This window comes from Sander vitreus, chromosome 10 (genome assembly GCF_031162955.1).
Source record: "Sander vitreus isolate 19-12246 chromosome 10, sanVit1, whole genome shotgun sequence".
NCBI classification, from domain to species: domain Eukaryota; kingdom Metazoa; phylum Chordata; class Actinopteri; order Perciformes; family Percidae; genus Sander; species Sander vitreus.
In genome coordinates, this window is record NC_135864.1 from 20,677,152 (window position 1) to 20,821,330 (window position 144,179).

Sequence of the window (144,179 nt, forward strand, 5' to 3'; positions counted from 1 at the left end):
AGAGAGAGAGCATAAGACTTGAAACATTCACCCAAACGTATGCTTCTATGTTAGGTCATAAAAATTACATTCACACACGTGTTTATGCTATATATGTCCATACGTGTGCTATGCCAGAATCATATTTTTATGAGAAAATATGGAGATTGACTTTGAGTCATTTTATCACGTAATTCCCTTTCTTTCCATGTTATGTATTTGTGTCTGTCATCCTTTGCTTCCAAATATTATCTGACCCAATGTTTCCGCTGTGCATTCATAAGAAGTACGTACAGTAGGTTAACATTAAGGTGCAGAGCAGATGAGAATGTGGATTTAATATTCTGCTAACTTAGACGGTGTGATTCCCCTGCTTAAAGATGCTTTCTTTTCACAAAGCCCTGCTACATTCTGCTGTCAACACAACATATCTACGTATTTACAAACACTAGCTAAGACTTTGACAAAAAGCTCAGATTTGCAGTTTAACACAACAAATTCAGTTTGAATCAGACAGATTGCTTGTGTAACTGAATTGTTTTGAAAACCACACAGAGAGGGTTTATATTTATCCGTAGACTGGTAGACTGTTTCGGGGGTTGTATGTATGTGTGTGTGTGTGTGTGTGTGTGTGTGTGTGTGTGTGTGTGTGTGTGTGTGTGTGTGTGTGTGTGTGTGTGTGTGTGTATGTGTGTGTGTGTGTGTGTGTGTGTGTGTGTATGTGTGTGTGTGTGTGTGTGTGTGTGTGTGTGTGTGTGTGTGTGTGTGTGTGTGTGTGTGTGCGCACTCATGCATGAGTACGCACAGCTAAAACAGCCCACGAGGAGTTATTACTGAAAGACAGATTCTTCCCAACCCCCCCCCCCCATGCACATACACATGTGCCTACACACATTCATTGAGGGGTACATTCATTCTCTTCATAGAAGCCTAATTTAAATTTGTAATGGGTTCTGTAATGGGGACTCTTTGAGGAAAATGAAGAAGTGGCTTCACTGAATGCTTATAACCCTCCACCCCTCCCACCATTTAAGTAAGTAGCACTATGTCATGCAAGAATGACATGAGTGAATGACACATTTAGTTTAAAACCTTAGTGTTCTCTTCATGTCTTCCCTCAAAACTTTGAGCATGGTATCATATGCAATACCAGATTCATGTCAGGATATCTTGCGTATTGCACTGCATATAAAGTAACGTAAGTGTTTGATGTGTGCAGAAAAGATTTGATTGCCATCTATCGATTTTGTGAAAGTTCAGAATCCTATTTATGTATCACACAAATTGCTACTTATGGTAATGGGATACATTATGGATCACAGTAGGTTCCCTAAGGTACTTTATAAAAAACAATCTGATACAGTTAGATTCCTATAAACAGATTAAGCACTGCTCACTTATCTGTTTAATTAAAGGGATTATTACGTTGCAAAGCAGAGTGGGAAGCTGTAGAAAAATCAATATGAATCATAACCAATAGAACACATATAACAAGCACATTTTTGTGTGCAATGCAACATTATTGCAGAGTGATAATCTGGCAGGAGAAGCTTAGTGTCAGGAGTATTATAGAGTCACAGGGATTTACTGTGTATATGGAACAAATCGATAAACAATGAAAATCACTGTTTTTGTTCAATTTGAAATGTTATACTTTAGGAGTGTAGGAGTCCCACAACAATATTCAGGTGCCTATATGAATGTTGAACCAGGTTTTGTTTGCTGGAATCAATCCTCCCATTTATACTGGCCATTACGAGATAGTTTTTTAACATGCTTCCAAAAATAAGTTGCTCTTTAACAGATAAACTTTGGAAAATGACTGTGGATTTTGTCCTTCATAACTTACATGGGAAGCACATTAGGAAGAGATCTCTTAATGGCTGCTCATCTAGTCGTACCCCTATTCTATATCAATCAGTCCATCAATAGTCAATCAATTACATAAACCAACTCTCCGCCCCAGCGTCCAGTCCCACAACTAAACCACTATATCAACAACACTACCAAATCAATAATGTGAAAAAGAAAAAAGAAAACCAGAAACAACAATATCACCATTAACGTGCTTTATATTCCCTTTCCTCATTTCTGTACCTCGCAAAAAATATTTTTGTTTTATATTTTTACTCAGTTTGATTCCTCCCCCCCAGTGCATTCCACAAAATCACTATTGTCGCTATTGGTTTAACACAGACTTAAATTATTTTTGCATCTATCCTTTAAATCTATGTTTACATCTCCTAAAAGTGTTCTTGCCTGCCCTTTCTGCCACACTGCTCCATAGCGCTACAGGTGGTCGAATACCTTTAATCTAATAGCTAATAAAAGTTAATACTAGTAATAATTGATGGTCATGTGTAGTATTAACCTCATCTGTAACCCCAGCCCTAGACCGAAGCCCCAAAATGACCAAAAACTTTGTGAAGGTGTTCAACAAAACTGTCCTTACATTGTAGCTTTTTCCTTATCTTACAATTGTTGAGAGAACTTTTGGCCTCACATAATGTACAGTGAATTTACCAGCAACACACACACACACACACACACACACACACACACACACACACACACACACACACACACACACACACACACACGCAGACACATAATGAGTCATGCAGGAATTAGGGTTATGGTCCTTTGATACCTTCTCCCCCCTGGCATTAGCTGATGGTAACTGCCCAGTTGGATGTCTTTTAGGTTGATATATAAAAACAGTATCTCCATTGATCTTGCCTAGAAACTTTACAGCCTCTAACTGATAGTGCTTTGCGCAGCCAGAGGGCCACTGCTGAGATGAAGCTCTTGTATGGTTAATTAATGGTCTGCAGGTAATGTGAGCGACCCGGTCTCCAGCAGCAGTGGAGTATATTCTCTGGAGAAGGATCAGCTGTAATGAAGTAATGAAGGGCACTTAGACCACCTGCCAGGACACTGCAGCCATGATTAAAAGTCATCATGAGTCTTCCCTGACTGAAACGAACTGCATCACAGATGTGTTACTGAAACATTATGCTGCAGGTCTGAATCTGTTTTAAAACGGAGTACAAACAAAAGAAGCAGCAGAAATGCAGCAAAGAACATGCTTGCTTATAATCTCAGTGCTGATGATGAAGTATCTTTCTGTGAGGAGCAGAACAGTGATAAATTGTGCTTTGCCCAGCGTATTCTCATTCAGCGAGAATCTCTGAGGTGAAAAGTCTGGATTCAGATAAATCCTTTGCTAATGGCCTGTCATTTCTTTTGGGAATACAGTAGCTCTGTAAATTATATTTCAGAGTGCATGTCTTCCTGACAAATACGTTGACAACACCAGCACAACAAATATATAACATGAATAATGCAATTACTAATGAAAGGGAAAAGTCCAAATGAGAAAACATTCATGCAAAAGCTGTTGGGATACGTATGTATCAAGCCTTGATTTGAATGAGTAAACTGTAATCGGTTTTCAGAGTTTGCTGCAACAGCACACAGAAAGATGCTCCGTCTAATTTTGGCTCAAGCTGTTTCATCCAGCAGTGGTGTACAATCACAGCTGCTGATCCACAGGTTTTTGTCTTTTTTTCCGGGAAACATAATGGGATTAATTATGAATATTGACAGGGAATGAAGCCAAAAAGAGTCTATGTGAGTTGCAATAGCATAACATACTGTATGTTGCTATAGAGCCCTTCTTTAAAGGATTACAAATGGAAATTATTCATGAATATAATCCAGACTACTGAAGATGAAAATGCCTTTGCCCTAGCATTAGTCACTGTAAGCTTCGCCACGCTGAACATGCTGCAGTCTGGTATAGTAAAGCTTCCTGACATATAAAGTGTTAGTTTGTCATCTTTGTCACAGCCTGCAGTTCAGTCAATATCTGATTATATTGTTTGTATATGTTTATTGCCTCCACACGCTAATTTACAAGGAGAATACGTTAATGTTACCCGAGTTTGTCTCTGAGTTGTTCTGTGTCTGTTGGCAGGATCTGTTAAAAACTTGACGGGTAGAATTTGGTTTAAATGTTGTGATCCACCGATCCGATATTGATGGTTCATTTTGTTAATTCGTTTCTCAAAATCTGATCTTTGTCATTAACTCAAAAATGCCTCTCAATCTTACAATGAGCTCCATTTGTTGTCCATGTAGTTGTGCTGGATCTTTCAATCATAACACATGATCTTCATCAGCAGATGGAGACTTTCAGATTTCCATTTTCTTTCTGACCATTTTAAGGACTTTGTGTCCATGTTGGCTTAAAAGCTGAAGTTTAAAAAGAATTATTGACCCTGAAAACAGCAGTGATCTCAACACAAGGTCCATTTAGTAGCTGTTCTGGAGCTTTCGGTTCATATCAGTTCAATTATAACAGTTCCGTGACAACTGGGAAAAGTCATTAATCGTGAGGGAAGCTCTTGTGGCTTGTGACCCCTGATGAAGGCTACAAGCCGAAACGTGTTGTTCTTTATACTAAAAGTGTTGCTGGAGTTTTAACCTCTTTGGTTTTATGTACGTTATTGTATTTTATGTTCAATTCTGTGTGGGTATGATTCATTTCCCCTTGGGGACAATAAGGATAAAGTTTAAGAAGACTGGTACAAAATTCTCTAAAAAACTTGGTGTAATAGTGAGAGGGCAGCTCTGTAAATAGCCACTGCCTAAATATAGCTCTGACTGTCCATCTGCTGTTGTGATATTATGGATAGTTATTTAAAATGGCTCGGATTTAAACAGGCACATTTCATGTTCAGAAGCAGTCATGAAACAAGTTGATGATGGAGCGTGACAGAATATATTAATTTCTCATCCAAAATGTGGTACTGGCATATCTTGTTAATTGCATGATATTGGCAGTTTTTGTATGCAATCTACCGAATGCCAGACATATGCTGCATTTCCATCACTCACTACACATTACCCATTATTTCAGAATACTCAGACGTAAAATGCCTCTCTATCCAGACTGGTTGGCGGCAGTTGATGACTTCATATATCTTTCTGGCAATGTGAGGCTCCAACAGAACGTGTTGCCAGTCTCTCTTTTGCCAAACGTCTCACTGGGCAAAGGTGCTGCTCCCAGCTAAAGGCTGTAATCTCTCACACACCTGGGTAGTGTGGCCGAGGCCAATAACTGCCTGCCTCTCAGGCTCATCAGTCTGGCAGACAGTAAATCAGCCTGGGCCCCTGCAGCAGCCCTGGAGCTGAGCAGCGCGTCACAGACAGCACATTATACATAATACCTTCCTGCAGGCTTGCCCCTCTGCCAGAGATTTGCTTGCTTTGTGAACATAAGTATGTGGATGAAGACTTGGGTATATTCTCAAAAATACAAACAAAATTTCACAGCAGCTTGCAAAAAGTCCAAAACGTCATTTATGATGCAGGCACAGATAACAAGCATACCTTCTATCCAGAGGGAACACTTTGAGCTTTGGAAAAGGCTTTGTGATTACTTTGAATTCTGCTCCTCTAGTAGTCTTTTGTCACAGCATCTGACATACATTCCTTGTGTTTCTGCCGGTGCTGGATTCTGTGCATGTGTGTGTGTGTGTGTGTGTGTGTGTGTGTGTGTGTGTGTGTGTGTGTGTGTGTGTGTGTGTGTGTGTGTGCGTGTGTTTGTGTGTGTGTTAAGGGCTTTCTGAGCCGGATGCAGGATTCTGGTATGACAAAAGCTTACAGCTTCAAACAGACAGATGTTCCTCTTCAGATATCGATCTCAGCATAGAACATGGCTGTGAGAACAAAGCTATCTCCTGTGATTATGCTCCCTCTACAGCCCGTACCTGGGGAACACTTTGTGCACAGTACAGTCGAGACCCAGCTGATTGGAGTCACACAGAGATAAATGATTAATGCATTTATGACAGTTTCTATTTTTATATCTACCACAGTGGCTGTTTGAAGTTGGTGGGGAAGTAAATCAGACTAACCAACTTATTTGCCTTGTTTTTGCTGTGAGTTTCAAAGCCCACTGAGATAAAAGAGTGGGGGATACGGCAGCTGGCAGAGTAAAGGCTGTTTTTGAAAAGCAAAAACTTCAGAGCCATGTTTAATCTCCACCTTCTTACCTAAATCATCCCCAGCAGCTGAGAGAGGAGGACCTGAGCAGGGGTCTCATTTATAAAACTGCGCGTAGGATCCTTACTAAAAGTACACTTACGCCTAAAAGCCAAAAATGGCTTACGGCAAAAAAAAACTGATTTATAAAACCGTGCATATGCACATATGTAAGCAATGTTCCCTTTATAATTCACAGATTACCCACAAGTGTGTGTACGTGAATCAGCCTCTTATCCCTCCCTGTACACGCCCATTTTTAACCATAAATATTCAATGCAAAGCACCTCATGAATTCTGATCAGTGTGTTAATGACCCTGACAGTTGTTCTTTCGTTACACCGAATCATGACGACTGGCGGGGAAAAAGCAAAAAACTTCTCAGCCCCTAGAAATTGCTGCAAATTGAATTATTATTTTGGCCTGTTCTCACACAGTGTACAGAAACCTGATCTATAGACTACTTATATTAATAATACCGTCCAAAATGGCAGGCATTACGGCACTCGGGGACAGCTTCGATATACCAGACCTATATGATAAAATTTAAAGGGGAACTTTGCAGTTTTTTTTAGCTTAATTTACATTAACTGAACAGCTTCGGAGTCATTGGAATGGTTATATGGCTTTTTTCGAGTTGAATGGTGGTCGTCTCTCTCCCCACTAGCGCCTGTGAGCGGAAAAACCACCCTTGCAACTTTCGGCCGGCGAGTCTCGCGATGTAACGAATTGCTTCACGGCACTGCACACATACGCCCATTCAGGAACCGGCTAACAAGGTAGCAATGGAGTTTTTAACACTATCGTCATGGCTGAGCCGGTAAAAAAGTTGATCAGAATGCAGAAACTGAAAATGTCCCTGGGTGGAGATCTCAGCCCCCCAATGCTGAACCCAAAGTTACACCCTTGCGTTATTCCCACATTTACTTTCTGCAATCAGACTTCAGTTCACCACCTCACCATCTGGGTCACCAATACCCATTGTCTCCAAAATGTGCGTACGCATGGGTCAGAGTTTGCGTGGAGGACCGCACATTCTCCCGTCAAGTTTGTTTTTTATAAATCACAACCTTTGCGTGGGAAGTGGCGTATGCACATTTTTAGCCCCGTTTTTGTGCGTACGCCACGTTTATAAATGAGACCCCTGGTAATTACCAAAGGCAAGGGCAAGGATGTGACTGCATCTTACAAAAGAGACCAGGCCCAGTTGTCCTAAAATCTAACTGAAGTAACACTAGTATTAAAAGAGTAAACACACACACACACACACACACACACACACACACACACACACACACACACACAGAGAGTTCAGCATTTAGCATTAATTGACTAACATCTACTGTGCTTCTGTGAGTGAGAGCCCCTTTTCTGATAACTTGAGGGGGAAAAGGTGAGGGTTTAAAAAAAAATATTCAGGCTCCAGCTGACGAGCTAGTTGCCATACATACAGTGATGAATGGAGGAGGTCGCCTAATGTGACTAAGCACCTAAGGTTTGGGCTCTCGAAGGAGGCTGCAAGGCTAAATAAACTGTGGAAAGGAAATGCAGTGAGAACAGAAAATCTTTTTGTGGGAAGAAAAACTACTGTTTTTACCTGAGAACGTACTGTTTTCCCTTAAAACTAAGCCATTCTCCCAAAGAAAATACACTGTACAATGTTCTTTGAAACTATAAGCAGTGCTTGAAGACAAATTGAAAATAGAGTTTTCTGGCTAGTTCTCATATCTATAATGTGGATGTCAAGATGCAAGGGATATATTATATGAGATTGTGTCTTTTCATGGAAATTAAAAAAACAATCTGGACATCTAATTTACTTTAGGCAGAGTTGGACATCCAGTTCCCCACCAATTGGCCCCGAAACACCCCAGTTAGATAGTAAATGCCGTAAACATTATCCTGCCAATGTACTTCCTATGATCCAGACTACACTAAAAGAAACATTTCAACAGTATCAGAACTTTGCCTTTTCTTCTCTTCTCTCCCTTTACTCATCTCATGACCCCTCAGATTTATGTTGCGACCCATTTGAGGGGCCCAACCCCTGATTTGGAAATACTGGACTTAAACAGCTATCGGAGACTGTATAAAGGTAGAGTTACCTTGGCCAGCTGCAACAATAAAATGCTGCTTACACACTGATGTGTCAGTATCAATTATGTAATGTGTTATAGTATATCAGTCACAGTGGGTGAGTACTTAAGTTTAATATTTACATTTAGCTGACAATACTTTTGTACTTTTACTTAAGTACAAATACAATGCAAGAATTTTACTCTTTAATCTGAGTTCTTCTTTCACCACTGATATATCTCATAATTGTCCATGTATGACCACATACTGTATAAAGACACATTAATTGCTGTATAGTCATGTTTACATTTTTTAATGTCCGATTTAAGTATCAATGTTGTGTACATTTTACAGTAGCATACCGAAACATACACTTGCAGTACAGTAAATACTAGCACCTCGCATGTGATATCACAAATTAATATCATAATAATAATTAATAAATAAATATCTGACACATCACACAATGTATTTTTGACATATATGAAAGAGATGTACTTGATGTCTATATTTTAGCCATTTGCCCCATGTGATAAAGTCACAAAATCACACAGCTTTGACAGCCAGAGATTTGCAGTCACAGCTGGGACTGTACAGAGGAAAAGGGCAACTTTGACGTATTGATGCAGGGTGGGGGCATGACCTGTTCTGTTGCCACTAATCAATGTTCACCTCAACCTTCAACATTTCCTGCAGAGCAGAATCCCTTGTGTGCCATTGCAATCTGACTGATTTTCCACTCTCCCTGCGTATGTCAAGATTTGAAATTTGTGAGTGTACACTATTCTATTCAAAGGAGAGGTGAGCGTTAGAGGTCCAATGCAGGTTTTTTTTTAACGATCTTGGTTTTATGGTGCAACGTAAAGCATGACGTTAGAGAAGCGTGACAAGAATGCTGAGAAGGCAAAGGGATAACAGATAACAGCCACCTCCTCCCCTATCACAACCCTCAAGAGCTCCTCCCAGTTCCTCACTGCAAATTTATGGTTTCTGCTGAATGCAGGCTGAGCTGTTTTGCATATTACCCATCATCCCCTGGGGGCAGCGCTATAGATCATAGATTTGTTTAATGGTTTGTAACTGTATGAACTATACAGGTGAAAACAAGAGAAGACGGAGCAGATCCAGGCTATATTTTATCGGCTAAACTTAAAGAAAAGGGTAAATGGATTACAAAACCTGAGCAAAATATATTTTTGACCATGCTGTACCATTATAAACGTGTTCCTCCGAAGCACTAGCCTGAGCTGCTGTTCACTAATAAATATTAAATCCAGCTTTCCAACTTAATATGTTTTGTAGTCAAGGGCATAGAGACACTGTGCTTCACCACCTGATGAGGAGAAACGGGTTTGTGGTAATAGTCATTAAACACAAACAAACAGAGCTAATCTTCTAATTATACCACTGTTACATTACCTGACTCTTACGCCATTACCGCTGACAAAGAAAGCCACAGCAAGCCACAGAATTAAAAGTTATCTTAAAACTTTAGCGATGGTCTTCTTTCTACCCTTATCCTAATTGTTAGGATTTCTCAGTGAAAAACGTTTTATTTCAGATGGAGAGCAGCACTCTTTGAGTCATTAAGTCCTCTCAGTGCGTCAGCATTATGAAAATCTCTTCAGAGTTATCAGTGAGGATACATCATCTCCTTGAATTAAGAACAATTTCCTGAAATGGAAAGTGACGCTTTTCATTCTCATTAGTGTTGTAACAGCCCTTGTATCATACCTGATCTACATTATCTGTGTCTACATCTACTTACTTTGTGACTCCATTGCCTCAAAATAAAGATGACCAGGGATTTATCAGTGTTATAGAGAAACAGGGACTCTGCCATGTTACCTTTCTGTTGGGAATTTCTTAAATTCTAACTCTGATTTTGATTTAACATGTGCTTATTGAAACTTGATTATGTTCTGTGGCATATATGAAAGATAGAAAAATATCAGCAAAAACTGCCTTTATTTTCAACAGATTCAGGCCCGATCAGACAGAGCGTGTTTAAGCAGCCTGTGGCATCTGAAACATGAATGAAACATTTTGCTCGCTGCTTTTGTGTTACTGAGCGTCTCACGTATTTTAACAGGAGTGCCCTGAACACCTCAAGTTGAACAAACTTCAACTCAAAGAGGAAAAAATGCCCGACATCATTTAACTCCACAGCAAAATAAGGGTTGGCTGAGGATGAGGGATTCAATGGTTGCCTAGGGGGGAAAAAAAACAAAAACACGCAACTGGTCTGATCAGGGCGTCTTCAACAAGAAAGGCAGTGTGCCTTACGCTAATGAAAACAGATCCTTTTTAATTAAATGATAATATATTTTGTGATCACGTTTGGTTAAAAGGTCAAAGAAGAAAAAAAACAGAAGGTTAGGATTCTAGGGGCATTAGGGACTGTACCAAACTTATTGGGGTTGAGAGCTTGACTCCATCTTATATCTCATAAATCCTCTGCATAGGGCAAAGCACATCTTTATGACCCACTGCAAAATATAAAGCCATGAAAGCCATCCCAACAATTTATCTCTGCGGTGAGAAAAAATAAATGACCACCCCCTGTTAAACTCCATTTACTATACAAATCCTTCCCAATTTAATGACCCTCTCCCTCCTGAATAATGTTTGTACAGTCCCTTTTGACAATAACTGAGGACATCTAAAATAACAAACTCTTATACAGTGCTTCAGTAGATGCACCATCATGTTAGACGAGCCTATTTTTTTGATGCAGTGATTTTGTTTTGCAGCATGAGCACTGTCTTTTCTGAAGCTTACAGTCATGGTAGATTGACCAAGTATTTGCTCCACTGATATGTGCAGACAGCAGAACACATTCAGTTTGAGCTTTCAATATAGGCTCAATAAAAAAAATTGGGTTTCTTAATGATACCCTGTTCTTACAAACTTAGTACATGTTCCACTTCACACCAGTTATAAATGTTGCTCCTTAATTTACAATATAATGTAAAATCCATTCAACAAGATGGCCTTCTTTTCTGTAGATTTTCATTGTGCTCAACATTTAAAAAGGTCCTCAGACTGTGTTTCTGTGACCCTCTCTGTGTAAAAGCTTTCTCTGGATGACCAGTAGGCTAGATGGCCTCGAGCTCTTTAGTGGGCCAAACCTGTTATGCAATGCTTTTACCACTTTCCCTTGAGACTTGACTTTTAAAGAGTTCAAGGCAGTGCCCTTAGAAGTAAAAAAGTATTAAGTCCTAGTTCATGTTACAGAACTACTCAGGTTTACACTGTTGTGCTGTACAGTATGTCAGAGGACTCATGTCCCCAGTGTGCTGAGGGCCACCTAAAGATTTCTAGATTTACAGTACATAATTTATAAATATATGGCAGCGCCTTCAGGTAAGGTAGATGGCTAGAGGGACAATGAACAGGCCCTAGCTGATCCATCACAGAGAGGAACTAATGCAAAAAAAGGGACAGCTATGTACGTAAGCTCTCACTCCCACATACACAATGTTGTTGTTGCTTGAGTGCAGACTTGTTAAGTTTATTTCATTCTACTCGGCCTCTGCCTGTTTGTGTTCCATCATGCTCTAATGGTTTTCTGTTGGTGGCCTATTGCTTGTTACACCTTCAAAACCATCGACTTGCCCTTCAGACTGCATTCCCACCTGGTTTTTAAAGAGACATGCAGGAGCCCTGGCGCTCCCTGCCAACATTTCTGTCTTTAAGAGGTGTAATAGTCTGGGTTTTAAAGCTAGAGTGGAGATACTGGTATCATATGAAACTAGATGGCCTAATCCATTGGTACCAACCATGCCATGCTAGCTTGTTAGTAATGGGGCTAAATAACTGCGGGAAAAACTGGTATGGCGGGTTTTTAAAGGGGGCCCTTGACCTCTCACCTCAAGATATCTGACTGAAAAAGTGTATGCACGAGTCTTCCTTTTACAGACGTGTGTTATGATAATCCCATGCAGTTTGGGGCAAAAACCATGCAGTTCTTTGTATGCAGAATGAATGTTTTATTTCCGCCTATTCTAAAAAGGGTTAATTTGAATATATCTGCATACTGGAGTTCCCAAACGGTCTTGGAGTTGCATAAATTGGTCTGACACGAAAGCTGAGACCCTTGTGGTTTAATGAGCCCAATTGTATCCATGTGTGATGATGTTAGTCGCCATTGTAGCCATTTCATTGTAATGAGACCCTTTTCCTAAACTTGACATCACTGCTGAAAATGACATGTTGTGACCTTGAGGATAATCATAGCCTAATAAAACTGTACATCCCCAGACTAGAGACCTAGTGCATTCAGATGATGTATGGCTTTCCTAGGTATATTGACAATAAGGTGGTTTCTCAGCAGTTTTCAGAACAGAAGTGCTAGCCATCCACAAATTAAGTAGGCACCTAACCCAAACACAATGTTTATTACAGCTTTAAACCTGACACAACATGCTAAGCTGCATCTCAAATTAATCTTCAGGTTCCCAGCTTTCAGATGATGCATACCACGTCTATGTGTCAACTACTGTTAACCTGCTAAACACCCCAAAAGATCCCCTGTACCCCCCTAAAATAGAGACAAAAATGGCTCTATGTTAAAACTATGGTAAAACTGATATTTTAACCATTATTAACTGTTATCTGTCTACTGACAAGTTCCCCTTCATTTTTTCAACATGCCACTCTCTATAGTTATCTGTTTTAAGTAATTTGTGACCCATGACCCATTGTGACTGCTCTGGTCAAGGTCTCTAATGACTTAACTGCTTTCCACCAACGCAGGCCTGTACTCCATTTCAATTCTCCTTGACCACAGCTCAGCCTTTGACACAGTGGACCACAATGTCTAAGGGCGTTTTCACCCGCGTCTTGTGTAGTTGGTTGAATAAAAACCTGGAGCATTTACCCTACTGGTGCGGTTCGTTTGGGCAGGTGTGAACACAGCAATCGCACTCGGTGCGAACTAAAACAACCGGTCGAGACCACCTTGAGGTGGAGAATTGTATTAAAAGTAGTGGCTGCAAGACTCATGTATTACATATTGTATTGCAGAGACATTGTTTACATGGGCTGCTGCATTTACAGGAAAAAGATCTCTTTTCATGACTAATTGGTAGGTAAATTTAAGGAAAAGATGTTATTTCTAACATAGCTCTTGTTAAATCTATATTCCAATAAGAAAGGAGGGCGGGACGATAAAGACAAGCAGAAGAGTTAAAGGATTTTAAGCTGTGTGATAACTGATATGTGGACGGTGCAAATAGTCTGCAGCTTAATACTACTTACTTAAAACTTTATTGTTGGCAAAGGTTAAGCTGATTATTTGCAATCAAAAGAGTTTTTCAAATCAAATCACCAGCAGCCGGATGTTGCTGTCTTCTGTATTGCGGTGCTTTGCTGTAAGCCACAGCAAAGTACGGCTGAATAATAATAATAGACATTTACTCAGAGTATCTAAGTGGTGGTGGTGTGGGGGAGTATTTTGGGCACTGTTTGACATTATAAGAGAACAGGGGAGAGTACACTGAAAGACATGATTAGTCACAGGTTTTCTGGCTGCTGACGTAAACTCCTTATGCTGGTCACAGGGTACGTTCATGTAATACAGGACAGATTCCAGAGCTGAGGTGAGTGGGCTGTAAAAGATACTATGATGTACGCACTTACAAAAACATTAACGTTTAGATTGAATAGTTCATGGAAAGTGCCTCTGGACTTTTCATTGGTGTTCGTAAACATGGAGAATGACTTTCTCTCTCTCCTTTATATTTAACTATTGAAGTGTGTGTTCTTCATGAAACATCATTACAGATTAATGTAACAGAACTCTGCCAGCTGGACAAAAACTACTTTGAGACCAAAGCAAAGCCTGAATCTCTTGTTTCTACATCAATAAAAGCAATACCCTTACAACTGTTTTTAGTGGACTGTGATTGATAATGCACTATTCTAAAAATAAACCTATTTCATGAAGTTGGCTTTCCTAAGTGCACGAAACAATTAGCTAACGTTCTAACTGTGACGAAGTAATGAGAAACAATACAGCGCACAGTACAACTACAGTGTATATTAATGTTATTTGAGATATGTTTTAGAAAAGGAGTCATTTGTTCACAGTGTTTTGTCAATTGTTGGGAGAACTGTGGTGGTTTAATTATGTGTCTGGTTTATTGGTTTAATGGTTCATTTGTTGGATCATCTTGTAAAATGCCAATATTCTCTTAGAAATGCAATTTTTACCACAAGCGAGTGATTGATGAGATTTCCATTTTGTCAAGTATTATTCCAGATGAAGAATAAAGGACCAAAAGCTTGCCTTTTTCATTCAATAAATGCATGGATCTTAGTATGCAGTCTTTCTTTGTCAATATGTAAAGGAGTACTCAAACAATTTAGTACATCGCTTAATTAAGGTGGAGGACTCACAAGAGCTAGATTAAAAAAGAATGGTCAAAATTGAAGCAGCGAGGCCGAGATATCCTGACTTTTAGTGCCTAGTATGGGTCAAACTCCAAATACACTAGATCCTACAATTCCATTTTATACTGTCGTTCATCAGACCCTAACATACTTTATATACCATTAGGTGCTTTAATCTATAACACTGTATCATATTTCAGAAGCTGATCCTATGTTTTGTGTAGACAATCTTAATTTGCAAAGTAACCAGTAACTGTAGCTGTGTCAAATTAATGTAAATACTCAACATACACTCTAAGTACCAAAGTATAAAATGTGTACATAAGTACAGTACATGAGGAAATGTACTGTGCTGTATTTTCCTTGTGTCAGAAGTTATTTCAGGCAGCATTACAAAGTGTATTCCAAAAAGGTTGAATCGATTAAGACTGTAGTCTCACAAGATTGTTTTGTTTGCAATTTAAAGTATCTCCCAGGATAATAAAGTGGATGTGGGATCTGATATTTTCTTACAGATCTACAATGTGAAGCTTAAACCTTGAGCTTTTTGAGACACAAACAAGCGCAAGACAAGCTCTGAATCCCAATGCCTGAAGGGGACAAATCGGCAAATAAATAATTGATTCATCCGACTTCAACTTACCCTTACTTTTATTTCTTAAAATCAAATAAACAAGCTGCATTTTATGTGTACAAAGAACATCCTGCTGATTAGCTAGCAAAACAGCAAGCAGATTTATGACATGGCAGTTGCCTTCTTGTGTAAAATAAATTATTTATTTGGTTCCCCATATGTTGTTAGCTTGACAACAACTGACTGGTACACTGATGGCTCAGCCCGAGCTAAAGAATTATTTTGGTAATTCGGATAATTCCGAAGACAAGCATATTCAAGTTTCCCAAGATTGCAGCCAATTTTACCTTGTCTCTGAGATGTGCAAGAAATTAGAAATTGGTAATCATCCAACAACCACCTAACCCCCCCTGCCCATCAGCACCACAGACTCTCTCACACACACAAGACAATAAATAATAAGGATCCTTCCTGATTTTGAGAGAAGACTACATTAATTAGCTGCCCGCCTTCCTATTTATTGTCCTCCTTTAGGCCCTCTTTTCCCTCTGTATTCATTAGGGAATCATGTACGATTGTCCTGAGGTGTAAACATCAAGCAGCGAAGTAAGTCATCGTAATGAGTTTAGTAGGTCTGTGGAACTGGCCCTCAGGGGAAAATAATCTTTAAAGCTTCTGTAGGTTATCGGTGAGCATTATTTAGGTTCATTATGAAGTACAAGGTATTTAAAAGGCTAATGGGGCACATGGTATGAACAGATAATACTCAAGTTTCTGTAATTGTCAGCTTATAAAAGACGCTGTTGTGAGCATCATCTGATTTCTACATCTGTAGGCGGAAAAGAAAGTACTGGTATTAAAACACCAATACCAAATACCAATTTTGGCAGCTGAGGGGCTTTTTGACATTTCCTTTCCAGCAGTAAAAGGGATTTATATCCAGAGAAAGGGGGTGTCGCGTAAACATTTTTTGACATTGTTTTGACATTGTGGGGCTTGTGTAGAGCACTGGTGGTCCCAAAGTAGTAACATTAGCACCACATGTAGCCGCGGGAGGGAGGAGGACACCAAGGACAATGTTTTTGACTTTAACTTGTTTGTTAGTTAGCAGAATATCTAAAAACTCCTTTTAGAGATTTCAATGAAAGTGTATAACTACAGCAATAGCGCCATCATTTGTCCATTTACAAACCTCTTTATGTTTAGGCTCATAACTCCTGAACTGTGAGGCATAAAATCCTGGAGTCCTTGCTCTAAGACAAATCTATCAATATTTCCAAAGATACTAATATAGAGATTTTTTTAGTATAACTTAGTATAGTCTTCAAATACTGTCAAATTTTAATTAAATTGGGTAAATAATTTAGATGAGGCCGGAAAAAAGCGATTCATTTGTTTTTTGATACAGCATACCATTTTACTACAACCATTTGCCAAATGCTTGTGGGTGTGGCCTGTTTGACATAAACTGCCATAAATCTTAAAACAGGTTGAGCGACTGCAACTAGTGATGTCGTGAATGAGTCGGCGGCTCTATGAACCGGCTGCTTTAGGCGAACAATGGGAGCCAGTTCACGTCTAAGAGCCGTGATAGGATCATCCTATAACATATTTGTTGTTATACAAATAAAACATAAATATATACGTGTCCGTATAGAGTTATGTTACTTTTATTATACAACTATGTATAAATATATAGTTATTCTTGACATATCACAATTTTTAACCATCAATATGAATATTTCCATGTATTGCAGATGAAGAATCTTGCATATTTTTTTCTTGCAACAAATAAGAAAGCAACTGACAGGAAGTCACATGTGTATACAGTCTTTGATGTTTTTACAATATTTAAGGATTTTATACCAAACACACATGCAACATGAAATTATGCTGGTGGGATGTCTAAGTCTGAATCTGATTCCAATTTTACCCTAACATTTAACAGTGATTATTTTGCAGATGAACCTAGTAACAAAAGTAAAGTAAAAAAGAAAAAAAGGGAAAAAGAACGAACAGAGCCATAAGATCTAGCTCCCTTTAAAGAGCCTTAATTCCCATCACTAGGTGCAAACCAATATAGACGACATAAACACATATCAACTGTAAGCAACTCTGCACAATTAAATTACATTTAAACTGCCATGACCACTTGGGCCATGAGTCAGTCTCCTTAAAGCAGCATTCTCTTTTTTTTTGGCCACTTGGGGTCTGTAAAGACAACACTGACATATCACCTTATTAAGTTGATATGTTGTGATTGTTGTTTTAAAAATATTGTTATAGTTTTATATTATTTGTAAATGTACAAATCCCTAATATTCTAAAAACCTTGACATTCTAAGAAAACTGATATTCTTACAAAACTGCCAACCAGGCAGATGGTGGCCATGTTTATCACAGTGCCTTGTAATGATGAACATCTGAATCAAGATGCAGATTAAACCTTTCAAATTATTATCTACTACTAAAATAACAAATTTAGAGGATTTAGTGTGTCAAAGTCCTTGAGATGTTTGAAGTTTTTTGTATGCATGATCATGTCCTCTTAAAATGTGCTTAATGGTAATAAGCAAATGTAATTGCTGTTACATGTCCCTGATATAAAGATGCTTTGCAATTAAAACATTTAATGTAGGGATTTACAACTCTTTTTTATGCTTTGCAGTTAAATCAGAATGACATATTTCAAAGTCGTGACATGTGCAGTTATTACATCGTCACATTTAAATAAGAAAATACATTGTAGTGATATGAGTGGCTTTATGTTCTCCTCATTGCTCCGCCATTATTTTACAGTATGTTTCACTCTCAACACAGTAGTTTCCACTGGCTCCTCCATAGAGTGCTGTTCTACTGCATGCATATTCACAAATGAAGTCCACTTTCTCTCTCTCTCTCTCTCTCTCTCGCTCTCTCGCTCTCTCTCTCTCTCTCTCTCTCTCTCTCTCTCCTTCAATTTCCACAGACACTGTGGTGACTGCAGACCTGTCAACCTCTCACTCCCAGAGTGAGCAAAAACTGACTGCAGAGAAAAACCCCTGGGACTAACTATCTTAATTAGCAAGTATCCCTGTTTCCAAAGTGATGCATGCCACAGCAGACGGCACAGTGAGAAAAGGCCAACCCGCAGCTTTCCATTAAAAGCTTAACCGGGTTAGGAGCTAGCAAGAACATCTAACAGCATGGTGATCAAAGACATAACACACAGATCAATAGTCCTGTATATGTATAACCACGCACATATAGTTTAGAAATGTGTGTGCACACATACAGTACAAACTCACAGGCTTGTAATACATTGAAACCATTTACGCTTAAAAAAAACCACTGAGATAGCACTGTGGCTGAACACTTCAGCAGGTTTATTATGGATATCCAAATTCAAATAGCTTTTACTTTCATCCGTTCACATGCATCCTACAGTTCCATCAGTGCCATGTGTTATCTAGTAAAGGAAAAAGCCAAAGCACCTGCTCTTATAACCATAAAGCCTTTGATGGCATTAGGATGCATATTGACAATGCAGGACCCTGAGCAATTACAGGCCTTATCTTCCTGCCTGACAAACAGTCCGCTTCATTATGGGCTTTTAGCTGAAAACCTTACCTCAGCCTTTCCTATTGAATCATCACTGCTAATGCAGAAAATGAAACAGCTAAGAGGTTTGTTAAATATATCTGAATTGTTTAACCATAATTTCCATCCTTGATAGTCCTTTGAAAGCTTCCATTAGTGAGTGGATGCAGTGAATGACAATTGAAGAAAGGACATCAGGGGATGCAGAGGAAGAGGAATATGTAATGCATTAACTTCTGAAGGAAAGCAGGGGGGATGGTGGTTTGCAATTATTTCAAGCATGAGACAATTACTAGAAATAAAATGGACTCCTTTACTGTGTGTAAAGAAATCAATAATGAATATTACAGTTTTGGCTATTTATTAATTGGTTGATTGATGTATCCCTTTGTGTCAGGAAAAACTCTTTTGCATGCAGACTACATCATGGCAAATTCCAGAGGTGCTAGTTTCAGCAGCAGGTTGTCCTGGGTAAAAACTAATGCACTGCATATCTTGATTACAGAAACACTAAAATTGTATATTTAATGTTCATTATAAGTGTTTAGTTTTAATGGGGACACTGTTTTAAATGAGGGTGCTTGTTTTTCTCCTCAAAGTACCCTTTACGTTGCACTCAAATTGTCCACCTTTGTAAGTAAGTGCAACTTAAGGTCTAATCCACATTAATTAAAGAAAGATTCAGAAATGTAATCATATTTTGAAGCTTATGTGAAGAGGGTGTATTCCGGTAGCACAGTGCCCACCCATCTGAGATATCCTAGAGATAAAAGGGTTGTATAACTCTTGAAAATATACTGTGTGGTGAGGTGCAGACATGGTATTTAAATGCCCATGGTGCTGAAATGAGACAGTTGCAGTACATGGTGCTTAAACATCTTGACCAGACAGTTTCCTGTCCATGGTGCTGAAACATCTCCACCACACAGTTTGCTGTAAATGGTGCTGAAACTTCTCCACCACACAGTTTGTTGTCCATGGTGCTGAAACATCTCAACCAGACAGTTTGCTGTCCATGGTGCTGAAACAGCTCGACAAGACAGTTTGCAGTCAACGGTGCTGAAACATCTCCACTACAGTTTCCTGTCCATGGTGCTGAAACATCTCCACCACACAGTTTGCTGTAAATGGTGCTGAAACATCTCCACCAGACAGTTTGCTGTCCATGGTGCTGAAATATCTCCACCAGACAGTTTGCTGTCCATGGTGCTGAAAAATCACAAGACAGTTTGCTGTCAACGGTGCTGAAACATCTCCACTAGACAGTTTGCTGTCCATGGTGCTGAAACATCACGACACAGTTTCCTGTCAACGGTGCTGAAATATCTCCACCACACAGTTTCCTGCCCATGGTGTTGAAACATCACCACAGTTTGCTGTCCATGGTGCTGAAACAGCTCGACAAAACAGTTTGCTGTCAACAGTGCTGAAACATCGCCGCCACACAGTTTTTTGTCCATGGTGCTGAAACATCTCCACCACACAGTTTTCTGTCAACGGTGCTGAAACATCTCCACACAGTTTGCTGTCCATGGTGCTGAAACATCTCCACCACACAGTTTTCTGTCAACGGTGCTGAAACTTCTCCATCACACAGTTTGCTGTCCATGGCATCTGCTATGAGACTTCTCATGATGTTTCCATAGCAACACAGCGGGTGCCAGCCTTGTGGGTGTAGTGTTGATATATGTTGATGTGTACAATGTGCTATCCATTAATTAAATATGACAAAGACGCAAACGTTCAAAGATAACAGTATGTTTCTGGCTTTGGGTTTTTCCATTTTGCCCACATCCTAGCTGATCTTGCTTAAATGTAAAGGTTAAAATGGACACCGGCATATGTTTGTAGATAAGCATCAGGTGTGTATGATATGATCAGACTTCTAAGACAGCACAGAGTCCAGGCTGTGTTTGTCCTGGCCACAGAAATGACCTCAGTGGAGAGGTGTTAAGGAAAAGGAGAGAGAGAAGAGAAGGTGTAGACAGACACTGTTTGCACAAGACAAATATGAAGGGTTACAATGTGTGTCCTGGTAGAGAGGGTAACTGAGAGGGTAAGGAATGCATAGAGGGTTTTGAAAGAAAATGGTCTGGATGAAATGGACAAAGGGTCAAGCTCTGTGTACTGATAATACAAGTCAGATGGTGGATGGAGGGCAGAAGGAGATTTAAAGGTTTAAAGTAAGAGGATATGAGTGAGTAGAAAGAATTAGGAAAATAGGCACATTTTACTTGAGTGGTGGTGAAAGAGGGATGAGCCGAAGGGACAGAAAGGTAAGGAGCCTTGTAAACAACTGATTAATCCATGGAACCAGGTAAAAGGGCCTGACTATCGGACACTTACAGAATTCAACAGAGCACAGCACCCCGCAAGATATTCAATGATCAGTTGGCTGCACCTGAAACTAATTAGAGTTCACTTGACTAAAGCAAATGTCTTCTCAGAAGAAAATCAATAGCACTTCAAATTACGGCTCGGTAATAAGATGGTAATAGTGGGGTAACAATGTGATAATAAAGAGGTAATATATAGGTAATAACATGTAATTACCAAAGTAATAACTGGGTAATACATCACAGCAGAGATGGGGACTCGAGTCGCACTTACGTCGCACAAACTGTATATATATATATATATATATATATATATATAGTACATAAAATGTATAATTACCTTCATTTAGCACAACCAATGCACCTCCAATCTTCACACTGTATTCATGCACGTTTAAGGGGTATACTTGTATTGTTCACTTTTAACTCTTATATTAGTACGTGTGTTTTGATTTCTGATTATGTTCTCGACATGGGATTCTTTTAGTAATTGCTTGTAAATAAAATGTATTAGATGTGTGCTTGAGCATCAGAGATCAACCTGTAATATTGAACATGTTTTCTATTTAGCTATAGCCTCTGGCAAATACTATCTAATACACTTTTAGACAACACCGATAATTCTATTCCCGATGCAACTGGAATGACGCATAAAGGAGGTAAAAATCATGACGATGACATTATAATGAGGATTGACAAACTAAAATAAAATATATATATGTACTGTATAAACAGGCATATGATTGGTACTGAAACCTAAAATTAGTCAGAATTTCCATATGATGCAATCAAGCTTCATACATTCCAGCTCAATGTTTAAATGTCAATTTATGGTGCCAAAAAATACAGAAATAAGAAAGTCAACCTACTTTACCTTTACATTCTTGCTAAGACTTCTAATTCTAAAGTGCAATTTTTACTTTGAAATGATTGTCTCATATTATACCATAGTAATAAATATACTTTGACTTTTGATATTTTTTCTCTGTCTCACTCTGCCGTTCTCTGCTTGCATCATTATCTGTAGATTAGTGACTGAGACAGGTCAACAATGTATTCAAATGTAGGTTAGAGAGTCGTATATGGTATTATGGTACGAGAAGCCAGTCCCTGCTATGTGCAAGTTAATGAAACATTTACCCATACTACTACAGGAAGCTACACTGGGACTTGTTGGTGCTAATTAATATCCTCCTACTTTTATGTCAGATCTGATTCTTATCTTGGATTCTACATTTGATGTGTAGAAAATCCTTCTGGGTCAGTTGTAAAAAGCAGTGGTAGACTGTTATGTATGAGTTCTCCAGGTTCCAGCGAGTCTCCATCTCATTCTGCCTCCTGTGATCAAAGCTGCAGGCAGTCTGTCTTTGAAACGTACCATTTGTGCAATTATAAAATAAATGTGGGTGTTTTTGAGACCGTTAAAACTGGAACACTCTGGTCTCTCTGTATTTAGAAAAGTGTGATGAAATATTAAATCGGGGCACTTTTTTAGTGATTGGAGTGTTATTAGTTAGCTCAATATCATATCATGAGACCTACATTTTATATCAATACAACAAATACACTACAAATCACTTCATGCCCTGGCACCCCATTATTATATCAGCTTTACTTGAATGCCAAAAACAGCACATACATGAGAACAATAAAAAAATAAAAAAACACAAAATAATAAAGGGCATTATAGAGAGGGATTCCTTAAACATGCAATGAGTGCTGAGAGTATATAAACACAACAAAAAGAAAAAGAAAAAAAAAAACAATTTAAATTAAAAGACATTATATTCAAAATACATGAGAAACAAAAATAATATAAAATAAAAATATCTGGACGGATACCAGTCGTCAATTAGTCTCTACCATGTTCATCATTACTGTCATAGCAGGAATTACCTGCAGGAATTATGACAACATATGACAATTGCATTACCTGAATCTCACTGCAGGGACATCATGTGTTGAGTCACTATGGACAGCAGCTACCACCTTAGGCATAAATAAATAAGAGGTTTCAACCTCAAAGGACACTGTTACTGCCGAGCTGCAGCCACAACCTGAAAGGAGAAAGGAAGAAGGCCCACACACTGCAGACTAACTTTTTAGCTTACTCCTACTCACACAGAGACATGCAGCAAGATGAATGAACAGGGTCACACAGACTATAAAAACAGGATACCAAAACTAAATTTGCATTGGCAAGAACCTGAACCTGATAAATAATGATAACTCAGGAGTTAAACATAACGATATGAAGAGAATGACTTGAGCAAAGCTTTAAGGAAGGCTATATTAGCCTCATAGAGCAATGTTTTAATGAGTGGGCTGCTGTTTTGTTGCTCTCGTGCATGCAGAGGTCACACGTACTGTACAAGAGCCAGTGCTCGAATTATCTTTTTGTCTTTAAGGGGGTCTGTATATCTCATTAAAAAAAAAGTTGGCGCCCCCCGCACATCTGTAGCCTAACAAGGCTATACAATTAAATAGCCTAGGCGCGAGTGGCGCTTTTGCGCAGTAGCCTATATGTGCACGGTAGGCCTAGGCTATAACTTGACACACGCACACAACAGACAGAGATTTCTTTTTTTTACAGAAATGGATTCCTTTCAATTAATTTCAACATATTATTGATTGTAATAGTCCTTATTTCATTTCATTGAAACGATTTAGTCTGAGTGTCATTCTTAATTTCACAATGAAATAAAAAAAGAATCGGTCCCGGACCCCGTCTCCCCAGGCTCTTCGTCTCCGTCCAGTTCCTCCTCGACATCCTCGTCATTGGTAAGTGCCCCAGCAGCAACATCATGACGACTGGTTGTAGTAGCCACAACGTCCTCTGCCTTGGTAGAGATAGTAGGCGCCTGGCTAGAACTAGCTGTTGCTAGGGCCATATTTTCTGATTCTAAATCTGCAACTATTTTTTGTTTTTTGGTGGTGAAACCGAAACTTGTCAGGGCCGAAGATGAATTCGGCGCAGGTGGCCTTTTTTTCGGTGGCATAACTGACAGCGATAAGATGTATTGGTGGTATTTACCATTTACCTCAAAAGCCCATTAAGCTAAAAGCAAGGTGACTTCTTCTGACTTGCGAGTGCTGTCAAATCGATGGGAGCTCGGCTCCCTCTGGCTCCCACGTAATTCGAGCACTGACAAGAGCACAGTTTGACACAATACACATTCCTGCCAATGGTTTTACATTATCCCACTTGTCTACAGGTGGCAGTAACGTGCCAACAAAGGTAGAGAAGAAAAAGACCGTAAATTAGTAAACATGAATGTGAACGATGCAGGGTCCAAAATCTACCAAAACCGGCTTTGCAATGTTTTATGGGAAAGGAAATGTATTCCACATATTTGTTAAGGATACACACAATCAGGGGTTGAAGTGGGCCGGAACGATCTGGAACGGCATTCGGGCTCCTTCGATTAATAAGTAAATTAATGTAATTATGCTACATTGACAGCAACCGGTCATATGGTAACTCAGGAGGCAACATGTACGCCTGCTTTAATGTAACCTTTTCTGATTTTACTGTATGTTATGTTTTATTTTTGTTCCTTGATGTAAAGCACTTTGGATACCTGCTGCTTGCCGTAAAGGGCTATATAAAAAAAATGTTGACTGATTGATTAAAGTATGCAAAAAGCCTGATAAACATCAAGTTAGTTATCCAAGTAAGGGTCAGCACCGTTATCTGTAAGTGTTCTTGTGATATAATTTCTAATTATAGCAATCCCATGTTAAAAAACATAAAGGAGAGCCATCATTACAGACTTCAGCACCAAACAGAAAATCCAGCATTTAGCCTTGCGAAATCGGCAATGTGAATTGCTCAAAGTGCACATATATTACGAGTTTATTATGCAAAACAGACTTCATGTCTAGTTGCACTCCAGTTTTAATAAACTATAAACAACAGCACTGGGGTTTTGTGTTATTAGCAATCAAATTAATTAGCATGAGCAAGGGGTCATATACAATGCTGATATTACATTACCAAGGGTGCCACAGTATGAACAGAAGCAGCAAAAACATCAACCTGTGAACCTAAATTTTGCAAAACAGCTGACTTATGTGGATGTGAGCTTAACATTTTTAATATTTTAAAATGCTGTTCCATTTTTAAACTATTTCTACCTCGGCAGCAGAACTCTGTGGTGCTGCTGTACAAAGTTATGAATTAAAGTATGTTCAGCCCTACAGTTCATGGATGCAATGAGCATGCTTCTGTAGCTGATGGATTTAAAATGAGTCTTATGACCTAATGAATATCTAAGCCAAATAACACCTGTGTTTTTCACTCACCCACGCACTATTATTCTTAATAGTATTTAAATGTGTTTACATATAAATCTATTATTCAAAGTAAATTCATGCTACATATTATTGTATACTGTATCTGTCATACAGGGCCGTTTTACTGTATGTACCAACACTCTTCTTAAACCCTTTGGCTCTTTGGGGAGCATAGGTCATTCATGAATTTCCTTCAACTGGTTCGGTGTTGGGCGGTCTCTGCTTCCTTCCACGATGTTGTTGCTTTCTTGAGTTCTGCCTCGACAGACCTTTTCCAGCTGTTTCTTGGTCTTCCTGGCTTTCTTTTTCCTTGTGGGTTCCAGGTTAAGGCCTGTCTGATCGTGTTGGAGGGTGGTTTTCTTAAGGTGTGCCCGATCCAGCCCCATTTCCTGCATTTGATTAGGGTTTCAATTTGGTCTTGTTGTGTGGTTTGCCAGAGCTCTTCATTTGTAATTGTGTTAGGCCAGTAAATTTCCAGGATGTGTCGGCAGGATTTGATGATGCTTTTGTCGTTCTCCAAGTTTCTGCCCCATATAATAAAGCTGATTTAACATTGGAGTTGAAGATGCGGAGTTTTGTATTTTGCCTTCCCTATTCTTGCTTGTATGTCTTTGTCGCTACCTCCATCTTTCCCGACAATACTTCCCAGGTATGTATATGTGTCCACCTCTTCTAGTGCCTCTCCGTCCAGTTTAATGGCATCTATTTTGTGGTTTATGGTCATCACCTTTGTTTTTGTTTTATTGATGTGAAGTCCTGTGGTAGCTGCAATTCTGACAAGTTTTGTGAGTTTGGTCTGCATTTGTGTTTCGGTGTGTGTGTGTGTGTGTGTGTGTGTGTGTGTGTGTGTGTGTGTGTGTGTGTGTGTGTGTGTGTGTGTGTGTGTGTGTGTGTGTGTGTACCAACACTGGGGCTGAGAATCAGTGGGCTATTCAGCATCTACTTTGAAAAACATTCAAGTCTTTTGTGTGCTTTTGTGTCTTTCAACAGGGACACATACCACCGACCAAACACTTGTGTGTGTTTGTGTGTGAGTGTTTGTGGGAGACCCGCCTTAAAAAAGGAACCTCCTGTCCACCAGTCAGCATTCAGAGATCGTAAGTACACCTTCTACCTTCCATTTTCTCCAAGGTTTTTATGAGCCAAAGCTGTACATGGTGGCTGAAGGATCCTGTGTTAATATCACACTGTGAGACAATTTATAAAAGTTAAAAAAAAACTAAACCCAATTCAAAGTTAAAAAAGCTCTATTAGACAAAACATAAATCATGCGAAGAAAGATTTCAAACTCCTTCCATTTCAGTTTGATCTAACAAAAGCTCTAAAACCTAATCTTACAAGGATGAAATGCTAAATCCTTTATCAATGTGAGCCATAGGCATAATCGATATCGTTAAATTTTGCTTAAATGCATAACCTCTTTCTCGCTGAATGATCATTCAGCTTTAATAGACCATTTAAAATAAGTCACACATAATTATTCCGAGTGCTTTACCCTCCAGTGCTAACCCTTTTCAGTCTTTCTCAAGAAACATAAGTTATTTCCTGTTCGAGGTTATGAACTCTGTCTGGGTGGGAGGCCTCTGTCGTCATGATATTGCAGCGAATGTGTGATCTCACACGTATCAGCAGTTTGTGTGCGTGTATGTGTGCATTTGTGGTTGTGTGTGTGTCCTCTGCAGCTTTTGCTCACATCTGCAATTCTGCATTGATTCCATGCCAGTGAGCAGAAAGCTGATGCAGAGTGGTGGGTTCTCTGTTATAGCTAGGTACATCAGCCATTGGCTATTGCCATTACAGGATGAGTGTGACGGAGTTTAATAATGCTGCAGAGTAAATGACTGCAGTCAATACAGTAATAAAAATTTCTGCAGTCATACGCAATTGTGCGGAAATGTACTGTATATGCAATTAATATGCTACTATAATTATAAGGTTTTTCAATTTCAGAATGAGATATTTTTTCAAGCATTGTTTCTTTATTGTATTAATGCAGCACAGTGTACTAAACACTATTTTGCAAAAAGGAAATACTGGTCAACAATTCAAAGCTTTCCTTAATTAGCATATGAAGGGCAATGTTCACAAGCATCAAAAACACGTTGTTTATCCCTACAGCACTTTGGGATTATAATCAACTCAGGGCCCGCTTATTGTCCAATTATGCTTCATAGGACCCCTCTATGCTGAATCACTATTGCATATTTCATCTCATTGCTTTTCAACAAATTAACATGGGTCAATATCAGGGAAAACTGAAAAGAAAAAGCCTGCCATGCATATTCCATTTTACCTGAGAGTGGGTAGCATGCTGAGATGTTAAGATTGTAAACCTACCATCAGGACCTCTCAAAAAAACATTCACACTCCCAGTGTAACATGGCTGAATGTGTAAACATTCTATTAAATCTCTGCAGCTGAATTAATTATACTTACCACATAAACTGTAAACATAACATAAAACATAAACTAAAAAGTTTTCGAGCATTCTTCAATGTATCATGTGGAGCTATCCAAAACAGCTAACTTTTGCTAAACAAGACTACGAGTCAAAAGGATATGCAGATCTGTGAGGCTCCATATGCACAGCGGTGCTTTCAGCTACATTCTGAATTGGCATGCTAACATGCTCACATGCTGATGTTAAGCAGGTATTATGATTACAATGTTCACCATCTTAGTTTAATCTGCTAATTAGAACTAAATAGCATGATGGAAAGCATGGCAATCCATCCAAAAGTTGTTAAGACATTTCAGTCCACACCAAAGTGCTGGACAGACTGACATACTAACTGATTGACCGACATGCCACTAGCATGGCTAGAAAGTTTGATTAAAATGAGAAACAAACACACAAGACTTTTTCCCCTTGCTCCGCAGCTGGAAATTGTTGCATTCCATAAAGAAAGTGCCACTCATAAATATGTCAGTGCCGCTGGAGAAGAAAGGGCAGCATTGTTCACTATTTCACAGAGATTTGAGCAAACTGTGCTGAGTGGAGGAGGCCGGGGCAAAACAACATAGATGCAGCAACAACAAAAAAAACCTCTGTGATCTGCCAGGGGGAATATAAACAGTTACTCAAGCATATGGAAGGTGTCGCTATCACAGGGAGAAGGGAGTTTGTTTTTCTCCTGCATCTCTACGTGTGTAGTATACAGGTGCTGAAAGAATTTGATCTGTTTCCCGGCCTTTAATGATCTCTAAATGCATGTGAACACATGCTGGTAAAAAGAATAGCCCAGATTGACAGATGAGGAAGTGATTAATTCTGAGGCACAGATAAGCCACTGTTCCATCTTAAGAAACAATTCAGAGGCACCTAATAATATGCAAATGTGGCTCAGCTGGAATTTATTGGACTCTTACACTTTCTTATTTCTTCCTAAATGGTGCATAAACTGTTACCGATTCTGGGATAAATGTGGGACTTGCCTGCAAAAAAAGACTAAGCTACATGAGCAGCTAACAGACACTAACCAGGACCCTATCGAGCCATTGAACCGTTTGAAGCAGGAGACCTGCTCAGAGGCTGCATGCTTTCCCAAGGTTTTCATCAAAGACAGATGTAATTTAATACAGTGAAGCTGCTGTTTGAGCCATCGTCTTAAACAGCAATCCCCTCTGGTTAAGAGGTCTATTTTACTCTTCTGCTCTTTTACTGATATGGGAGCTGACCTGATTCAATTGTTTTATTGATCAAATTAATTAAATAACAGTCTGCCGTTCGACTTTATAAAGGGGCGATCTCTCTATCCGACAAGCTGAGCTCTGCTTCAGGACCACGATGATTTCCCTGTTGTAGTGACTACCGACACCCTGTTCAAAGTTGTAAGAGTCAACATCAGTCAGATAAACCCATCAAAGGCCAGGCTGGATATCCTGGTGGGGAGCATTTACCAGTTCAAAACCAGCAGACTGATCCTCAACCACTGGTGGATTCCTCTTATCCAGACAACGTGACCCTTTCCTCACTTCATCCCTGACCTCTCTCTGTGCATCTTCCGCACTCGACATTTACTCACGCTTTCTTCAACTACTCCACTTCTACTTCTCCCTCCCTCAGTTTCACAGTGTACAGTGGAAACAACATTTCTTTCTCCTGCTCCCTGTAGTTGAATGATCTGTGATGGTAAGCTTATAGCAGCCATCAAACACAGTGGATTTTCTCATGGCTGGTCCCTTGAGCGTAGCGGCCCTGAGGCCCTTCGCATGTCTTTCTTCTCCTGTTTAGATAGAGATGCCAGCTTCTTTTGAGTTGCTAACACAGCTGAGCTCGTGCCAACAGGTTGATAACTGTGGTAAATATTGAAGCAGAGATTGCTGTTGCTAATCACTGCTGGCAAAGCTGTGAAATTGCAATCAGTCGATCCCTTCTTTTTTCCTTTTTTTTTTAAAGCTGACTGAATTAAGGCCATGTCTTATTCTGAATCCTTTTCTTGATCTCAGCAGGATCTCCATACTTAGATTACGCAGGATGTGTGTAACGAATGCTACTTACTCATATGTGTGTGTTTTACAAGTGTATCAGTGTGTGTGATCATCTCCAGACTCATCAACATGGCGCCGTCTCCTGTCACAACACTGTCTGGCAATGAGCGGATCTGTCACACTGGGTGACACAGCACTCCAATTAATCACAGAGAAGGACCACTAATGAAGTCATTATGTATTCTGAGAGTTTTATCTTGACAACCATTTTTCCCACTAAAGAAATAACTGATACCGAAATACACTTAAAAGGCTTAAAGACATAGTGGTAATGGATTTGCAAAAATTTGACAAGCCAAATATAGCTCTGAACAGGACACGGTTGATGTGAAGTATTACTCCATCTCCAAGTATTTAATTTCACTCATTTTGCTACCAGTGTTGGTAATTTTGGTCTCACGTCAAAAACATCAATTAAGGTTTCCTCGCCTCTTATTTTAATGGCTGCAAGAACAAAGTGCTGGAGTCCCCCTTACCCCTTGAGCAAACTGCATCACAGTCACAGAGTTTGATTTGTATTCAACTTTCTTCTTTCTTTGCTCCTCAGACTACTGATGCAATATCCACATCAGACAGTCAGTCTGTTGTATCTGCTGACACCAATCATGTAACTCATGGAACTATACAGATACAATCAGATATTGAACTTGAATTAAGTTTGAAAAGTTTGAGTAGTAGAAACCGTAAAAAAAAGTATTCTAACTCCTAAATAGTTCCCTTCCCTTAAGCACTGATTTATTAAAGATTGAACCAGACTTTACTCCTTAAAGGAGGGATTACATATAATGTGATGATATATTGTATGAGAAATTAAACACATATCAGTGGTACTGAGATTAAGATGCAAGGTCTGTATATACAAAATGGAGAAATAGACCCAACTGAAAACCAGTAATTAAAATACAATTCTATTTAATTGCAATAAATGATCTCTATGGAGAGATAATAGAGATTGTTTTGCTCGATTGTTTTTCATCTGGTGTTTCTAAACTAAATAAAAACATACTGTATTCCCAATGCAATCACTTCCTAAACTGGTCAAACTGGATGTTGGTTTTCAGAAGATGTTCTGATGCAGAGTGCAGGCTGAATGCAACACTTCAGCGTCTTTGGAAACTCAAAGACTTAAAGTTATTAAAGTTATTAAAAGACTGTTGGCACTCCTTATCTTTTAGCTGCCGCGGGCAAAACAAACCAAGCCTGAACTTGTGGAAGCAATGTTCAATAAAAAAAACAAAAACTGGACAGGACGTTTTGTAATCTCCCCTTAGGATACATTTTCCAATGTAAAAGCCATTTTGCTAATCAAATACTCATCGCTCTATAATACTTTACTGTTATTCCAATATCTTAGGGAGTTTTGTAAAAATCAAAATGCAGTAACACTCTGGCAACATAACGCTACACTGCTGAGTTGATCCACAGTTCCCATGGCACTCGGACTTGCCTAATGCTATTTGTGGCTAAATATTATTTAACTCCTCTGAAATCAGCAGCTCGACAGCAATCAGGGATGCTCACGCAAATATTCACACATGCATGTGCATGCACATTAACACAGAAACAATAAGAGAGAGAGAGAGAGAGAGAGAGAGAGAGAGAGAGAGAGAGAGAGAGAGAGAGAGAGAGAGAGAGAGAGAGAGAGAGAGAGAGAGAGAGGGTGAAGTAGAGAAACAAACAAAAAATTTATGTTTGTATGTCAGTAACTAACTATGGTGACATATCTTGATACTGCTCATTTTTGCAAAAGATAAAGGAGGAGCGGAAGTGTGTGAGAGAGAGCGAAGGAGAGAGAAGGAGAGAGAGAGAGAGAGAGAGACCAGCAAGAGTAAGAGGATGATGTCGGTGAGGAGCTACATGTAGATGTAGTCTCGGGGTTTCGAACACTGTATCGTCTGACTCATAACCTCTCCTCGTTCCTCAGCCCTCAGGCTTACAGCTGCTACATTTTAGAGACGCTACTTTGTGCCTTGCTCCACAGGTTGCTATGGTGATCACTGACCTGAGGGATATGTAAATCATAACCTACTAAGTCCACAGATATTTTAGAAAAAAAAGTGTCAGAGGCTATTTTGTGTTGTAAAATAATGATGGAATGGATCAGATAAACACAATTGTCATTTTGTAGGCATAGCAATAGTAATAAATAGTAATCTATGATAGTAACGTAAATATCTTTAGTTTTTAGATTGTCGGTTGAATCAAACAAGCAATTTGAAGATGCACACTTGGGCTCACTACTTTTGAACATTTTAAAAAGCAAACCAGTTAATAAGGAAAACTATGTTACTTAGTTGCTAGTGCTACAAAAAAATTCAGACAGTATCAAGGCTCTGATTGTGTGCATGCGCTTGCGTGCATGCGTGTGTAATGAAGCAATTTATAATTTCAGTGCAAAATCCTGCACATGCTCAATAGCATAATGAGGCCTAAAGTATCTGCACACACTACTCTTCATGTATAGCACTAGAACACATTTTGGGCATCAGATCAGCCTGTTCTTATGAACCATATGTTCGAAAAGCTACAAAAAGCTAAGCACTGTAATTTGTATGATTTCCATGTTTTTTTTAAGCTGTGTGCACCACATTGACTGCTGAGACTGACTGTATAAGAACACGGCTGGCCGCATAGGGAGGTGGTCGTGGTGTATGGGTGGGTGTTAACACCCACTCAGTTTTTCTTGCCTAAACTTAGCTGTAATCTCCGCCGAAATGACCGGCAGCTCACGGTGCTCTGTACCCGGCTCTGTACCCGTAACCAAACCACCAACTACCACTAAGCACCATGTGGAGCACCATGCAGAGCACCAAAGCCGGTGTCGCAGAGCTCTGTAGCGGCTTAGTCTCGCTTTGCCAGACCCTCCTCCAAAGCGCACTGAAGGAGGGTCTGGCTACTCCACATAGCATTCGGGGATGGGAGGAAAACGTGCTCTGGTTTATTGCCATTTCTTTAAACCAATCAGAATCGTCATGGGCGGTGCTAAATTCCGCACAGAGCCGCTGCAAAATAGTTGTGCGAGAGAAAGCTCAGATTGGACCAATAGTCTAGCTAGCTGTCTCAGTTTACCCTGCAGAGATCTGAGGAGCAGTCAAAACTAGTCCTCATCCTTCCTTTCCTTCCTTCCTTCAAGGAAAGCGGAAGGAAATGGAAAATACATGCATCCGGCGGAATTTCCTGCAGCACCGGAGCAATACCAGAAGTGGAACGTGAAGGATATAGACTAGTAGCGGCTTAACACATCTACTAACTGCCGCTGATACGACGAGCTGTAAAGGAGGTTTGTTAGTAGCTGGCGTCACAAAGCTCTGTAGCGACCTAAACAACTAGCAACTGCCGCTCTGTAGCACGGAGCTCTGTAGCCAATGTCACGTGACCAGCCGGCGGTCTCCTAGTTTTCGTAATGATATACATTTTAGTGTGCATAACTTTTCATACGATATCATACGAACCCGTTCATGAGAATGCGTTGCTTGGATACATTTAGACGCTTAAAGACTTTCTGTCTGGGATTCGTTATTCTGTTTGTTTGTGTGCTTCTCACACATTGAGGTACACACACACACACACATGTGATGTAAAGGCTTTCTGGAGCATGAAATAAGCTTTCCCAGGGAACAGTAAACCCGAGAGGGGCTGATGTCCCTTGCTATTTCTTAATTAAGTACACGCAACTCTCATCTTAAAATTGTAAATGTCACCTCAGAGCTTCTGGCTACCGTTCCTGTCCTTCCTCTTGGTTATGGCCCTTAAGTAAAATGCTGGCACAGTTGGGAGTAATGCAGTACTTGGCCGTACTCTTAATAAAATACTCTGGGTGAAGGGCTCTAGAGTTACAGCTGTATCTTTGTAATCCCAACGATAAACTCAAGAATGCAATTTTGTTCATAATGTCAGAAGCTCATGCAGTGTATCAATTGCTAAAACATAGAATATTTTCCCAAGAGTTTGTGTGTGTGTGTGTGTGTGTGTGTGTGTGTGTGTGTGTGTGTGTGTGTGTGTGTGTGTGTGTTGTGCGTGTGTGTTGTGCTCTGGACTGTGATGAGCCGACAGGAGGCAGCTCAACGATAAGAAACATATCGGTCTTCAGCACCTGCCTTCTTGCCTGCCTGCCTCCTGACTGAATGACTACACAAGCAGATTGCATGTGGAGTCCCCTCTCATTGTCACAGCAAAAATCCCTAAAACTCAAAATAAATTCAGAGTGTGCAGACTTTCACGCTCGGTTCTGCCAATGAATGCATTTTCTCCCTGCGTGCCACGAAAATTAACCACATCAAACAAATCTGAGTTGAAATAGTATTTGATTATTTGTTCTGACTTTGTGATGAATCCTGAGGAAAGATGAGAGTAGTGACATTGTGGCTTTGAAGATGAAGCAGCCCCTCGCCTCAAAAACAAACAATTTTGTCTGAACCTGACAAGCCTCTTTGTCACTGTCTAACAAAAATATGCAGTGATTTTGCTGAAAGGTTAGCTTCTGTGAGTACAGTTATACCCCTCTCAGCTTGTTTTACCTGTGTTGTAATGGCCCTGCCAACTCCGCTCACGTGTTCACAAAACATACGGCTCCTTTTCTTGGGACACAGTACATGTCTTGTGTCTTTTCTGTAGCACCTGACCTATTACCATGAATGGTTCAGCACATAATGTGTCTTTCAAGCCACTTTTGTGCTCTGTTTGGTTTGTTTTGTGTCTGCAGCTCAGTGGAGCAGCAGAGAGGAGGCTACAAATGTCATTGAGCACACAGTATCACACAGCACAGCTGTTAATTATCTTAATGCAATCAGCCATTTGTTTGTCCTAGGTTTAGAGTAAAAGGCCTGAGCATTCGCTTGCATACCTGCAAATGTCTCTGGCTCCAGACATTGCTACAAATGCTACCACTCAAACACCAACCACAGTGTCTAATTTTATTAATTTTAAACTGTTTCCCCCAACACAAACCATATACAAGGACATCTAATTTACCCATCCAATCCATGACTTCCCCGCCTTCCTTTTCCCCCAGACTCTTTACACTGTATTGTAACCTCTCAGTGCCTCTGTCACAACACTGCAATCAACTTTGCAATCAACTTTGCTTTCTCAAACTTCACACACATGGCTGAGCACACGCTATCACAGAGTGCCGAAGTGGAGACAAGACGAGCTGTGACAGGGCCGGGGCATCAAGGAGAGAGGCAGGGAGCAGCCAGCTAATACCTCGAAGCCACTCAACACCTTAGGGACATTTACGTTCAAGTCTTCTTGATACATATATATATATATATATATATATATATATATATTCGTCTTTCCAACGGTGAAATATCCCTTTAAATGTTTCCTGCATGTGTTGATCACATATCCACATTGGCTAGGTGGAATTTTAGACCATTTCCCCGTACACGGCTGTTAAATTATATTGATATTTACGAATAATGTCTTGATCATGAATGGCTCTGTCAGGACTGACCTTAACCATTCTGAAACATTACTTTTCCTATGTCGAAGCCATTTTGTAGTTGATGTTTCACTGTGTTTAAGGGCATTTTCTTGTTACATCTCCCAACATCTATTATGCATCAGATGACTGAAAGTTACCCTGAAACTTAAACTTGTAAAAATTATTTTTACGTTTTTAGTTTAGGTTTAAGTTTTTCAAACATTGTTTTTCCAATGAGTATTAATTGTTTAGGCCCACGAGCATCATGGTAATCCCTACTCCATGCTTCACTTTAAGGATTATGTTAGTTTGTTTTGCATAGTTACTGCAGATAAAATATACTCTTTGTCCCAGTAACACAAAACAATTTGAGATGTACAATGAAACCATGAAGAGATCAGTGTCGATAATATTTTTCATGTGGTTTGTACAGAACAAGACATAACTAACCTCTACCTAACAACAACCACAATTTCAACTCATTGATGGAAAATCTGACTTGTAGTTTTTTTAAAAGTCATGTGTGAAGAGGTTCACATACTATCAATACCTATTTGGATTTTTAATATTAAGATTATTTAATAAATATGCCATTCCGAAAACAATGAGTTGGGTGTTATTAGTTTACATATGTGTATTTCTCTATTATAGTGACTTTGATGAATATCAGACCACAATTTATGATTTCTTTTTTTACATTAATGTAGGGTTCGACCGGCTTTCTTTTTCTTTGCACTGAATGCTTATTATCTGTGACTCAATTAGACTCTCCTAATTTCTCCTATTCTCACCTTCAACGGCATGACACAAATGTGGCACTGCAAAGGCAGCTTTACAGACGATTTTACTGATTGAACCCTTCAAATGGTCCACCAAAAGGGGTTCGATATAACAGACCACCTACAGCATTACCTGCAATCTTGTTGATTCACATTCACATCGATTATCATGTGGTTCCCTCCCCCTTCATGCTCAGTTATCACTTTGTGGTTGCTGATACGGAGCTACACTATTGATCGCGGCCCATTAACAGGGATAAAAGTGCACAGTTGCAGTCTGATTCATCACTACATATGGAGCCATCACTCAGTGGGCCACCTACACTTGCAACTGGAATAAACATCTGTCGACAGGTACACTTTACACAAGGTGCCTTCTATAAAATAATTATTATTAGAGCATAAAAGAGCATAAATGCTGCTTGACTCTTCCCAAGCAGAGCTGAAGTGTGATGGGGGGTATACATTTTTTGTCAAAAACAAATAACTAAAAAGGTATATCAGATGCTCTGTTCCGAAATGTCTAAATTTTACTGGACTTGAATTTTGCATGCCCAGCTGGAACAGCAAACAAACATTTGTTGGTGAAATGGTGGTCAATATATCATGGCTGCAGAGGGACAGTGTCATTGATTGAAAGCAGTGGCTAAGCGCGAAGAGAAATTCATTGAGCATACTTATTTACTCTTTGTAAGATATCAGCAAACCGTTTTTTTTCCAAACATCGAAACCCCGACTAATGCCAGCAAATGATTTATACATGTATAAATACCAAACCGCAAAACAAGAATTGCATGCAGTCAGCGGTTCTGCTTCAATGTAGTAGTCAACCTCTTTTAGATATGTGCATCACAGCAGACTACATATTCATCTCTCCTCTCCTTTGCCCAGTGTGCATTAAATGGATTAAAGCACTAAGAGCAGCCAAGCAAATATTCATTTCCTCCACACTGAGTGTGAGAGCACCAGACAGAATATTATGGACTGTCACAAAGTCCCTGGACCATCTCGCCAGATCAAAGATGGAAAATTAAAATCTTTAGAGAAGATACAACCTATTCATTTAGCAGCTTTGATCAGGCAGTGTTTGTTTGATTTTTTCCCAACATAAGCAGGAGTTACCAAACCCATATGGGGAAAAAAGATATGAGTAGCAATGTATTCGGATATAATGTGTTGAAAGCAAAAGGATTATTACTCTAGACCGCCGTTGGTTTTGGTTCCACAGCATGAATTAAAGTTAAGCACAAGTTAGAAACAAAAGCAGGCTGTGAATACAGTATATACACAGCACATGTGTTGCAATATCTTTAAATATAGTCACAGTAATGCCTTTTTAATTAACTGCAAGTATAAAAGAGTCACTAGAGTGATGATCACACAATGCTAAAAGCACAGGATTTGATCGAATCACCCAACTTCCTAACTGCCTCTAGAGGTCTCTGGACACCCCTGTCCACATCTCCTACATGTCATTACAAATTTGCACTGGCCAATATGTAATGGATGTAAGTAATAAAGAGGAGATCGCCGTGGATGGCTGGGCCTTCAAAGCTCGTAATTTTAACACCGGAGATTTGGGTTTGCATCACATATCTAGGGTAGGGTAGGTGCTAGGGTAGTTTCAGACCAAGCACACAACAATGAATAGTTTGCGTGAGGTCGCAAAATGAAGAGGTGCACACAAAGCAGCTAATTAGGATGCTACAGACAAGTTTCGGGGCGGGGGGACTCCGACTCGAACAATGGGGACTCAAGACGTGACTTAGACTCAACAGTTGGTGACTCGACTACAACACTGCAACCACACCTGTAAAGTTTCGTGACTGAGTCTTGCACGCTTGTGACACTATCAAGGTGACAAAATCTGGCTGCAGATAAATAAACACCAGGCAAATTACTCAAAACTGCCTGTGTGGTAGTTCCTGCTACAGTAATTGTCTTCAGGACCACATATTGTCAAGATGACACACACGGACAATCACACACACACACACACACACACACACACACAAACACACACACAGACTCACAAGGTGAAAACAATATCAGCATCGCTGTCACGGCTGGTAATGATACTACAGTAGAGAGCACCACTGTTCCGTTCTTTTAAAGGAAAGCCCTGCAGCCACAATGGATGCTGAATAATACACCCAAAAAAACACCCATATTGATATAATAATTAATACAAAAATTACATTTTGTCACTTTGTTGTGAAAATGACTATGGCAACACACTAGAAAACCTCAAAGAGAACAAAAGCTACACAATTGCTGCACAGCGGTGGACTTTGGTCCAAGCTGAAGCAGGGGAAGAGTGCGGCGTGGCTGAACCCAAGCAGGCAGGCAGCAGGGGCATGGCAGCTCAGCAGGCCAGATAATTACATACCCTGATGGAGCAGCCACTTGGTATTCTCTGCACACACCCTAAAACATACCAGCACTAGATAGGTCAGTGGCAAGAGAGTGAGACAGAGGGAAATAAAGGCAGGAAAAGCTACTACAGAAGCTCCCAGACCAGCCAGACCCAGATGGCAGGGAGGCTGGGTTAGGAATCATCTGCTTGCTGTGGTCTGAACCTTCACACAGACATAACCAACACGCTATGCAGAAAGGACCAAATCTTACTTTTTACTGTGATGTATAATCTTTTACAATGTCACCTTGTCATGTCACTTAACACATCTGGATTAACAGTAGTACATTTCTACAAAGGATAAAGCCTGACATCTGATGTCATCTGATGTCAGGCTTTGTCCCTCCACTTCCGCTCTCTGTGTTTTGCCGTTCTTAAAATCCATTTGCGGGAAACAACAACCTTCGACCTAGCAAGCTACACACTGAAAATAAGTTTTGAAGAAAATTTGGATTGTGCAATAAAGCAGGCATGGAATGATTGTAAAGATTTACAAGGAACATGTTTACAGCATTTACAATCTAACTGGGCATTTTTGGGACTGATTGGTGGGATTGCTGTGGACAAAATGCACACGGCGATACACTTGTAAGACCAAATTTTGTCTAGCCATGTATCCAGCTAATTTAAATAGTGCACACTACTGTATCGTGTGAACAGTTAACTTAATTTAATATTTTATGTGGCGTTTTCTTTTGCGGGGTGCAAATGTTCCACCAAAACAAGTTCCTACCCCGATGTATCTGTGGTGTAGCCAGACCTTATTACACAGCACTGTGGAGGTCTGGCAATGCAAGACTTACACAGTGAGTGTGCCTACTAAACACACTCGCCCGGCCAGGAAGCTGATGGGGAAACAACATGACAAAGACTGGATTTTGTGGTTAATGAAGTGTTGTACTGGTAAATCCACACCTTGTCATTATGTAAATGAGAGATATGGGCAGAACTGTTGTACTCACTGTTGTTACAGAAAAACATTAATAGTCTCTCATCAGCTCCTTATGTTGCTTTGGAATATACAAAGGATGGAATTAGAGCTGGACATCACTTTCTGTACAGTTAAGCACAATGCATGAATTAATATTACAGAGAGAGAGTTTGTGGAAATGAGTCAGAATATTTGTTTACACTATGGAAAATGCATAGCTGAATATTAGTCAGAAAAATACAGAAAATAGGAAGAGTGTGGGAAATGAGCTGCATGCTGCACACTGCGGGCGAAGAGCACTTTATTGGCACTCACAAAAGGGTGGAGTTGGAAGGGGGCGTGTGGGTGATATCTCATGGGAGGCAGCAATAGGAGGTGGAGGGGGAGGCAGCCATGCTGTATTTCGTAGAGAATGTGTGTCACTCTGTGTCGCTCCGCTATCAGGCGAGCTGCTGAGAGCTGTGTACTTCACTGAAGGGTGACAGCAAAGAGACAGAGCCGCACTGCTGCTGTCACGGACAATCTGCCTCTTAGTTTTCAGCTGTGGGCAGCTAGCTGGTGTAACCGACTGCAGGCTGCTGGACCCCAGTGACTAACTGTGTCATTTTCACTATGTAACTGAAAGCTATAGCCAACTGTTAGCTAATGGTCTCATTTATACAACCATTTGCACAAAAAATATGGAGGCTAGAATTAATTTAGTAAAGGTCAGGTGTATTAGCTTTTGGTGGTAGCTTTGTCACACCTAAAACTTCTTCTTTACAGTATTCATTCAACTTGAAAGGTTAGGTCAGGTAAATAATAAGATATACAGTATGTCAGGAATGAAAGTTGAAGTAGGCACACAATCTGTTCAGTGCAGAGCACAGGCAGGTTGGTAGACTTTGGGGAGAGAATAATGCTACGCAGGCCTGACCTTCTCCTTTCAGCTCCTGACTGAAGAATCAAAATGTAGTCAAGTGGAACCTCCTGAGCCTGATAACATAGATTCAAAATAACCAGCCAGGGAAACTGCATCTCATTGCTATCGAAGGTTTATTGAACCATGACGGCTGATTTTTGTTTTTTCTTGCGCTGCTATATTATGTAGAAAATATTCCTCATCACTTATTTCTTTGCTCTATATTTCATTTGACTAGTTCTGTTTCCCTGCCCAGTGGCTTTATTTAGTTTTTAAATTCTCTATTGCTGTTCTTTTTTTCACCACCACCACATGATTTTAAAGTCAGCTAACAAATTCAAGTGCATACACACACAGAGAAGTGTTGGTGTTAAGATACATAACAGATACAGAGTTAATACATTTGAGCATGTTATTTATTAAGGTTTTAATCAATAATTCAGCATTATTTGTCAGTATTATTTCCTTTTCATGTTAATTCATATTCATTGGACTAACAAGCAAACATCTGACTCAGCATACACCACAGGGTGATTGGGGAATGGTTCTCCGTGTCTGTCTCTTATTTATATCAAGCAGCCTATTTTACCTTCAGCAGACCAATGCTGTTTCATTGATTGGTAAAAAGGAGCCAAATGGACAGTAAGGAAGTATGTCTCTGTGGTATTCTCCAGACCCCAGTGCTGTGGAGATGTAGCCCTACACTTGGCTGCTTCCAACTCCCTCAGTTTGAAAGCCTATTCTCCCTGCTGGAATTTAGATGCAGCTCATAGTGGACAGGGATTACGGCATTATGTAATGTATTACAGGTATGCAAAACATTCTCGATTAGTATGTCAAATTGGTAAAGTGCATGACCTTTGAAAAATCTAAATTTGGATTGATAAAGTGCAAACTCACTAGTTCACAGCATCAGATCATTTGATAGTAGCTCAGGTTTACATGTGGCATTCAGGAGCTAGGACGGTGACTGTGAATATTTTATAGTTATGAGGGCAATGCAAAGGAATAAAAACAAGAAGAATGCCAGCACCGTTTTGGTTTTCATCAGACAGCACCGTCATGTTTGCCTTAATATTTATGACCTCTACAGGGGTACCGCAGTCTCTGGACAGCATTAAAGTCTGCCCCTGCCCCTTGCCCTCTATAAATATTTTCTTTATGGCCGGGAGAAGTGAGGGAAGGTCGTAACAAGCTATTACATGGATGAGCATTTATTAACCTCATCCACATTTTATCAACCAAGATCCTGCTTAGTGACCTGCAGAGACTGTCAGAGCTAAACATCTGTTTGGCTAACCTCCTCCACCCATCTTTCCTCAGTGACAGATCGGCTCTTAACCATCGTGTTGATCCATCACAGCTCGCTGTCCCTCCTCTCCATATCTGTCTGTCTGTCTCTACACCAGAGAATAAGCCAGGCTATTGATCTCAACTCAATGAAGCAGGCTCAAGGTCTTTACATTAAAGCTGTGTTTTAACCGACTCTGGCTGAAGGAGAAACCCGCTGTCAGACAAAGTTTTGTCACAGTGCAACAAGGTCTGTGCTGAGCTGTGGGGGCCCACTGTCAATGTTAATGGTGCAACTTGGCAGAACTGAATTATGTTCTGAATAACTAAATGTAAAGCATATCACTTGATGCAGGGTGACACACTCCCCATAACTATGCTCAGGGACTGCACCTGATCAACAACAGCTGGTTTACAGTTGTTTATGGTGACCAAATTGGGCACAAGGGACTGAAAGGGCTGCAATTATTTTCATTATTAATGTCTTGTTTCGTCCTACCAACAGTCCAAAACCCAAAGAGATTCAGTTTTCAATAACATATACCAGCAATTATTTAAATTTGAGAAGCTGGAACAAATTATTGTGTTGGTGTTTTGCTTACAAAATGACTTCCACCATTAATGGATTATCAAAATTGTTGCCAAGTAATTTTCTGTTACTCAACTAATCAATCACCTAATTGTTTCAAGCTCAATTTACAATATTTATCTTCACCTGAGAGAAGACATAATGTAAACTCTAGAAACTGCCTTATGCTTGATGATTATAGATCCATCAGAATACTAGATAGCTTACCTTGTACATGTCAGAAAATGGAAGAAAACAAATTCCATTATAAATTCCCAGAGTACAGATGACATCTTCTAATTACTTGTTTAAGCAAAACATCAGTCCAAAACCAAAATATATTCACTTTACTATCATACAAGAAAAGCATCAAGTCCTTTTTGAGAATGTTTGGTATATTTGCTTGAAAAAGGACTGAAACACGTAAAGGATCATTAAAATAGTTACCAATTAATCTACCAAACCAATACTAATGGTTTCAGCCCAACATGGCCGAAACCAGGTGCCTCAGGTGGCGCTCTAACCTTTGATCCTGTCAGAGTGCCTTACACCAGCATATTGCTACTCTATGGCAGAGAGGTTGTGGGGTTAAGCTGGTTAAACTGTGCACTCTGGAAGGTGGAATATTAATTTCCATGTTGTGGTAAAGTTCAGGTGGTGCAATGATCACATAAATAATACAGGAGTGAGTTAGAGGAGCAGCTCAGCTCAAGACAGGTCAGCCAAGTCCAGTCAAGGGGAACCAAGGAAGTCTTCAAACATGTGACCAAGCAGATGTTGCTTTTTCCATCATATTTTTATATCAGTATGTGCCTCATGGAGATCCCACCTCCCCACACACTTTATTAAATAAAAATAAAGTGTCTGAGTAAAGACAATAGAAAAGATCTCTAGCCTTTGACACAATAAAAGAATAGAGATTGATAGATTTAGTCTCTGTTTGTACATGTGAATAAATCATTGATGTGTAACATTCGTAGATCTGTTTATACTGTTCAGATAACACTGTAGGACATAGCATTATAAAGCCTGTCCGCCATCATTCATCTTCATTTTTCTTTGTCGAGAGAGAGAGAGATGGGGAGGGAGTTCGGTCCAGGTAAGAATGATCAGCGTGTTAGCAAAGCTACAGCTTCCACTGAAATCAATTTCTGGAGGAGGGTTTATTTTCCACGTTTGTCCAGCATTGTTGCTTAATCGAATTTGGAGAGTAAAGCGGAATTGTGGGCTGTGTCCTCATCTAGGTTGTGAACTCCATTGTGTAGGAGTCACATCCACTCCAAACCCCATTCACCTTTTTAACCTTTCTTACCATATCCACTTCCAATACACACTTTTGTGATTGCATTTTTTCCCCCTAACTTGGCTCTCATCGCCTTTGCTTGCTTGCTTTCGGAGAGCCTGGACTGTGGTTTCAGCCCAGATGGGTGTGAGTTCTGAGGAACCCAACTTAGTAAAATGTGCTGATGCCACAGTATCTTGTTGCCAATTTATAATATCTATATTTCCCAGAGCCTATTGATTGGACTTTTTTTTGTCTGATTTACCGTCACTGCCCTGTCAGATGGGCTCAAAATACCCCTTTATCAACACTACCTGTCATGTTCCAAATAATGCTTGGTCTAGATTTGTGTTTCTTTTTTGTTTCATTAGGTTTGATAAAGTTTGCATTCATACTACTGCCACTTGGAGTGTCAGAAGCTAGACATTTTAAGCATGTATCTATATTTTAGCTATGTTGACGTTTTGCTATCTTGCTAGCTAGGTTTAATGCACTCTGTGTTAAGGTGTTGCAGCGGACTCACAGACAGCTCTATCGTAGCTGGTAGTTTATCGGTCATTGTGCCAATAAACATACTGTTATTGTAGATACAATAAGATCACCCCTACACCAATTTGTGTGTTTATTTTCTTTCTAAAACACAAATGTGTACATATATATATATATATATATATATGTGTGTGTGTTGGAAATCATATATAGAACAGTCATTCATCTGCTCAGAGATGCTCAGATATTCACAACCATGCAACTATATACAGCACATACTGTAAAAAGGCTTGGCCATGCATATACTGTACACCTACAAGGCTGTAAACACATCAGGTATACATCTGACATAACAACCTTTCTCCACTGAGTCATAACCTAATTAACTAATCCAACCCTTTAGGCTTGCTGGCCCAACATTGGTCAGTGCAAATAAAGAAAGTGGCTAATTGTTTGACAAGACAAACAAAGATAAAGAGCTCAACAACTTAGTGAACTGTCTGTAAACATTCAGTGGACATTTTCCACACAAATTACAGCCTGAATAGCTGATGCTCTCTCTCTTTGCTGCATCAATGACCACTGAAGCTGTTGCTTTTACCCACAGCCACAGTGCATTTTCAAATAGCCAGTGAGCTCTGGCTGTTAGAGGAGATAGACTAGGTGGTGACAGAGGGAAAGGCAGAAAGTGAAGTGACAAAGAGAGAGGGGAACAGGGACATTAACAGAGAAACAGTATAGGTGGGCAATAAGCTCAGAAAGTGAAAGTAAGAAACCAGTCAGCAGCGTTTGCTAAATGGATTCCATCTGGCCCTACCAGGGAGGTAATTTGTGTGAAGAGAGGAAAAAATCCAGTCATGTTGGCAGGCAGGCCAGCAGGTGAACACAGCCAGATACATACAGAGATTTGGGTCCTGTAGCTGTATAAATACTTTTGTCTGTATCTGTATTTCATGTGACAAAAATGACATTTGTGTGGAAGAAGCAAGCAGCCAGCATGTCAAGTAAGGCTTAACAAGATTGAGTTTTTAATTGTTTACCTGGTAGCAGGGATAAGATGGGTTGGTTGGAGAATCTACCTGAAAGAGTGAGAAAAATTGGGGAAGGCAGATTAGATGTGAGATACAGTGACAAAAGAGGGATTGTAAATGTGAATGAAAAGAAATCATGTATGTGTGTATGCATGGGTGTCACAGGGTGCAGTGTATAGGTATATGATTGAGAGACTGAATAAAACTAAAGCAATGGTGAAGGACAGAAGAGGAAGGATTTGCAAAAAAAAAAAGACGGAAAAGCAATGTGAGCTACTTCCAATTTTAGTCAAAGGGCTGCCCAAGGTATTAAAAGATCCATTCCTATAGATAGAACACACAACGAGAAGTTTATCAGTAAGGAAGTTCAGGACTGCCTGTCCTATATCAGCCTTCACTTTCCCCACAGAATGAACTGGTTGTGTTGTCCTGCAGGATTTCTGCAGGCTGGCCAGGGCAGCCTGCAGTGACAGAAAGGATTAGCCCCAGTGCCTATGGCTTCATTTCATTGGCTCTCTCGATGCAAAGGCCTGTCTGTCACGAGTCACAAAGCACAAATCCTTTCAAAGACAGCTCAAATATTTAGGTTTTTATCACAACTAGCAGTTGAAAACAGATTGAAGACAGTGGCAACCATGCTGCCACGACGACTTTCATGTTTGCAGCTTCGAGGCCAGACATATGACAGGCAGAGTATAGTTGTTTTCATGTCACAGTACACTAGGAAGATTATTGTGTCGCCTCTTTCATAATCCTAACAGGATTTTTGCAGATTCAAGGATTTGCTACATTTGATACGAAATGTTGGCAGCCTGTGCTCTTGGCTGACATAGGATTTCTCAATGATTGAATAGGAAGTATGAGTATGCAACAAGACTTTACATACATATGTATGTCAAATTAGATATAGCAGCAATTGAAACATCTTGGTGCTGCATTATCTTTTCTAATATTTGTGGTCCAAAATATCTTGTCACAAAGCTGATTAAAGCATTAAGAAGTTGCTTACATTGTAGTTTTCTCCCACAGCCTCCTGCTCCACTGCAAGAAATCTGTCTTGGACACAATGCAATCACTGACTGATAAACATCAGCTAGTCCACACTGCTATTAGCTTGATCATCTTCTTCTGTGTATTTGTTTGACTTGTCTGACTAAGCAGCTAAACACATTTAGTATATATGTGGCTCGTACATTCATCTAGTTTAAAATGAGAAAAATACTTTGTTTTGGACAATTCTGGTGTGTGTGCATTGTGATACTGTGAATTTGGACATTATGTCTACTGTCCTCTTACTGTTTGGCTATATTCCAGCCTGGGTAATTCATCACTAAGTATTTGACCCTGCCCAAGCATCAAATAAAATATAATTGCTCTAATTTGTTGCTGTTCCTCATCACATTTTGATTTAAAAGATGTATTTCTTTAGACAATTCTAAGAGTCTATACAGCCATGCTAGCAGCTCTGTGAGGCTTTACATGGGCAGAGCAGTGCTTTAAACTAAATGCTAACGTTAGCATGCTAACATGGTCAAAAAGATGATGCTGACATGCTGATGTTTTGCAATTATGTTTACCATTGTAGTTTAGTGTGTTAGCATTCTAACATTTGCTAATTAGCACTTAAAAAAAGGCTGATGGAAATGTTATTAGTTTTGCAGGTATTTGGTCATAATAAATCAAAGTATTGGAAACATTTTGAAGAGATGATGGTGCTAGAGGTAAAGTCAGGGGATCACCAACATTATTAGGATTCATTGTTTAGGGAATGACCATGAATGTCTATATAAACGTTCATCCAATAGTTGTCGAGAGATTTTAGTGGTGGATCGACCAACTGACCGACTGACATTGCCAACCAAGTTGCTAGCGTGGATAAAACCTTGTAGGCTATCAGAGTACCATTGACCATAACCGGCCTATAATGATTACCGCCATCACTGCTGCCATGCATAGCTTCAGCTTACATAATCAAAAGTAATCAAAGTCCACTCAGAGCAGTTTTCTAATATGGTGCCACCACCAACTGAGCAACAGAGCAGTATATGACTATGGTAGCTCAAACTCCCCAAGGGAAAACCAATATTAAATGGAATTGATAAAATGCCAGCGCTGATGCATTCTTATGTTAATGAATTATTTACCCATCTAGAGGATATAAGCTCGGCCTGTTCATCTGTCTGTCGGTCATATATAATCACTGAGATAGTACTAACCTATTGTCTGGCTTCTCAAGGCACTGATCCAATAACAAACGGTCACTTATGACTCTTTTCAATTTCCAATTAGTGCTGCACAACTCCCAAGTTTCTGCAGTTAATTCCATCTCGGATTCAAATTACAATTTATAATTCAGGTATGTACCAGACGCAGTTAATCAGAGAGATTAACAATTAGTGCAACAGTAAAATAAGTGAAAATTCCTCAAGCATCAACAGGGTAAGTAGCCAGATAATTCAGAGTGCCATGTTGAAGTGTGATGCTAATTGTCGGAATGGACTCTTTAATTCCTATTAAACCACAATTAAGAATCTACATTCAAGATGCAGAACCCAAAAGGCTAAGCCGCAACCCCTGCATGTGGGAATAGGCTACACTAAATAAGACTAAGAAGAATAATGTTGCACGAGCAGCAGAAATAATGTTGCATTCATTTAGCCTAAATACATTAATCAATGTTGTTAAACACAATGTCCTCCATATGAGTATGCTTGTTGACAAGTTAACTGTTCAATTTAATAGGCTATAGTGTGGTGGAATTTCCAGAAATACCACGTTCTGGTATGATGAGACTAAAGGGAAAGCTTAGACAACATCAGGTCGTTTCATAGGTCACAGTAGCCTGACAAGCCAGACCCACATCAAGATGTTGGGTCTGGGAACTCACCATTGGCAGGGCTCAATCCGAGGGGCGGGATAAGCGGTTGTCTTTCAAATTCCCTCTGCACGCAATAGGATATCGCTACAACCAACCAGAGCAACGCTAGTTGATAGATTAAACTTTTGCCGTATCTGGTTGGCAAAACTCCGAACACATCTTTCTTTTTTAAGAATTACTTCAGTGCCGTTCTTTGTTCTTTTCTCAAAGAAAAGCTTAGCTCCAAGTCTTCCAGTCTTCCACTCGCGGCCAAAGCCGATTCGAAAGACCGCTGTTCACCAGCAGCAGCAGCCATCTTCTTTGTTTTCAAGTAGCAGGGAATTCACGCGGAACCATCGCAACTCTGCCGTCATTATGTTAAGCCCGCCCACCGACTCTATACACGATGTGACTGGACTAGAGTTTGGTTTTTCCGTTGTCTTTCGCAAGCCAACGGAGCTAGACCCTGGCTGGGTGCGTCTAGATTTCTAGGCTAAGGTCACAGGTCAGGGGACAAGAATATTCGGCAGTCTCTAATAACCAAAACTGTTCATGTGTAATTATGTTCGTTTCTACAGATTAAGGGAATCTAGGCAGCTGTATGATAAGGGAATGTTTTGTCTCAGGACTGTCTCCTTTTGGAGGTTGGAGGGCCAGCCACACTTTAGCCTACTTCCCAGAGAGAGAGATAGCCTGAATTAGGCTTCAGCATCTTTGTTTATGGCGCCTGCAATATCTTGGTTAACCTTAAAGGTTCAGCTAAACGTAACGCCTCAAGCATGAGTTTAAATACACCTTCAGGAAGACAGGAACTACATAGAGTTGGGACAGCACTGCACAATAACATTGTGGTTATACTGTACTGCCTGCTTAATTTTCTCCTCACTTGAGTGTTCATTAAATGCTTCTGTGTAAGTCATCAAGGTCTCCCAAACCTTCTTCACATATGTGAAATGAGTTGTGCTGCTCCTGAGTTTTTCCTTAACATATAGTATCCTTCACATTTTCCTAAAATATTCCCAATAATGCAATCAATCAAATTCTCAAGGTCTCAGCAATATTTTATATATTTTAGAGGCTTTTCATATTAAAGGATTTATATCATTGTGGTTGATATTGTCTGAGACAGATGCATAATGAAAGAAGGCACTCTTTAGCAGTCGCAGCATCCTCTATTAGCCAAGGATCACACTAATTATTTCAACAAGGAGTAAAAACTCCCACAGAACAATTTATGTGCAGTTCAGATAATAAATTAAATTAAAAATGAAGCTAAACTGAGCAAAATGTGTTGGCTGGCAGCAGGGGCAGTACGTGTAGTAAACTGTAGGACAGCTAACAGGCGAGGCAACTCATTTACCCTCTCCACAAGGGTTCTCAGTGGTATGTCTTATTTTCCTGAACAGGACTGCAGCTGTCAGGCTTTACTATATGTATTCACAATTGCTAAGATGTCCTTCATCTTTGCTCTCAGACTACACTAATCTTTCACTGCAAATTAGAAGCATTTAAAACATGTTTAATGGGTTCACTTATCTAATAATATGTAACAAATTACATTTGGCCATTATTAATTTTTTTAGCAATAAGTAATCTGGGTTTCATCTCAGACTTAATTCTCAATTAAATGTGACAATCTGCCTGTTTTATTTGAACAACCCTTGTAGAAATTGATTTGAAGATATTTTTATTGGTTTATAAAACATAAGATGCTTCTGACCCCAAGCGCATGTCTGATATATAGGTCAGGTCATCGTGTTGCTGTTTTCCTGACTGTAGCACAGAAACTTCAACCACTAAATTCAGCCAGAAATTATGAATTGTAATTTGAAAGAAAGACAGACAGAAAGAGAAAAAGGGAAATGAAAAGAAAAAGCAAGAGAAAAACAAAAAACAAGGAAGAAAGAAACTTTTCAGTTTGGTATTTGTTAGCTGAGCTAATTTAATTATAAATAGCAACAACACATTGCTGGCAATTGACATTAATACTAATACTGCACATTTATACCAACTTGTTTTAGTTCTCTTATTTATCTTGAAACTTTATATAATTATACAATTATGCTTATATTATACACTGAGCTGCCAGATTATACATTAAACTACATGCAGTTAAAACCACTAAATACACCAAGACGATTTCATCAAGTATCACTTACTTATTTCTCAATTAGTTTTAAACATAACAAACACCGTATAAACAAAATACTATGGGGTGTGGAACTTAACAAAAATGACTGATAAAAATTGAGTTGATTTTTGGAATAACAAATCCCCATGTGTCCGGGTGCCAGTTTTGTATTTACCGTATGACTCTGGTGGCCTGAAGCTTCTCAATTTCTATTATTATTTTTTGTCATCTCAGCTCACACAGATGAAATCATGTTTTTTAAATACTTTTAAATACTTGTGGAAAAGAATAGAATCCGTGCACATTTGTCCATATAACTTGGAACATTTGCTATACATTGATTTTAAAGAAGTGGTTAAAATCACTACAAATCCTGTTATACTGAATAGCGTACATATTTGGAAATGGTCTCATAAATTGTTAGGATACAAATATACCATCTCCCCTTTATCCCCAATTTGGAGAAATCCAGGTATTTCCTGTTGTGAGGATGATACGTTTAAACTTTGGTATGATAAAGGGAAATTTTGCACGTTTGAAAATGGGATTTTTTCGAGAGACGTCACGTGACCAGCAACCGTAATGGTTGCAAGAGACTGAGGCTCCCGCACTCACCCCCGTATTTCATTAAATAACCTGGGATCTCATTTATAAAACTGTGCGTAGGATCCTTACTAAAAGTGTACGTATGCCCAAAAGCCAAAAATGGCGTACGCCAAAACAAATTCAGATTTATAAAACCGTGCGTACGCACATTTGTAAGCAATGTTCCCTTTATAAATCACACATTACCCACAATAGTGCGTACATGAATCAGCCTCTTATCCCGCCCTGTACACGCCCATTTTTAACAATAAATAGACAATACAAAGCACCTCATGAATGCTGATCAGTATGTTAATGACCCTGGCAGTTGTTCTTTCGTTATGCCGAATCATGCCGAATCATGCCCAAGTCATGATGACTGGCGGGGAAAAAGCGAAAAACTTCTCAGACGTCCAAAACGGCAGTAATTACGGCACTCGGGGACAGCTTCGATATACCAGACCTAGATTTAACAGAACTATATATTATATCCAAACAAGCCATACAATAAAGTTGAAGATTATATATAATATTTATATAAAACACTTAGCTGTTTGACATTTCCCTCCGGAAATTTCCCCCAGAGTGGCGAGGACCTGTAAAGGACCGGGATGGCACGGTTCCGGCACGATGCCCTCTCTACTGGACCCAATTCAGTACATAGATCCAAGAGCGCAGCTTTAGGGAATTTAAATCGGCATATTAGCCAGTCATCGTCATGGTCCCTGAAGCCTCTTTTTCTCCTGATTCTTCCATTGGCATAGTGCTCCTGCAAGACCAGCAGTGCCATGCAGCATTACGCACAGGGTTCACCGCAGTATTTATATGTTTACCACAATTTGTGATTGTTAACACCTTGCCAAAATCACAGCATCAACTAGTGGTATCCCCAACCCCGAGATACAATTTGAAGACGAAAGTCTAATAGGCAAACACACTTTTCTTTGTCACGAACAGTATTAAAGTTGGACTGATAACGAGGACATTAAGTGTAACGATTGTGCGAGAGCTTATACGGCTGTATTTCCAGACTTTGACATTTGATGATATATGCACAGTATTAAAGACAGATATTTAGTTATTTACACTGTGTTCTGCAGTTATCTAGGGTATTTGATGCTATCCTGTATTCCATGCAGTCGGGCCATCTCCTCCTCCTGCGCTCTGTAGCGAACAATGTGACGGTGAGACAGCGCCAATTAAACATTAATAACATATTTTTGTAAAGCTTTGAGTTGGATTTTACAAGGTGTTTATGGAACAATTATCACTCAGTACAAGCACAAATAACACTGCTGGATCAATACTTTTATATTACGAGTAATCGTTATTCCCACATTTACTTTCTGCAGTCTGACTTCAGTTCACCACCTCACCGCCTGCGTCGCCAATTCCCATTTTCTCCAAATTGTGCGTATGCATGGGTCAGAGTTTGCGTGGGGGACCGCACATTCTCCTGTCAAGTTAGTTTTTTATAAATCACAACCTTTGCGTGGGAAGTGGCGTACACACATTTTCAGTCCCGTTTTGTGAGTACGCCACGTTTATAAATGAGACCCCAGGTCTATTACTTTTTCTTCGACGCTAAATCATTTTGTCTGTTATCACGGTGACTCGGTGAAATGCCTACAGGCACGAAAAAGCAGGTCTCGCCGTCGCCTAAACTATCTACTCGTTCAGAGAAATTTGTTAGCATGGCGGCAGCTAATGGAACGGAAGCTAATGGAGCAACTGATGTGAACGCGTACCCCAACATGGAGGAATTAATCACTCGAATCTTGGAGAAGCAGCTAAGTGTGCTTGAATCAGTGATCTACAATGCGGTGAAGGGAGCGTTGGCGGAAATTAATGCCTCGCAGCAACACATCGGGGCAGAACCTGAGATGCAGGAAACTATGGTATGTGAACCAGAGCAATCTGACTGCGTCACATTCACGATCCAACGGCTTCGGACGCCTGAAGGGATTCAACACGACCTACACGCTGAACGCAACTCTGACTCGTCTATCTGCCGCCAGGCTGCCCTGGGGGCGGTCCGGAGAGAGTTGCAGCCGCGGAGCCGGGTGTTTTCTGGTTGGAATTAGAAGAGGAGTAGGACGCGCTACATGCACGGATTGCCCCGCACTTACAGACAGAGGAACCGGAGGGCGGCGGTGGGACTTTGCGTTCGATGCCGGGGCCGCGACTGGAGGACTCAGCACCTGTAGACTAACAGTATTTGGGCTACTGTACCGAGTTTGACTGGAGGACGCTCTGTGTAAATTTTGAAACCAACCGTTGAAGGGACATCTAACCAGACTGTTGTAAGAAATGATGAATGCTGGCTACTCAGTCTACAGTCTATATTTTTGTGGACATTTAAAATAAAACAACAATAAACAATTTAAAAAAAAAAGGGAACATGATGAATTCTGAGGATGCGCTATGTAAGTTTTGGAGCCAAGCTTTAAAGGGGCACTTAACCAGACTGAAAATACTTGATAAATACTGGCTGGTAATCCTGAGGATACTGTATGTAAGTTTCAGAGCCGAGCTTTAAAGGGACACTTAACCAGGCTGAAAATACATGATAAATGCTAGCTGGTCATTTTACAGTCTATGTTTGTTAACATTTAGCTAGACTGAAAGAACATGAGGGATGCTGTCTGTTCAACTCATAGTCTGCTTATTGCTCCAACTAGATTGGTCTGTTTTTCACACAGCTTAGTCCAGAAATTGTTTCTCACATAGCCTACTACAGAACATAATAGCTGGTTGAGATCTAGTTCGAAGGTGTTTATAATATTGTTCATGTTTAACATAAGAATTCACTAGACCTATTCCTATTAACCTGTGACTTAAGACAGGAGGTGCAGTTTTGAGCTGGAGATTTGCGCAAACTGCGTTTGATGTGGTCACGCATCTTACAAATAGGGGAGGGGGTCTGCGGTCTCAGAGGGTTAGGGGATTTATTTTACTTTTTATGTTTTTGTCACACCTTGCTCAGAGCTAACAGTTCACCCTTTGCTATAGATTTGTCAGCAAAATCCGGTAGGGTACTCGAGACACGTATGTAAATTTTGAAGATGGCTGACCTTTCAATCCTTTCAGTCAACATCAGGGGGCTAAACGGGCCAATCAAACAAGCTAAATTCCTGGACTATTAGAAGGAAAAACAAAGACGTGGCGCTTATACAGGAGTCACATTTACGTAAAAGAGATGTAAATTGTCTACAAAATAAATACTTTAAGGTTGCTGCCTCATCTAGTGACGAGACCAAAACCAAGGGCTCCATCGCGTTGCTGTCGTGGAAATGCGCACTTACCATAGACAAAAGAAGTAAAGACTTATCAGGCAGGATATCTTAAATGTGTACCACGATACGGAGTAGGAAAATAGCCTTTGTCTCTGTATATGCACCGGCTACATATGATGAAAGTTTCTTCCCACGCCTAACCAATTAATTGCTCTCTCTCAATGAATATTCACTAATTATAGGGGGAGACATGACATGAGAATGCAGTACTAGATTTAAATCAGGATAGATCAGGGGTCAATCACACGAAAGCCCAAAAATGCATATCGGACATGTTTAAAGCAGTTGTGGAATCCCACCATCTTACAGATATATGGAGGATGCACAATCCTAATAGCAAGGATTACACCTTCTTTTCCACACGTCACCTCACCCACTCCCGCATTGATTATATTTTGTGCTCCAGTGAGCTTAAGGCAATGTTCCACACGATAGCAATAGAACCAGCAATTCTGTCTGATCACAATGCGCTGATAACCACATTCCGTTGTGATATGTTAGAAGAAAGGTCTAGGAGATGGCAATTTAATAATACCCTTCTCCAAAACACAGCTTTTGATACAGAATTTAGAACCAAACTTGCTGAATTTATATCAGTTAATACCGACTCAGTTTCTGACCCCGCATATACATGGCAGGTAACTAAAGGATTTATTAGAGATTTTACATCCTCCTTCACGGTCAATTTGAAGAGGAAAAGAGAGGCAAGGATAGCGGAGTTGGAAGAATGCTGTAAATCATTAGAGCAATCTCTTAATAGCCTGACAAGCCTTAACCTTATGTTAAGCCCGCCCACCGCCTCTATACACAACGTGATTGGCCTGACCAGAATTTGGTTTTTCCAGCTCGCAAGCCAACGGAGAGTTGCTAGACTGACCCTGGCTGCAAATTACATTTACTGCCGCTAGGGTGCGTCTAGATTTCTAGGCTAATCTCTTAAGACTTGCTTTTCTAAATCTACACATACTCTTCTAGTCACAAGTCGAACAGGGAGAGCTGAGTTCATAATGCACAGAGTGAGGCAAAATTACTATTTTAACGGCTGTAAACCAAGCAAATAGTTTGCTCTGAAATTAAAACAAAGCGAATCCAGAGCTACTATCAACAGCATTCGCACAGACAGAGGTATCTTAACAAATCCTAAGGATATTAGCGCCACTTTTCAATCCTTCTACTCAAAGCTGTATGAGTCCTCCTGCAACCCAGATCCGACACAGTGCCAGAAGTTCCTAAAAGAACTAAACCCGCCTCTTCTAGACTCAGAGGAGGCAGAAGAACTGGATCAACCTATAACATTGGGGGAACTTAAATCAGCATTAAAAACAGTTAAAAAAGGGAAAACACCAGGGTTGGATGGAATTCCATCAGAACTTCTTCTACAGTATTTTGATATATTAGGACCTACCATTTTACAAGCTTTAACTTCAGCCATAGAGAAGGGCACCTTCCACCAACAAACCAACACCACGTTGATTTCCGTTATGCCGAAGAAGGGTAAAGATCCTACGGATTGCTCAAATTACAGGCCCATCAGCCTCATCTGGACTGATATTAAGCCTTATTCCAAAGTCCTATCTCTCCGCTTAGAGCGCTTTATCGAGAAGCTAGTCCACCCCGACCAATCAGGTTTTATACCCAAGCGTCATGCTGCAGACAATATACGCAGACTATTTCATATAATAAAAGAAGCCAAAAACCTTCCAACAACGGCAGCAGTTTTATCAGTGGACGCGGAAAAGGCTTTTGACCGCCTAGAGTGGAATTACTTGTGGCAAGTAATGGAGAGGCTTGGTTTGGGGTCCAAATTCTTTGACATGGTGCGTACTTTATATGCGAATCCCACGGCCATAGTCTCAACCAATGGATTGCACTCTCAGCCGTTTCCCATTAGGCGAGGCTCACGTCAGGGATGTCTGCTATTCCCCATGCTATTTGCAATTTCTCTTGAACCGTTAGCCCAAGCCATAAGGCAAAATAAAATGTGTAATATCCTAATTAAATCCAGTAGCAGCTCAATATCACTTTTTGCAGATGATATTTTGTTGGACATTGCTGATCTTGAGGACTCTATTCCAAAAATTCTTAAGATCTTCAACCAATTTGGCTCAATCTCCGGCTATAAAATTAACTGGAATAAATCTAATCTTCTTGTACTGAACAACAGGCATGTGGCACCAACCATTAGTGCCACAATACCAACCCAAAGAAAAATTACATATTTGGGCATCACCATACACACATCCCTACAGTTAATTGTCCAGGACAACTATGAAACTATATTAAGTAGTGTTCAAAGGGATCTGGCCAATTGGTCTGCGCTGCCGGCATCACTACGCTCCAGGATTGCTGTTGTTAAAATGAACATAGTTCCTTGTGTGAATTTCTTAAGTACAATGATCCCCTTACCCCCACCGATAAATTTCTGGAAGAAACTTGATACCTTAATTCGGCAATATATTTGGAATAATAAACAACCTAGGCTAAAATACTCATCCCTGCAACGTACCTCAAACACGGGAGGCTTGGCCCTCCCCAACCTTAAAGTGTATCATAGAGCCTTTCAGCTACGGACCCCTCATCTACAATCCCATGGAGACAAATATAGCAAAACCTCACTGGAAAGACTGCAAGACCTTGCCTTTGCAGGTGTGTCCAAAAAAGTGTATGCTAGCCTATGGCCCTATTATTACCAACACATTTTAACTTAACTTTAAACAGGTGGAGGAGCAACTAGGCTACACCAACAAGTGGCATTTGAATACCCCGATTTGGCACAATAACCAACCACAACAAACCCTTTGCTTGTAAGCAGTGGAGTGACAGAAGCATTTTACTGTAGACCAGCTGTTCGGTGAGAGGGGTATGTTGAGTTTTGAAGATCTAAGAGCTAGTTTTGAGGTCCCTAGTACATCCTTCTTCTTGTGTCTGCGCTTAAGATCAGCCCTAAAATGTTATGGAGTGCCATGGAGGAACAGTCTTGAGCCGCATCCAGTCACTAAATGGCTTGTTGATTTTCCTGTGAGAGGATTGTCATCCAGGATCTACGCTAAACTGATGCAAGTCTCCATGGGAGAACTCCCCATAGCAGGGAAATGGGAGCGAGAGCTGAGACCTGAGGGGAACGCAATTAATTGGGAGACGGTTTGGGACATTTTTCATTGTTCCAAGAACCCAAATCACCAGCAGATTCACTTCAACATATGTCATAGGACATACTGGACTCCTCAGATGAGATACATCTCTAAAGTCATTCCCACCCCCTATTGCACGTTCTGTCAACCTGAACATGGTCTAGGAGAGAACAGGTGCATGAGTTCTGGAATAAAACAACATCAATAATATCTCATTTGATAGGATGTCGAATTCCTACTGACCCGACTGTTTTGTTACTTAATGACGACTCTAAATTACACATGCTTGGGAGATAGAAGAAAGTTTGGCTAGCCGGCTCAACCGCAACCAAGAAAATGATAGCTCAGCACTGCCCCCCCTCCCACTCGCTTTGTATAAAACAGTGGTTGCCGTATTTTGTAGACATAGTTATGCTTGAGCTCTCTACAGCAAGGATTAACAAAGCCAAATCATCGACTATAGACCTATGGAAAAACGCAGCAGCACAACTATCAGTCCTAATGACCTCAACATCACAAGAACTAGAGGAGAGTGACTAGGCAAGGTGTAATTTCTGTTTTTGTTTTTTTTGTTTGTTTTTGTTTTCCTCGAGACCGCAGAGGGTGGGGGGTGGGAGAGGGTTTTTGTTCTTGTTCAATTGTGTTTGTCTGCTCTGTATGTTTTAAAAATATAAAAATAATAAAAAATTGATCTAAAAAAATAAATGAAATGGGATTTTTCTTCATTTACTGAGCTTCAGCAGAAATATGGAGTTCTTTCTGTCCATTTGTTTAGATATTTTCAAATAAAGCATGTAGTCAATTCTGAGCATGGCTCTTTGAAAGAACCTGAGCCATCAAACATTTGTCATAATCAACAATAGGCAGAAGAACAAGGATAAACTTATCTCAAAGATTGATAGTGCCCTTATTGCAAACTCAATGGTAACTACAGACTATTTAAGACAGAAGTGGGAACAAGATCTTCATATGGAAATACAGCAAGAAGATTGGTCTTTTATTTGCAGGAAAGTACATAAATGCTCTTATAATTTAATGCATAAATTAGCACTATTTAAAATAATGCCCAGGGTTTATTATAATCCAGAGAAATGAAATAAAATGCACAGTGAGATATCATTCCTCTGCTGGCATTGTAAGAAATATAAAGGTACTTTTTTCATATGCTTTGGTAATGTGAACAACTTTCGTTATTTTGGAAATTTGTTACCAAGCTGATATCTCAGTGTTTAAATGCATCTGCTCCCCTTTCACCTCGTTTATGTCTTTTGGGAAATAATATGTCTGAAAAGTGGAGTAAATATGAAAGTATGGACATTGATCTTGCTTTGATGGCAGCTAGGAAATGCATAGCTTTAAAATGGAAGGCTTCCAAACCCCCAGCAATAGTCCACTGGTGGAATGAACTCTCAAGCTACTTTGTTATGGACAGCATTTATTATAACTATATATTATATTATATATATTTTATTTTATGTTTTTGAATGTGTTGTTTGTTTTGTCCTATTGTGAAGGACTTGAAATATGAGGAATGAGAGTTATGGATGAAATATTTTCACACTGTTTTTGCAAAATATAATAAATAGGAGTTGATGAAAATGCATGTGAATTGTTGATTAAAACAGTTGCGATATGATGAAAACAGAGCAATGTTTCATCATTCACATCACATGTATCATTTAAGTTACTTTCGCCCGAAATGTCAATCAAAAACCACAGCCTGGCCCGCTTGTTAGCCTTTATCTTGACATGGCGGTGGCAAATCAAGAGAAGTGAGAGAATTCATCCCCAAAAACTTTTATTTCGCAGAAAGTCATTCTACTACTAGTCTCGCTTTGCCAGACTTTCCTCCACAGCACTGCGGAGGAGGGCCTGGCTAGTCAACACAGCATTCTGGGAAGGGAGATCAGAGACACCAGAGAAAAACGTGCTCTGGTTTATTGGCATTTCTTTAAACCAATCACAATCGTCATAGGCAGCGCTAAGCACCGGACGGAGCCACGGTACCGCTGCAAAATAGCCTCAGGCAGGAGTTTGTTTTGGTGGAACATGTACGTTCAAAAGTTGTTTTAGTTGTGCAACAGAAAACTCAGATTGGACAGATACTCTAGCTAACTGTCTGGATTTACCCTGCAGAGATCTGAGGAGCAGTTAACCATAGTCCTCATGAATCCACCGGAGTTTAAAATTCCAATACAAAGAAAGCGAAAGGTACCGGACATCTGGCCGAAAAGAGTGAAATCCGGCGGAAATCACGGAAGTGGAACGTCGAAGATATAGACTGTTCTACTCCTAATTTACTATTTTAGTTACTTCCACCCCTCCATGCATGACCAAAGAGTTGAATCAACATCTCTCGGAGTATATGATAAACCTTATATTTCTAAAGATTTGGTTGGTTTGTTGGTTGGCTGTGTCTGTCACTTCCAAACACCTGATCACACTAAAACTGAAACTATTCAGCAATGTTGCTGTATAAAATGCAGTGTTCCTCCAAGCTAATGATAGCGTTGTTTGGGGAGATATATACAAGGGACGATAATAACTAAAAGGTCAATCTTCCACTGGCGCAGAGCAGGTATGTGATGCCTTGACCTCCGGTGCCAGAAGAAATGTTGGCATCTGGCCACAGTGGCTGCGGGGTGATCGAAGAGCATCTGGCTAGTCCCCTCTCTCCCTTGTAGCGGCCACATCACTATTCTCATCCACCCACTATGCCTCTGTCCACCCGAGCTTCAACAAGCTATCGAGAGCCATAGTTATAGCAACGGGCAGGCCTGCCGATGCCCTTGGGGATCATTTCTACAGTTTCTCGGTGTCCTCTCTCAGTAAAAGGTCTGCCCCTCTGCTGAATGGCTGTTTATCTTTGCAAACATGTAAGCTTCAGTGTCCCCCAGCTACCTTTATCTCGCTCACTTCTGTTCAGTTTTTCCTCACACTTATTTTGAATGCCAAAACTCATCTCTAAATTAAGTGAAGAATTTAAAGCTGTAAATCCTGTGTGGTCTCCACAAAGCTACAGAACAAAAACAGACAGAGGAGGACATGTTCCTCTGTTTCTGATTGCATAACAGTTAAGTTTGCTTGTATAATGATGATGTTGCTGCACTGAATAATAATTATTAGCTGTATTTCAGTTTTCAGATTTGATCTTGATATGTACAAAAAGGACGTATCAGAATAAATTGAAGGCTCTCTGAATAATGGACAAGGTGTACGTGCAGGCTATACACAACACAACACAGCAAGGCTATTTATATTGTCTCCTTGCTGAGGTAAAATCTTGGCTCCTCTGCATTTGAGAAGAGGTGCTGAGGAGTTACCGACGTTATGAATGACACACACACACACACACACACACACACACACACACACACACACAAACACACACCTGATGAACGGCTAGTCACTGGCACCTCCTTGAAGATCCAACAGAATGAGAGTCCTTCCAGCAACTGGAAAGGGAGACAGATGGTGAAAAGAGGAAGGCATTAGGGACAGAAAGAAGGAGAATAAATGGGGAGAGAAGTGCACTGTCAGAATCCATTGGGAGAATCAAAAGAGTAAATAATCATTCTCAATCAAAAACATCTAATCCTTTTTAGACACAGAACCAGCTGTTTGTCACCACTATGCACCTCTGATACAGACAGATGATCCTTTGTAAGTCAGCTGAATACTGAATACAGACATTTTTATTAAAATTTAATCTTTTTAAATGATTAGCATAATTGAAATTCAAAGCACACGTAATGTAATGGATTTTTAGTCATGGACTGAGCTCAATATGAAGCCTTTCTACGATGCATCAACCCATATCTGATACCATGACACAAGGTAGAGATCAGTAATGCACTGCTGGAATTGTAAATGAGCCATGCTCCCCCATTAGCCACTGTTATCAGAAACAACAAGTGACAAGAATATGAATCTAAACTATTGACTAATGTGACTAAGCCTCCTGTTACTGACAGTTTGTTCTCTGCCTGTGGTACTCAGAAAAGTATTCGCTCTCAACAGTGTATTCCTGCATAATTATCGACAGTACTGTCGTGCACTTTATCCGTGTCTCCCTGTTTTAGCCCATCTACACATTAACATTCCAATCAGTGTCTCATCTTTAGTCAGCAATCATCAGAGTCCTAGATCACAGATATGAGCATAAATATCTGTCTCTCTTTTCCTCTCACAATCATTTCCATCCAATTTTATTTTTCATTGTTCTGCCACATACACACTCACACACAGTCTTTTAGTAATCTTGCTTTCACTGCCTCCCACACAGGCATCTGTAAAAGGGCATGTGTGGTTCACAGCAGTAGCTTGGTCCACACTGTGAGAGACTGGCAGATTCAGAAAACGTCTTACATACTCTAGTCTAGTGCATTATGTTATATGTCTTTGATAATTGCAGTTTTTCTAAAGGCAGGCCTCAAATGTCAGATGCTTTCAGCAATGCAAATGCCTACATTGTGATTTCCATCTTCTGCATTTTTCTGCATTTTTTTTCACATTGGAAGACATCTAAGATTGTAACGATACATTTGTAATGTTGCATTTTCTACCTTCACATCTATCATTTTATTTCTCTGTGCAGCAGCGTTCAAGATGTGCTTCGGCAAGCTGTGGTTTCAACACAGAAAGTACAAACGAGCTACAAAAGAGTATTTTAGCATATACTGTGGAGAAAGCAGGGGATCTTATTTCTGTGTTTGCTTCCCTCGTTTCCTCCTTTCTCTTGTGCAGGTGAATGATAGGGAAACAGAGAGCGGCCTTTGCAGTGCGACCCCATCCCATGCTGCTCCCTCCTCTCAGGGGATGGCCAAGGTCCAGGATGGACACACGAACGCATGTGACAGGTACACTGTGCTACACATGACCTTAACACCTTTACCTCTGTGAGAAGAGAATATCCATAGCAATTTCCCTCAGGATAAATAATTAATAATAATAATTGTATCTTTTATGTTATTCCTCATTTAAAAACTGCACCTGGATATGAGTCTTTTTCTTCATATGTGTGTGTGTGTGTGTGTGTGTGTGTGTGTGTGTGTGTGTGTGTGTGTGTGTGTGTGTGTGTGTGTGTGTGTGTACTCCGCAGCTCTGCAATGTTAGAGGAGAGCCAAGATGGTATGGACAATGGTACCCTAAGTCCTGCCTCCACTCGACAGGTTACTATCCAGCGCCACCCGACTCAAGGCTTCGGCTTCATTGCAGGCAGCCAGAGGCCTGTCATTGTACGCTCCGTCTCGGCTGGTTAGTGTGTGTGTGTGTGTGTGTGTGTGTGTGTGTGTGTGTGTGTGTGTGTGTGTGTGTGTGTGTGTGTGTGTGTGTGTGTGTGTGTGTGTGAGAGAGAGAGAGAAAGAGATCCTATGATGACTCAAACTTAAAACATTCCTTTTTACTATAGGTATATGACTTTGTTTGCTAGCTGTGTTTCCCATCTTATCTGCAGACGGCCCCTCTTTTGGCAAGCTTCTCCCTGGAGACCAGATCTTGGCCATTAACGAGGAGACGGTGAGCGACGCGCCCCGAGAGAGAGTCATAGACCTTGTAAGGTAACATCCTTTACTGTCCCGGGAGGGAGGGAAGGAGGGGAGGGCCAGGGGACTAGCAACACGGGCAAGTGTAAGTAAAGAGGACATGGGTGAAGAGGGTGGATCAAAAGGAACAAACTGTTTCTTATTGTTGGTGAAGCGTTACATCAACACAAACCTGTGGATGATACAGTCCTTTTGCAGCTTAAGGACAGCCAGGAAATAGCAGATATAAACCGGAGAAGCACTTCAAATACCATGCTGTCCGTGGTGTTATCTAACCCACTCCACTCTCTGTTGTCTTTTCATAGACGCTGCAAAGACACAATAGTTCTCACTGTGCTGCAGCCCCATCAGGTAGTATAATGGGACACTCACTGTCTTTCATGTTCCTCTCCCTCTTCATCAGTCTTAACACTTTTCCTGTCACTCTGAATCATACAGAAACACTGTAGAGTATTCTGTTCCAACAGTGCAATGCACACATTATACACATTAGTGTTCATGGCCATGTCTACACATTAGAGTTAAGATAACTCCTTTTTCTGGTAAACCCTTTAAGAACAGCTTCATGCTCGAGACCTTATAAATAAGATGTATGTGTGCATCCATCCATATAGAGGAAATGGAAATATAACATTTCTTTAGCTGACTAACTGAACTGGATATTTTTAGAACATTAAATAATGATGTAAAAATGCAAATTGATTTAAATCAGATTTTTCTTTTTCAAATTTCATAATTTGGAATTCATATAAATTATGCAGCAGTTCAGCATGTGTTGGCTCTAACATATTTATTGTGCTCAGACAAACAAGCACTACAATTTAAACATATTTAAACTTTTAGCAGTTTCAATATGTCGCATTGCAGCAGCATTAGCCAGCTCTCCAACACACGTCACTTTAGCGCTGGCATTTATTTCTGTTCTTTCAAGCTGATTTAAGAGCTCTCTCTCCCTCTTTTTATCCTCAGTCACCTAAGTCTGCCTTCATAAGTGCAGCCAAAAAGGCCCGCCTGCGAACCAACCCGCCAAAAGTGCGCTTTTCAGAGCAAGTGTCCATCAGCGACCCAGACTCAGTAAGTTCTAGTCTTGTCTCTCTGTGACATGTATATGCCAACTGCATGCTGTTACCCTGTCCCTCTCTCACCTGCTGTGCATTTATTTAGTTTAATCAGAAATCGCCAAAGCCTCAAGTACCCTCTCTCAAGTATCCTCTCTCCATCCTCTTTTCAGTCTGAGCTTCTCTACGTGCGAGCCTTTGGTCCAGTGGTTTGGCCTTGAATAAATTGCTTTCTTGACTGATTTGAATTCTTACAGGAGAAACCGGAACTCTTTTCAAAGGCATTCACACATTTTGTAAACAGCTACAATGTGTCTTAGAAATGTTGAAATGTTTGTGGTTGTTTAACGGTTAGTGTCATCTCTTACCTTATGGCAGAGTTATCATGTTCCCAATTTTCTCACCTGATCTTACCTAATCAACATCTAGTAGCTACAGATACGTAGCTTGCGTTTTGTTAAAGGGAGGCTCTTTTTTTACCCCATATTAATTTTATATTTTATATTAATTATATAAACAAGGGATTAAATAATGACATTAAAAAGATGGTCCCTAATTCCTGTTGGTCAATCAAGAATCTATGGGGGGGGGGGGGGGGTTTACACCGTGAATAAAGTGGGAGCACGGAGATGACAAGCAATGGCCAATAAATAAAGATTCAAAAGTTGGAGGGCAGGGTATTTCAGCATTTTATTTTCTATTTACCTAACCTTAATGGATGAAGTTAGAGAAAAAGGATTGCTCATCACATGGACTACCAGGTCTCTGATAACCTTTGGATAAATGCAACACAGAGTGTAGGCAGACAGGTCAAAGTAGTGTTTTTTTTTACCATAACCATTTTACTATCCACTCTAGCCTCACAGTAGAGTGGATAGTAAAATGGTTATGGTTTAAAAAAATAAAGCTAGTTTGAGCTGTCTGCCTACACTCTGCGTTGACTTTATCCAAATACACTGTGTCTTGCTCAAGGACACTTTGATAAGCAGACAAGAGGTTGAACCAAACCACCAACCTTGTTATTAAAGGATGACCCACTCTACCTCCTGGGCCACAGCCACCCCAAGGATAGGAGGGAACTGCTATGATTGGCAAAGATCAGATGTTTCAGCCACCACCCCCAACAGACATTTCTGTTTGTGGCGTCTCTTTGCCGGTTCACCCTCGCTTTAATGCCACAGTATGACAAAGATCTGTTCACTCATAACTCAGGCTTTAGCTGCTTCCAATCTGCACAAAAGAACAGCTTGTTGGGCCTTTTGAATACTTAAGTTCTCCAAAAACAGACTGCCAGGCATCTGCTGTGGACACAGCTCTCCATTTCAAGTAAATGCATTTTCTGAGATATATTGTTGCAATAAATCCACATCCTTTTACGGTCATGAGTAATGTCTGCCTACTGTTCTTACAAGTCCCACTATCACATAAAAAAGGCATAAATACAGGGAAAAGATAAGGATTGATTTTGTTTTGGCCCAGAATTATAGAAAATTTCATCTGGGCTACATCAGCTCCATCTTATCACATTAAGATACCTTCCTTCCCTCTGATCACAAGTGTGGTTCTTTGAAATTACATAATGGGAACTGAGTCATTTTGTTAAAAAGCCCTGAGCGAGATTAAAAAATAGGGAGAGTGTCTTGTCACATCACATCCTAGCCAGAACTGAATTGAATTGCATATCATAACTTTTCTTCTAACGAGACGTAAAAGCAGTAACCTTGAATCAGGCCTTTCCTCTTATGCTTTCAATCTCAAAACTCTGCTGTGAATGCTTTCAATCCCACCGTCCAACTTCCTTTGCATGGCATACATATTGAATGGATAGACTAAAGAGGTTGAACAAGCCCTGATACAATGCACGGGGTGGGTATCCTAAGGCAGAGTTTTGCTCCTTCTCAAAAAAGTCATACACATACCATCATTTATTTTCACTAAACCAAAGCTGTTTTCTCTCTCACTCTCTTTCAGACAATGCTCAAGGACGACTCCTTACTACTCATACCAAATGTGTTGAAGGTGTTCTTGGAGAATGGACAGATTAAGTCTTTTACATTTGATAGCCGTACCACTGTTAGGGTATGTATTTACCACAGCTCTGCACATGGGAACATTACAATGGAACATTATTGTGATTTTTACATAAAGCAGTTATAATCCTTTTTCATATTAACAATGGATCAATGACTGTTAATGTGTAATGGTAATTGTAGTGAGGAACCCACAGATAGTTATCATCCAACTATGCAGTTCCCGTCAGTTCTATGAAGGGTTTTAGTGTCTTACTGTTTTTTTAACAGAAAAAAACTCTAAAGATTAACTGTACAGTACCAGCACAGCACAAAATGTTTGGTTAGTGACTAGCTAGTGAACATAGTGGAGCGTTTAGCCGTTAAAGAGCTAAATATATTTCTCGTAGAAGCTAGTAAAAACCAAAACAGAGCCAGACAGAGAGACTCTAACTGAAATGTTTTCTAATACACAACTTAAGGCTTTATTATAGCCTACTCTGGAATGGACGCGTACACGGACAGCTGCGGACATCATGGACACATAGTGGCTATGTTTATAATATCTGCTTGATGTGTTCCACAAATGCACAGTTGATCGCTATGCTACCACATGTAACGGAGTAGCAGACATGTCTGTGCGTCACACAAAAAATGGTGGTACGCAGACGTCCACACAGGGCCTACGTACACCCTCTGATGCCAATTTTTAACGTTTCACTGACCCTAGGGGACCCTTGTGCACTCGCAGAAGCAGACAGTATACTTTTGGCTTCACGGTGATAATATTACATTGTTTTGTCTACTGCTTTATGCGCTGCCCCCAGTTGGCCAAAACAATTAATTACTGTAGGTTTAACATTTAGCCTTTTATAAATACACAAAACATGAGCATACTATTGTTGATTGTTGGTGAATTTCTATGGATTTTTAACACTGTACGGTATTAACACTTTAACCATAAGTCAAGTGTCTACAATAAATAGAAAAGGCATCTTTAATTTTGTGAAACTTCACCGTATCAGTTTTAGGAATTTAACATCTCAGTCATCTGATTGAGGCCATAAAGCAACAAATGAATTCAGTCAGACAGAGGTAATTTCTGTCTCTGTCAGCCTCTAAGATGAGTCTGACATCTCCGAGCAGACTCATTAAACTGACTCTATTAGATTTCAAATATCTCTCCTCTGCTCATGGAGGGAGAGTGATGGAGAAAAGGAGAAACACAGCAGCACTTTAAAGGACAGATGGAGGAAGCGTTCTCCTGCCAGCCTAATTAAATGAAACTTCAGCATAATAAGAAGACCTAGATCAATAAAACAATGCCACCACAGAATTAATCAATAGCACAATAGGATGCCCAGTTGTATGCCCATTAGACTGTCTGTCAACTAAAGAAGCTTTCCTGTAGTATTTTAGGCTACAATCTATAGAATTCTGTGGCTTCCCCAGGTGTCATTTAATGCAAACCGCACAGGTCAATACTGTTAAAACTGCTTATTCCTGTTTTTCAGAGACAGCTTTTGCTTAGGTTATATCAACAAATGTCAATTAAATTGTTAATGGAGAGCAAACCGTAAGTGTAAATATTTTACAGCTCTTAATGAGCCTCCACACTGAAACTACAGCAAAAGAATCCATTTTAATGTCCATGCCTAGAATGTATTAAGAGGGCAAAGAAATAATGAAACCTTACCCTTAGGCATAGCCCAGGGTAAGATGTGATGAACCATGAATTTTCCCTCAGACAATGTTCTCTGTACATTTTAGAATTCATAGCTACTGATCTACACAAAAGCAAACGTTTGCCCCGCACCACTCCCAAAGTGCAGACGTTATTTTCTTAAATAGGATGCACTCACTGTGCCGTATAAAGAATATCTATGGAAGCTCTCCATAGCACAAAATGACAAATATTATATCAAAATTAAGAGCCGAAATAGATCACCAGGATATCAATTTGACAAACTACCCTATACAAACATAAAGTTAATTCAGGGTGAAAATAGCTTCTATACATCACATACTGTATATATATTTTGTTGCAATAAAATGTTTTCTTACTTTATTCTCTTATCGGTTCCATGTCTGTTCTTCCAGGATGTGATCTCCTCCCTGCAGGACCGCCTCTCACTGCGCTACATTGAGCACTTTGTCTTGGTGCTGGAAGCAGGTGGTCTGGACCAGAGTCAGAGGTTGCATCTGCTGCAGGACAACCAGCCTCTGACACATGTAAGAAACACAAAATAGAAAAATTAATGTAAGATGTATGTAAAAAACTGTTTCAGTTGATCGATGTGTTTGGGCTTCTGGGGTAGGGATTATCTTTGGTGGGACACTACTGCCCCTCTATTGGTCAGGTAAAATGGCAGTCAAATTGTCAGAAAACTGGAAAGCAAATATAGAGCTCTGATACTATGGGCATCCAATAAATCCCAACAATTTAAAGTTGAAATTCCAATTATTTCCACAAGAAGGCAAATGATTCTAAACACTGAAACTGAGATTTTGGATGCAAATCACATTTATTGTAGTTTCATCTGTTTCAGCTCCCTCTTATTTTGATATTCTGAATGCAGACTACCCTGTTCACCTACGAAGAATTATACTGCGATATATGTGACGAGTGCCGAAGATGTAGTTGGTTCACCAGCTGATATCGTCATATTCCCTCAGGTGGTGCATCGAACCTATTTCCAAGGGATGAAGTGTCTGTTCCGCATCTGCTTCTTCCCCAAGGACCCTGCAGACCTGCTGAGAAGGGACCCCGCTGCATTTGAGTACCTCTATATACAGGTAAAGCACTGGATTAAAGAGGGATTTAAAAAGACGCCATTCAATCTTATGACACTGTTGGAGATCAAGGGCTTTGCCTTCTATAACTGATTTTACAGTTAGAAAGGTTGCAGATGCCAGAGTTAGGCTTTACACACAAAGGCCCTGTTGCAAGCTTTTCAAAAACGCTTTCACGTTGCAGATATCCAACAGTCTTATGAATTTGGAAGCTGTCCTCGGCAATTAAACGAATGATATGACTTAGAGAGGGATTCTATTATTTAACAGTATTGTTTGCAAACAGCTGTGTACAAAACAACATTTCAACATGTCCTAACAGAGTCGCAATGACGTCATCAAGGAGCGCTTTGGCATGGACTGGAAATCTGACATCATGTTACGACTGGCTGCGCTTCATATCTACATCACCGTGTCCTCCGCGCGGCCCAATCAGAAGATCTCTCTCAAACATGTCGAGTAAGTCCACAAACTAAATTAGCCTTCAAATGAACAAATGAGAAATGACAGACAAAAAGTGATGTATTGAATGTTTTACCTCCTTAATAATACTGTGTACCATATCAGTGAGTCCCAGAAGAAAGTTTGTGCAATCAATAATGTCTAAATGATTAATAATTAATCCCAATAGTATTAAAAACTCAAATTACTCAAGGATCATTTTCACTAGGTTGTTATGAGACAGAAATCCATTGCTTTGTGAAATTACATCTCTCCCTCAATTTGCTCATTTACTCCTCAAACCTCAACCTAGCAGATAATTAGCTTTTGCCATCACAACCACAGAAGCAGAACAGATCCACTCTGCCTGTAATAGATTGAGTGTGGCTATGTCAAGCCAGGAGTCAAAGAGGCTGTAAGCTAGGCTCACTGTGTCTTCCCTTGGGACAAAAAAAAAAATGTTTTGTCTTCACAGTGTCGACATCTTCCCCGGACTCTGATTAACCACTCCACTGTTGTTTTTCTCTTGTGTATATACTCTTCCACCTTTCCCATTGCTCTTAACAGAAAAGAGTGGGGACTAGAGCCTTTTCTTCCCCTTACTTTGCTTCCAACAGTCAAGGAGAAGAATGTGTGCAAGAGCCTGTCTCAGTTGCTGAAGACCTACCAGCATCCACCGCCATCGGGCAACAAGGTTTGTCCATCTAAAACATTTTAACACTAACTTTTTATTGCACCTATTTCCTTGATTGAACTACCTAGGCAATTATTTGTGGATGATTTTACTACCTTTGGTTATACCGCCATTACAACATATTTATAAGCAATGCAAATACATAGAGACCTCTTGCAAAATTGCCATACTCTTGATCATTTAATATCAAAACTGATGCTGTTTTAGAGGAGATTTTAATTTCTTGTAGACTATGGTTATGTTGGCTTAATAACTAGTCATTTTTATTAGGACAAGTCCTTCATCTCTATACATGTAACTGTTGCATAAGACTTTGTGATTCACATCTGTGGCTCAACAGTGCCTCCAGGAGGACGTGGGAAGTGCTGGAGAAGGATTCATTTTCAAAGATGAGCGTTTGTTGTTTATCATTCTGTTGACAGGTCCCTCCTCTCCAAGGAAAGCTGCAGTACATGCGTGTACTCAACGACCTCCCGCCTTTTGGTGGAATACTTTTCCACACTGTTGGACTGGTAATACATGTACAGGAATACACATGTACCTCTTTTACTCCATTCTTTGCTCCATCATTTTTTCCTTATCTGTGCATGTAGTCGTACAAGGAGCATGCTTTTTAAATGCACCAATTCAACATTTTAAGGAACAGTCTAAACTAGATTTTGTATTAAAAGTTAGTATGTGTTGTTCCAATATACTGTAGTAAGTAAAGGCAAATATTTGCAATCCTTTTGTGTTCTACAGGATGAGAAACAATCAGCTACAACACTACTAGTGGGTCCTCGACATGGCATTAGTCATGTGATTGACCTAAAAAACAACCTCACAACAGTTCTGGCCGAGTTCAGTAGGGTTGCCAAGATCCAGCTCTACCGAGAGAGCCTGGGAGTGGCTCGTGTGGAGGTGACAATCCATGAGGCCAAGGTATAACAACAGTCTCTAAAGATGCACACTATAAATACATACGATAATAAAAATACAACATTTTGCAGCAGGCAAAATGTGTATAATTATGAATGCCATCTCTTTAGAGGTGCAGTTTCCATTTTAACTTTAGAAATGATAAAAATGATTGAATACAAAACCATTCAGTTTTAAAAATGTTATTCCATCAGGTCATTACAAAATGAGCAGGCAATGCTCATTGCCTGTCCCCTAAATAGTCTCCTAATTCCCCTCCCTACCACCCCCTGCAGCCCCTGGTCCTACTCATGGAATGGCCCGATGCCAGTAACTTTGCATGCCTCATCTCTGGCTACTACAAGCTGTTTGTAGACCCTAAACGGACCATCTACTTCCGGACCCCTGGTCAGTCCCAGCTGACCAAGGCAGGTATGTTAGAAGGCTTTTTGACTTGTAGGGGTTCATTTTGAACACATGCTTTAATTAGGCAATATACATCAAATGTTAAAAAATGTACAAAACACTATTGTTTACTTAAAAGGTTAAGATAAAACATTCATATCACCCATTTAGAGTTGCAGAAGTGTCTTTCTTTTAGCATCATATTAAACACTGCATGTCAGGCAATATTTGGTAATCTTCATTGTACAGTCTACATGGACATTGATCTGCTTCTTCATTGGCTGAAACCATTAGGATACCTTTAGCAACCAGGTTATCCTGGAACTACCATCCCATGGTGCCCTCTGCTGTATCTCCTCTCATTTCAATCTCGACTCATTGGAATGGGATACTCCATATTTCTTTTTCCAAAGATAGAATAGCATTATGGAATTTTACAGTTAACTTATTTCATAAACATATATTGTTCAAACATGAACAGATCCTCTGCCATCTGCTGTCTCAACCTGTAGTCCACATAAAAGAAGAATCATCATACCATCACATTCCACCAGAATATAACCCTCCAACCTCAAACAACTTCAACTTTCAACATCCATCTCTGAAATAACAAATAATCCCACTGTGACCACCAGCTGTCGCCTCTGCTTTCGCATCTGGATCTTATTTATCCCCACTAGTTTTTAACACTTGAAACTTTCCACTGCTCTGACAATTCTATCCTCAGATTACAGAAGCTCCCACCATGCTCATCCACGTTCTGGGGCAACCAGCTTGCCAAGTGGAGGGCGGCGAGGGGACGAGAGGGAAAGCTCACACAGGGAGTCAGGGTCTTCAAGGGCCATAGTTCCAGCAGAGCCTCAGCATCTGGGCCTGTGTCATGTCCACCTTCGAGAACAACAACAATTTCAAGAGCTCCAAACAGCTGAAGCTGAATTAGACATCAATGAAAACTTTATTTCCCATGAGCCCCCTGGGCGGCCCCGCACTAAGTCAGACCCCACCCAGCAGAGTACAGAGGAAATAGCTGGGGTTTTAGAGAACCCAGCAGTGGAGAATGCAGGATTCAGAATCCGAGCCCAAACAATGGGTCAATCCCAGAAAACCTCACGATACCTCTGTGACTCCTGCAAAGCCAGACATAGGGCAGAGGGTATGTCAACTGCAGTGAACAGTAGTGGGAGCTCGGGGAAACACTGCTCTAGTGCTTGTGCCTCCCGAGATGGAGGTGCTGTTGACCTAATGGCCCTACCGCCCCCAGGTAATGAAGAGGAGGACGAGGCCGATGGTGGTGGAGAGAAACTGCAACCACAACCACCTGCTATTGCTGCCCCACCACCTGGCTTTAGGGACAACAGTTCAGATGAGGATGACCAAAAGAGAGGGAGGAAGGCTCGAACCTGTGCCAGCACAGGGGTAGCATCTGGGAAGCTGGCCCAAGCCAAGGAAGATGTGCCTGTGACACTAATTGACAATGTGGCCACAAGAACAGTCCGAGATCATGCCCAGGAGCTAGATGATGCTCTGGTTTCCACCTTACAGGCATTAGAGGCTCTGGCAGCCTCTGAGGACTACCCCCATCACCCTCAACAGCCAACACAGACTGCAGGTCAACAGCCTCAGTCATGCCACGGCCCACATCTCACACACAGAATTAACAGTAGTACTGATCCTATTAAAACTACTTTTTTAATCAATTAATATTGCTCAGTACATTTGCAGTACATCATCTTTTTATTATCTTGTGAAATAGCAAGAAAATCCTGTAATCTCTTAATTTTGTGGTAGCCATGCATGTGTAATTACTGCAAAAACAGCATAGAATTAAGGTAGAAGGTTCAAGACAACCTCCTTCAGGATGCTGAACAAATTGACCAATGACCCACACTAGAACAATATTAGTCAAGCGGAAAATATTATCGACCATAAAAGCAACAACAATAGCTGATAATTACAGAATGCCATGTGTCTTAAAAATATATATATTTTTATACAATATAATATAAACTGTACTGTAAATGACAAATCGGCCAACTTCATTTTTTTTTTAGATTTCATTAAAATAGAGTCCAAAATGTGCTAGTCTTTGCACATTTCTTAAGCACACACATGCATCTGCATGGAAAAGATGCCGTTTTTTTCAGGTATAGTGAGGCAAGCCCACTGGTTCAGTCATAGGGGGTTATAAATCTGACCCCAACATACTATTCTAAAATTATTTTTGCTGTCTTGTGATCATGATGAATCTACTTAACTACAAATGTCTGGTTTGATAACTTAATAACTTCAGTAAAACACTAATATAACATTTTAATATTTCTGTTATTAATAATTGTTGTTTCTTGATTATCCTAACAGTGTGCTGTATTGCCTTCATCCTCAGGGCTGATTGTCTTAGCTGCCATTACACCTGAGTCATCATTGGACTCAGGCCACGAGACCAACTCCTCTGAATTGACAGATGTTTCTGAGATGGTGTCAGCTATGAAGCAGAACCAGAACCAGGCCTACCTGCTGGCTCACCATATCAACAAAGAACGTATCCTCTGCCGCCGGGACTTTCCTTTGGCTATCCCTGGCTGCACTGCAAAGACCATAGGGACTGGGGCCTTCTCTGTGGGTCAGATTCGTGCTGGCTGTCCACCCAAGCAAGTAATCCTCAGCAAGACCGTTCCCTTTAAAGTCAGTCCCAGTCAAGACTCTGCAGTACTCAGTGTTGTGACAGAGCAGGGGACTCAAGAGACTCAGACTGAACCGAAAGAAGAAATTAAAGCAAACTCTGAGTCCACCAAAGCAAATATCCCTGACCCCCCTTCTAAGTCACCTGAAGAACTTACAGTGTCCGTTGCTTCACTGACAGCTCAAGTCAGTAAAGTACCGAAGTTATCAAATTCTTCTGAAGAGACACTGAGCCAAACTCTTTCTGAGGGTATAAAGGAAAAGACAACAGCACCTCTTAATACAGACCCTAGCAACAAAGCCTTACCTATCCTCCTACCTGTGGACAGAATTGCCTCTGCCAAGATTTCTCCCACTAAAATGTGCCACGATGCCAAGACTGCCTCTAGTGAGACCATGAAGCCTTCAAGCTCTACAGAACTTCTGCCAGTTGATGACCTTTTCTGCACATGCCCAGTTCAAAAGGAGCCTGGCCCTCAACTAAGACTAAAAGATCCACAGATTCAGAAGATAGTGGTGTTTCAATCCTCCACCCCCACAGATGACGAGCGTCTTCAGGCCAAAGGCCTCCAGCTTGCTAACAGCAAAGAAAATGCAGTAAGAGTAGGAGCAGATCCTAATTTGGCAAAACCCAGCCCTCAAATACAAACCAAGAACTCCCCTCGTTTTCCTGTAAAAGCAGAGAGAAAAGAGGCAGCTGAAAGCAAGACTGAGGGTGCCCAGGGAAAATCCCACCCTGAGTCACAGAAATGCCCTATACAACCCTTACCTATTTTAGATGATCTAACAACACCTAGTCCCTTTGTAGATAAGGTTTCCACTCTCCCAGTCAGAGACTCAAAGAAGCAAGGCAGTGGTAAGGGGAAGTCCCAGCGCAGTGTCCCTTTCCTGAGCTTTAGAAACCTCCTTTCAGCTACATTCCCAGCAAGAATGCGAAGAGAAACAGATGAGCGAAGGGCTCAGTTGCAGAAAGTCCGCCAGTATGAGCTAGAGTTCTTAGAGGAGCTGCTGAAACCCAAGTCAGCCCAGGGAGAATTTTTGCCCCAGGGATCCTCACCTGTGCCCTCAGGCACTCCTTGTGCCTGCCAGCTTCGCACCAGCCCTGTCCTAAAGGCTCCAGGCATCTCCAGGGAGCAGCGACGCAGCTGTGACTGTAAGCGAATGTGTAGGGGCATGCGATTACCTGACACACCAGTTGGATCCACAACAGAGACACAACACAGAGGCAGAGAGAAAACTATCTCGAAAACCCCTCCAGCAGTCTCCAAAGCACCTCACACACAAGATGCTTCAAGGAGACCTCAGACCTTAGAGATCAAGACCACACGAATACGCTCTACCAGCCTGGAGTCAAGAGAACCAAGGGGTGAGCAGGGTTCATGCTTGCCCACCTGTACTTCTCAAACAGATTGTACAGGAGATCTGCAATATAAGAAGCTCCAGAGGCGATACAGCATTGGAGAGCTGGATAACAGCACTAGCACACCTGTGTATGCTGAGGTAAGGCCTAAAACCAAGAGTCTAGAGAAAGAGATGGAAAGAGTGAGGGCCACAGGGTTGAGGCTCCCCACCCCAGTAGAGCCAGTCCACACTCAGTCTCACCAGGCAGAGGGAAAGGGGAAAAAGGGTGTGTTTTTCATTCAGGGAGAAGAGCTACTGCGTGAAAGTAAAGAAGGGACTAGCGAGGTGCTGCTGACCATGCCCAGTGAAGACAGTGATGACAAGGATAAATGCTGCTCATTCTGTTTCTGCTACAGGAAGTGTGAGGCAGCAGATGAAAGCAGTGAGAAGGATGAGCTTTCATACTCCATACCCCTTCAGGTCCTTCCAGGCATGGAGCTGGACTCGCATACCTTTCCTGTAGTAAGCAAAACACTCCAGGTTCTTAATGCAGAGGACTGCAGTGGGGAGGAAGAAGAGGTGGAGGAGGAAGAGGAGGAGCCACAGACACAGGAGATTGACCTAAGAGCCTGTGGTACACTGGAGGGGAGCCTAGCACGGGTACAGGCTCTACAGGGCAAAAGTTTTAGCTTGCCTGATGGTTTCCTAAATGCCCAGTTGGATGCTAATGAGTTGCTAGCTATTCTGCGTCAGTGTGCTAACAGCCCACAAGCTGAGGGTGAGGCTCGTCTTCAGCCCTCACAGATTTCAGAGTACAAACAGGAGTTGGCAGTGCGCTTCAAAGAATTCAGAGCAGCTTGTCGACGAGTGGCAAGTGTTGAAAAAAGCCCAACACGTATGCTGGCTGTTGTCACAGCCAGCTTTCAAGTGTTGTGTGAACTAACTCAGACCTTCATCAAATTGGTCAGAGGGGTTCGTTCAGAAACCCAAAGGCTGCAGCTGTTGAGAAAAGTTGAGGAAGTAGCTATCAACTACACTTTGCTTCTGCGTGCAGCAGAAGAATCAATGGGACACTCAAGCAGCTTGCCGACAAAGACAGTGAGCCCTCAAGTTTCCTCCAACACCAATAACATGAGCTCACTCACTCGACCCATCAAAACTCTGCCTGCCCAGTAAGGATACATCTGGCAGGAATGTAATAAAAACTGTCCAGAATGTGGGTGGCAACTCTATCCAAATTCATTATTTGTTTATTGTTTACATTTTTTACAAGACATGCAATGACTCATCCTCAGTAAAAATTGCAATGCAGCTGTTCCATCCCATGTTTACAGGCCCTGAGGTAGCCTCGTGGATCTTGTTTTGAAATACAAAGATACACCAAACTAATGCACAATGGAATAAGAACCCTATAACAGACTGGGTGATACAGGGCTAATCACCTCATATCAATATTCACAATACACATTGTCATTATAGTATAATATTTTATATGTAATATATATTTGGGTTGTGTCTACTAGCAAATAATATGTTTTGTGAAGAAAAAAGTGAAGAATATATTTGAAATGTATTTGAGTTAAGAGATCTTTAAACATAATAAATCATCAGAAATAAATGTATGCTCTGGACAAAAATACTACTAAAGATCTCGTCAAGTAGCGACTTCTGTAAATTACGTAGTCCAAAGCGTTGGTTAAATGGTGATGTGTTTGTTTGTTGAATTTTCTAACTGTTGTAATGCAAAATGGAGATCTCTGTTGGCTATGTTGACAATGCCTGGTGTAGTGATACAAGAGTCAAAATGTAAGTGACAGTGTTGGAAAATGAAAACCGCTGAAAGACAAGTATGACATTTTAAACTATATTGACTGACAAAGGCCCATTCTCTCACTATAACAGGCAGACCATGTAGCAGAGACCCAAGTCAGTCTTAACCACTATACAGTAATGAGTATCGTTACCTCACTCAGCTGAAGAGAAGGAATACCCACACTGTACTTCATAACGCACAGAGTGTTTTTTACACCATCACTGATCCATGGCTCACTTGCACCTCACTTGTCATTTTAAATATCGCCATCCACTTGCACTCGCAAGTGAGTAAGCTTATCACTAGAATTTTGCACAACCTCTGAAATTAGCTCTGAAGTTAAAATGTATCTTTTAATGTTTCACTTTTAATTGTTTTTTATTCACTCTGCTGCTGAAAACCTCACTTGAGTCCACACCACCAGTTTTACATAAGTCATCACCTCAAAGCTAAAGCTTACCTGTTTCAAAGGATCCTTTGTTTTTATTCAGATTTTCAGATACAGTATAAACAAATTTGCTTTCTATGTGCTGTTATACATTGTGCAATCTAGCAAATATATAAGAAACACACAAAGTAGTTTTCTATGTATTTTAATAAAACTAAAACATCTGTTTCCTGTCTGAAATCTTCTTTGTGTCTCATCCTCTTGTTATTCCTGGAAATTAATCAGATAGGCTTTATAGTTGTACTGGCCTAACATGTATACTGGACATTCTGTTGAAAGAAAGTGCTGTGTAACCAAATTAATAGTGACAACTGGCCTGCCACAATACTCAAGACAAGAAACGTTATATTGACATTTCTTGCACAAAAAGTTTTAGGATACTTAGTGTCATACAGTGCATACATGCAAATGTTAATAAATAAACACTATAAATCAATGGGTGGTCATTTAAATGCAACAAATGTTTTCTAGCCAAATTATGGCTTATTACTGCTGTTAATTGGAGCCACTTACATCCTTGTGTTTGTTTTATTCATATTTACAGCTTTAACATTCATCAATTAAGCAATAAAGCCCCCCACAACATAATACTTTTCTTTTCACACAGAGAGTTTGACCTTCAATGTTAAAGAAATCAGGATATCAACTTTGTTGTACTTCTTTTCTTGGTTTCAGAACACATTTGTAGTGTTTACAAGCACTTTTTTTTAACGGTTTGTCTTTAACTGTTGATGTGGCATATGCAGTGTTTTCTCTTTCACTGCAGTGCATGATTTCCTTTACGTATTAGACTTTCAGGGTCAGATACTTTGACCATTGAAGGAAATGATACTGTTTGTACAGATAATTTTCCAGTTCTAAAGGCCGTTGTGGCAATATGTTAATGTTTTGCAAATGATATTTAGTATGGAAATGTATTCACTGTAAATTTAAATAGTAAAACAACATATTTGAGAGAATAAGAAACACTTTCAAAACATTACCTGTAACATTGAGATTTATCCAAACTCTTCAAACTTTTGTAAAAATGAAAAGATAAACCATGTCTGTAAGGTAATTATTTATAGTAGTAATGTAACATAAAGACTAATAGCAAAACATATATTTTAATGAGTATATTATAAGTATAAAGCATGGGACATGTTTATTTTTATAAACAAATATCAGACAATGTTCTCTCATCAGCACTTGAACATTTTAACATCCTGATGAACATTTTCTGTGGTTGTCATTGTTCAGTTGCTTTGCTAAACTCTGGATTTGTCTGTGTTTCAGTCACACGATGAGCCTCATGGCTTAATCCATTGTTTCTTTATGTGCACGTATTCATTCCTGTCTTTATTTGCTGTCAATTATCTTGTCGTCACTGTGGTCTTCTGTCTGTGTACAAAGTTAACTCATGTTTTATGAGCAATAAAGTATATTATATAAACTCTTTCAGAGAATTTGGAAATGACATTGCATGTGGTAAACTTGCCGTAGTGACAGGGTGTCCATTAGAATGACTTTAAACAAATGACGTCATGTAAAAGATAAATTGTCCGGAAACGTCTCTCTTGCTGCTGCCAGCAGGTTTTTACTGCTGTGGTTGTGTCATTCATTTGCCTCTGGCAAAAACTGATGTTGACTCAACAGTGCAAACCTTGACAAAACACCAACTATTGACAGTAAAATGTTTTTGTGTTGTTACCATTTTAGCTAGGTTTACGTTAATGTTTTTTTGTGTCATTCGTATTATTGCATTTGAAAAGCAGATTGAAGCTGGGCCAACCAGACAGGGAATTAAGCCTCTTTGCCAAAGACATTGCAATAAAGTTATGATAATTTACAAAACTGGAAACAAGAAAGATAATCCACTAAATACAACTTCCTGATTTTACACACCAGTCAAACATAAACAGTCAGTAAGATGCCACTTTAATAGTTATTAGGCTTTATTGGCAGTAGAGCAGACAATATGACATGTCACAGTAGGAAAAGCACAGGGGTAAATAATCAAATTAATGATGACTGAATTCCATTTAGCTGCTTTAATTTGAGTCCGGTAGGCTATTGTGCAATAAATCACAGATTTAATATTATTCGTAACACCTTTTCTTTTCATACTACTACTACACAAAATGTGTGCTGTGCCTGTGAAAATGCTTTATAGCCTACTTACCACTTCTGCATTTAAGTGAAGCACATTTGTTAGTCCCAAAGTTCACTGTGTTGTTTCTGAGGTCCTAAAGGGAGTGCTAGGTACTTGCCAGGGTTCTCTGCCAAAATAACGTTGTTAAATACTACTTTGTATAGGCCTAAATAATATCCAACACCAAAAAAGATATCAGATAGAGCTAATTATGGTCAGTAGTGTATTGGCCTACATGTACTACAGTACCCTCCACATGCCAGGAAAGGTGGTGAATGTTCTAGGAGCCCCCATTTCCAAAGGACCCACGGTAACGTTACCTTAACGCCAATATCCGTAACGCCAATATCCGTGTTTTAAATGAAACAATTTAGAAAATAAACTATTTATTTTAGGCAATACCATGTACAACTCAAGGACAAGGGGCAGCTCAAACTCGGTTTATCTTAGGTATGTATTAGCGTTAACTCACTTTGCGCTTTTCATTTGCATTAGCATGTGTATGGTAAGCACTAGAAAGAAGAGACTACCAATGAATGTACCTTGCTCGCTCACGTGCCCCTGGTTCTTGGCTCCTCTGCCCAGAATGACGTCATCGCGGCAGAACGTAAGTGAAAGCGTGCGCGCCGCCTGGGAGGAAGAGCCTTCGCACGCGTGATGTGTGGGACATAATGGTGGATAGGTAGGGAACACACTACAGCTCGATGAGAGTTGCACATCAAGTGTTGACCAATTTCCAGTTGTTGTCTTGGACCCTTCGATTCCTCTGACTCGACTGCTGCTCGCTGCCTGCTCGGACTGAACGACGCCCTTGACCGCAACAAAATGCCGAATATCAAAATATTCAGCGGTAGCTCACATCCGGACCTGTCTCAAAAAATAGCAGACCGCCTGGGTCTCGAGCTGGGGAAGGTTGTTACGAAGAAATTTAGCAACCAAGAAACATGGTACGTTTTTTTTGTTGTTGTTCTGGCTAACTTACTTTAAAGAAGCTTACAATTACAGATAGGCTATACCTGGTACGCAAATTGTTGTAGACTAGCGACATGTAACCATAATGTTATTTGAATAGAAACGTGGTGTCATGGTGATATTGCCGCGCAGTGTTTTTAGGAACTTGTAGTTCACACATGGCTGACGATTCATGCTAACTAACAACCTATCTGGGAATTCTGAGCAACAAAGCCACCGTAGTTGCCTCAATAAACTAAAACTATAATGTAATATCATCAGATACCATATGACACTCGAGACCTTCTGACTCAGCATAGTGCTTTTTAAAACCCAGGTTCAGATCACACGCCATTGTTTACTCTGCCTCATCTATATCCTGCTAGAAGTGCTGTTTATCTTGTCACCTCTCTCCTCTGGCAGCGTGGAGATAGGGGAGAGCGTACGTGGGGAAGATGTCTACATTGTGCAGAGTGGCTGTGGGGAGATTAATGACAATTTGATGGAGCTGCTGATCATGATCAACGCCTGCAAGATTGCCTCTGCCTCCAGGGTCACGGCTGTCATCCCCTGCTTTCCGTATGCCCGGCAAGACAAGAAGGACAAGGTGGGGGTGAGGGATATCTATCTAATTACTTCTGTCATGCCATTTGCCATCCTGCATCATGACAAGAAGCCTGCAGTCATGTCCATCAGTAACCAATTGACTGGGCATATTTGCTTTATTTTTTGGTTTGTTTTCCTTTCCCTTATTCTGTATGCTTTGCTGAATCAATGGCAGTTCCCATCTCTGTTCTTACCTTGAGCTATTTGCCTGTTATTTACTCCCATACTCATTCCAACATTTGAATGATGTTGCATGAATGGAATTTTTACACTATAAACTACCAAATCTAAACTTTCATTAGTGTTTGTGATGCAGGATTAGATATCATCCAGGTTTTTGTTTTGAATGTGTTTATATAGCTATATGTATCCTACTATTCCCATATTAAATCCATATTGCAGTTATGCCGAACACCTCTAATTTTAACCTATTTTACTGCTGTAGCTTAGCAAAATTAAAACAGAATGCCTCTGTTTAGCCATCCCATGTACATACTGGTGATTGCATCACCCACTGTATTGTAGTATATTGAAAGAGTAAATGTAATACTGTAAATATTTTTTATATGACCAATTTTAAGGTCTAGAGTCTAAAAGATTGTAAAAACAAAAAATTTTTTTACTGAATGGCTAAGCGCTTGGTTAAGTGTTATTTTTAGAAACAAGCCATGCTTGCCAGTTCACATATTCAATGTGACTGATGAGATCTATTTTCATTGCAGAGCCGCGCTCCTATCTCTGCCAAGTTGGTGGCCAACATGTTGTCGGTGTCAGGTGCTGACCATATCATCACTATGGACTTGCACGCCTCACAGATACAGGTGAGCAGCACAAAAGCGGTCCTAAACAGAAGTCCATCTTATTCAGTATTCTGCCATTAATCTGTCCTTTTGGGTAATATTTTTTACCTACATTATAAACCTAACTTTCATAGCCTTACGTTTATATAGATGTCAACAAAGGGAGACATGGGCCTTCTATTGGTCCTTCCAGCAGGTAGTACATGTTCAGCTCCTGTGAACCCAGTCCATATTCATCTATTATCTTTTTCCAGGGATTCTTTGATATCCCTGTTGACAACTTGTATGCAGAGCCAGCTGTGCTGAAGTGGATCAAAGAGAACATCCCTGAATGGAAAAACTGCACCATCGTCTCACCCGATGCAGGAGGAGCCAAGAGGTATGCCAGTGGCACTTGCCGTACTGTAGGTCTTCTACCCTTGAGCATGTCCTCTGGAATTTACTTAAGATTAAACTTTTGTTGGCTTTACTAATCTTTAACAGGGCTCTTACACATGTGCATCAACAACTTGATACACTTTGGCATGCACACTAGCTCTAACTCATGGACATTTTACTTTCCCTTTGCAGGGTCACCTCAATAGCAGACAGGTTGAATGTGGACTTTGCCCTTATTCACAAGGAGAGGAAAAAGGCAAACGAGGTGGACCGCATGGTTCTCGTCGGAGATGTGACGGATCGGGTCGCCATTCTAGTGGATGACATGGCCGACACATGTGGCACAGTCTGTCATGCTGCTGACAAGTAAGCCCCTTTTCATTTACCTTCTGTGGTAAATGAATTGGTAAATACATTTGGAACTTCACAGCATAACAAGAGTTGACCACCACAGGCAAGTCATATGGAGCTTTGTAATGCATAATACTGTTTCTCTCCCTTAGACTAATTTCTGCTGGTGCCACCAAGGTGTATGCCATTCTAACCCATGGCATCTTCTCTGGCCCAGCTATCTCGCGCATCAACAATGCCTGCTTTGAAGCTGTGGTGGTCACCAATACAATCCCTCAGGAGGAGAAGATGAAGCATTGTCCCAAAATACAGGTCAGGGTACAGAATTTATCTTTTTTTCAATGTAAAATAAAAAGCAATTTTCCAGAGCCCAAAGGGAGTAGTGAAACATAATTGTATAAAGTTACGGCATTTGCAGTAATATGAAATAAAGGTGCAAATCCTCAGTTTGAGAAGCTATCGTTTTTTAATTGGTATTTTTACTTGATCAATTACTATCAGTCTTCTTTCAATAAACAAATCATTTAGTCTAGTTATATTCACAACATCTCATCTTCTCTCCCTCCAGGTTATTGACATTTCCATGATCCTTGCAGAGGCCATCCGTAGAACTCACAACGGCGAGTCTGTGTCATACCTGTTCAGCCATGTCCCCTTGTAACAAATGGTGCCTCCCATCTACTGTGTGCTGTTACACCAAATAAGAGAAGAGGGAATTCCCCCAACCCAAACACAACCATTAGCAAAGATTTGCTAACTGTGAAAACAAAAACAAGAATAAACTGTCATGTCTGTTACTAATGCTAACCACCCCCCCCCCCCCTCACTTGAGTCCCTTCCCTCTTGAGCAGCGTCCCTTCATGTCTGGGCACCAAAGCAATCGCAAGCTACCAGTTTAGGCCAGCATATTTATTGTACTTGGATAAATAAGTGTTTATCCACTGTGAACTTTGTACTCCCTTTTCATAACATGTATGCCATTTTTCCACCATAGGGTACAGCTTAACTCTACTCGCTCTTTTTTTGGTTTTCCATTGGCAAAAGGTGTGGATAGTACCGGGTACTTTTTTTGGTACTACCTTGGTCCATAGTTCCAAGCAAGCTGAGGCAAAATCAAAAGGTGGAGTTAAAATACTGCGGACCACCGATTGGTAAGAGAGAACCGTCACTAGTGCGAAATGCGACATCCTACACATACCTTTTTTTTGTTTTTTTTAAATAGGCAAGCTTCCATGAGTAGCGATCGCAATAATTTCTGTTCACTCGACCCAGAAAAAAAAAAAAAAAAAAAGCAGCCCACAAAACTATGCGGTACAATTGACTTAGTGCAAACGTTCTTCTGTTTGGTTTCTGATAAAAGGATTCAGTAAGTCTCGCGTTGACGATTTCAGGCACAGCAGTGTCATACAGCGGCGCTATGGCGATCATCTGAGAATCCCGCCTACACTGAAGGGCTATTATCCACAGCGGAAAATGAAAAGAGAGAAGTCCTGGTACCAAAACGTGAGCAGAGCTGTATCGTACAGTGGAAACATGGCATTGGGTACAGAGTTTCTCCTGACCATTTGACCTCTCCAGGAGTCATTTCAATCTGTTGTCAAAGAGCTTGTATAAATATCCCTGGCAGGTCCCAGTGGTCAGGGGAAGCATCTGCCATGTAAAGCTGTTACAGTGCTTTTTGTTACAATGAACGAGTTTAGTTTTTCATGTTGCTCCTGTGTCATCTGCTGTTTGAAAGATTATAATTAATGAAGTGAATGTGTATTGGACTAGTTTACAGTGCCACTGAAGCTCCACTCAACCCAAGAGTGCCTCAACAGTCTGAAATGGAATGTTTTTTTGTTTTTTTTCCCCCTCCAGTCATCTCCTCCCCCCCCTATTTAGCTGTTTTTTAATTTTCTCACTTGTTGAAGAACTTTTACATTTCTTATCAGGCTGTAAAAGACATTATAGGATGTTTCTTTCAACTCTTGAGGTTCCCTCCATTGAGTGGGGTCTACCCAGTGTCCAGGGTTTACCCTTTTTAGGTTCTGCGCTGAAGGTCTTTCTATAGAGAAGCTGTCAGGTTTTTAGTTTGGTGTCTCTGCAGGCTGGAGCTTCCTTTAGCAATGTTCACCTGCTAATTTTATTTTCATTTATTGTATGTCTGGAGGAAGGATTTGTTAATAATTTGCATATTCCAAACCTTTTGTGTTTACTTTTTCAGTAGGGTGAATGCGCCGGTTATCTGAGGATGTGTTCTTAATAAAACCTGGCACTTATTTTTTTTCTGGTATTAATGCATCGTACCTGCAGGCGTATAACTATTTATAACTGCCTATAAGCTCAATATTAAAAAGTTACATACGACCAGGATCATAGAGGGAAATTATATTGGTTATTTAATGCACATTACATTTATTGCAGTGGATGAAAGCTCATTTCCCTTGGTTGTCCCTGGGCGGAGGACATTGATGGCCCATCAATGACATGATGTCCTTAATTTTATTTTTAGTTAATTTACATTCTACAATAATAATTAAAAAAACAAACCTTGGTCTATATGTTATAGCCTTCCAGTATTTGTAGACTAAATATTTTGGCCAGTAAATAATGTATTCAGTATTTCCCCACCAGAAATGAGAAATCGTGGTAGTGTGGAGAAGGCTTTGAAACAGCTCCAAGGCAATATTATTGCACAGTTGTATTTAAAATATGAAAAATCCAAATGTTTGGCATCAATTATTCTAAAAAGGTAAAGTAAGAAAAAAGAAATAATTTTAGTAGCAGGTTATATACGGTACTTACAATTCCTGTTATGTTTTTTTCACTTGCTTGTAACACCCTTGTTCCATAGGGAGAAGACACTTTGATTGATAGGCAAAACAACCAATCGCCGACCACGTGACGTAGCCCGTCTTGACTAGTTATTCTAGAGAGGCTGACACCGGCAGACGCTCAGTGCGACCTCCCATCTTGACACTGTTACACATTGACGAGATTTTACCGTTATTTGTCCGGTTTCGGTTAGAAACGAGTAGAAAACGTTTTTCTATCGTAACTGGACGAATAACCAGAAATTATCCCTCTCCACGTGCAGTGTAGGAAAACAAGTATATGCCTGTGCTGCCTTTATATTTCAGCAATGAACGGAGGAAAATGAAAATAGACACTACGCTTTTTTGCTCTCTGCTGACAACTGGCTGGGTAAGTAAATGTCATCTCGGATTTGGCTTTAATGTTTCTGATCAAATATAATTAATGTTCTTGTGTTATGCATTAATATATGATTTAAGTGTTTCTTTTGATGTGGTTTTCTACCATGTAGATTTCAGTTTAATTTATTCATTCATTTACAGTGTTAAGCATAAGTGAATACACCCATGCTAAAGTTGATTAAAAAGAGGATTAAAAAAAATTCTTTTGGAAATAGATCTTAATGCCTTAATTTAAAAAAATGAGGAAAAAAATCAACCTTTAAGGAAACCAATTTTCTTAGTGAATGAATAATGTAAATAAATGTTCTTCCTTAAAATACAGGGGGCATAAGTATACACACCCCTATGTTAAATTCCCATAGCAGCAGGCAGATTTTTATTTATTATATTATTATTATTGTTATTTCATGGCTCCAGGATACTATGCATCCTGATAAAGTTCCCTTGGCCTTTGGAATTAAAATAGCCCCACATCATCACATACCCTTCACCATACCTAGAGATTGGCATGGGGTACTTTCCATAAAATCATCTCTCAGTGCAAATCAAACCAGCTATTAGGCTAACTGAAATAAAACAGAAATAAAGGTTGGATTTATTTTTTAATTAAGACATTAAGATCAATTTCCAAAAGATGATTTTTTTTTATTCCTCTTTTTAGTCAACTTTAGCATGGGTGTATTCACGTATGCTTAGCACTGAGCAGTATGACTGTCCTGTGTAGAGATATTTCTATTTTATAGACATGTAATTTTACCTAGATGTGTCATATTATTCAAGTTATAGTGTGAAGTTTATTATGTGGCTCATTGCATGAGTTGTGTGCATATCTTGAGGAGAAGGTTACAAGTTCCAGGGGATACACGACTCCTGTACCAAGATGTCTCAGATGCACAGAATGTTTTAGCTTACGCCTTTAATCATAATTTAAAATGTGCTAGTATGTTAGAAAACTATTTGTATCAGATAGAGAAGTAGGAAATATCCGTTAGGAGGTGAAAAGGTTATGAGAAGCAAGAAAGAGGAAGTTGCAGTTAAAACCACAAAGAGAAACGAGAAAGATCTCTCATTAAGAGGCAGGGTTTTACTTTCAAAGGCTGAAAGGATGTCTAAATTAACATACACTGCATTTTCACTTAGTGTTGATACCCATACCTGTAAAGCTATAGACAAACTTCTCTTTGACTTTGTTTGGAAAAACCACACTACACATTATGTAAGAAAATCTGTTCTAATGAATGAGTACTGTAAAGGTGGCCTTAACTTTTTGGACTTTACTACTTTAAATCATACATTTGAAATCAGCTGGATCAGGCGATACCTCCGGTGTCCAACTTTATTTTGATCTGTAACTATAATATTGACAAAATCCCCTCAAACTTGCTTCTTTTCATAAACAAATGTTATTGGCCTGGTCTTTAATCTTCAAACCTAATTTTAGTCCCCACAGATTTTATATTTGGAGCAATAAACATGTTTTTTTTTCAAAAATAGTAACAATGGTTTGATAACAATATTTTGTTGGTCAGTCAATTATTTAACCAAGACGGTCAACTTTATTCTTATTCGGAATTTCTTCAGCAGTATGGTATCCCTGTTACTCCTAGGGAGTTTTTGATTGTTTTCAATGCTATACCCACAGGTGTAATTGCACTTTTTAGACGTTTTATGGCTGATAGTAATCTCCCTGTTTTAGGTAATGATACTGATGTTGGTAGAAGTTGCTTCTCGTTTTATTTTTTGTATCTCCCCTGGCGTACTTGACCTGTTTGTATTGTATACACTTGTGGCTGTATACTTATGTGCTCAAAAAAGAAAAGGTCAGAAAACGGGGCTCAGAAACTGGGAGGCTTCATGGACTGAGCTTTGTATTTGATGTCTGGTTGCTAGAGATGATAATTAGTCTCTCTGTGACCCTGCATGCGTTTGGTAATACTCAATATCATATCAAACTCATACTCATTTATGGTATTCTGGTTATATAGGTCATCAACGAGTACACGGGGAATTAGAATTTAGAGAGATTATTGGAGTCAGATTTCTCTGGCCTCTGGGCCTTCTGCTTTTCCCAAAATTCTCTACACCTGTATTAGGGCAACACTGAAATGATTTGTGATTCTATTTTTTCTCAGCTCAAGGATGGCAGGAAATCCGGACGATAAACAAGATGTAGAGGGCCTCAAGGACCCAATGGTTCATTTCCACAGCTTCTTGCACGGTGGGACCTCCAGCTTGCTATCCACCTTCATCGTCTTCCCTGTCTACAAAATTGTTTTCCGTCAACAAATCCACAACACCCCAGTTTATCAGGCAGTGGGACAGCTCTACAAAGAGGGACCTGCAAAGCTTTACAGGGGCGTGGCCCCTCCATTACTGATGAAGACCCTGAATGGCACGCTGCTGTTTGGCCTCCAGGACATCCTCCTCCGCCAGCTCTCCCTGTCATTGCAAAATGTCACCTCCACCTCTGCCCTTCCTGCTCTGGCTGGGTTTGGCGCAGGTATGGTAGAAGCTGTGGTTTTTACCCCTTTTGAACGTGTCCAGAATGTGTTGCAAAATGGCCAAAATGACCGCCATCTACCCACCTTGAAGAGTGTTCTTGTCAGGCTGAAGGCACAGAGGCTGGCCTTGGGCTACTACAGAGCCTTGCTTCCCATCACAGCTCGAAACGCTCTTGGCAGCTCCCTCTATTTTGGCCTGAAGGGGCCAGTGTGTGCTGCCATGGAGGGACAGGCGCTCTATCCAATGGTTTCCTCCTTCATCTCAGGGACGCTGACCTCCATGGCAACCAGCTTAACTCTTTACCCACTGAATGTGCTTGTGGCAAACATGCAGGCAGAGGTGGGAGGGGAAGTGAAAGGGGTCATGGCTTGTTGGAGGATGCTCTGGGAATCTCGGCAGAGGAGTGTAGCTCTGCTGTACAGAGGAGGTTCTCTGGTTATTTTGAGATCATGCATTACATGGGGAATCACCACTGCTATCTATGACAGGCAGCAGAAACGTTCAGGCTGAAGAGATATCATTGGGTGCCTGGATAGCTCAGTTGGTAGAGCGGGCACCCATATATAGAGGTTTACTCCTCAAAACAGTGGGCCGGGGTTTGACTCCGACTAGCCCAAAAAAAATCATCTTTAAGAGACGTTGAAAAATAATAAGGCCTTTTTCACAGCCGACATTTTGACTTGTCATAGTAAGAAAAGCATAGGCATTATACTCATAAAATGAATGGCTGTGATCTATTCAAGTGTCCCAGTAAGCCAAGCCAGTGTAACAGTTAGCCAACATGAACAATACTAGGAACCTGAAACTGATGCAGCTAAATAGAATTCAGCCATCCATTCATTTGCACCTGGGATGTTTCTACTGTGACATGTCAAAATGCCTTCTGTGAAACAAGGACATGATCCATCACCTGATTCAAACCAATACACAGCAAATTCAGTGTGTCTCTGTGAACCACTGCCGGGACTTGAACCTCAGTCCCTGAGGTGCTGGCCGAGTATTTATCATGAACCAAAGTTACATATAATAATATAAATATGGTGCAGGTGAATAGGTGCCTTGTATTTTCACTGTCTCAAAGGGGTATTTCACCAATTTAACACAGTCATTTTACTAATCATGGGAAGTACGACTCAGCCTATGAAAGCAGTTGTATAATGTCATCTGTGGTTCGGGAGGAACTTAGCTTTTTTCAATTACTTTTGGACATTTTTGGTTTCAACATGTAGAAGAAATTACAGGAGACTACAATTTTATAACAGAAACCCTGCAGTACAAATTGGAGCGTGCATTTTGTAAAAGGCGGTTATTTACCAGCCAGACAGGGTCTAAAAAAAAATGGGTTACTGTATGGAAAAAGTAGAAACCAAGAATGTCCTGGTCCAGAATCTGTCTGCCAACTGGAACTTCTCTGTGTGGAGTTAGCATGTTCTCCCCATGTTTGCATGGGTGTCCATATATGCAGGTTACATTAGCCAACAATTATCCTCAAAGTGCATTAAAAAATATATTATCAGTCATACATTTAAGTGGTGTCTATGATGTGTTTTCGTGCTATTCTAATTGATTTTTGTCAAACCATGTCATGTCATAACCAGTCCACTAGATGGTACTGTGTTTAAAAAATAAAAAATAAAAACGTCATGGACTTCCCATATTATACATCCAGAATTCTTCCACGCAGATATGGGGAGGAACAAAGGCATGCGTCAAGTGTCCAATCAAAATTCTTCCTCTAAACTTTGGGAGCCAATGACAGCCAGAGTATCAGTGTCCATGTTGTTGTGCAGGGCGTGTTGTCTCTACTTAAACCGTTGATTTTGCAAGGATTACGCAGACGCATTTTCATACAACGGACGCTGCGCACCTCTGCATCAGGTAACGTTATTCAGGATTAACTCGGTTTGTTATCTCGTGCATTCAAATAGGCACATAACCACCGTATGTATGTAATGCAAAAATCATCAATTTTAAGAAATTATTTTAGATTTCAAAGGTTCGAAAACTCGTGTTTTCAACATTTTTGCCATAGACTTTCCACTACAGTTAGCTAGCTAACGTTACTGTTAAGGTAATGTTAATTCTGTTACTGGGATGTCTGTGTATAGTGCTGCATTTTTCTGCACGGAAGCTGTTAAAGTAGTTTGTGTGTGTAATGTGTTTGTTCATTGTGAGCAGGACATGTTGTTTCTTGTGATTGGATTACATAACTCCAGAGTTCCGCCCAGTACTGTCTTTTTTACATTGTTGGGGAAGCTACTTTGAAACCATAGCTGCGAAGCTACCAATTACTTCACACCGGAAGAAGTGGAACTACATCCAAGCTACCCTATGGATAAACCCATAGACTGTATAAAATAGGCGAAATCTAGTTTGGCTAACTAAAGAGACTTAAACAAAAAAGGTAGTTTTTTTTGTTTGCTTGTTTAGGGCGTCGCTGCACCCGCTGGTGGAGGGTTGGTGGGCATAGAATTAAAGTTGTTTTATTATTATCCAATAAAAATATTTAAAATAAGAAATGGTTCAAACTACTTTTGTAAAAAAGATCAAAATTTACATGTGATACAAAATATAAAACAAAGGTCACAATACCCCACTATTCATGGGAAAATGCAAGGAATTTCAGCTTTGCTTTGGTTTTGTATACAATGTCAATTGGACCCAGGTGGGCATATTGCACCCATGCAGCTATTTCTCTGAACATTTGTTAATACGTAGCAATAATTATAATTTGTGACTAATTGACACCTAATATATGCAACTATATCCAGGCAAGGGTTAAACTCAAGGGCAGCTGGACTTGGTTAAAGGTGCTCTCCAGTCCAGTTGCCATTGAGTTTAACCCTTGCCTTGCATAACTATGACCTGGATGACTGAGAACCTTCACAGACATAATATGCAAGTTAGTTTTACAAATTTCAGATTCAAAACATTAAAAACTATAGCCATTTATTGTTCACGGGTGAGCTGACATTCCAGCTTCCCTGAATGCCCCCAAGACTTAAACCTGTCTTAAACTAAAGTGGCTGCCTGAGGAATGCATTGTCTAGGCATGCCTTGACGGCGGTCAGGATGAGGGGAAGGGTGTGGGGCTGGTTAAATGGGTTCAATTATAGTAGGGAAGCAATGGTAAAATAAAGATAAAAAATAAATCATTCTTTTACTTTTATGGGCCAATATTATTTGTAGTTTCAGTAGTACCAGAGATGGTTTAGAACAGACGCCCCAACTCAGTATCTTCCTGTATCTGTGTCACATGGTTTTCTCCACTGCCACGCCTATTTAGGAGACTAGTGGCAGATCCTGAGTATATATATATATATATATATATATATATATATATATATATATATATATATATATATATATATATATATATATATATATATTCCAATGGGAGAAGTGAACAAAAGATTATGACCGATTCTTTCGCCCCATAGTCACTTAAGTAAATATAGGACCCATTTTTCACAAGCCACATATCGCCTGAATATTCTGACACTAAAATGGCATTTTTTCAGACCGGCAAATCCGGAAAAAACTTTGTTCAAGACCTATTTCCGTCTCAGGAACAAACCTCATGAGATCTGGCGACACATATGTTTGTGAACGCCCAAACAAATTTTCGTCTTTTAGTTGTGTAAATATCTAACGTTAACAAAAGAAAATGTTAATAAATTATACAAATAACTTCATCCATTCATACAACATTCACTACATTTTCAAATGAGGCTACTCCCACTTAGGATACAGGAAGTGTGTAGTTATTTGTTAATTACATGGTGTTCATTACTCCCAATACTGCGTTTAAAAAAAAAAAAAAAAAATGCTTTTTCATGTCTTTCTGAAAGTCGAAATCTTTGATTTAATTTTTTTTTTTTTTTTTTTGCTCCCACTTTTCTCCATTAGAAATCTTCCAAAATGAGCAGCAAATGTCCAGTCACTAAGGAGGTGCAGCAGTTTAAAAAGGAAAGGCTAAATAGTACTGAAGTGGTAGAAAAAAACCCTCTCCCGACAACGCAAGGTAGGTGTTAAATCATAAATCTAAATCGTCCCCTTTTGATCCAGGTTTCGTCAGCTCCTTGTTCAGCATAGTTCTACTCCTCCCTGCCGATCATCATGAAAGGCAACTGCAAACATTGTATACTGATTAACTGCCAGTACACACCCAACCCTGAGAGCTCGTCCTTGTTCTGCTTAATGCAAACTTCTTCAGAGAAAAAAAACATTACCCCACCTCTATCTGTTTATTATAAGATCTGTCTCTTTAAACTGTATATTAAGAGGCTACGTGAAGCAAATGGAGGTTCATGCTATCCAGCACTGTGGGGTGAAAAAAACAAATTGTAGAGCAATGAATCAGAGGCCCACATGATGTACTGTACAGTAGATGAGCCTCACTTCAGATTAGGGTGTGATTTTAAAGTAGCAGCAGGAGGAGAGTTTAAGTAAAAGTGTTGCAATATGCTCCTCCTTTCCTTCCAGAGGTTGAGAGGCTCCCTGCTGACTGACTACAGGCACCGTCAGTATTGGCATTGAAGCAGGTGGCACTGCTGGTGCTTGTCAGCTTTTTCTGAGTCTTTAACTGCGAGTTTTCCCGGTAGAGCTGTGTTGCATTGCGTAAGATGCTTTTGAGTTGCATTATGGGAAATGGAGGCTGTGTTTTTGAAGCTTGCCCCATAAGAACCCTCATACACGAACATTTAAGATATCTCTTTTAGCTTTTGATTTTGACATTTATTTTAATGTAAATCTTCTTTCACAAAGTTTCTTTATTTTTTATTTTTTTTGAGTTTCCAAACTTTGTAGAAGTGCAGTGCTAAATTGCTAGAATACCTCTTAATTATGTGCACACCAGTCAGTACACACCTGATAATTCAGACATGACTCCTGACCATTGACTGGTAGTTCTGGCATCTCATTACTAACAAAACCAAAACTTATGAGTGGAACCATATGTTGCACCAGCTGCTGCATAGTCAAATCTTACCCACCCTCTAGAATATTTGACACTGCTGCTTTAGATTAAATATGTTCTGTGGCATTTTTTAAAATTCATTACTACATAATGTTATTGTTTAATCACAGTGCTATATCAGTTTTCTTTCTCGTCCTGACAACAATTTAGGACTAATCTTTGATCTCCAGACTCCAGTTTTAGATTGATCACCTCATCTCTGTCTGTCTCTCTTGTAATCACACAGTAATTGAAGAAGAGAAGATAGCCATGGAAGAGGAAAGTACCTGAAAAATACCTGCCATGATTTCTTTCTTTCAGTCCTGCCCTTTTACCTTCTGTCCCTGATTAGAAATCATGTCATCATCTCCGTCCCTGCCTCTTTTTTCGGTGCCTCTGTTTTTCTTGTATTTCTCTAAGACTGTGCCACAAGTAGAAACTTTGTAGAAAACATGGTTGTCTAGCTTTGTTCTTAAATCTTGGAAAAATGTTATGTCTTCAGCAAACTTTGCCACGCAGACACATTCCCCACAAAACTGAAGCATTTCATGTTCCAGCTTTGCTCTTACTTCCAGGCGGATGGCTTGATTTGTACATATATGGGATTGTAATGCAAACATGAGTGATTTAAAAAAAAAAAAATAATTATGGGATCGCGTGTTCATGCTTTCACCTGCATCTACATTTTTCTCAAGCACTGTTAATAGTCCATATTTGTGCTTTGACTCAATCATAATGTCTGCTTTCTCTCACTTTTTTTTCCATTAGAAAGCTGCCAAAGAGCCACTCAATAAGGAGTTGGAGACGTTTGACCCACAAGTGCTTAAAAAGACTGAAGTGCAAGAAAAAAACCCTCTTCCAACTGCTGATGGTAGGTGTTTAAGAGAAAAGAAGTGTGCTCTCAACAAAAAGGGAAGGGAGGGAAATTCAGGTGTTGCAGCAGCACAAAGGCAGAACTAGGTACAGATAAATACAGAAGTAAAAACAATGAAAAAATGAGGTTGTATACAACTAGAATAAGAATAGAAGTAAAAATAGAAACTACACAAAAGTAATTAAAGACAGAGTTACAATAAAGTGACGATAGTGTGGTTGAAAGCAGTGGAGATAGATATAAATACAATTATTTATTTAGGTGTAAGTACGTCCCATTTTTGTGAATGCGATATCTCAAAATTATCTCAAATTTTGCATAAATGTCCACTTGGTCTCAAGGATGAACTGATTAGATTTTGGTGGTCAAGGTCACCTCACAAAATGCTGTTTTGGCCATAACTCAAGAATCCCTACACAAATTATGACATTTCACACAAAGGTCTATAAGGATCAAATTATGTATTAATACCCAAAAAGGCCAAATGCCAGTAATTTATTGATAGAGGCTGACATCATAATGTTCTGCCAAAACACTTTGTGTGTGTCCGAGATAGCTCAGTTGGTAGAGCGGGCGACCATATATAGAGGTTTACTCCTCAACGCAGCGGGCTTGGGTTCGACTCCTGCGGCCCTTTGCTGCATGTCTCTATCTCTCTCTCCCCTTTCATGTCTTCAGCTGTCCTGTCAAAGGCCTAAAATGCCCCAAAAAAATATATATATATATATATATATATATATATATATATATATATATATATAAAATTTCTTTTATTATTGCTTAAGTCTTCACTACATATATTGAGCCTGGACAGACATGGATGTGAACTGCAACTTAACGAAATCTGTGAAATGTTGATTAATCTACGACTTGGTTATACATTGATCACCTCTGTCCGTCTCTCTTGTAATCACAGTAATTGAAGAAGAGAAGATAGCTTTGGAAGAGGTAGGTACCTGCCACAGTTTCTTTCACTCCTGCCCTGTTACCTGCTCTATCTTCAATTAGGACTCATGTCCATCATCTCTGCCTCGGTTTTCTCTGAATTTCTCTTAAAACTATGCCTCAAGAAGAAACTTTGTAGAAAACATGGTTGCCTGGCTTTGTTCTGGAATCTTCTGTAAAAATGTTATGTCCTCATCTAACCTTTTGTCCAATGCAGACACACTTTCCCCACAAAACAAACCTTTCATGTTCCAGCTATGCTCTTATTTCACTGTGTTCACTTCTTTGGCCCTGATGTGCATTTTAGGTTTTCCTAATCTCTTTAATGACCTCACATGAATGCAGATCACAGTTAAAGTACAGCATGTGTTCTTCCCCATACGCACTGTTGTGGAACTGAATATATGTAAACAGTACAGTGTAACATGACACCGCATTAGAGCTGTTCATTGTGAGCAGGTAGGCCTAGTTACATGTTGTTACTTGTGACTGCATGCATAACTCCAGAGTTCCGCCCAGTAACATTACTGTCTTTTTAAATTGAGGTGGGCCTGGATTTGCATACCTGTATGGGATTGTACTGCAGACATCTTGAGTGATGAAATGATAATTGTTCATTCTTTCTTGTACATTCAAAATCTGTTTTTTTGATTTTAATCATAATTCCTGCTCTCTCTCTCGCTCTCCCACGTTTCTCCATTAGAAAGCTGCCAAAGAGCCACTCAATGAGGAGTTGGTGCAGTTTAAGACGAGCAAGCTAAGGAAGTCTATCACGAAAGAAAGTAACCATCGTCCAACTGCTGCGGGTAGGTGTCAAAGAGAGCTCTCAGTAAAACTATCATCCTTGAGCCAGGTTTTTATTTTAATTTTTGTTTCTTTTAACATCTTCTAGACAACTGTTTACTTCAGAGTCCATTGCACATTTTTATACTTTTTATACATGTAAAATTAATTTTAATAACAAACCGGAATTGCTGAACTTAACCAAAACAAAAAAGATGGGGGGGGGTATGGTGTAGGAGAGGGGATTGGACTAGGGGAGAAGTACCTTACTGCAAATTTGGGGCTAGATTAAATTAATGTTTTATAGATTGTTGTGGTAGAGCCTATTCCATTTGTGTATGTGATCTTTGATTGTAAAGATTATTTATTTTTTGTCCAATGTATTCTATTGTTGAATTAATACCCAAGATGTTTTCGTGTGTGTGTGTTCAACTCCTTTTTTTTTTTTTTATAAAAGGCAACTGCAAACATTGCATTACTGATTAACTACAGGTACACCCAACTTCCTGAGATCTTATTCTGATGATGTCATCAGGGTTAGCGCGTAAGACTTGAAGACCACTTATCACAGAAAGCCTGTGTCCCAAACTGGGACTGTGGGGTTTAAAAGACTTGGGCATTTATTTAAAAGATACCATTGAGTTGTATTATAGGAAATGTAGGAAGGTGTTTTTTAAGCTTGCCCCATACTAGACACAAGTGCCTCTGTAGCTTTGATCTTTTCAGTTTTTACTTACTTTACTGCTGCTTTGGATTATAATTCTCTCTCTCTCTCTCTCTCTCTCTCTCTCTCTCTCTCTCTCTCTCTCTCTCTCTCTCTCTCTCTCTCTCTCTCTCTCTCTCTCTCTCTCTCTCTCTCTCTCTCTCTCTCTCTCTCTCTCTCTCTCTCTCTCTCTCTCTCTCTCTCTCTCTCTCTCTCTCTCTCTCAGAAATTGAAGCAGAGAAGAGAGCCATGAAAGAGGGGAAGAAGTAAAAGGGGAAACCCCTTTCATGATTCTTCTTGTTGAGACCTCCATTTAGGAATCCTGTTAAGCATATCTGCCTATTCCTGTGTTTTCATGTTTTATTAAATGGTGTTTGGGCTGATCCTATGGGTGAAAATTCTGTCTGTAATCCCATGTAAATTAAAGAAATGGGTGTACTATATTGTGCTTTTTCATGCTGTTTAGAAAGTACTGAATGGAGTAATAAAACAATGTGACAGGGTCCAAGGTGAAAAATCATAAATTCTTGTATTTATGGAAATCCATATTACATTGTTAACAATACAATAAGTATCCCTATTACCATTCAATGAACCTTTAGAGAATCAAAATATTGTCAGGTTCCTTGTTACCATGCAGGAAATGTTCTAATAACATGATTTTGTTTCTTTTATAATAAAAATGGATCTCAAATGTGTTTTCGCCTCTTCTTTTTTTTAAGCATATTACACAGATTTTTATCAGGACAAAGTAGTCTAATGTAAGCTGGACAGTCTGCTCTCCAATCACAATGTATGATCACAATTTATTATTTCAAGTCTTATGCCAGAAATATGAAACTGCATCAGAACGTAAAACTGAACATGAGAAAAAAAGTATCATTTAAATACATGTTAAAGTAGTGTCATTTAATTAACGTACCGATTTTAAATATTAGAAGTTACAAGGTTAAAGGTAGAATGTATTGTAATTCTCTTCACAAACCTCACATGTAGACAGTTTTCACGGTCACACGCTAAGTCAGCCTATTGTCTAATAGTACAAAATATTTATAATAATGGACGCTCATGCTCTTGTTAATATTTAGCTGAGAAGAAAAGGGTCCTAAATCAAAGCTTGTTTCTATCCAAGTTTAATTTTTTAATAATAAAAATGTGATCCTTGTTTGAGCATGCTCAGCAGTATTGTGGAAGCTATAGCCTTGCAAGCTACCAATTACTTAGCAAAATGTTCAATTACAGCAAAGCTACTCTAGGGAGAAATGTAGAGCTACTTAGAAAAAGTAGTTCAAACTACTTTACATATAAAACAAAAAAGATCAAATTGACAATTTACATGTGATACAAAGTTGTAACAAAATATTAAAAACTTCACTCAATTAAGGTAATTCCTAAAAAAGTGCCCACTTGTTCACAAGTCATACACAAACCAAAAATAACCCCTTATGCATGGGAAACTGAAATGAATATCAGCTTTGGTTTTGCATACTGTCAATCAGGCTCTAATTTCTGACTTCCAGAAGTGGTGGGCATATTGCACCAAGCAGGATTACTCAGCCACGTAACTTCTAAAATAGCCTGCAGCTATGCAACTTCTCTAAACATTTGTTGATAAATAGCAATCATTTTATTTCTATGATAGCAATACTCAATACTTATGACTAATTGGCATTCAAGTTTAGTTTTACAAATTCAGATTTAAAAACAATAAAAACTATTGCCATTTATTTTTCACAGGTAGACTCAGACCTAAACCTGTCCTGAACTGAAGTGGCTGCCTGGGGAATGCATTGCCCGGACATGCCTTGACAGCAGCCAGGATGAGAAAATGGTGCAGGGCTGGTCAAAGGGGGCTTAATTACAGTACAAAGAAGCATTGGTAGAATAAAAAAAATGCATTTTTCTTTTTTATTGCCCAAAATTGTTTGTAATTTCAGTAGTTACTACACACACAAAAATAGCAAAAAGTAATTACTACTTGAATCATTATGCAAATATAAATGCAGTTAAACTACCAGCAAGCTACTGCAAAATGTAGTTACTACTAGTTTATTTACTACTTCACTAGTTCACTACTCTCCAACACTGATATTCAGTTTACCTTAGCTACACATGATATATCTGACTTCAGTTTCAAATGGTTGAATGAATGTTTTTACCCAGTTAAAGCTTCCTCCATCTAGAGTTACAGCAGGTCTAAGCCTGCTGATGAAAAGGGAGTGGATCAGCTGCAGGTGTTACACATTCCACATTGCCAACATGTGATATGGTTTATGTCAGAAAAGTGAGTTCTAACTTAGTTTCCATATAAAGAGGTGTCCTATTTAAAAGCATAAAACATATAAGAAAATGTTTACATGAATCTTGTATCCTTGCAGCATGAACATGTTTTTGGAAGCCTGTTTTGAGGAAGGAGAAATGCATCACATAGAACATCAGGCTGAGTTTTTTTTCTCTTGTAGTATATGTGGATTGCTTAAGATTGCACACATGCATCTTAAGCAATCCACACATAGTATGAGAGAGATAAAAGGAGTGGGCTGTGTTTTTCCACAAGAAGCCTGTTGAAACATGCTCATACAACAGCATGCAGGTACTTGAGACATACCTTATACCATCTAATTGTCTTTTGTTGGGATTTAGTTAGCAAAATGACAAAGACAATGTCCCTTCTGTTGTCAATCAATTATAGCTTTTATGAATCTGCAAAAAAGTGATATGCATGTTGTTTTCTTTTCAATGATCTTTCAGGATCAGTCGTGTCTGTGCACTATGATGACAACAGACTAGACATTGCAGTACAGGAAGACAAAGAACGTATGAGGAAACAACTAAATGATAAGAGGTAGACACAAAATTATGATCCTATTAAATGTCTTAAGCATATACTAAAAAAATCCAAACTTGTAAGTGATTTGTGATATAGCATTGTATTGCAATGCATTAACTGTCCCATCTGTGTTTGTATTGTCTGCTGTGTCCAATCAATGAGTAATCCCTTTGTCAACATTGTGACAAGTACACATGATTAGTGTCTCTCGATTATTGTACCTGTATAACAAGTTATACAGTTGTATATACATAAATATCGTATATACATATATATTAACAAGTTATACAGGTACGTCATCACTACTTCCTAAATTCCTTGTCCAACAAAAATAGATAATAATAATAATAAATAAACACTGTCAGTCTCTGTCCACCTTCTGTACAGCATGAAGACAAATTTAAGTAAACTACCATTGCAAAACGACCAATACATAAACTATAGTGTGCAATAACTTCATATCAATTTTTAACAGTATTAACAGTTTTGCTGTATTCATTAGTCATTGCAGATAAATATATATAAAGGGTTAAGGGGTTTACTCATAGGTTTACTACGTTACAGTGGTGTGACACCATTATGTAAACAGCGACACCCAATGGCTACAATATAGATTACAAGAAGATGTTAGTGCAGTATCACATCTCCCCCATAAGGGGCGCCAAATAACAGAGAAACCCATGGATGTATGATATTCCCCCATAGTGGGAGGAGCGAGCGCTGCTGCAGGTCTGTTCACTGGGGCTAACTAAAGTCCATCAACAAGCTAGTTAGCAGTGAGCGATATGATGAACGCTATTGGTGATGCTCTAGTAGCGACAAGAAAACATGGACTAGTTAACTGATATTTATTCCAGTGTCTTGACAATCACTATCTAGCTGAGGACCATTTCAGGTGGTTGTGATTAGCTGCTTCATTCATGCGGCTGATGGTGTGCCGAGGAGTTTGAGCTCTGAGTGGCGGGCAAGCTCAGTCATCAGTTCGCTGGGACAACTGGGACAACACGGCTCACTCACCGGTAACGTTACGAATGTTTTGCTGTTAGCATGCTAGCCGAGCTAACATTAACTAGCTAGAGTCCTATACTGCAATATGACTGCTACCGTTTCGCAGCTTAAAGTTAGATGTAATGGTGTACATCAGCCTTTTGTATCTTACTTCTTGCAACGGTAATTCCAGTTGCCCAGTTAGCAACGTTACGAAGAGAAAAAAGTGATTGGCGTCGTGTAAATACTAGTAATTGTTAGCATAGACACCAGAGCTACTTCATGTGACTACAACCAAAAGCTTTGCATGTGATTGAAGTAGCTGAATATTTTCACTGCTAACATATTTATTTTGCTATAACGTTAGTTACCATGTGTTGAGTTGCTGTTGTAACGTTAGGCTACTGCTGGCAAGATAGTGCCTATTCGCTAACGTTCATGGTGTAGTAAGCAACATAACGTGAACTTGCTTGTAGTACTATAAAGCTTGGGCTAATACGTTAATATGTAGACCTGCTGACATGTAAATAATGTTGTTGCTCTTCCTCCCAATAGAGTAGGAGCATGGTGGTCCCGGACAGTGCCAGCGTGGTCCCCCAGGCCGAAAATGGCAGTCCCACTGGCCTCATGGAGAGCTCCAAGCCCGGGTGCAAAGAGGAAGAAGAGGGGGGTCAGGACCTGGCAGGGGTGGAGCTGGAGGAGGTCCGAAAGCTGCAGGAGCTTGTTCGTAGGTTGGAGGTCCAGAATGAGACCCTGCGCAACAGAGGGAGCAAGACTATCATCCACAGAGGAACCAGCAGCAACAGCAACATCACAGCCGCTGGCAATATCAATGACAGGCTGCATTGTGAAGAGGTGACCAACTCCCACCTCAGATTGGAGCACAGTGGCAAGCTGGGCAGCACAGACTTGGAGCTGTCACCCGCTCAGGACAGCAGCAGTGGTGAAGAGATGTCCCCTCTGCCTGTGGCCAACAGGCTTGAGGAGGAGGACCAGGGTCCATGTGGGAGCTTTCTCACCTTGACCTGCAACAATGGAGCAGAACAGTGCCAGACGCCAGAGAGCCCCTCTCAGGAAAGTTATGATTCAGAGACACTTGCAGAGAGCGACTCAGGGTTGGACCAAACTGCACTGGATGAAGTGGATGTCCTAGATTTGGAGGATGAGTGTGCAGAAGTAGAGGACGAGGACAGTTGGTATGTTTTATTATCTGGTCTCTAGTTATGCTTTGATAGCCTCCCTTTATCCCACTTGTTTGGGTTATCCAAGATATATTTCTGTCATTGCTGGACAGATAAGTGTGCTGCATCTAAACATTTGCAGATGTGAGAGAGATAACAAGTTAATATCCATAATATGTAGCAGTGCATATGAGTTATCTTCAGGGGAAGTTGATTTCTGGCAACACAGGCCACTTCGATGCCGCATTTAGAGTTTGCATGTTAGGTTCCCCTGTGTATAGGTAGAGTAGCCCCTTCAGCCAGATGAGTCACTTGTGCCTTTTCATTTTAACCTCCGATTTTAAAGTGTTACTCCCCCACAGAAAGTGACTAAACACTGTACTGTAGCATTAGGTCATTTGGATTAAAAATGAGATAGAATGCATTTTCCCCCTCATCCACAGAAACAAGGAGTGCCCTTTCTTGTACTTTCAAATCTTTGCTTAAGTGTGGCAAACATGTTGACCACTAAGTCAGAATATTTACTGTAATTAGGAGGAAATGATAAAGGTGTCTCTGACGTAGGTAAACAACAGGCATGACCTATCTGCATCCTGATTGACAGGTTCTAATGAACACAAAGCTTCTTTTTTTCTTTCTTTTTTTTTTTTTAAACAAATGCTGTAGGTACCAGAAGTGTTATGTCAAGCTGTTTCAAAAAAAGAAGCTATTTCAGAAATTGTTGTAATGTTTTTTATAATGTTTAATTATTATTGTTGAACCGGCACAGATCTACATACACTAAACCGTGTTACACAATCTAACAGAATATAATTACCCCAGAAGGACCAGTAATCGAAGGTTAATTACTAATAATCCATGTTAATTCTGGTTCAGTTCAGTCTTGACATGTTCGTTTATGCTGTGCACATTGCGTTGCCTGAAATTGGTACCATATTGTGTTCCTGATGGTTACTTTATCAGCTTAACAGCCAGACCATTCACGACTTATTTTCAGTTTCACATCATTAGCCATACCATATGTGCTTTGTGAGGTTATCATAGCCAAAACATCCAGTAATCCCAACAGCGACATAATCTGATCTGCTCTGGGCTGGATGCTGCCGCAAGGCTAAACTGCTTTAGGTGGGATTGCACAGCATGTGATCTGAGGGGCCCCTTGTGTGACCAGACAGAAACACTGAAGCTAAGAGAAACTGCAGGTATCTCTTTGTTGTGGTTTTTTGATTCATAGTCTAAAATATGTACAAGAGAAAAAATAGATTGCCTGTGGCAAAGTATCCATACTCTAAATAATAGTTCCCAGTACTTTATTAGACTAGACAGGCAATGCTTCAACCTCACCAGGTCAAAATTGTCACGTGAATGTCCATCTTGTTCTTAAATCATAATAATTTCCCCCTTGGACATTTTGTTTACTTACGGGAAATGACTTCGTAAACATTTAAGTTAAGCAAAATTGTGTCTCTGGCCTATTAGATTCCTCGCATAGGTCTAAACTTCAAACCTCCTAATTTACGCTCCTCACACTAACACAGTCACACAGAATAAAGCTGAATTTGCAGTTGATTTTATTGTTTTGACTTAAGTTATCCAACCTGCCTCTGTGATGCTCCTGGCTGTGGTTGAACATAGATATGACACTGCTTGGTTTTATCATGAAAAGACGTACACCTGTTTTTTTTTGTTTTTTTTACAACCGCTATAAAATTACTACAGTACAGGGGTCATTTGAAATTATAGGATTACTGTAAAAGTATCAATATATACATATTGACGTCATCCACAAATGCGGCTCTCCTTATCTCAGATATATTTTAATATTATTGTAGAGGTAGGTTGCACCAATTCTGCTCTGGTATATTTTTTTGTTTACCAGTTATGCTAATGCAACTGCATTTGCAGATCTGTCTCTTGCGTGAATGGCAACAACCAGGTGTTAACCGGTGACCAAAACTCTGGATGAAACACAATCAGAATGTGTGTCATTCCACATCAAACGCAAGGATTGTGTGTGGAAGAAGTAGCTCCTGCAGTCTCAGCAGTCATGTTTGAGAACCAGGTCGAGGCTGTGATAAGGATGGTCAAATATGCATTTCTTAATTGCTCACTCACTGTTTGATCTGATTACATCACTCACTTTAAATGGTTGTTTGATGTGTGGGATCGTTGCTGCTTCATGGTGTCCTATTCAGTGGTTGGGCACTTAATTCTGCCTGTGGTCCGTCACGCCTATAGCCTGACCTCGTCATAGATTCCAGTCAAATTCAACCCAAGTGCTCTTTGGTGACGTGATTGATTACGTTACTGTTGATCATTCAGCATCATCTGTCCATCATCGTATAAAGCCCGCCCTGACAATTTGATTGGTTCGAGCATAGTTGCTCCACAACGGATCAAGTCCAGACCGAACTTCCCGACCTCAAATGTTGTGGGCGGGGCTAAGTTCGGCTGGCATCCAGGCTATCGCGCCTATGTTGTACATTGTGAAAAACATTCTCGCTGTGCATTGCATGCTCAATACTATTAAGTGCATACCTTACATGCCAGTAGTCCACACTAATCTCCAGCTTGTTTATATTTAAATCTTTTGCTCAACGTGACTGGCACCTTTTGACGAGCATGTTTAATAAAAAAGTAGATTAGGCTGACTTTTTTGGCCCTGAGCTGCCTTTTCCCTACCTCAGTTTCTCCATCTCTGTATTTACTCTCCCAATCCCCTTCTTGTCATAGCTACCATTTCCCTTGGTAATACTTTGTTTTCTTCTTGTCTGCCTCTTCTCTACAGGTTGTATGTGTCTCCAAAAAAGCAAGTAGGAGATCAAGGGCCAGACTCCCCATTGAAGTGGTGTAGGCAGGCTCTTGACCACCGCAGCCCAGAGACAGAAATAGCTTGTCGGACCCTGATCAGCCGTTTGGATCAGAGTATGTAAAACACGTAGATACATTTTATGCATTAAACTCTGAAATGTCTTAACAAAAGTATTTATTGATTTGCATTTTGATTCATTCACTACGTAAGCGCTAAGATTAACATGTCTTTTTAGGGCATCACATCTTTGTGCCGGTTGGCCTAAATCAAGATTAAGGCATCTAATTTAGCACTGAGAGACAGTTGTACCTCCCTCTGTGAATGGGCTGCTTTCTTATTTACTGCTCACCTCCATTGTACATGTACAAGTTTGTGTCTGAACCAACGGGCCCCATATATTATTTACCCTGCTCGTGGCTCCTACTTCCTGCACACTGCAGAACCTGAACAACAGCTATTCACACCAGGGCTGAATGACTACATGAAGTCATGGGCTGGGGTGGATTACCTTCCCCCCTGGGTCAGCTCTCATTTTTTTAAACGGCAGCACCGGGCCATGAAAGTGCCTGTTGGCATAGAGACTATCGTGTTAGCAGTAAAGGTGATTAAATGCTTTTTTTGTTTTTTTTTGTTTTTCTCAACTGAATCCTACAGTACGTATGCAAATATTGCAACGGTTTGTTCTCAAAGCTCTTGCATGAAACTATATACTCCTAATCCTGCTATTACACTGAACATCAAACTGTCTACATATTGTGTATTACTGTGGTTAAAGCAGAAACGCCGGAAAATCAGTCTGCATTTATCTATGAATCAATAAAAGTTTTTCTTACGGTATCTGTTGTACACAGCAGCTGTATACTGTATGTAAAGCTTCTCCTTAAGTTTAGTAAATCCCCGCCACCATCTGAAGGCAGCAGGACATAAATATTAATACATTTGCAGCCTCTGATTGGAGATGTGTGTCACCAGAGAGCGCAGTGCCATTACACCATAGACTGGATTAAAACTAGCATTACACACAGCCATGCGTTCACACTGTTTACCTTCATTAAATCACATGCAAATGACACCAGGCTGTTACAAATAACCACACATCAGACTGCTCGGTTATAACTTGGTCTTCTGTCCGTTTATGCAGGAGACATCGAATTACTAAAGCTCATTAAGTCTGTGCCTCATAGCCTCCTTTCCAACTTAAAAAAAAAAAAAAAGAATTATTTTATATTTTATATTATTTGTTTCTATTAACTGTTTAAAGTACCACCCACCATCTGCCTCTGGCTGCAGATCTGAGGTGCTGTGTTCACATTGTCGCTCTGCACTATCCTTTTGCACTTTGTGCTGCTGTACCCATCAGAACCAAAATAGCAGGTGCAGGTTGGGACACGCTTTCCACTTGGTGGTCTTTAATATAATTTCGATTGATCCCAACCATACAGTTATATATGATACTCTTCATGTCTCTTTCTTCATATCATCCCTTTTAAAGTGGGTATATTCTTCTCTGAGAATATCTAATTTGTCCTCTCCTGTTCCCTGCAGCATCTCGATGGAGGAACATGTACAGCAGCCCATCAGTAGAGGCAGGCTCAGCAGGCTCAGGCCTGATCTCTCCTGGGTACCACAAATCAACTAACAAATCCCTACTAACCTGTGGCAGCTCAGGTATGGCATGACATTAACACACTGTGCTCCTCATTTTCTGCTCAACACAACAGTGGGATTGACGTCAGTTATTGTAAGGATGTAGGTCAGTTATGTGTGTGCACTAATGCATCAACAACGTGTCCCCTCTGGGATCTGAATGGAAATATTTAAAGACTATTGTAGCATTTCTGCATGCTGTGTGTCGCATAACTGCACAATATTAACCATTTTTCAAAACGTACAACACGTTATCTGGATTGATTTTCTTCTTCTACCAGGCAGCCATTGTCTACCATTCTTTTTTATAATTGTACTACATTTAACAAAGAATTTAAACTTGTTTTGAGAAAGGCAATCCATCACAGTGAACATTATGGAAGGTTTTATCTGTGTGGAAAGGCCTGATATCGTCAGAGCAAATGTGTATTTGGTGGCATGACAAAGGTTGCTGTTAGTCAGCCAAGCTTTGAATTACATCACTGCACAACAACCACAGCCATACTATTCTCTGTGATTAATTGTCTATATCAAGCATGTTAGCTTCTCTTGAGTTGTATTGAAATGAATGGAAAACAGTGTGCACCTGGCAGACAGAAAAACACATCTGTGACACTGGTATATTTTGGAAGATGGTCAGTGATTATGTATGGTTTGTACTTCAGGGGGTAAAAACACAAGTTATTACACGATTATTACAGTTACTTTGCACATTTGTTTTTCCTCACATTGTCTCACTGTACCTGGCACTTCACTGTGCAGAGACCAACAATGCCGATGTTGTTATGAATACCCTGTAAATAACAAATCTTTGCATGAATTTGAAAATGCTTGGCTTGTGGGTGGTGGCCCTATCTAATCCCAAACTTTTTACATAACCAAATGACCCTGGATGATGTTGTCATTTCCCATTTGTCTCAGTCTAAGAGTTAGGCCTGTGTCAGACAGACACGCCTGGCAGGGGAGCGTTGCATACAGCTTCATCGGCAGATGGTCCTTTCTAGACTAATGCTGCTGGACAAGTGAAGTCAGGGTGGAGAGACGTGTTAATTTAAAACAAACCAAATGTGATTGTCGAACAAAGGTTTGTCTACATTCACACCTTAAATTCTTGAATGTTGTCCAGGTCAGTCTGGTGAAAATTAAATCTAAAGTTGTCCTGATACAGGCAGCACTGCGTGTGTGTTAGCCGAGGTGGGGTGAGTTATACTCAAACTCCTCCAGTTGATTGTGACTGACTGAGCTGCTTTTCTCCAATATTTCCCAACTACTATAATCGTTACCAACTTGTTTAATCAACACTGTGATGTGCTACACTGCTTGATTACCTTAAGTAATACAATTGTATGAACCTGATCAATCAATCCCGGTCATCTACTGAGCAGAGTCTGACAGATCCCGTTGGCATCAAATCTTTTGTGATCAAGTCACTTACCACATAGGTGATGGTCTAACATTTGTCATATTTGGGACTAGAGATGGTCTGATACCATTTTTTGCTTTCTGATACCTGAACTTGCGTAACTGCCGATACCGAGTACCGATCCGATACCAGTGTGTCATATATTTTATTATATTTTAACAACTGTATACTATTTTCCCTGTATGGCTGTGATATGATTTCTATCTTTGTTGTCGGCCTGGCTCAGGTTAAACTCTTTGTGAAACATGAACAAACACAAACGATGAAACCCCAGAACTTTCTTTTATTATCCAGTTTGACAGTCAGTTATAACGGAAAAAGAACATATAAATAAACTACTTTAACGTAGATTTTCTTTAGGGCTTTATTACGTGCTATTGGATCGGTGCGTAAACTCCCGATACCGATACCAGCGCTTTAGGCTTTTTCTGTTAGGCAATCTTGGTTTGAAAGCTAGTTATCAGCCGGTGATATGATTTTTCTGTGGCACTGCTGGGCGTTTTAACCTGGCACCATTGTTATGCAAAACCGGTCACTGTTTATTCTTCGGGAATATCCATACAAAAGGTTTATTTTTGAAAATGGCAAATTGAAATACGTACTATTGTCTTACTAAGTGTTTTGAATGATTATGAAGGTGCAGTGTCATTGTTCCCTCCTATCTGGAGAGCCCTGTAGCCATTATAATGCAGTTCCTGATCATTTCCTTTTTCTTTTTTTTTTCCCCCAATTTCTTCCCCTGGCCGTTATTTCAGTACCGGCTTTTATTTGAGAATTTAAAATAATTCTCCCCAACAGAAGTAGAAATAAGTAATATTGTAACATTTTATGTGTAAGATGCAGGTTGTTGTAACTGGTATCCCACCGTGTTTTTACAGGTGTCACAACCATGCACTCAGCCCTGAGCTCGCAGTCCTCCATAGACAGTGAGCTCAGCACATCAGATGACTCCATCTCTATGGGCTATAAGCTGCAGGATCTCACTGATGTACAGATCATGGCTCGCCTACAGGAAGAGAGTGAGTAGAGGAGTTGTGCACATGATGTTCTGGACATCACGTCATTTGTGTTTCCACATTCTAAAGAGTAGACTACCGTTTATGTCAACTGATGAAGAAAAGGTCTAGCACAGTTAACCTTATTGCAAACATTTTCTTATACCTCTGTAGATCAAATAGATGGTTTTACTCTCTTTTGAAGCTTTTATATAAATATGTGTGCATGCAAGTGTATTTGCATGGCTCCCTGTTAATGCAGTTTCTTTTTTAACTTTATATTTTTGGTGTCAGGTCTGAGGCAAGATTATGCTTCCAGCTCAGCATCCGCATCACGCCGCAGCTCCACAGCCTCTCTGCAGTCCCTGCGCCGGGGTGGCACCTACAGCGATCAGGAATTTGACAGTTACAGCCTGGAGGACGAAGAGGATGAGTTCTGCTCCATACCCCAGCGACGACATCGCTTCACGCCCTCGCCCTTAGGCTCACCCCGGTGCCTGTCTCCCTCCACCTCCAACCACGGTCAGGAATACATCAGTCGGCTCGGGGCCCCACGCACAAGAACACCCAGACGATCCCTCCAGGGCCCCAGCGCAGAGCTACTTAAATTTGCCAAGAGCGAGGGTAGGCTATAACTAGTAATAATTCAGCGTGACCATCACAGAGATTCTTGTTGTACCGACGCTGTGATGATACACATACTGTTGCTAAATGTGTTATGTATGTGTGGTTCCAGAGGAGTTGAGGCACAGCATGCCAAATCTGGCCCCCCGCACCAGCCTACGTTCCCTGGAAGCAGTCAGAAACAGCCGCAGCATGGAGGCTAACCTCCAGAGCTCAGGCAACCGCATGTCCCACCTGACTCACACCCCGTCCTCAGGTAACCCTACCCTCTTCACCTGGTCCGCACCACTCCTCCTCTAATATAATGGCACCTACATTTGCCTTGCATATAGCCCTTTAAGGTGTCACTTTTATCCTACCACCTTACCTCCTCGAACCTCTGCATGACCACTGGTGAGGTTTTTATCGATATTCAGGAAGATTTTCTCTCTGTCCCCTGTGGAATATTTGACCGCTACTAGCGCTATGGAGTAGTAGGTCCCCATTTTGCTGATATCTTACGCGCACATGGGTGACACGGCAATGGTTTCACATTATTTCACTAATCTTCAGATGGCAAGTAATGTGCCAAGAAAAGAATGTGAAGAAGAAGTCTGCTAGCAAACCGACAGATGCAATGCCAGTTTCAAAACGTTCAAAGAAATTGGCTTTGCAAGTGTTTTATGAGTAAGGAAATTTTATTTTAACATGCAACCAGTTTCGGTGAGTAACAGAATACTGTTTGTTTACAAGAAAACTCCTAAATATAATAAATGTACAGAAGGAACAAAATAATAATAATAAAATAAGTGCTCTGAAGGCTGCTATCAACACAAAACTGTAATTATACCAACAGACGGTATGTGCACTTACCACTTTTCCACAAACAAATCTTATCCAGTTAGAGACACAATAAATTTATGATAGCAACATTATTAAATATATATGCAAACACAAAATCACAAACTTGCTCAACACATGTCTTTCACATGTAAATAAATTCATAAACATTAAGTAATGTTGAAAAAATGCAACTTGTCTTTGTCTTTGTAGGACACTGACACGCATGTATCGGTCTGATACATCAAAACGGATGAATCGATCTAACCTCGACAGTCTAACCCTAACAAGTCATGTCATTATCTATAACAAACTCATTCTACATATGGGCCACAGCCACTTATAGGAGCCCTATTCCTTCCCTGATCACTCATCTTCCCCGACATACTTCATGTAATTTACATGTAACTCTCCATTCACTCACCTGCTACATGATTAGTCTACTACTGTGCTCCAAACTTAACCCTGATAATCCAGTACTGCTCCTCCCAGGCTTTCCTACAACTCTTACATGACACAAATGCAAACAGCATAATTATACTTTGTATATATTAACAATACGTATTTGATTTCCTAATTTGTCTAGAAAGAAATAGCTGGTTGAGATTCCGTTATACCACTGTGCCTTTCTTCCACTCAAGGTATGGCTAGTAGTCGGCTGCGTAGCAGTGGCCAGTCACCTCTCTCCCTGCGGACTCCTGTTAAAGCTGTCACTCCTGTGGGCTCCATGGAAGCTGGTCGTCAGCCTTCCAGAGGTCTGCCCATTGTTCAAGCACCTCCTGCAGGAGGGGGCCGGAGGGTCCCGTCCCCAGGCTCTGCCAATAGTGGATCTTACATACCCGGGAGAGCCTCAACTGGGGCCGGGAGGGCTGTTGTGGGCCGAGGACAGGCATCTACCAGGAGTAAACTTTCACAGCCCCCCAGGAGGTAAGTGCTTAAATGAAAAGCTATTCAGAATTGTGAAAAAGTGGGGAACATATCCGTTTAATAATGGCAAATTTGTTTTAATGCCATTCAGATCCTCCCAATGTTATACTTGGGCTCTTGTGTGAATGAAGACTAACTTTCTATTTAATTGACAGGTCTTTGGGCATGACTAAAATGTCAGATGAATCCTGGAAAGATGGCTGTTACTAAGTCTGGCCGGTGATGAAGGATGTCCACTGCTGCAACCCTCACCTGAAAACTTCCTGCCACAGCCACTGTGTCCACAAATGTGTCGTACAACCTTTCGGTCCCCCATTTCAGACTAGCAAGCTGGGCTGCACTGGATACGTAGTCAAGAGCCTCAAGACTCGTTTCTTTCCCTCGCATGAAACATTGTCAACCCACACAGAGAGACTGTGTAGGCAGACAAGAAGGCACACATGCACACTCCACTTGTGGTATGGACCAACTCAGAGCTTCCAGAAGATTTGTTTGTGTCAATTTTACAACATTTTCTATGGCAACTGTGAGAAACTGCTGGAATATTAAGAGTTGTATAACCGTCTGTTCTGTTGATGTAATTGATATGAAGACAATTTAAATGAAGATATTGGTGGTTTGTCCATTTTCTGTGTGAATTCCTACTAGATGAAGGTGCTGAGTGTTGCATGCTTGGTTTTTGTTTTTTTCCTTATCGTGTAACTGCAGTATGACAAATCTTCCATGTGTTACACAACGATCTGTGTGAATTTATGAATGTTTGATTGGTTCATGGTGAAATTATCTTTAGATTTGTGTTTTGCTCTTTGCTTACACAGCAATGCAACTCCTGCAAACCACACTGCCCTTATAAATAATACAAAAATGGAAATCTATGGTTTGAGCCAAGGTGCATTTCAGCTGCAACATTCTTAATTCCAGAAGAATCTTGAGTCATTAAAGGTACTGTCATGTTACTGCATTTTTACTGCATATCTATATAGGTGGTTAGGGTTATGTATGGGGAGCGTACTTTTGGATACCACTGTAATGAAGAACATGTTTATGCACGAAGGCCTTGTGCCTAGATAGCTATGCACCCTCCTGCAGAGTGCCTCTGACAATTAGGAGCTGTAATAAAAATAAAAATAAGTCGACCCTGAAACTATAACTGCAGCATTTGTGTTTATTTTGTTTTTATTATAAGCCATGCATGCCAAGTCGAGGTCTGTTTGCATCGCAGGGTAATTAGTCGAAGTGCAATTCATCCGCAGCACAAGCAATAGCAGCAGCAGTACCGTAAGCATGCAGCACCAAACGCCTCACAAATGAATGCTCGACGCTACACACCCCTTGTGACAAAATGGCCCGCAGGCCTCATCTGCGCATACAAAGTCTGAGCGCATTCTGCAACCACATTAAAATTATTTCTTGATGGGGTAACGTTTAAATTGTGTGTCTCAGAACCGGGTGTAGATATGTCGCTATTACAAGGATATCTGTTAATGTAACTCTGCTCTCTTATGCATGACGCAAATAGTAAGGGATCAGCGGCAAACGAGGCCACGCATTGTCTGCCCCCCGCCCTCCCTCTGCTTGTCAGGAAGCAAGCTGATTGGCCGAGGCCTAGCAAAGGGTGCCCGGGGATCCAAAACTGCAGGCCGCACTTAGCTTACCGTCAAAAATAAACCAAAACAATAACAGACAAAACTGAGAAGGGGGAGAAACACCGATAGAGTCAGAAGACGACGCTATCAGGTAAAATGATTTTGAATCGGTTAGAAAGGCATGTGGAATAAGACACAAGGGCCCTGTCGGCCGTAGCGGGCCTCTTTCAGCCTTTTCGAAAACAACATGGAAGATAGTGCGGCACAAGCTGCTTCACCTAGCTTAGCAAGCTAGCTAGCCGATCTGACGGCCGTCGTCGCGCATTTAGAGCGACATGCAAAAAAGGAATCGTATAAGGCATATTGGTTTGTTGCTTATGCTAATTACTCTATGCATAGATTAACGTTGTGTGATGTTGAGACTTAAATGGTCAAATAAAATCGGTTGTTGCATTCCTTGAATTAGCCATTATGCTAAAACAAAATGGCGCTCTGAGGACCAGCCCTAGCTTGCATGCTAGTTAGCTAGCTCTGGTGGGTGGAGGGCGGTAGCCGCCCTAATAAGTATTGCATAACGTCTGCGGTACTTTCGTTGGCGGCCATAAACTCGGAAGCGTGTGAAGTTTTTTTAAACGACAACTGCAGCAGCACCGTGTTAGTTTTATTCGAAAATGATACGTTATCCATGACAATCAGGGACCCATAACTTCACTACAAATCATTGCAGCCATTCCATATTTGGCTTATTTAAACCGTCATGTGCCGGCAATGCATTTCCTCTCACAAAAACAAGCAGGACTCCTCTTTCAAGAGCAATTAGAGCCGCTGCCTGTGAGCTCGTCCTCCTGCACACTGAGCAGACAGCCTTTTGTCTCAGCTGGGCTGTAGCCATCATGCTCAACCAGCTCCAGGTGTAGCTACATGTCCTCAGGTTGAAGCTGCCTGTAGTACTCTTGATAAGCAATGGATGGAGCCAGTGGTCAACAACACAACTGCCCTCCTCCTCAGTGGCAGACAGCAGTTTTTCTGCCTTGTGTTTTAAAGTTATACAGAGGCCATTACATGCGGCAGCACCAGTGCCCTTATTATTAACCTGAGCCCATGTAGAAATGTTTTGTGATGAATTCCTTATAACACTTAACTAACTCATTACCTATTTTCTGTTCTTTCTATTATCAGCACAATGCTTGGGAGTACCAATTGTTTTGTTTTTTTGTCTTTGTCAGGGATTGATTACTTTGATGGAAGGAAGTCCATCAAATACCCCATTGGTTGTATTCTAAGGCTTTTTTCATCAAATGTGAAGGTATGTATTGAATACTAGCCAGTGTGGCATTGTTAGGTGCTTTCACTTTCATTTTTAGTAATGCACACTAAGGAAGTGCAAGAAACCAGCTAACACAGTGAACACTGTGTTTTCAGTCTTTTTCTGAGTAAAGACATGGATCAAGGAGGAGGGGTGTTGGAGCTGCACACTCAGGAGCTGAAGATGCCCCACGCTATGATCATGCAAGACTTTGGTAGGTGGCCAAGTAGGACAGGTGACAACCAATAATTTCATGAAACATGTAATCCAAGACACATTACCCCACAAGTAGTAAAAATGAAAGGTATTATCCATTCACTTACTAATCAGGTTTATTGTGTCACACATTTTAGTTTAAAGTGCAAATGCTATTTAGCTTCATCACCTATCTAAATAATAGTCACAGTAACATGTCATGGTCAGTCTGACATTTTCACAGCATACCAACAACAAGAAGGCAATATGCCTACACAAATGTGTGATAAGCTGCTCTGATATGTTCACTGTAGCTTGAATGTGCAAGAAACTGTGGGTTGTAGCTTTAATTGTCATGTTGTTTAAAACTATTTGCTATGCACCCCTCTCTGTGTCTTGTGTTTACAGTTGCAGGCATGGGGGGTCTGGCTCACATTGATGGGGAGCACATTGTGGTGTCTGTGCCCGAGGGTATGCTTCTTTCTGATGTGATGACGGACGAGGGCATCCTCCTGGAGCATGAACTTGAGGTGGAAGGCCTAGAAACTCAGGTGGTTCAAAGCCTGGAGACGGAGGTGGTTGAAGAACTGGAGACAGAAGTGGTGGAGAGCTTAGATGCAGATGTTGAGGGCTTGGAGGCCGAAGTGGTTGAAGGGCTACAGACACATGTGGTAGAGCTGGAGGCTCAGGTTGTCGAGGACCTAGAGGGTGAGGTGGAAGTGGACGGTCTGGAGGCGCACGTAGTGGAGGGCCTTGAGGAAGAGGTGGAAGTGGAGGGTTTAGAAGCTGAGGTTGTTGAAGGCCTGGAGGTTGATGTCGAAAGTCTGCAGTCTCAAGGGGTAGAAGCCCATGAAATTACCACTGAAGACATGGTGTCCTCAGAACACAGTGTGATAATGCCTGAGAATATTCTGGGCACAGAGGTTGCTATAGAGGAAGATCTGGACCCCCATCACCATCATCATCCTCATCATCACCATCATCATCATCATCATGTCCTAACCTCAGACCTCATTCAGGACTCAAACCATCACCATGATGACATGCCAGACCAGGTGTTTGTGGCAGAGCTTCTGTCTGAGCACCAGGACAACACTCTGGACCACCAGCTTGTGTCAGAAGGCTTGATGGTGACAGAGGCCAACTCCGAGACCATAATCCACGAACAGATGCCAGCTGAGGATGTTCCCCTGCAGACAGATGAGGATGATGATGCAAGAAGCAGCTCTGAGGATTACCTTATGATTTCCTGTAAGACAGCTGCCATATCACTTATATTAATACACATTGTATTATTATGCAGTGCCATGTTTTATTATTGCTATTTTTTGATAACTAAGGTTGTTTGTGTTACTGTAGTAGATGAGGTGGGAGAGAAGCTGGACATAGGAGACACTCCCCTGGAGATCAGCACTGAGGTAATGGAAGACAAGGAAGCTAAAGAGGAGGATGGCACTGAGGTCATCAAAGTCTACATTTTCAAAGCTGAAGCAGATGATGATTTAGGCAAGTGACTTTAAGCATAATCGTTCAACAATACAAGTAGATGCTTATGTGTTAAACTGAATGTAGATCATGTCTTTGGTTAAAGCTAAAGTGCGTAGTTTCTGTCACCCCCATAAGGAATTCTAAGTAATGACAACAACACTTTCTGCGCATCCACATGACTCAAGCCTTCAGTGATTGTGCACTGCGCCCACTCCCTCCTCCACGCAGTTGCTTGTAGCACATTATTTAGGTTGAGTAAATTATATAGCAATAATTCCTACTAGTAATACATTACAAAACCCATTACTAACCTGTTCAAGAGCAGTAAGGCGACATCCGTGTCTGACCTCAGTCCCTTTTCTTTTTTCAGCGCGCTACAAATTCTTTTTGGGATTTAAGTCCTGCTGCTGAATGTGTAGATCTTTTCTTAGCAGTACAATCACTGAATGAAACATTTCGTCGGCGCTTCTTTGGGTTTTCAGCCATGCCTTCACCTGTTGCAGTAGTCCTCTTCATCCCCAAAGCTGAATGCTGCTGTTGTCCTTTCTCAGCGGTGATGTAAAACACATCACTCAAGCTGCTGCGTGCGAAAGTCGCCATACTACACCATTTTGTAAAAAGAAATACAGAGAGTGTTTTGTGGAACCGATAGGCTTGATTAGCTTTGTATCAACTCATTTGACAATGGCTTCAATGTAACAGACTTTTATTAATATAAAATAGTCGCCCACTATAGTTTGAATTTGTAAATTTGGACCTCTTTCTAGGCGGAACAGAGGTAATAACAGAGGATGATTACCAAAATGGCCATCCTGACCTGGAAGCTGCATCATCAGGCAGACTGGGAGTTGGCCGTGACAAGATGGTCTACATGGCAGTCAAGAACCATCCAAAAGAAGAAGAGGATGATGAGGATGACAGTGATGAGGATGACGATGATGACATCAGTATGTTCCTTTGTGAAACAGCTTTTAGTCCATTTTGTCAGACAGGTTCTGTGGCTGTAAGTAAGTAGAATGTGTCAACCTTCAGTCTTTTACTGTTGAAAGTTCAGTAAGAGGAGGCTGCTGTACATCAGCATTCTTTTTAGATGACTTACTCAACAACAAAATGTTTTTGCCTATGTCTGGGCAGTTTGTACAGCAAATAACAGACACTGTCATAGAGCACTTTTTTTTTTTTAAGTGTTTTCTATCCTGTTAATAATTATATCTAAACTGTCTGTGCAGGTAATACCATTGATCAGGTGAAGAATGGAGCAGCTACACCATTTCTGCAAATCCGAGAGGGGCTGGGTGCAAACCGTGTCCTCAAACCCAAAGCTAAGAAAAAGAAGAAAGGGGAGATACGACAGTGTCAGACTGGTATGCACAGCATACAATTCTGGGATCATGAGATTTGTATGATTTGATAATAAGCATCTAACACTTTTACATGGTTGTTAACAGTATTTGAAGTTGCACTCTATTTTTCAACCATCTCTTCAACCATTTCTTCCAGCTGTTATCATTGGACCAGATGGCATGCCTTTGACTGTCTACCCCTGCCACATATGTGGAAAGAAGTTTCGCTCAAGAGGCTTCCTCAAATGCCACATGAAGAACCACCCAGACCACCTGCTTAAGAAGAAGTACCAGTGTACAGACTGCGACTTTACCACCAACAAGAAGGTGAGTTTCCACAACCACTTGGAGAGTCACAAGCTGCTGAGTCACAACAATGAGCGCTCTCCAGAATACAGCGAGTACGCGCGGCGCTACCATGAGTCCAGCCCCTTGGGCTCTGACAAGCTCATTGTCAAGGACCGGGAGCCCAAACTGCATCACTGCAAGTACTGCGATTATGAGACAGCTGAACAGGGCCTGCTCAACCGTCACCTGCTGGCTGTGCACAGTAAGAACTTTGCACATGTGTGTGTCGAGTGCGCCAAAGGCTTCCGCCACCCATCAGAGCTGAAGAAACATATGCGGACCCACACAGGCGAGAAGCCCTACCACTGCCCGCACTGCGAGTTCCGCTGTGCAGATCAGTCCAACCTAAAGACTCACATCAAGAGCAAGCATGGTGCAGATCTGCCTTTCAAGTGCAGCCACTGTCCCCAAGCCTACGCTGACGCACGGGAACTCCAGCGTCATATAGAGATGGTGCAGGGCCACAAGACCCACCAGTGCCCGCACTGTGAGCACAAGAGCACCAACTCCAGTGACCTGAAACGACACATTATCTCTGTTCACACCAAGGACTTCCCCCATCAGTGTGACGTGTGTGAGAAAGGCTTTCACAGGCCCTCAGAGTTGAAAAAACACGCGGAGACACACAAGGGCAACAAGGTGCACCAGTGCCGGCATTGTAACTTCAACGCTCCCGACACCTTCACTTTGAGTCGCCATATCCTGTCCTTGCATACGAAGGACCTCCCCTTTAAGTGCAAGCGCTGCAAGCGAGGCTTCCGGCAGCCCGCTGAGCTGAAGAAGCACATGAAGACACACAGTGGTAGAAAGGTTTATCAGTGCCAGTATTGTGAGTATAACAGTACGGACGCTTCTGGCTTCAAACGCCATGTGATCTCCATTCACACCAAGGACTACCCCCACCGCTGCGACTACTGCACCAAGGGCTTTAGGAGGCCTTCGGAGAAGAGCCAGCACATAGCCAGGCATCACAAAGACATGTTGATGTAATGTCATCACGCACACACAAACGCACTCCTCTTTCCCGAGTAAATCTGTGTCACACACCCAGAGGTCATTTTAGTGTATTAACAAAGAAATGGCGGATGTATGCTGTTGATGAAGACGACAACATTATAATTGCCGTTCTGTGTTGTAATGGGTGTAAACCTCTTCCCCCAGGGGTAATGCAAGAACACATTTTAGATGGGGGTGAAGTCTAAAAAAAGACATTGTGTACACTGAGTGGGACAGCTGTAAATTGTTTTGTTTTGTTGCAGAAAATCACATATGAACATATATTCAGGGTCTCAAATGTCTATATTTTTATACCCACTCAGCTAAAATGCTGCAAGATGATGACTGTGTCCTGTAAATCAGAAAGTGGTGCTTTGTGAACGTCATGCCAGTTCTTCAGATGATGTGGAATGAGTACTGGAGAGGTTTTCCTCCAAAGTACCAACTAGTATCTCTTTTCCTTATTAACCAACTTTTACACTGACATTTGTTTCCAATGCCATGTTGTCTTTAAGGGGCAGGGCCATTCATGAGTACATAAATGGTTTTGAGTGATGTTGTCACACTCTACGCACCTTAAAAGATATTTCATTAAATTGTAACATTTGAACTTCCATCATTTTGGATTTCCCTCCCAAGCCTGAACACTTGGAGTTCCGTTAAATCAATCATGTATAATATAGGCTGTATTCTGTTAAATATGTCTTCAAAGTTTAATCAGAAATGTTGCGTTCTGATCAGCAGTGTCTAACAAGGAGGGGAAATGGTGCAGTTGGTATATTAGTAGAGTATCCCTTTGGTGTACGCAACACAATTCTGACACATAAATCTGCTTTTATATTCGCTATGATGGTGACAATATTTCACAGGTGTATTAGTATATGAAGTTGACAGATGGTTGGCTTTACGTTCAACCCCTAAATCGGTTAGATCTGACTGCCACTTGCCACTGCAAGTTGCATATGTGTGATGTTACTTGTGACACAGATGTGCTCTCTCAGCTAACTATATGATTGCAATCATGCCTTACATCTGTTGGACTTTTTAAGCACTGATGAACACAGCTAATCAGAAAATAAGTGATTTTTAACTCTCAAACATGCTGTATCAATACCATTCTCTCAGAGATTGTGTGTTTGAGTCAGTAGAAAGCACCTTAATAACTTTTGTATTTTAATTACATATATGTATATAGATATATTCATGTATCTATATAAATATATATATATATATATAACACAAACCCTAGGTAATAAACAATTGCAGAGCATTGGGAGTTGGTAAAGGTAAAAATTGTTTTGAGTGTTATCTCTAGCAAATGAGCACGATCCATTACTGCATCAAACTGAATTGTCATTGAAAGTGGTGGGTGAAACCATTGTTTTGTTCTATGGATAAGTGATTTGGTTTTGTGTTTTGTTTGTGCTCACTAACAAGTTCCCCAGACCCTCGTCCTACAGTCCTAAATAATCCCAATAACCCAATCCCAAACATGGGATTATTCCCGTGAAGTCAGTGGTCATCATATTGGCATTAGTCTTTAAAGTATGCACATATGCTGTCTCCATGAAATTAATTGTGGTATATATTAAAAATCCCCGCATTTCGTGTACCTTAGTCTATATTTTCTTTCAGTCTGATTGTGGATAAACTACTGGTGGGGAAGAACCAAAATAAACAATTATCTTTTTATGCTTTTTGTCCTTTCTGTCCTACAAACAGGAATCATCTTTACATGACATTTTAAAGACCCAGTCGGCAGTTTTATAACTGTTGCTCCATGCTCCTTACCACCTCTGTAGATCAGTGAAATTGTCTAGGGCATTTTTAAAAAATGCCCATCACTTTCAATCATCCTGTTTGGGAATTTGAAACGTGCTTTATCCACAACCTGCTTCAGCAAGTCGGTTTCAGTTTGTAAGACCTCTCTTAACTGTCTGCGTTTTTAGTTTTAGCAGTCAGTTCATCCGTTTTAAGTACAGTCCAGACATTTGTTGTGATTGTATAACTTAAGTCAACAATTGAGTAGTGATGAAATATGCCAGTACGCCTCAATAACTCCAGCAGCCAACAAGCCATTTGGTTAGTAAAAGGGAATCAAAAGTTTCACTTGATCACCAGCTCGTCATCCTTTGTCACATCTGTGCATAGATGTAGAATGTAGTTTATGAGGGGTGAGCTGTACTGCCCAATCTTGATACTATCCAGTAGACAGTATAGTCTTCCACTTCAGTTGGCAAAGAGTGAAATTGATAGAATAATCTTAAAGCTCCAGACCTGAAACACTAAAGCCTTGCAAAGTTTTACACTTTGATTTTAACTCGTTTTTTTCCCCAATTGCAATGACAGTCCGGGTATAAAAACGTCCACAATCTTCTAGATCGGCAGGAACAGAGCCAGCTGACAAAGTTGCACCTTTCTCAAGCCTGCACTGGATCTGAATTAGTGTTTCTCCAGCCAAGTAACAGGCACATAAGTGAGTTCCAGCATTAAGGAAATCTGCATACTAGCTCTGCATATGAACTCATCAGTCGTCACTTATCATTGTTGATGTCTAGGATACAAGTTTTACAAATTAAATTAGTAAAAAATGTGATTGGTTGAAGGACAGTTTTGTGTCTGCAATCGACTAATTGTTAAGTCCCTAGATGCTAGATGGAGGTAAAAGCAAGAAAAGCACAGGTGTTACATTAACAATGGCCCCCATCGATTCAAGTGTCCCAGTAAATCAGGACAGTAAGACAGCATGCACTAAAAGCCCCTAAAACTGAAGCAGCTTAATACAATTCAACCATCATTCATTTGATTATTCACACCTGTGTTTTCCTACTGTGACATGTCAGAATGTGTACTGTGAGAGAAAAAAAAGCCTATTATACACACATCACATGTGGGGGTATTTTTGAAAAAACAGTATTGATGAAAAGAGTAACCCCTGCATACTGACTCCAACCACACATATATTAACATAGACAGTATTTTGACCCCTGACTAAGATTTGATTGCGATCGCAACGTTGTCCATTTAAATGAATGTGTGGTTTTGTGATGTGATCAGTTTCAGTAATGTATTAAGTAAGGCTACTTCAAATTCAAACAACTAACTCCAGAAATGGTATTCCAAGAAGGGAAAGATCAGTAAGATAGATGGTGATGAATGTGGAACCGCATTTGTCAAAGTTGTGTATATTTTATAGGGATGATATGATTGGTTTGGGAGTGACCTTAGAGAAGAAGGAAACAAACGATGATTTGGGTGTAACTGTAGAAAGAGAGCACTGATTAAGTCAGAAAGAAAGTGGAGCAAAGTGATTTGATTACATAGTTTGCACCAATTTAATGTGTTGCTCACGTCAACTCAGTCTCATTAAATTAACAAATGCATCTTTTTCCTCCACACTGAGACTCACGGGGGATTTGACTCTTTTAACGCACTAAAACTGCATGTGTTGCTGAGATGTGTTGCAGTCGTGTCTTGTTTTGCTTCCATGTCACCCGTCTTGAAAGATGTACGATGCCTCATACTGACGGAAATGAGCCTGTGCAGATGGGTTCACATGGGCACTGCGAACCCCTGATAGATACAACAGCATGTTCATTTTTTGTTGATCCCACAGAATATCTCATAAATCACTTACTGGTGCAGCTGTCAGCAGAAACCGCTGAGAAGTCGGATATCAACATGCAGACATCCATAAAATTCCTCCCTAAGTAACTCTTTCTCACTGCATTATCCAAGAATTTGGTATGAGTGTGTTGGGTTGTTTTTATCTGAATACACGTGATTAAGCAACTGCAGTGGCAGTAAATACATTTTTCCATTTCTTTTCTGAGCGTGCTGAACCACTGTCTCTCTCTCCCAAGGCTTTTCTTTGCCTATTTTGAATCCGCAGAGCATCAAACACATACACACCTAACAGCCCCTGAAGGCCATCACTATGATGAGAATTGACAGACATACAGAGATAATCCAGCCAGTGCAGAAGGTCAGACTAATTTATTTGATGTAGTCATTTTGTCCATTTTTCTGAGGATCAATGAGCCAATGTCTGGATGTGATTAGAATGATGAAACTGCCAGTAAAAACATCCATGGTCACATCTTGATGTGCAGGGAGTCAGCAAGTGAAAATATTCAGTACACAAATATTTCAGTAACTTAATCATTTTCAATCAGTGGCATGGGTTAATAGTTGACAATAATCCCAAATATTTAGATACGGTTTTGCATCAGAGGGTATTATTTGGGATATTTTGTTTTGGACAGCATAGGATTCTGGTGTTACACAACATATTGCTCTTGTATATTTCAGTGAAATGATGAGCAAATGGAGCTGGGGACTGTGTCATTAACTTTTCTCAATGGCAGACAGTACTGCCATAGCCTATTATCTCCAGATCCTTCGGTAGCTCACGAGCCAGATTGTCGACAACAAGGCTGTAAGTGCTGCAAGCCAGCTGGAGACCGCGGGGCCTTCAGGGAAATCATTGCCAGAATGCTTGGAGACGGGCAAAACTGGCCTCCTGATCAGTCAGAGAAGGGACAGTGTGGTGGACTACACATGACAAGAGTGCTCAGCTCCCGATTGGTGCATTTACACTTTGACTATAGGATGTCAGGATGTGTCATCTGAGGTATACCTCAATCTGAAAAAATGATTTCCAAAAGTCAGTAAGTAAACCTTGAGTCATACCAGCTACTGAGTTTGCATGTCAAAAGGGCCATCTCCATAACAACTGAGTCAAAATGATCCACTCATGAAGACTGTGTGATACGGATTAAATCTAAGGAAAAACCTAGAAAGTGGACCTTGAGTTGGAATTGTTTTGTCAAAAGCTTCACCAATTAAAGGTCAATTCTGTACTTGTTGAAGTTGTTCTCAATGGTGCCATAAAAAGTAGTGATAAACAGATGAAAAAAATATTAGGCTTTTACCTCCTTGAGAAATCCAAAAAGTCTGATAGGCAAATAGTTTATTTCAGAAATTACAGTTCTACTTCACTGAAGATCCATTCTTAGTATATGTGCGCTGGAGGTTTTACCTTTCCACATCACACTTCTCCAAGTCGAATATTGGACCACGGTTGGCTTCCAAACCCATTGTGATGTCACAAATCATGCTTAATACACGTCTTAAACTCAGATTTAAACGTGGGCGCAGAGAAACTTCCCCCCAACTTCACTAGATGTCACTGTTATCCCATCCTTCTGAGAGACACTGACTGCACTGATTACTGAGAGTGTTGCCACAAATAAATGCATAAAAATTAAATGCATACCCATTTCCAAGTCAGTGACTGGGTTTTAATGAGACTCCAGCAAAATAAGAACTGGGCACTATCCTTATTTTGTTCTTATAGTTCACTGTTTATAAAGTCCAGGAAACAGGTGAGAGCATTGACAAAACATGGATGTTGGGTTACCTATATTGTATCTTCCAATGGAAGATTATTTATGGAATGTATGAATAAATACATTATAGGGGAAAATCCAAAAATGAGACTCCTTTAAATGGATTCTGTCTCATGTATTTATTTGGGGCAATTATTTCAATTAGCCTAAACTTTCAGGATAATTGTCAGACTTCGTTCCCCATGCACCCTTTAAACAGATACAGTAACGGACCTGCCCATTTACACTGCTCTCGGAGGACAGGACATTTTGACCTGGATCACAGCAGAGGCGCGTCACCGCGGGTGGGCGTGGCTAACCGGGTGAATAAAGCTGTATCCTCCGTTACGTTGCGGCAGAGTTACCGTCTGACACGAAAGAGGAGCAGGGGCACCGAACAGCTGAGCACCTCGCGGACATTTGAACCGCAAGTGATGGAAACCGCGGAGGTCATTTTATGCACCTTCATCGGCTCTCACTACTTCGGCACCATCCTCTTCTACTTGTGGCTTGTCAACTTAGGGACACCTACAGAACTCACCAACTATGGATTACTTGATTAAAATTGGGCCACCTGATCCTGTCTGCGCCATGACAACCGACCAGAATTAGAGCAAGATAAGTCGTTATGGATAGTTGTGCAAATGGTGCATTCCCTGCTCAGAGAACTGGTGTCCAAAGCAGAATTTCAATCTCACGATATCGCATATATTTGCGCGTAAAGGACGTGGACATAACGGCTTCTTTCAACGCTGCCTGAAATACTCTGCGCTATGTTTTAGTTATTATGGGAGAACGCAGTAGTTAGAATAGAGGGTGTGTTTGCGAGATTGGTTTGTTTCTGCTGGCTTTAATGTGAGAGTGGCGACCAGCTTTTAGTACGCGCGTACCAGTTGTGCGCTGCAGATCAACCGCTCCGTTACGACAGGCGATCCACCGCAATCTTTGACAGACAACAGGCCTCACCAACCATTGCAAAAGGTTTCACTGAAAATCCGTTTTCAACTCCTCTCAGTTGAACTTCCACTACAACCGAGATAGTTTTTAAAGCTGCGCCCAATTACACCTGTGAGGCAGGAGTAAGCCATGGCTTTACCAGATAGTGGCATGTCTGGGGAGGAGGTACCCTTCCCAGAGATTGTAGAGCTCAATGTGGGCGGCCAGGTGTACATAACCCGATATTCTACCCTCACAAGTGTGCCAGACTCCCTGCTATGGGAGATGTTCAGTCGAAAGTCAGCCAAAGGACTGGCCAGGGACACCAAGGGTCGCTTCTTTGTGGACCGTGATGGTTTCCTGTTCCGTTACATCCTGGACTACATGCGAGACCAGCAGCTGGTTCTGCCAGACCACTTCCCTGAGCGCGGGCGTTTGCAGAGAGAGGCTGAGTTCTTCAACCTGCCAGAGCTTGTCAAACTGCTGGTGCCCAAAATCAGCAAGCAGAACTCGCTTGGCGACGAGGGATGTCAGAGCGACCCGGAGGACTCCTCACCTGGGATTGACATGGCCCCTAACCTCAGCTCCCTGGGTGCTGTCGCTGCTGCCTGTGCCAGCCTGGTGCCCGGTACCATGGATGGCAAACGGTCTGGGTTCATCACTATTGGCTACCGAGGCTCATACACCCTGGGCCGTGACAGCCACACCGATGCTAAATTCCGCCGGGTGGCACGGATCATGGTGTGTGGGAAGACCTCTCTGGCCAAAGAGGTGTTTGGGGAGACGCTGAACGAGAGTCGTGACCCCGACCGCCCCCCTGAGCGCTACACATCCCGCTACTATCTCAAGTTCACCTTTCTGGAGCAGGCTTTTGACAAGCTGGCTGATGCAGGCTTCCACATGGTGGCCTGTAATTCCACAGGAACCTGCGCCTTTGCCCATGAGCAGACGGACGACAAGATCTGGACCAGCTACACTGAATATGTGTTCTACCGTGAGTGAGACTATCGGCTTTGTTCCCCTGGTCCCCCATCCTGTCTCCAAGTGACCCCCCTCCAGCTTCCAGCCATCCTGTCCTTCTCTCTCTCTGATGGCTCCTGCACCAGTAGACGTACCGTAGATGTTGTGCCCCTCCATCTCTCTCAGCAGCCTCCAGCTTTTATTCTATGAACAGTTACCCAGCTGCTGCTCCGACTCTTCATACCTTCTCTCAACCCCAGATCCATTCCCCTCATCCTCAGGTCCAGCTTTTGCCTTTGCTTAAACCGCCACTCCATCTAGTTGTAGTCCCCGGTCCTCAACCACAGCAACCCCACAGCCTGTCCTGCAGAGACTGATACCTTCTATATACTGTACTCCCTTTTGTACCCTATGTATTGCATCTGCCTTGGTAAAGCACAATATTGTATCCAAGAGCTCATTTTGTTAAATAAGCGCCCCGGTGTGTCTATATGACTATTAAAGCAGTCACAAGGGCATAGGGGAAAGGGCTTTGAAGAGTGGCCGTGATGTACAGTGCTAGACTTTGCCTGCTTACTCAAGCAGATCGGACTCTCTCCTGCTCCTCTGAACTAAATGACCAAATAATTGGACATCTTATCAGCCTTGAGGGACGTGAGCAGCCCAAGCACAAGAAAGAAATGCAAAATTCTTAAATGTGTTGAGTAACGTGGTTGGGAACGTGCCACACAGTAGTTTATCTGTTCAGTTGTTGTTATGAATGAATGAGACTTGTGATAATACAGCCACATGGACAGTGGGGGGAAAAAAAGCATTGAGCTTTTTATTTTGAAAGGGAGCAGTAGATTGTAGGTGTGTAGAGTTTCTTTTTCAAAATTATGCTTATTGTGTGGGAAATGAACAGGCAGCAGGTTTTTTTTTTTATTATTATTTTTTGGGGCTTTTCCCTTTATTAGAAAGTGGATAGATATGAAAGGGGGAGAGAGACGGGAATGACACGCAGCAGGTCGGATTCGAACCCTGTGCCACTGCAGGACTCAGCCAACATGGGGCCACCCCCCAAGCAGCAGGTTTTGATAAACAATGATGAAAGCCGAAATATCAAGAGATCTCATAGACAGAAAGAAAAAAATGGTTGCCAGATGAGGTGTGTGTATTGATAGTGCAATGGAGCTTTGAGTGTTTTAATCTCCAACGCTGGTAGGGCAGAGAAGATGAAGGTGTTACTCACTGTTCTATTTTTGTGCTTCTTTGACATTTCTTTGCTCAATTACATACAGTATTTAAGAGCATTATTCAAGTGAAGCACTTCTTGGGACAGTCGTACATGATTACATGTTGTTTCCCAAAAAAAAGACACAAAAAAAAAGACAGTCACCTTAGCGGATCACGTTTTGAGCGTTCTGTAAACAGTAATGTTATTCTTAATACTCAGTTAGGTATTAGTTTAAGCTGTTGCATATTTGAAGAAAGAAAGGGTAGGATTACGTGTAAAGCCAGCCACAGCCCAATGTTTTCTCACTACTGTAGCAAGGGCATGTTTATAGCCAGTGGGTATAACTTCAGTTATAAAGAAGTGAGTTAAGAAAGAGAGTCATTCCCAGATACAGCCTCAGGACACATCTGCACATCATATACAGTACCTCAGACTAAAACACAAACTGAAGGCACTTACGACTAAGCTGATGACATACAAATGCAGACAACGTTAGGAAAATGTCCCAAATGTAGATGCTGTAACAAGATGTTAATAAGAGGTTGAATATGAAGTTTTAGTTGAGAAACAGCCATCGAGGCAGTGTAGTGCAGTATTCCTTCTGAGCTAGATGGTGTCAGGTTGTAGTTTTGGCAGAATGTTTGACAGTGACAATAAATGTATTCTGAGATGTCTAGAAACCGCAATGTTGTGTTTCAGTGTGATGAAGTGCTGTTGACATCTGAGTCATTATATTAGACCTGCTGCAGTGTGTTGCTGCAGGTGTAGACAACACTGAAATGAAAGTGTTCAGCAAAAAGCGAAATTTATTTGTCAAATAAAAGATGTTTTCTTTCTATTCAGGTTGTATTTTCCATTCGTGACAAAATGTTTTCTCAGTATTGAATGACATTCAGAACAAACCATGAGGAAAGTGGTACATGCCCTTATTTTACTGCAGTTACATTTTCAGTGACAATACCACTCAATCACAAGTAAACCAATTCAAATTTGTTCCCATTAAAGGGAATGTCCTTAGACATAAACTCTACTTAAATTAAATGTTCAGAACTCTAGCCTCAGGCACTATCTTCCCCATCCTCCCATCTGCTTTTCCACTTTTTGTTCTCTTTTTTTCCAGCCCTGTCTTTGAGTTGACCAGAAAAAGGAGCCAGGATAAAAATGAGGACATGCATAACAGCCTTATTTTAAAGCAGCTTACAAAACCCTTATTTTGTTGACAATAATTGACCTAATTAATACTTGCAGTAAAAACCTGGAAGCATATCAGGCCTAATATACCAGACTGTGAAATACTGTAGCTGTATAGGCTTCACAAGATGAGAGATGGTTGTTGTCTGCTGTAAAAAAAAAAAAAAAAAAATCATTTTGATCCAGCAAACCCACAGACAGAAAAGTGGTCATAATTTACACTTGAACAACAACCAGGGTTATGTTTATGTAGGTGAGGCAGTTTTATGACTCGTTTTTTTTTTTTACCAAGAGATGATCACATGCTAATTACCGTAGTATGAGACCTCCATACCTGATTTCATTGTGGCCTAGATAAAAGCATGCCTGATGAGCTTCACAAAAACTGTTGAAAAATGTATGTGGCTGCCATCTTGTAGAACAGAATCATCAGAGACAATACCGCGCCTGCAGTGTCTCTTTAGTCCACAACAAACACAGTCACACATGCATTCCTCAGTCACTGTCCTCCAGCACTCCCATGCAACTCGGGAGCGCCAAGGTCAGTCATTAGCACAAGCATGGAGAGACACGCCTTATGCGTGAAATACCTCCATGAGTTGCCTTGAGACTCAACATTCAACAGTAGTATGTGTTGACACTCCGACATTGAACAGCAGCAACAGTGAGGTCCACAGGCTGTGATGAAATGCTGATTGGGTTTTTCTTTTCCTTCTTTTTAAAAAAAAAAAAACCTGTTGTGTAACATGTGGCTGAAAAGTGTAGCACGCCTGTCTCATGTGCCAAACAAGACGCAGGTTTTATTTGTGTCACCATAGTGGTATACCTGTTCTATCCAGAGTGTTACAATAAAGATTTTTTTTACAGCTAGGTGAGAATGAGGTGGAAGACATGCAGGAAATCGTCACAGGTTGGATTCAAACCCTGGACCTCTGCGTCGAGGTATAAACCTCTAGGTATATGTGCGCCTGCTCTACCCACTGAATCAACCTGGCCATCAATAAAGATATTTTACCATGAAAATCTGCTTCTCTGTCTTTTGGAAAAAATCCAAATAACAGGTTGCATCATTTGCACACCACACAGCACACAATCAACTGAATTAAATCCTGTATTGTGTTTTATTTACATTCTTGTTTACCTATACCACAAGGTTTGAAGTCAAAACAATTTCTCCGTGAGCTTGTGCAATTCATTATTAAACTCTTGTGATAAATGTACAAGGCAGAAAACAATGCTCGCCGAGAGTACAAGACTGCTCTCTCTACCTTGAGGCAGTGATTTGACCCATGTCGTGTTCCCGTGGTGCTATTGTCACTGTAGGCGGCTCTACGTGGCAACATGCCTTGGCTCGGTCTGCTTTCCTAAGAATGATCCCCTTGTCTCGTAGCCAGCTGGGTCATCGCTTCCCCTATTTGGAAAAAGAAAGGAAGAGAGCAGAGAGGAACAGGAATCAATGTACGTCAAAGGAATAAAGGGATCGGGAAATGGGGCAATGAAGCAGAGACAGGGAGACAGATAACCTGGTGGAAGCTATGAGAGTGGGAGAGTATTTAACTTGGATTTGGTGTTCCCATCTTATCTCTCTTCCTGAGCAGCATGAAATGTCCTGTTATTCGGAGAGGTGCTGGACCATCCTGACAAACAAAGCCCTCAGTGGGCCGTGCTGTAATGTGTTCCCCTGTGTCCTGTCTGCTCCGTCAACATTTACAGAGAGATTCAGTTACACTGACAGATATAGATCCACAGGATTACAGTATGGTTGGGATTAATATTGATTTATAGTATGATTTGATCAAAAAAAGGGGGGAAATTGATATTTTCAAACAGAAAAGCAATGGTTTTTCTGCCTTATGTGAATCTTGAGCTGTGCCTTTTAATTGACTATGACCAGCCCAGATTCCCAGACTGCGTCCTCTTTTATGAATAGACACACCGCATGAGTTAGAGTGACAACACAGAGCACCAGTAACGCCTTTTCTCAACATCTCAGACTGAGTATACTATCCGATGTTGTCTGCATGCTGCTGTTTCCGTTCATTCAGAGTGTTCAGCTGCAACTATCTGTGGCTCGGCCTCCATGCCTTGTCTACTTTCAGATCTGCAGTATATTTGGCTCTGTTATCTTTTTGTCCTGTTGTTTGTGCTTACGTGGATGTTTGGCGGACAGGCTGGATGAGTGTTTGGGAATCTGTGTTGGGTGGGTTGGCGCTGGGTTGGTATGGGGGCCATGCCTAGGCAATGAACTAGGTGCACTCCCTGTCTCACAAAATGCTGAGCAGGCAGTTGGCCTCTCTAAACACAGACACACACATGCACAGAGGGAGGGAAGTTGCTAGGTGAGATGTGCAACAACCCTCCCGTGTGAGGCTAATGACTCGGAGCTCTACGGTTTTAGATCTAATTGACTGCCTTCTTTTCACTCTTCTTTGTGATCAGTTAAGAAGGCATTAGCAGGCAAACAAGCCATTTGCCTCCCTCGTACTCTCTTGACAGCAATAAACAGTAGAAGTCCATGCTAGTATAGCAAAGCCTTGTTGCTGCTAATTACCTGAGAGTACCGTTGGCCAATAGAAGCATGTAATAGGGAACTGGAGAGCGCATGCAGCAGCCTGAGACCTACCACTGCTTTCTCCATCAAAATGTGACTTGTGTGTGTGTGTGTGTGTGTGTGTGTGTGTGTGTGTGTGTGTGTGTATAAGCGTTAGCCAAGAGCTTTGCATGCTTTTTATTAATTTGCTCATGCACATGTAAGCTACATGAGCCCGAAACCTGCTGTGTTTGTCTTCAACGACAACGCGGTTTGCCCACGCTGCCATGTAAGCCCACATGCGCAGCGTACAGTAGCACTGGCTCGGGGCATTTTTTTTTAATCTCATTTTGTGTTGGGTTATTTATAGTGAACCATGCATGGAGTCAGATGTGTACCGTCACTGCACTCCTCTATCCTACAGCATGGGATGCACATGATCCGTTGCTGTCCCTCCTTCTCCTCCTCTTCACACGTCTCCTGCAGAGAGAAGCTATCACAAAACATATTGGCCCACAAACTCCATTGTGCAAGGTCAGGGCGTAGCTGTACCCAAGGGGGGAGACAGAGAGGGGAGTTAACAAGGGACTCGATCTAGCAGCTGAAAAGGAGCAGATTAGGTCACTAGTGACGTACAGTACTGTGTCTCTATAACTGTAACTCTATGTCTCTCCATATGTTGTCTCTTTATTATTCTCTTTGACTTCACAAACTTTTCTTTTTAAAGCTCAAAGACACATAAATAATAACAGACAGACATGACAGAGGAAAGCATGAGGGATGGAAATACAAAGTAACAGTAGGATGGGAATGAGGGAGCATGAGTTAAAGAGAGTGAGTCAGAGTGTCAGAAGCAAGTTGGAGGATTTAAAAGAAAAGCAACAAAAAGTCGAACTCAAGTGGCAAAGTTCTTTATAGACAGTACCTAGAGATTGTAAATATGTGAAGAAGAGCACGAGGAGTGGGGCAGGAGCAGATTGAAAGGAAAGGTAGAGAAAAAAAGAGAAATGCCATTGGACAAAGTAAGGTGGGAGGCAATAAGTCTGATGCAATATATATTTTTTAGTATGCTTTTTTACTTTATTCCTAAACAATACAGCAAGCTAACATACAATTTCTTCACTGAGAAATTCACATAGTGATCATGAATTTGGGTTCTTTGTCTCCCTTTTTAAACAGTTTTTATTAGGGAATATAATTTGATGTTGTTTTTATGGTTTTAAATATTTCCTATGTTTTTGTTTTGGTTCACTAGGATGGGTACACGGTATGTTTTTATGGATAAATAAATTGAACCTTAGAACTTGGTGCTTTTAGGTATTTGTGCCCAGGGACCCATTGTCTCTTAATCTGTTTATAACTGATGCTAAAGTTTCTTTAATTAATGTCTCAAGATGGCAAATTACTTTAATCTGTTGAGTTTTAATTGCATGCCATCAATCACTGACAGGGGGAGGGGGGGATGTTTTTATGCTGAAGAGTTATAAAAAATAATTGATTGAAATATTTACCGTCAACAACACAAAAAGCATTCCACTTCATTTATTTAAACGTATAATAATGTTGTAACAGGTACACAGTACATCAATGTGGTGAAAACAATGTGAACTGGTTGTGAGCAGTTACTATGTATCTGCTGATCGAATGTGTTTTGCTTTAAGCAGTGAGTTGTAAATGTGTCTGTCAGTGCTGTTGTTGTTAAGACAGGATTCACCTCGACCATCTGGAGATTTGGGCTCTAATCTGCCCCTCTAATTGTCAGTAATCTGGACAGGCAGGTTTGTCCTTGGTGCTGCAGTCCTAGACAGGGATGGACCCTGGCGGACACTGAAGCAGGAGGCAGGGGGGCTGCAGGGGCTGAGGGGTGCCAGGATGGGCTTTAGGGTGCTAAGGCAGGCTGGTTATGGGCTGTGGTAGCCAGGCAGCAGCTCAGGGTGTTTAAAGCAGGGGAAATTAAAGAGGAGGAACGTGGAGCAGGGGAATCAGCAGGACACTTGGCTCAAACGTAAATTTTTGCAAGTCTGCAAAAAATAAAAAATCATATAGTAGACTTTTTACACACCCAAAAGAATTGAAAAACCTTATCAGCTCTTTAGTTATTGATGACTTGGTTTCTTCCTTCTCTTCCCCCCTTTGTGTCCTCTACCCTCCACTCCATTGTTTTGCTTTTCTTACTTGGCAGCAGCTCCCCGGTCTCCAGCTGTATATACGCCACGCATTTCCTCTACATTATGTAGATTGACAGATTTGTAATTGCTCACAGACTTGTGACCGTGCTCTTGCTAACACATGTCAAGTTAGAATGCAGAATATATTGTTATCATGTCTGATTACGCCTCTGTATTTATTTGCTCTGATGGCAATCAGAGAAAAGACAATGAATGAAAAAACAGTAGGTGGTGAGGCCCACTCTGTCATTAGGCGCCATACTGATGATCACTTCACAAAGCAGATGTTGGATATCTGAGCTGAATCATTAGATTTAAAACATGCTGTAATTGCCAAAACTATGTAGCGTGAGCTCCCTTTAGAACAGCAGGAGAGAGCCATATGTACAACTTCACACTCTGGATAAAAGGCTTCTCTCAGTCTGAGAGACATTACTATGCATTTGTGTAGCTCTGGCTCCTGCATTTCATTGTGGCGTTACCATGGAGATGATGCTGTCCTCTTGTTTGCCACCTGTCAGTAGCCACAGTGAATTTTAAAAAGTAGCCTACCCACAGTCTAAATGACCTGATCATATTCAAGGTAACAGAAGCAGCTGATACCTTTATTTTTTAAACAGCTTTATGCTACATTCATACATTGCTAGGTATTAGAGTCAAACAAAAATAACACATAAACTACACTGATACTGTTTTCAATAGCTGTTTTCCAAAATCCCATATAGCTTTGGTTATTACCTTTAGCAATTTAAGACATCTGCCACTGAGGTCCATTTGAGAAGACCCATCATGTTGTAAAAGAAATACTTCAATATTTTGGGAAATAAACATATTTGCTTTCTTTCTGAGAGTTAGATGAGAAGATTGATCTCATGTCCTCTCCCATGTCTGCATGGTAAATATGAAGCTGAAGCCAACAGCTAACTTAGATTAGCCCAACGACTGGAAACGGGGAAACAGTTAGCTAGTTGGTCTGGCCTTATGGACTGGTGCCAGACAACCAGCAGAGACTTATTGGTCTTGAAGAAATAATTTACTAGTACATATCTCCCTTTGAACAGAGCCAGGCTAGCTGTTTCCCTCTATTTTCAGTTTTTATACTAAACTAAACTAACTGGCTGCTGGTGGTAGCTTCATATTCACTGTACAGAGTTGAGCATGGTATCAATCATATTTCCTAAAAAGGTCAAAATATTCCTTAAAGTTTGTATTGTAGCTAACATGCCACCGTCGCCACGCTAACTAGCTTCCATTTGGAAAGTGACAGCTATTGCTAAGTTAGTACTGGTCTCCTCTAGACAATACTTTTTTCACATTATTTCAACTGCTGAGTCACTGACAGCTCCGGAACGCTCAGTGTTATGTTCGACCCTAGCTCGGCGTTAGCTGTCTTTCTTTCATGGGTCTAGTTGTGGTGATAGCATGGTGAGTAAGATATAACTGTTAGGGAATATTTAATTCAGTGCCTTCTCATGCTTTCATTTAGTCAGGTTGTAAGAATACATAATGTGCTATGATTCAAGTAAATAAATATTCAGTTGGGGTGAAAAAACAACATTACACACTGTAGGGGAGACATTTTGTGACAGAGAGGTGCCAAACCCTGGCAACAGTGACACCTTAGAGTTGCTAATAGCGGTAATGATGGCGGCGAAGAGATGTGTCACACTAAACAGATGGGATAGACTGAGAGAGAGAGAGAGGCAGTGAGATAAAGGAGAGGATGTGTGAGAAAGTGCTTTGGCTTTTGCATATATCCCTGGAGAAGTGGCCCGGGGAAAAGGGTTGAGTGCTCTCTTTCGCTGTTCTCCTCCATGAGGCTTAGTGGTGGAGGAAAGCATGGAGCCCATCCCCCATTGGATTATTTCTTCAACACTGCTAAGCTCCCATACTCCCACGTCCAGGCGGCCTTCAAACACATGTATTCATTATGAGAGACACTGAATGCACCGAACACACAAACACACACAGTGGTGAATATGTGTCTACCAACCCCTCCTTCCCCTACATCTTTCTTTCTTTTTTTCTCTCCGTCTTTATCTGTCCTTCTTTCAAATGCTAGTACATGCCTAGAATATGACCACACACACACACACACACACACACACACACACACACACACACATATATCTGCTTGTATACACTGTATGCGAAACACCCACACCTACACATACAGTACTCACACACATGCTTACGCATGCATGCACAAACACACAAGACACACACACACACACACACACACACACACACACACACACACACACACTTGTATTCAGGTATTCAGAAAGCCAAGGCAGTGGGAGAATATTCTGTGCCGCCTCCATTTGTTTGACACAAGCAGCTTTTCCTGTTATATAAGGCGGGTTACTGTGACGATGAGCCCTGTGGAAGGAAAGAGTGCAGGGCCTTGTGCGTCTTCATATGTCTGTACACGTGTGTGTGTGTGTGTGTGTGTGTGTGTGTGTGTGTGTGTGTGTGTGTGTGTGTGTGTGTGTGTGTGTGTGTGTGTGTGGCATATTGTACCTGTATATCTCTGCATAAGCATGCATGTAAGAGGCTGTGAGAGAGATTATCTGTTCATAGCAGCATATGCTGCATGTGGCTGCTTCACAATGAGAGTGAGCATATGTGACACTACATGAGCAGTATGCACGCAGGACTGTCATTACAGTAACTTGGTGTGAAACCATGTCCAAACTCATGTGGATAGATTCAAAAATGTTTATGTATTGAAGTTTTTTCCATCCACAGAGCATTTTCCAATTGTTTTCTGAAAGTTTAGCGCCCACATTGAAATACCACAACAACAACAAACGGCTCAGATTTCGTCTGTTCGGCATTTCCTCCAGAGGCTTTTTGAAATGCTGTTTATTGTATACAGAGCAGGAATGAAGACCAGAGGAAGTGAAAATTCTTCAAAATAACAAATCACATGACAAGAGAGCATGAGAATACTCAAATGTACGTTACAGTAACATTTTGGATTGACTTTGTTTTCCCAATCCACCCTACAACACAAAAGAAGCAATTTCAAATTGTGGTGTGTTCTCTGTGTTCGAAAACCCAGGATTAGTGCAAAACTGACGGCCAAAAATAGACAAAAGATGCATTTTAAAAATGTATCCGCTTTAGTGTGGACCAGGGCTAGATTTGCTGTGACTTCTCAGCCAATCTGAGGCTGTGTACCATCATGTAGACAGTCAAATCAAAGGAAAGAGAAAAGATTGGCTGTTTGTAAAGAGAGAGGGGACAATTGAAAATGGTTGGGTTTTCAAGAGGTGCAGAATGTGCATGTACCACTTTAACTATTCTGAGAAGTCTCACCACAGCAACCTCCCGTGTCCTCACACAGAGATGAGATGAAAAATCAACACACCGTGAAAAATGGCTTGTCACGCTTCAGTTAGGAGGTTTCACGCTATCTGTTCATTTACAATATTCCTTCTAGAATAATGTACATACAAGCAAAGGTAAAAGGGAATTCTGAAATTAAATGAAACTGTCCTCCACTCTCCTTATCTCTCATTGCCTTCCCTGTCCTGCTGAGCTCCTTTCGCTGCTAATTTCTATTTCCATAATGCTCCTACACACTCTTGTGCCAGTATGTGTTTACTTTTGTACTCTTGGAAACAAAAACTGTAAAGCTCAAAGCTGAGGTGCTTGTTTCTGTGCCAGCCACACACTACTGACACACTTTGATAAGGCAAACAAAAAAGTGAAATGTAATCAAATTTCTGTGCGAAGCTCCACTGTTAGGGGGCAGCAGAAACTACGCACTATAGCTTTAAGACCTTAAATCAAACACACCAAACACCTGAGTATGAATATTCTATTTATCGTCTCACTTATCTTTTTTTAAAGGAATGATTTAACATTTTGGGAAATCCTTATTGGCTATCATGCCTAGGGTTAGATGAGAAGATTGATACCCCTTTAATGTCTGTACGGTAAATAGGAAGGCATAGCTATCAGCTAGTTAGCTTAGCTGGGAACAGTTTAACCGTGTGCCCAGCACCTCTGTGCAGTGTCTCCACTGGCTGCATGGCAAACTCACAGTGACGTTAACTCTGCAGGAAGTTACTGTGACCGGCTGTTCCATTTTGAACTTTGGACAGAGCCAATGCTTGCTGTTTCTCCCTGCTTTCTGTCTTTATGCTAAGCTAAGCTAATAACATGCTGGCTCTAGCTTCATATTTGCTGTGCAAAGTGGTATTGATCTTCCCATTCAAATCGCATCAAGAAAAAGAATAGGTTTCTCAAAATGACAAACTATTCCTAAGTAATTGTAACTTTGCATAAACTGCAAATAAAAAATTAAAAAAAACGTAAATCTGTAATTCTTTCTCCTTGCTGCAGGTGGTTCATCAGTGATTTCCAAGGCAACGACCTCTGACCCCCCAGCACTCACTGAAGTGGTGACCTCTTACCCTGAGCCCAGCAGCACTGGCCCAACTGAAAGCCTTCCAAAAACTAGCAGCATCACAACACTAGGCATACAAAACCCGCTGCCCCTGGACTGTCTTTTTTCTCTAACACGTCCTCTTCCTCCTCCACCTCCCCTTGCTGCAGACAGCCCCGACCTCCCAAATCTGTCACCTCCAGTCCTGCCACCACCTCTGCCACCATCCAAACCTTTTTCTACCTCCAGTCCTTCTCCTCCTCCCTCAACACCGCCTCGGGCTAAGAGCCCCCAGCGTCCGACCGCCCTCAACCTAAAGACGCTGCCACGGCCCACCGTTAGGGAGAACGGTGGGCCCCCGCTGGGGTTGGCTGAGGAAGAGGAGGAGAAGAAGATGCTGGAGGAGGATCTGAAGAAATGCATTGACGACTTTAAAAAGATCCGCTTGCCCAGAGAGTTTCCAGATCGCAAGAGGCACTGGCAAAGTGACTTGCTTAAGAAGTACAATGCATAGAGCGTTTTACTGCAGCGCCACGGTGAAGAAACTTCACGAGGATATTATAACAATGTTGTGAACAGTGGATTCCAGGTTTATATTCACGTTGCTCTGAGTCAGCAAGTTTACTTAAACCTCTTATGTAGTAGCTTTTGCATGTCAACAGAACTATAATGTTTGATAAAGCGTAGTGCTTAGGCTGAGGTTGTCTAGCAATCACACATACATGATTAAGACACTGAGATTTGTCTTTTTCCATAACAGAAAACAGCATCCCTAAAGAGATTGTTAGTGACACGTCTTTGTTCCACACAGCTATTTGGAGACATTTTTTTACTCAGTCAAAGGATAATATCTGTAATGTTTTTAATTAGAGAGTTCTGCCCTTCTCTCTGTACTGTATTCACTGATAAAGCAACTGGAAAATGTAAGCTATGTGTGAAGGTTGAGGCATTTAACCTTGCTGATGCAAAATAAAAGAAAGAAGTGAAATCTCTGGTGCCAATCATCTAAAATATCTCACCTCATCAATATTAAACCATACGACTTCAAAGCCTTTCTTCTTCTCTCTGTCAGAGATTCAAAAGCCGTGCAGTTTGGTTCATTTTGTGATTACATTATCTTCAGGCCAGCAATGGAAATAATTCAGAGAGAGAGAATGTGGTGTACCGGGAAGCGGAGTGGGTAATTACAGACGGCCAGCATGTGGAATAATAATGACAATAATGACTACATGAACCCGTGCACAGTGCCATTTGTTCCTCTATCTGCTCTGCATAAAATGTGCATCCAGCTTCACTAATGAATTACAAGGTGTGTTTGTATGTCTTAATCTCTAGTCTTCATTATGGGATATATGGGACAAGTCACAAAAAAGGGAAGCATTACTTTATCTTTTCAGTCACCTTGTGAACTAATTCTCAACATATTCACGCAGCTAAAGCAAAATTTAACATTTTGAAAAAAATACACTTTTTCTTAGCAAGAGTTAGAAGCAAAGATCGCCACCGCACACGTCTGTGGGTTAGGTACAGAGCTGCATGAGATTTGCTTAGCATAGCATAGTCCTCTAAACCATAAGACAATATTGGTCGTTTAGTCCTACCCTCTTACCAGAGACCGTAACGTTGGCAGTTTTTAAAACGTTGTTAACGTTGTGAAACGGTCACAGTTTGGTTAGGTTTAGGCACCAAAACTACTTAGATGAGTTTAGGAAAATATCCTGTTTTTGGAACCCTTTTGATCATTTTGCCTTTGTGTTTCCACCAGCATCCTGTTTCCACTAGAAATAATAACTGAAGCAAGAGACTGTCAAATTTCTTTCCATGTGTATTTCTGACCTCATATTAAAGCTATAGTGCATATAGTTTCTGTTGCCAACATGAGGAATTCTAAGTAATGACAACAACACTGTAGGCGCGTCCACAAGGAACAGTCTTCCGTGATCGTGCACTCGCCCCCACCCCTCTTCCACGCAGTGTTGGTCATCTTACTTTAAAAAAGTAATTAGTTACAGTTACAAATTACTTCTCCCAAAAAGTAATTGAGTTAGTAACTCAGTACCACATTGTAAAAGTAAGTAGTTACTCAGCAAAGTAACTTATTTGTTATGTTCTATAACGCTGTTACGTTCTATAACATTCTTGCAATCAATGTGTTCAGCTCAGCCTTGTTCACCTGTTGCTGACCCGAAAAATCGAGCGTTGCTTGTTTTAACAGAGTGGCTCCGTCTCCTTCGCTGGAGCTCACGCTAGCTGCATTTGGGCTTGGGGTTGGGTTAGCAGCAGCAACAAGTGTCGTGTTAGCATGTGTTGATGTGAGGTGCTTCATAAGATTCGAGTTGCTTGAGGCAGACGTGGATAAAGTATTTTTTCCTGGGCCTACTTCCAGTTCGAGAACGCTACCATTGAATCGCCATTGTCGCTGTCTGGTGTTTAGTGGTAGTCAGAGCGTGCAGTGAGACAGCGTGAGCAGGGCATCCACCCACCCAGCCAATTATCATCACATTTGCAACGGTGTCATCATCCCCACCCCTGCTCTCTCCAGGCAGCTGATGCCTACCTCATTCAACCAAATTGTAGTAACGCGCCACTTTACATTCTCAGTAACGATAACGGCGTTGCAACGATGAGAAAAGTAATTAATTAGATTACTCTGTTACTGAAAAAATGACGTCGTTAGAAACGCTGTTATACTTAAACGCCGTTACTCCCAACACTGCTTCCACGCAGTTGCCAATAGCCAAAAACGACACAGAGGATAAAAAAAAAAAACATGATGGACTCTTCAGAAAAGGTAATTATCTTCACTCGAGCTTCTGCGCGGAAAAGTCTCCGGACGCCACAATCTCCTGAACACAGCCATACTGAGAAATACAGAGAGAGTTGTGTGGAGCTGATAATCTTAATTAGCTTTGTAGCAACTAATTTGGCAATGGCTTGAATGTAACGGACGTTCAATAATATCAAAAAGTTACACACTAAAGCTTTAAGTTTCAAGACTAAGAATATGACGCAGATCCTCCACCACATCCATATATAAATACAGTGCTGATCTATGTTCGATGTTTTATTTTCTCGTGTTGTCTGTTTGGTCATTTGATTTTTTTCAATCTGTCTCATTTGACCTGAGCAGAACCAAAGTCCAACCTGCTGCTCTGCGTTTGGTCATAATGACCCCTGTGGCCGTCCCATAGCTTTCAATCAGCACCATGCCTCCAACCTGATGCAGTTCAGCTCTGCGTCACCCCCGGTTAATATTGAGGTTAAGACATTAATCCCCAAGTGTTATGAGAGGAAAGTTTTATCTTGTTAAACATCAGACAAATAGAATAGTTTTATCAGACGCACTGGTAACTGCTAAGGAGCAAAATACATAACCCTTGCTCTGAGAAGAGGATTAACAACAGATTAGGGTTTGTCACAGTCTTTAAAGTCAGAGTCTCTAAACAACAGGCTATTCCTCTCACAAACTAGTGACAATTTATACTATCCAGTCAGTATTTGCTGAAACATTTCACACCGTCATCAACACTCAGGCTGTCTCCAACTGGCTGATGATTACTGAGAAATCCATAGAAAAGATTCTACTTTGCAGCTCATTAGAGAGTATTGCCTCATCAGCTCCTTTTCTTGTATTTCTCATCTTTCACTATTGGCATGGACAGCGACAGCATGCTGGCCGGGCTCCCGGGCTCAGAGGAGTGTCGTCAGAGCACGCCTGAGTCAGGATGCATACAGAGGATAAAACAACAAGTCTTCCCGAGTTAAAATTCCTGTTGACTGTGGCAGAAGCTGCACAGTCTGCTATGTTGGAGTCCTGTTAGACAAAACAGACATCCCTGTCCAAAACCAGTCCTTGATTGGCATTTGGGCCTCTCCATAGGAATCCGTTCACTTCTCAATTCTCTTTTACCTTTTGTATTTTTTCAGTACAGTATAACACTCTGAAGCTGGCCTTTTGACTTATTATGGATGCACTGTGAGGATTTGATCTCTGAAGTTGATAGGCTTGGCCGTTCAACAAAGGGAATACTTCTGCTTTGAAATGAAGCGGTAAAGCAGTCTAGTGGGAACAAGAAAAACCTTTTAAGGCATGAGAGATCAAACCTTCGAATTGTAGCGGTGGTGATTATCACTGGACAGAGGTGGAGGTAACCATGGGGTCTTTCTTTAAAGTCACTTCCTATAATTTTCACTGGATTGGCACCCAGGGCACAGATTATGACATCTAAATCAAGCCCTTCCCCTATGAACGACAGTGCTGGGTTCAAGGCCAAGACTTTAACTGAATTGTTTTCGGTGGCATACATACACATTACATACATAACTGACAGCAGTGGTGGAAAGTAACTAAGTACATTTACTCAAGTACTGTACTTAAGAACAATTTTGAGGTACTTGTACTTTAAATTGAGTATTTCTTTTTTTCTGCTACTTTATACTTTTTATTCCACTACATTTATTTGATAACATTAGTTACAAGTTACTTTGCTGATTCAGATTAGTAATACAAAATATGACAAATAAATGATGTACTAACCCGGCAGTATAGAGTTGTTAAAATCAGCACCCCCTTTACCAGCTGCAACATCAAAATGATGAACACATGCATCAATGATTATAATCCAATAATAATATGATCATTACATTACATGTCATTTAGCTGACGCTTTTATCCAAAGCGACTTACAATTGCTGTATATGTAAGTGTCTTGCTCAGGGACACATTGGTTGATGTATCGCAGTGGGAATCAAACCCAGATCTCCCACACCAAAGGCATGTGTCATATCCACTCTTCATAATATTATTCTGAAATGGGACATTCTGCATAATAAGTAATTTAGATTTTTGATTCTAATACTTTAATACTTTTACTTAAGTGTTAAATACATGACTTTTACTTGTGTCAGAGTATTACTGCATTGTGTTATTTCTACTTAAGTGAAAGATCTGAGTACTTCTTTCACCACGGACTGGCAGTGCAACTCCTCTTTTGTTTCCAGGTGATGCCCTATTGACCGTGGTAGCCTTCAGCATGAACAGGATGTCAAAGGAAACCTGCCACAAACATCCTGGACAGTCTTCCATCTTCTTTCCTCAAATGTATCCATTTTTGCCTTTCTGCTGACACACAGGGCTCCTTGCATTTGCATGAAAGAGCACCTTGCAGATTTATTTCAAATGGCCTGCAACACATTAGCATCTCATTTCTTTAGGGCATGAGTTATCTTCAGTACTGAAGGCCCTCCTGACAATTAAAGCTCAGCTGAAAGTGATCCTTGTAAAATACAGCGCTGCAGTGAGGGGCTTGGGATATTTTAGTGTTTCAGCAGTCAGGAAGAGTTTCACACTTAAAGATAAACTTTGTATGCAAGCAGTATGTATGTGCTAATGGAATATGGCTGTAGGAGAGATAAGAGAACTAAGGCATAATTATTATGGCTGGAATGGGAGTGCAGAGCGGGCAGTCAAGCTGTCTAACATGCTCGCAGGTTCACGCAAGTGTAAAAATTTAGCAGCCTGCAGTTTTCTCATTATAAGTGGTTTGGTGTAACCAACTTATTCTTAGTGGTGACTTACTACTGAACTGTTATGGGTAGAACATATTGGGAGCACAGATCACAAATTATCAAAAACTACATTTACGTCCATTTTTTTTCTTTTAATGCAATATTTCAGTCAATGCAACCATTATTAAACACTTTATTCAGGTTAGAACACTATGCTGACACACACCTGAATTATATATCAGTGTGCACAGTTTTTTTTTAAATTTGATTTTGTGGATGCTCCTCAAAGGTAATGCAGTGATGTATAACCTTTCTTTTTTATTTAATAAAGGAGCATTGTCATTGGGAAAATTGTTTGGCTGACAGAGAAACAGCTTTCACTTTACAGCTAGCAAGCCACATAAATCATGTTAAGGTGCTATGTAAATTCATAAAAATAAAAACAAATCATCAACAATTCCATTTTCATTGTGTGGCATTAATAAGATGTTTCCAGTAAGCGACTACACATCCTTCCAGATGTTAAATTGATTATGTAAACTCAAGTTATTTTGGACGTCTGAATACTGTTAATCATGTAAATGCTTCAGCAAAACTATTACCTTAATCCTGTTATTTACAGTGTTTGAGTTATGCCTGTGAATGCAGACGTGAAATGTCTGAGTGTGTGTGTATGGCCTCAAATGTGTGCATGTGCAAGTGCATGGGCAAAAGCTGTGACAATGCAACTTGCATGTGCAAAATGTGCACTTCATTTCACATATTAGCTGTTAACCAGAGCGGCTGCGTTGCTTTAGGAAACATGTATGCACATAGATGTTCTTTAAACAAATGTATGCTATAACGGAGAGCAGTGCTGGCTCTCCCTGGAGGCCGTCCCCGCAATCAGCAGGAGACACATGCTCTAGAGAGAGGCAGTGTGGAGGAGAGGAGGGCCAGAAAGAATGTGTTAGACTCTGTTCACAGCTTTTCCATTTCCATCATTAAAACCTGGGGCCTAATCCTGCAGCTACTTTAATCTCTTAATTCTGCACCCTATTTTCTCTACATACACACCTATTCAGTTCTCTCTCTCTCTCGCTCTCTCTCTCTCTCTCTCTCTCTCTCTCTGTCTGTCTGTCTGTCTGTCTGTCTATCTCTCTCACTGATTTAAAATCTTGTGTTTCCATAGATTCAGAGTGAAAGCTTTTAGAGCCCCTCCACCACACACACACACACACACACACACACACACACACACACACACACACACACACACACACACACACACACACACACACAATGCTCATTTCTGCCATCTCCGTGATCCTTGTTTAAGAGGATATACAGCAGCATCATGGGTAGTCCTGTATAATGTCAGGGAAGCAGTCATGTGGAGATGAGCAGTAGCGTGAAGTAAATGGAAACATTAGACGACTTGATTACCAAGCATCACATAAAGGGGTGTAGATGGCGCGGCAGATGGCCTGATAGTCTGTTCTGTGAGCCAAGTGCCTGGCCTGCCACTTTTCTCTGTGGAAAATATGACATGGCCTATCTGAATGCACATTGCCTCGTTGCTGTTTTGCATAGACTGCTGCACAATTGGAACAGCCTCTCTTTCTCTACATGGGAATTATAACATACCAAATATAGACGCAAATATCAAACAGGCTAAGCCTCCTGCAGGAGAGTATATTTATATTTATAACTTGTAACAATGGCATAACCACGCAGTTGAAATGTAATACTCCTCGCAGCTAATCATTTGAATTGATTAAAATTCAGCCACGTCATTTCGACAGTCCCAAGTTTTCTTGCTCCAAATCACTTTATATTATTCTCTGCCTTTTGCAGATAGTTGCAGTTTTATTCATAGCAATGGGTGCCCTGCTGACACGTCACCCTGCAGGCCATCTGCTGTCAACATGGAGCGGAGTGGGGCAGAGAATGCAGCTTGACGTGAGTTTAATCTTCAGCATCAGAGCTGTCTGGTTTGTGCTGTCCTCTGACTGGTCCTGTCTAATGAACCAAGATATGGTAATTCAGTGGATTCATGGTGAGCTGTAGTGATATCACGGCACTGTGTGAGCACATATGAGACAAAGCATCCTGCTACTGCAGCTCTTCTTGATGTTTTTGTGAGGTGAATATGAAGTAGTATTAAAAAATATACAGTATATCTGACAGTGGGAGACAGAAG

At 40.6% G+C, this 144,179-nt stretch overlaps 7 protein-coding genes across 12 annotated transcripts; all 7 read left to right on the forward strand.

The window, feature by feature from the left end:
• The first annotated feature begins 61,711 nt into the window (after positions 1-61,711).
• frmpd3 (FERM and PDZ domain containing 3) lies at positions 61,712-75,929 on the forward strand. The gene is made up of 15 exons (XM_078261482.1): positions 61,712-61,752; positions 61,995-62,149; positions 62,349-62,451; positions 62,742-62,787; positions 63,406-63,510; positions 65,466-65,573; positions 67,604-67,735; positions 68,180-68,299; positions 68,619-68,755; positions 69,305-69,431; positions 69,854-69,943; positions 70,173-70,352; positions 70,625-70,760; positions 71,461-72,342; positions 73,117-75,929. The coding sequence occupies exons 1-15, from the start codon at positions 61,712-61,714 to the stop codon at positions 75,927-75,929; spliced, it is 5,175 nt and encodes a 1,724-aa protein (XP_078117608.1).
• A 3,837-nt stretch (positions 75,930-79,766) lies between these two features.
• prps1b (phosphoribosyl pyrophosphate synthetase 1B) lies at positions 79,767-84,492 on the forward strand. Of its 2 annotated transcripts, none has more exons than XM_078260852.1 (7): positions 79,767-80,092; positions 80,520-80,709; positions 81,425-81,523; positions 81,757-81,881; positions 82,073-82,246; positions 82,384-82,543; positions 82,800-84,492. In XM_078260852.1, exons 1-7 carry the CDS (start codon positions 79,971-79,973, stop codon positions 82,890-82,892), a joined length of 963 nt encoding a protein of 320 aa, XP_078116978.1. In that variant the 5' UTR covers positions 79,767-79,970; the 3' UTR covers positions 82,893-84,492. The 2 variants fall into 2 exon arrangements, with proteins under 2 accessions (XP_078116978.1, XP_078116979.1); XM_078260853.1 differs by having other exon boundaries at positions 79,768-80,092; positions 80,520-80,703.
• A 486-nt stretch (positions 84,493-84,978) lies between these two features.
• On the forward strand, positions 84,979-88,563 carry LOC144524534 (solute carrier family 25 member 53-like). The gene is made up of 2 exons (XM_078260854.1): positions 84,979-85,417; positions 87,561-88,563. Exon 2 carries the CDS (start codon positions 87,568-87,570, stop codon positions 88,438-88,440), a length of 873 nt encoding a protein of 290 aa, XP_078116980.1. The 5' UTR covers positions 84,979-85,417; positions 87,561-87,567; the 3' UTR covers positions 88,441-88,563.
• Positions 88,564-89,698: 1,135 nt separating this feature from the next.
• tmsb1 (thymosin beta 1) lies at positions 89,699-96,890 on the forward strand. The gene is made up of 7 exons (XM_078260855.1): positions 89,699-89,808; positions 91,840-91,954; positions 93,135-93,170; positions 93,660-93,758; positions 94,678-94,709; positions 95,410-95,512; positions 96,419-96,890. The coding sequence occupies exons 2-7, from the start codon at positions 91,852-91,854 to the stop codon at positions 96,460-96,462; spliced, it is 417 nt and encodes a 138-aa protein (XP_078116981.1). The 5' UTR covers positions 89,699-89,808; positions 91,840-91,851; the 3' UTR covers positions 96,463-96,890.
• Positions 96,891-99,740: 2,850 nt separating this feature from the next.
• LOC144524538 (SLAIN motif-containing protein-like) lies at positions 99,741-111,581 on the forward strand. Its single transcript, XM_078260862.1, has 9 exons — positions 99,741-100,041; positions 100,565-101,205; positions 103,979-104,115; positions 105,548-105,670; positions 107,951-108,091; positions 108,362-108,691; positions 108,804-108,947; positions 110,152-110,437; positions 110,593-111,581. The coding sequence occupies exons 2-9, from the start codon at positions 100,574-100,576 to the stop codon at positions 110,645-110,647; spliced, it is 1,848 nt and encodes a 615-aa protein (XP_078116988.1). The 5' UTR covers positions 99,741-100,041; positions 100,565-100,573; the 3' UTR covers positions 110,648-111,581.
• Positions 111,582-111,820: 239 nt separating this feature from the next.
• znf711 (zinc finger protein 711) lies at positions 111,821-119,389 on the forward strand. Of its 5 annotated transcripts, none has more exons than XM_078260857.1 (8): positions 111,821-112,174; positions 113,250-113,329; positions 113,446-113,543; positions 113,933-114,775; positions 114,887-115,030; positions 115,780-116,019; positions 116,242-116,412; positions 116,513-119,389. In XM_078260857.1, exons 3-8 carry the CDS (start codon positions 113,465-113,467, stop codon positions 117,691-117,693), a joined length of 2,658 nt encoding a protein of 885 aa, XP_078116983.1. In that variant the 5' UTR covers positions 111,821-112,174; positions 113,250-113,329; positions 113,446-113,464; the 3' UTR covers positions 117,694-119,389. The 5 variants fall into 5 exon arrangements, with proteins under 5 accessions (XP_078116983.1, XP_078116982.1, XP_078116984.1 ...); XM_078260856.1 differs by having other exon boundaries at positions 111,822-112,174; positions 114,884-115,030; XM_078260858.1 differs by having other exon boundaries at positions 111,822-112,174; positions 114,884-115,030; positions 116,242-116,376.
• A 4,052-nt stretch (positions 119,390-123,441) lies between these two features.
• Positions 123,442-127,039, forward strand: kctd12b (potassium channel tetramerisation domain containing 12b). The gene has a single exon (XM_078260863.1). It carries the CDS (start codon positions 124,176-124,178, stop codon positions 125,025-125,027), a length of 852 nt encoding a protein of 283 aa, XP_078116989.1. The 5' UTR covers positions 123,442-124,175; the 3' UTR covers positions 125,028-127,039.
• Positions 127,040-144,179: the final 17,140 nt, after the last annotated feature.

Coding starts and splice junctions, on each gene's coding strand:
- LOC144524534 (XM_078260854.1), top strand. CDS start 87,568: ATGGCAGGAAATCCGGACGATAAACAAGATGTAGAGGGCCTCAAGGAC.
- prps1b (XM_078260852.1), top strand. CDS start 79,971: ATGCCGAATATCAAAATATTCAGCGGTAGCTCACATCCGGACCTGTCT. Junction 81,882..82,072: donor GATGCAGGAGGAGCCAAGAG/GTATGCCAGTGG, acceptor TTCCCTTTGCAG/GGTCACCTCAATAGCAGACA. Junction 82,247..82,383: donor GTCTGTCATGCTGCTGACAA/GTAAGCCCCTTT, acceptor TCTCTCCCTTAG/ACTAATTTCTGCTGGTGCCA.
- LOC144524538 (XM_078260862.1), top strand. CDS start 100,574: ATGGTGGTCCCGGACAGTGCCAGCGTGGTCCCCCAGGCCGAAAATGGC. Junction 104,116..105,547: donor GATCAGCCGTTTGGATCAGA/GTATGTAAAACA, acceptor TGTTCCCTGCAG/CATCTCGATGGAGGAACATG. Junction 108,948..110,151: donor GACTCACACCCCGTCCTCAG/GTAACCCTACCC, acceptor CTTCCACTCAAG/GTATGGCTAGTAGTCGGCTG.
- tmsb1 (XM_078260855.1), top strand. CDS start 91,852: ATGAGCAGCAAATGTCCAGTCACTAAGGAGGTGCAGCAGTTTAAAAAG. Junction 91,955..93,134: donor CCCTCTCCCGACAACGCAAG/GTAGGTGTTAAA, acceptor GTAATCACACAG/TAATTGAAGAAGAGAAGATA. Junction 94,710..95,409: donor AGAAGATAGCTTTGGAAGAG/GTAGGTACCTGC, acceptor TTTCTCCATTAG/AAAGCTGCCAAAGAGCCACT.
- znf711 (XM_078260856.1), top strand. CDS start 113,465: ATGGATCAAGGAGGAGGGGTGTTGGAGCTGCACACTCAGGAGCTGAAG. Junction 113,544..113,932: donor TATGATCATGCAAGACTTTG/GTAGGTGGCCAA, acceptor TTGTGTTTACAG/TTGCAGGCATGGGGGGTCTG. Junction 116,020..116,241: donor GACAGGTTCTGTGGCTGTAA/GTAAGTAGAATG, acceptor CTGTCTGTGCAG/GTAATACCATTGATCAGGTG.
- kctd12b (XM_078260863.1), top strand. CDS start 124,176: ATGGCTTTACCAGATAGTGGCATGTCTGGGGAGGAGGTACCCTTCCCA.
- frmpd3 (XM_078261482.1), top strand. CDS start 61,712: ATGGCCAAGGTCCAGGATGGACACACGAACGCATGTGACAG. Junction 67,736..68,179: donor ACAACCAGCCTCTGACACAT/GTAAGAAACACA, acceptor ATATTCCCTCAG/GTGGTGCATCGAACCTATTT. Junction 70,761..71,460: donor GTCCCAGCTGACCAAGGCAG/GTATGTTAGAAG, acceptor TTCTATCCTCAG/ATTACAGAAGCTCCCACCAT.